Source organism: Gopherus evgoodei, chromosome 2 (assembly GCF_007399415.2).
Source record: "Gopherus evgoodei ecotype Sinaloan lineage chromosome 2, rGopEvg1_v1.p, whole genome shotgun sequence".
NCBI lineage: Eukaryota > Metazoa > Chordata > Testudines > Testudinidae > Gopherus > Gopherus evgoodei.
Genome location: NC_044323.1, coordinates 276,086,901 through 276,208,796, shown reverse-complemented (window position 1 = coordinate 276,208,796; position 121,896 = coordinate 276,086,901). Strand labels below are relative to the sequence as shown.

Here is a 121,896-nt window from a genome sequence, read left to right as displayed (position 1 = left end):
TAATTTACACTGGAGTTAGGAGTTGAGTCGACAAACAGCACAAGAATCATGGGAGGTTTAAAAAAAAGTGGCTTGAGGCTATTTTAAAGAAAAAAAATCCCACAATTCTCTGTAATTAGTTGCTAAAACAAAGGAGCTGTTGGAACTTGTTTATGGAAAACATCTCAAACTATCCTGATTTTTGGGTGGCTTTTTTAGATTACAAGTTTAATTGATAAAGGCAGTAGTGCTGATGTAATATATTTAAGACTTCTGTAAGACATTTGAGTTGGTACCACACGACACTGATTTAAGAAGTTGAAATAATGCAAAATCAACATGGTACAAATGGCTTAAAAACAGATCTTAAAATGTAACTATAAATGGGAAATCATCGAGCAGGTATGTTTCTATTGGGGTTGTGCAGGGACTGGTTCCTGGACCTATGATATTCAACATTTTTATCAATGGCCTGGAAAAGTCATCACTGATGAAGTATGTGGATGACACCTAGCTTAGGGTGGTGGTAAATAAGATGATGAAGTGATCTGAAATGTTTGATATGCTAGGCACAAGCAAACATGTTTTTAATACCAGCTAATGTAAATGTATAAGTCTAGGATCAAAGAATATAGGCCATTCTTATAGGATAGGGGGACTCTTGAAAGGACTTTGTGCTTCTGGTGGCTAATCAGGTGAACTTTAGTTCCCAGTGCAAACCTGGTGGCCAAAAGGGCTAATGCAATCCTTGGATGTGTAAACCGGCATCTCATGTAGCTTAAATAGGGAGATTACCTCTGTAGTTAGCACTAGCAGAACTGCTATTGCAGTACTGTACCCAGTTGTGCATCCACAATTCAAAAGGGATGTTGATAAACTGGAATTCAGAGAAAGCCATGAGAATGATCAAAGGATTGGAAAACATACCATATGGTGATAGCTTCCAGGAGTGCAATCTGTGTAGTTTACCAGATTAAGGAGTGACTTTATTATTATGTAAATACTAACATAGGGAACAGAAATTTGATAATAGAAGGCTTTTCAGTTTATCAGAAAAAGGTGTAACATGATCCAATGGGTAGAAATTGAAGCTAAACAGATTGTCTAGTAACCAAAGACATTTTTTAATAAATCACTGAAAACTTACCAAGGGTCATGGTGGAGTCTCCATCACTGGCCATTTTTAAATAAGGATTGGATATTTTTTCTAAAAGATCTGTTCTAATTTGAATAGGAATAAATTTGTGTGAGTCCTATGGCCTATGTTATGCAGGAGTCGGATTAGATAATCACAATGGTCCTTTCTGACCCTGGAATGTATGATTTTGGAATGGCTAACTTCCAAAATTTTGCTGCAATTATTAGAGCTGCTGTGCTACAACAAACCTAGCTCTGGCAGAGTGGTTTACAAATGCGAGTAAAGGAAGCTTAGATGGGACTCCTGTTATGAATAAATCATCTCTACAACAGCCCTGTCAGTGAGAGCCACCTCCTCCCTCAGCCCAAGACATAGCAGAGAACTGCACCAGAGGCTAAAGGGAAAGAGGAACATCCTGTATCTGTGCAGAACAGTTCTGTGCTAAAGATCAGGGGTCATATGTAAGAGAGTTGTGCTCACATTGGAGAGGAATGCTGGCACAGACCACCTACTGGAGGGAGAAGGCCCTGTTCTGTCGAAGATCAGTAATCTTCAGGAGGGTTTGCCACAGAAAAGCTAAAATGTATATGAATTTCAAAGGCAGATAAGTCAATCTTAGTTAAGCAGTGCTACTGTATTCAAGTCTAAGGGAGGCATCGTGGCCCAGTGGATAAACCTGGTGCTGTAGTCAGGAGCCCCAGCTTCAGGAGAAAGGCATAACCCAGTCAACAGCTGGAAGTTAGTCACATACATTCATATTATAAATGCCACTTTTTAATCAATGAGGGTGATTAACCATTGGCACAAACTATTAAAGCAAGTGGTGGATCTTCCATCTCTTGAAATCTTCAAGCCTGGAAGCCTTTCTGGAAAATATGCTTTAGTCAAACAAGTATAGGACTCAGTAGTGGGATAACTGGAGGCTATTCTGTGGCCTGTGATAGAGGAGATTGGACAAGATGGTCCTGTCTAGCCTTAAAAAATCTATGACTGTCAGACTCTGGAGATTAGAGAAAGAAAGTGGGGTAATATCTTGAGGCACACAATTATATTGCATGCAAAGACTGGAGATGACATGTCAGTTCATTGGTAAAGTACAACATGAAGAGTTAAATTACTTGGACTATTTCCCCACATGAGTTTGTTGCTCTTACACAAGCTTCATTTTTGTGAGCTTAAATAGAACTATGATATGGTGACTAGCCTCCAGTGTAAAAAGAGAATAAAGTAGCAATCAGCTTTATTCTCCTCTCTCCAATCTTGTGCACCCTGGGTAGAACTCACACCCCTCACTTCTCCCCTGCCAACACCAGCCTAGCTGAGAAGAGGGGCTATACTAGAAGCTACTGTTCTCTAAAGGTGGCACTGCTGGATACTGACTTACCTCCATCTTCCTAGACCAGTTTGGTTAGGCCTTCAGTACCTGATACAGAGCTGGACCAACCTTCTGTCCTTTACCACTGTTTGCTGCAATCATGGTAAAGGATGTAAGTAGTGATTCAACAATTTTGGTCTATGACCCACCCACATCCCACAATCTTTTACAGCCACAGAGCACTGGAATTATGTCTGAGGCTACAGACAATTTGAATGACTGTGATTTTACACTAACACAAGCACAAATTACCTACCTAGCATTTTTCCTTCTTTGAAGTGGCCAACTGGTGCTCTGAGAATCCCACCCAGGACATCACCTAATTGGCATCAAATTCCTATTAGAGGGAACTCTTTCCTTTTTCCCTTACAAAGTATTCCTGCAGAGAGATTAGAATTCTCACAAGGGACTGTTCCTTGCTGTAAGTCTTTTCCATTTATGTGTGAAAGAGTAGCTAAGATAGTATACTTTTCCATTTGTTATGCTCTTGCATTCATTAAGATAAATGTTCCTTAATGAAAATAAAATATTGCAAGTGCTAGATGTAACATTATTTATGCAAGGTATCACTTTAGATACCTGTTCTCTCAATTCCTTCACCTCTGTGTTAACAGCACCTGCTTGCCACTCTCCTGCCATACTGCCAGCCTGCTGGTGGTGGTGAACCTTGTATTCCCCTCACACATGATGTAGGCCAGTGTCATTTTACCACAGCTGTCCCTCACCCCGTATTACTCCTCCTTGGGGAATGCTGTACTATACTATCTAGGATAGTATAGTACAGCAGTAGTATACTATCCTTAGAAATGAGTAATCAATTGATATAGTTTGTTTTCTCCACTTCAGCAGTTTTCTAGAGTAGTAGGCAATCAGTTTTCTAAACATGTCCACCTGCTGGTACTACATGGTAATGCTAGAGGGGATTAAGAGGAAAAAGGCTTTGTGCTTGGCAGACAAGGAATTCCTCAGTTGTACTATATCAAAGAGCACCATGGGCCAGCTTCAGAGAAGGAAAAGTGATACCTTGCATAAATAATGTTGGCACCGCTGCATAAACAAACTTACATCTAGCACTTGCATTACCTTAGTTTCATTAAGGAACATTTATCTAAATGAATGCAAGAGCATCCAGATTTCGCTGCTAACGCATTTACACAGTTTAAGATAAACAAGATATTTATTCCCAGTGCTTGAAACTAGGACTTTTTCTTCCAGCAGAGGAGACTGCTGTATCAAGCCAAATACCATTAAAATGGTTCTTTACAGGTTGGTTGTTTTTAAAATCAAATCACTTTTAGTCCATTTAGCCAAATCAGTAGAAGGCTCACAAGCACTCTAATGTGAAACAAAATAATGCAACTAGTTTACTAGAAATGCACCTATAGTTTGTAGTACTACATAAAATTGCTGATGTCCAAAAATGCATTTGGATAAGTGCTTACATTTTAGTTTATTCTGTCTTGCCATGTTGTAGTTGCTAAGTGCAGTGTCTTAAAGCAAAACAGCAAAGAGAAGAAAGAAGGACTTCTGACCTTTTCTTCTGCTTCATTGTATAGAGGCAGCCTGCCCATCTTTTTCTGCTTGTCTTTCACCTTTGAAATTTATATCCTGTCTAGGAGGAAAGACTAATGGAATAACTAGTGTGAATGATAACACAAGGCATGAGTGAAAGTTCAGTTATTAAGAAGATTAGTTCTTCTTCGAGTGATTGCTCATATCCATTCCAGTTAGGTGTACGCGCCGCGCGTGCACATTCGTCGGAAAACTTTTACCCTAGCAACTCAGTGGGCCGGCAGGTCGCCCCCTAGAGTGGCGCCACCATGGCGCTCCATATATACTCCTGCCGGCCCACCCGCTCCTCAGTTCCTTCTTACCGCCCGTGTCGGTCGTTGGAACAGTGGAGCGCGGCTTAGCTGACCTCCACTTCCCTAGCTACTCGTTTTCTCGTATATAATTATGTAGTTATAACACTTTTATATATATATATATTTGTATAGTTATACGTGTTTCCTTTGCTAACATGGTTAGTTTAGTTAGCGGGGTTCAGGAAGTAGCCCCTTCCATGAGCCCAGTGCCGGAGCCATGCATGGCTCACCGTGTTTTAAGAGGGGCCCGGCTTGCCAGAAACCGCGGCCGAAGAGAGATCTACATGACTCCTGTTTGAAGTGCCTCAGGGAATCACACTTGACAGATAAGTGCCCCATTTGCAAGGCTTTTAAGCCGAGAACACAAAGGTGCGGGACTTTCACTTACCCCTCCACCTTGAGCGCGGAGCGATGTTCAAGCGGCGGGCAGAAGCGCCTCCTCGGCACCGGACCCCGCCGGTACCGCCAAGGCCTTTCGGCACCGACCGATCGCCGGCACCGATGTCGACTCGGCACCGCTCCCTTCTTCCGAGGTCGAGAGAGTCTACGATTCCTGCTGGTGCCTGGCGGCTCCCCGGCACGCGCCGCGGTTGAGCCCCCTGCTCCCGCTACTTCCGTGCCACCTGCAACGCAGCCAGAGAGCTCGCCTAAGTTGCGTATCCGGCACCGTCACCTGCAGAGGCACCGATGACTTTGGCTCCGTCGATTCCAGTCCCCCAGGACCATGGAATCCGGTGCCTGGCAGCTCCCCGGCTCGCGCCGTGGTAGAGCTTACTGCTCCTGCTGCTTCTGTGCCAGCTGCACCACAGCTAGACAGCTCGTCTAAGATGGCTCGCCCGGCACCGACGACATCGGCACCGTCGATCCCGGTCCCACGAGGGCCGTAGAATCCGGTGCCTGACGGCTCCCCGGGGCGCGCCGTGGTTGAGCTACTGCTCCTGCTGCTTCCGTGCCAGCGGCACCGCAGCCAGAGAGCTCGTCTAAGTCGGATCGCCCGGCGCCGACACCTGCTACGGCACCGATGACGTCGTCACCGTCGATCCCGGTCCCACAAGGGCCGTAGAATCCGGTGCCTGACGGCTCCCCGGCACGCGCCGTGGTTGAGCGTATTGCTCCTGCTGCTTCCGTGCCAGCAGCACCGCAGCCAGAGAGCTCGTCTAAGTCGGATCGCCCGGCGCCGACACCTGCTACGGCACCGATGACGTCGTCACCGTCGATCCCGGTCCCACAAGGGCCGTAGAATCCGGTGCCTGACGGCTCCCCGGCATGCGCCGTGGTTGAGCGTATTGCTCCTGCTGCTTCCGTGCCAGCGGCACCGCAGCCAGAGAGCTCGTCTAAGTCGGATCGCCCGGCGCCGACACCTGTTACGGCACCGATGACGTCATCACCGTCGATCCCGGTCCCACAAGGGCTGTAGAATCCGGTGCCTGACGGCTCCCCGGCACGCGCCGTGGTTGAGCGTATTGCTCCTGCTGCTTCCGTGCCAGCGGCACCGCAGCCAGAGGGCTCGTCTATGTCGGATCGCCCGGCACCGACACCTGCTGTGGCACCGATGACGTCGGCACCGTCGATCCCCGGTCCCGCAAGGGCCGTAGGATCCGGTGCCTGGCGGCTCCCCGGCACGCGCCGTGGTCGAGCTAAGGCTCCGGCTGCTTCCGTGCCAACGGCACCGCAGCCAGAGGGCTAGTCTAAATCGGAGCGCCCGGCACCGACACCTGCTGCGGCACCGATGACGTCGGCACCGTCGATCCCGGTCCCGTAAGGGCCGTAGAATCCGGTGCCTGACGGCTCCCCGGCACGCGCCGTGGTTGAGCTCCTGCTCCGGCTGCTTCCATGCCAACCGAAGCCTCTGAGGCACCGACAACATCGGCACCGTCGATTCCAGTCCCACAAGGGCTATCGAATCCGGTGCCCGACGGCTCCCCGGCACGCGCCGTGGTTGAGCGTATTACTCCCGCTGCTTCAGTGCTGACGGCACCGCAGCCAGACAGCTTATCTAACTCGGTTCGCCCGGCACCGACACCTACCGAAGCTCTGACGCCCTCGGTACCGTGGATCCCGGCCCCACGAGGGCCGTCGAATCCGGTGCCTGACAGCTCCCCAGTACGCACTGTGGTTGAGCCTGCTGTTCCCTGCACGCCGGAGATGTTACCAACGGCGAGGGCTCTCAGTGCCATGACAGAGTCAGTGCTGCCTGACCCGGGCACCGCCGGTACGGGTAATACAGTCTCTTCAAGGGACTGTCCCCTGTCAGTATAGCAAAGCGGCACCGTTCATGATCACGGTCCCGCAGACACTCCAAGTCCTGTCGGCACGCCGGACACCACTGGCAGTCCCGGTGCTGTTTTCCTCGGTACTGGTCACACTCGCTGCACCGGTCGGTATCCCGTTCGCCGACCCGCTATCGGCACCGTTCCGACATCTGGCACCGGGGCAGGTACCTTGACTCCTGTAGCTCTTCTCCGAGCCTCGAGATCTCGGTCGACCTCCCGACACCGTTCTGGTTGCGGGTCTGGATCTCGTTCCAGGTACCGATACGCCTCCCGATGCCGGTCCCCGGTGCCGATTGGGCAAGGTCCGAGTGAGTCAGAGACTCGGCCCGTGCCTTCTTTTAGTACCTCCATGGCCGTCCGGACGCGCATCCGTGTCATCCCATATGCGCAGATTTTATGCTCAGGACCACGATCCTGATATGATGGCCAGCGGGCGCCAGCCCCGGCGCAGAAAGAGCCTTGGCGAATGCAAGGTGTACTCTGCAGGGGCCCTGCAGCTCTGGGTAGCAAAGCAACAAGCCTTGCTTAGCTGTGATAATTATAGCACCTGGGTGAAGGAGTTTCTCCCTCAAACCTCCCACCTGGAGTTCGCTGCCGTCTTGGGGGATGGGGGAAAGAATTTACCCCTTGTTGGTAAAGGCATCTTCGCGGCAGAGACAGCCCCAGACTGCGAAGCCTGCTGGACAATAGGGTCCTAATGCGTCTTAGCATGTATACGCCAGCGACCAAACGTAGGCCTTTATGGCCCCAGCCGCCATACTCTGTGCCTAGCCAGAGACAGAACTCTGGAAAACGGCAAGGCCAAGGTGGTCGCAGACAAACGTCAGGCCCCCTAAAAAGCCAAAGTCAAGGTCCCTCGCAATTACCACTGGGACCAAAGACGGACCTTCCAAGGTTCGCCGGAGGGCGGCGTACCAGTCGCAGGACGGGATCCCGATCCCGCTTTCTCCTGGCATGGCCCCAGTTACTTTTAGATCGCTGGGCCCTGCGCACGATGGAGCATAGGTATCACCTTTAAATTGCTCCAGCCCTGTCCCCCTTCAGCGGACAAAAGGGGCTAGGGGTTTTACTCCCGTTATGCCCTAGTCCCCCACTCGAACACAGGTCTCAGACCTCCCTGGTTCTGCATGGACTCAACCGGTTTGGGATAAGGTTGAAGTTCTGCAGGGTATCCCTGGGAACCATTATTCCATCCTTGCCTCCTGGGGACTACTATGCCGCCCTGGATAGGAAGGACGCGTACTTTCGCAATGCCATCTTCCCTCCGCACGGGAGATGCCTCCGCTTTATAGCCAGCAGTGAATATTCCCGGTTTACGGCCATAGTCGCCGCCTACCGTCGCTGATGTCGGATATGCGTTTTTCCGTATTGGGACGATTCGCTTATCCGAGGAGACTCTGAGACACAAACCACTCAGCCCGTGGGCATCGTCACGGTCTTATTCACAGGTCAAGGCCTGATGATTACTATAGAGCAATCCACTTTGGTTCCCACGCAGAGGTTGGGCTTCCTAGGGGCTATCTTGGTCTCCTACCTAGCCGGAGCCTGCTTATCACAACTGCGGTTTTAGGCGATGGCAACAATCATCTGAGGTCTGAAGGCTTTCCCAACGACCTCAGCTCGTTCTTGTCTCAGTCTCCTGGGTCCATGGTTGCCCGCAAGTTTGTAACCAAACACGCCAAGCTCCGCCTCCGTCCTCTCCAAGTCCGGCCCACCTCGGCGTACCGCTTGGACAGGGAGCCAATGGTCATGGTAGTCACCGTTCCCTCGAACGCCTTAGGCTCCCTAGAGTGGTGACTAACTCCCTCCTTGGTGTGGACAGGGATGCGGTTTTATCCGCCCCAGCCCTCACTGCCCCTGACGGCGGACGCATCATCTCTCTGCTCGAGTGCTCATGGTCACCTCCGAGCTTAAGGCCTTCGGTCTTCTAGGGAGCTGGCATTCCTCATTAATGCCCCAAAAATGAGAGTAGTCCGCCTGGCATGCCAGGGGTTCCAGCGGCAGCTGCGAGGCCGTTGTATCTCGGTGTTCACAGCCAACACAATGGCCAGGTGCTTCATAAGCATTCAGGGGGGACATAGTCCTCCCCCCTTTTTTGTCAGGAGGCCATCCATTTCCGGGTCTTTTGCATGGCCCACTCGATGGAGCTGGCGACGTCCTTTCTCCCAGGCGTTCGGAACGTCTTAACTCTTTGACTCAGCAGGTCTTTCATGTCTTACGAGTCATCACTCTGCCCCATGTGAGGCGTCCCGCTTTCCGGAAGTGGAGATGGTTCCTCACACAGACCTATTCGCTCACCGCGAGAGCAGGAAATGCCAGGTGTTCTGCTCCTTCCAAGGTCTCTCCTCGGAATCGATCTTGGACGCATTCCTGATGCCGTGGAACGGCTAACTGCATTATGCCTTCCCACTGTTCCCACTGGTTCGTTAGGTCCTGCTTAAACTCCGCAGGGGCAGAGTGCGCATCATCATGATCACTCCAGAGTGGTCCAGGCAGCACTGGCATACCACGTTGCTCGGCCTGTCAGCCCAGACCCCATGACTCAGGGCAATGACAGGCTTCGTCACTCGGACCTGCAGCCCCTTCGCCTCACGGTGGCTCCTGCGTACCTGAGTCGGGGTGACAGGCAGCCTTCCACCTGGTCAACGTACCAGGCCAGGTGGAAGCGTTTCTTTTACAGCTGCAGTACGCTCGATCTTGCTCCTGCTGAGGTCTCGATCCCTCTATTTGGCCTGCCTCTGGCCTTCAGCTGCAGGATCTGGCGGTATCATCGCTGAGGATACTCTCAGCAGCCATCCCTACCTTCCAGCAGGCTAAAATGGACGTTCAGTGTCCCACGCTCTATGGGTTCGAGGTCCCTCAAGGGCTTGGAGCGCTTGCACCCTCGGGTGCGCCGCCCAGCCCCGCCCTGGGACCTCAACCTAGTCTTGGCCAGACGAGTCTCTGAGATCAGAGCTCTTACGAAGGTTCCGCAAAGACAAGGTGCAGTTATGACCGCACCCGGCTTTCCTCCCTAAGGTGTTTTGGCCTTTCATGTTACCCACAGCTCAACGCAATGGGCATAACCGTTGCACTCCTTGAACATCTGTGGAGTGCTCGCATTATATTGTGCTGACAGAATCATTTCCTAAGGTGCCCCAGCTCTGCCCCGGTAGCGGGCCAAAGAGAGGGCTTGCTTGTTTTCCTCTCAGAGGATCTCATCTGGGGTGATGGCGGACATCCCCACTTGTTATGATTTGGCTCATATTTCCCCAAGCCACATCACCGTGCATTCTACCAGGGCTCAGGCTTCATCTGCCGCCTTGCTGGCTCGTGTTTCTACCCACGAGATCTGTCGCGAAGCTCCATTGGTCCTCGGTCCATGCCTTTGCTTCGCAGTATGCCCTGGTTCAGCAGTCAAGAGAGGCTGTAGCCTCTGGCTCAGCAGTTTTATTCTGCCACTTTTCACTCCGACCCCACCGCCTTTGTAAGGCTTGGGATTCACCTAACTGGAATGGATATGAGCAATCACTCGAAGAAGAAAAGACGGTTACTCACCTTTGTAACTGTTGTTCTTCGAGATGTGTTGCTCATATCCATTCCGCACCCGCCCTCCTTCCCCACTGTCGGAGTAGCCGGCAAGAAGGAACTGAGGAGCGGGTGGGCCGGCAGGAGTATATATGGAGCGCCATGGTGGCGCCACTCTAGGGGGCGACCTGCCGGCCCACTGAGTTGCTAGGGTAAAAGTTTTCCGACGAATGTGCACGCGCGGCGCGTACACCTAACTGGAATGGATATGAGCAACACATCTCGAAGAACAACAGTTACAAAGGTGAGTAACCGTCTTTTCTTCTTCGAGTGATTGCTCATATCCATTCCAGTTAGGTGTACGCGCCGCGCGTGCACATTCGTCGGAAAACTTTTACCCTAGCAACTCAGTGGGCCGGCAGGTCGCCCCCTAGAGTGGCGCCACCATGGCGCTCCATATATACTCCTGCCGGCCCACCTGCTCCTCAGTTCCTTCTTACCGCCCGTGTCGGTCGTTGGAACAGTGGAGCGCGGCTTAGCTGACCTCCACTTCCCTAGCTACTCGTTTTCTCGTATATAGTTATGCAGTTATAACCCTTTTATATATATATATTTGTATGGTTATACGTGTTTTCTTTGCTAACATGGTTAGTTTAGTTAGCGGGGTTCAGGAAGTAGCCCCTTCCATGAGCCCAGTGCCGGAGCCATGCATGGCTCACCGGGTTTTAAAAGGGGCCCGGCCTGCCAGAAGCCGCGGCCGAAGAGAGATCTCCATGACTCCTGTTTGAAGTGCCTCAGGGAAGCACACTTGACAGATAAGTGCCCCATTTGCAAGGCTTTTAAGCCGAGAACAAAAAGGTGCGGGACTTTCACTTACCCCTTCACCTTGGGCGCCGAGTGATGTTCAAGCGGCGGGCAGAAGCGCCTCCTCGGCACCGGACCCCGCCGTTACTACCAAGGCCTTTCGGCACCGACCGTCGCCGGCACCCATGTCGACTCGGCACCGCTCCCTTCTTCCGAGGTCGAGAGAGCCTACGATTCCTGCTGGTGCCTGGAGGCTCCCCGGCACGCGCCGTGGTTGAGCCCCCTGCTCCCGCTGCTTCCGTGCCACCTGCATCGCAGCCAGAGAGCTCGCCTAAGTTGCGTTACCCGGCACCGACACCTGCAGAGGCACCGATGACTTCGGCTCCATCGATTCCAGTCCCCCAGGACCACGGAATCCGGTGCCTGGCAGCTCCCCGGCTCGCGCCGTGGTAGAGCTTACTGCTCCTGCTGCTTCTGTGCCAACTGCACCACAGCTAGAGAGCTCGTCTAAGATGGCTCGCCCGGCACCGACGACGTCGTCACCGTCGATCCCGGTCCCACGAGGGCCGTAGAATCCGGTGCCTGACGGCTCCCTGGCGCGCGCCGTGGTTGAGCTACTGCTCCTGCTGCTTCCGTGCCAGCGGCACCGCAGCCAGAGAGCTCGTCTAAGTCGGATCGCCCGGCGCCGACACCTGCTACGGCACCGATGACGTCGTCACCGTCGATCCCGGTCCCACAAGGGCCGTAGAATCCGGTGCCTGACGGCTCCCCGGCACGCGCCGTGGTTGAGCGTATTGCTCCTGCTGCTTCCGTGCCAGCGGCACCGCAGCCAGAGGGCTCGTCTAAGTCGGATCGCCCGGCACCGGCACCTGCTGCGGCACCGATGACGTCGGCACCGTCGATTCCGGTCCCACAAGGGCCGTAGAATCCGGTGCCTGACGGTTCCCCGGCACGCGCCGTGGTTGAGCTACTGCTCCTGCTGCTTCCGTGCCAACGGCACCGCAGCCAGAGAGCTCGTCTACGTCGGATCGCCCGGCACCGACACCTGCTGCGGCACCAATGACGTCGGCACTGTCGATCCCCGGTCCCGCAAGGGCCGTAGAATCCGGTGCCTGACGGCTCCCCGGCACGCGCCGTGGTCGAGCTAATGCTCCGGCTGCTTCCGTGCCAACGGCACCGCAGCCAGAGGGCTAGTCTAAGTTGGATCGCCCGGCACCGACACCTGCTGCGGCACCGATGACGTCGGCACCGTCGATCCCGGTCCCGCAAGGGCCGTAGAATCCGGTGCCTGACGGCTCCCCGGCACGCGCCGTGGTTGAGCTCCTGCTCCGGCTGCTTCCATGCCAACGGCACCGCAGCCAGAGGGCTAGTCTAAGTCGGATTGCCCGGCACCGACGCCTCTGAGGCACCGACAACATCAGCACCGTCGATTCCAGTCCCACAAGGGCTATCGAATCCGGTGCCCGACGGCTCCCCGGCACGCGCCGTGGTGGAGCGTATTACTCCCGCTGCTTCAGTGCTGACGGCACCGCAGCCAGACAGCTTATCTAACTCGGTTCGCCCGGCACCGACACCTACCGAAGCTCTGATGACCTCGGTACCGTGGATCCCGGTCCCACGAGGGCCGTCGAATCCGGTGCCTGACAGCTCCCCAGTACGCACTGTGGTTGAGCCTGCTGTTCCCTTCACGCTGGAGATGTTACCAACGGCGAGGGCTCTCAGTGCCATGACAGAGTCAGTGCTGCCTGTCCCGGGCACCGCCGGTACGGATAATACAGTCTCTTCAGGGGACTGTCCCCTGTCAGCACAGCAGAGCGGCACCGTTCATGATCACGGTCCCGCAGACACTCCAAGTCCTGTCGGCACGCCGGACACCACTGGCAGTCCCGGTGCTGTTTTCCTCGGTACTGGTCACACTCGCTGCACCGGTCGGTATCCCGTTCGCCGACCCGCTATCGGCACCGTTCCGACCTCTGGCACCGGGGCAGGTACCTTGACTCCTGTAGCCCTTCTCCGAGCCTCGAGATCTCGGTCGACCTCCCGACACCGTTCTGGTTGCGGGTCTGGATCTCGTTCCAGGTACCGATACGCCTCCCGATGCCGGTCCCCGGTGCCGAGTTGGGCAAGGTCCGAGTGAGTCAGAGACTCTGCCTGTGCCTTCTTTTAGTACCTCCATGGCCGTCTGGACACGCATCCGTGTCATCCCATATGCGCAGATTTTATGCTCAGGACCACGATCCTGATATGATGGCCAGCGGGCGCCAGCCCTGAAGCAGAAAGAGGCTTGGCGAATGAACAGGCTTGGCCGCCAGGTGTACTCGGCAGGGGCCCTGCAGCTCGGGGTAGCAAAGCAACAAGCCTTGCTTAGCTGCGATAATTATAGCACCTGAGTGAAGGAGTTTCTCCCTCAAAACTTCCACCTGGAGTTCGCTGCCGTCTTGGAGGACGGGGGGAAAGAAGATTCCCAGAGCGTCCCTCCAGGCCTCGTTGGACGCAGCAGACTCTGCGGCCGGCACTCTGGCCTTGAGTGTCGCCGTGAGGTGCATTTCATGGCTTCAGGTTTTAAACCTCCGGCCGGAGCTGCGGTATGCCATTCAGGATTTACCCTTTGTTGGTAAAGGCATCTTCGCGGCAGAGACAGCCCCAGACTGCGAAGTCTGGTGGGCAATAAGGTCCTAATGCGTCTCAGCATGTATACGCCAGCGACAAAACGCAGGCCTTTCTGGCCCCAGCCGCCATACTCTGTGCCTAGCCAGAGGCAGAACTCTGGCAAACGGCAGGGCCAAGGTGGTCGCAGACGAACGTCAGGACCCCTAAAGAGCCAAAGTCAAGGTCCCTCGCAATTACCACTGGGACCAAAGACGGACCTTCCAAGGTTCACCTGAGGGCGGTGTACCAGTCGCAGGACGGGATCCCGATCCCGCTTTCTCCTGGCATGGCCCCAGTTACTTTCAGATCGCTGGGTCCTGCGCACGATGGAGCATAGGTACCACCTTGAATTTGCTCCAGCCCTGTCCCACTTCAGCGGACGAAAGGGGTAAGGGGTTCTACCCCCGTTATGCCCTAGTCCCCCACTCGAACACAGGTCTCAGACCTTCTTGGTCCTACACGGACTCAACCGGGTTAGGATAAGGTTGGAGTTCTGCATGGTATCCCTGGGAATCATTATTCCATCCTTGCCTCCTGGGGGCTACTGTGCCGCCCTGGATATGAAGCACGCGTACTTTCGCAATGCCATCTTCCCTCCGCACGGGAGATGCCTCCGCTCTATAGCCGACTGTCAATACTCCCGGTTTACGGCCATAGTCGCCGCCTACCGTCGCTGATGTCGGATATGCGTTTTTCCGTATCTGGACGATTCGCTTATCCATGGAGACTCTGAGACACAAACCACTCAGCGCGTGGGCATCGCCACGGTCTTATTCACAGGTCAAGGCCTGCTGTTTACTATGGAGCAATCCACTCTGGTTCCCACGCAGAGGTTGGGCTCCCTAGGGGCTATCCTGGTCTCCTACCTAGCCGGAGCCTGCTTATTGCAACTGAGATTTTAGGCAATGGCAACAATCATCTGAGGTCTGAAGGCTTTCCCAACGACCTCAGCTCGTTCTTGTCTCAGTCTCCTGGGTCCATGGTTGCCCGCAAGTTTGTAACCAAACACGCCAAGCTCCGCCTCCGTCCTCTCCAAGTCCGGCTCACTGCCCCTGACGGCGGACGCCTCATCTCTCTGCTCGAGTGTTCATAGTCACCTCTGAGCTTAAGGCCTTTGGTCTTCTAGGGAGCTGGCATTCCTCCTCAATGCCCCAAAAATTGAGAGTAGTCCGCCTGGCATGCCAGGGGTTCCAGCGGCAGCTGCGAGGCCGTTGTATCTCGGTGTTTACAGCCAACACAACGACCAGGTGCTTCATAAGTATTCAGGGGGGACATAGTCCTCCCCCCCCCTTTTTTGTCAGGAGGCCATCCATTTCCGGGTCTTTGGCATGGCCCACTCGATGGAGCTGGCGACGTCCTTTCTCCCAGGCGTTTGGAACGTCCTAACTCTCTGCCTCAGCAGGTCTTTCCTGCCTTACGAGTGATCACTCGGCCCCATGTGAGGCGTCCCGCTTTCCGGAAGTGGAGATGTTTCCTCACACAGACCTGTTCGCTCACCGCGAGAGCAGGAAATGCCAGGTGTTCTGCTCCTTCCAAGATCTCTCCTCGGAATCGATCTTGGACGCATTCCTGATGCCGTGGAAAGGCCAACTGCATTATGCCTTCCCACTGTTCCCACTGGTTCATTAGGTCCTGCTCAAACTCCGCAGGGGCAGAGCGTGCATCATCATGATCACTCCAGAGTGGTCCAGGCAGCGCTGACATACCACGTTACTCGGCCTGTCAGCCCAGACCTCATCACTCAGGGCAACGACAGGCTTCGTCACTCGGACCTGCAGCCTCTTCGCCTCACGGTGGCTGCTGCGTACCTGAGTCGGGGTGACAGGCGGCCTTCCACCTGGTCAACGTACCGGGCCAGGTGGAAGCGTTTCTTTTACAGCTGCAGTACGCTCGATCTTGCTCCTGCTGAGGTCTCGATCCCCTCTGTTTGGCCTGCCTCTGGCCTTCAGCGGCAGGACCTGGCGGTATCAGCGCCGAGGATACACTCAGCAGCCATCTCTACCTTCCAGCACGCTGAGATGGACGTTCAGTGTTCTCACGCTCTATGGGTTCGAGGTCCCTCAAGGGCTTGGAGCGCTTGCACCCTCGGGTGCGCCGCCCAGCCCCGACCTGGGACCTCAACCTAGTCTTGGCCAGACGGGTCTCTGAGATCAGAGCTCTTACGGGGGTTCCGCCGTACACTAGGTTTCACAATGACAAGGTGCAGTTATGACCGCACCCGGCTTTCCTCCCTAAGGTGGTTTTGGCTTTTCATGTTACCCACAGTTCAACGCAATGGGCACAACCGTTGCACTCCTTGGACATCTGTGGAGTGCTCGCATTATATTGTGCTGACAGAACCATTTCCTAAGGTGCCCCAGCTCTATCCCGGTAGCGGGCCTAAGGGAGGGCTTGCTTGTTCTCCTCTCAGAGGATCTCATCTGGGGGGATGGCGGACATCCCCACTTGTTATGATTTGGCTCATATTTCCCCAAGCCACATCAACGTGCATTCTACCAGGGCTCAGGCTTCATCTGCCGCCTTGCTGGCTCGTGTTTCTACCCACGAGATCTGTCGCGAAGCTCCATTGGTCCTCGGTCCATACCTTTGCTTCGCAGTATGCCCTGGTTCAGCAGTCAAGAGAGGCTGTAGCCTCTGGCTCAGCAGTTTTATTCTGCCACATTTCACTCCGACCCCACCGCCTTTATAAGGCTTGGGATTCACCTAACTGGAATGGATATGAGCAATCACTCGAAGAAGAAAAGACGGTTACTCACCTTTGTAACTGTTGTTCTTCGAGATGTGTTGCTCATATCCATTCCACACCCGCCCTCCTTCCCCACTGTCGGAGTAGCCGGCAAGAAGGAACTGAGGAGCGGGTGGGCCGGCAGGAGTATATATGGAGCGCCATGGTGGCGCCACTCTAGGGGGCGACCTGCCGGCCCACTGAGTTGCTAGGGTAAAAGTTTTCCGAGAATGTGCACGCGCGGCGCGTACACCTAACTGGAATGGATATGAGCAACACATCTCGAAGAACAACAGTTACAAAGGTGAGTAACCGTCTTATATTTCTCATCACTGTTGAGAACTTGGTACCTATTTAACTTCAATGAAAGCCTCATTCGGCCATCCTTATACCTCAGTCATCCTCCACTCAAACTAGGGAAGGCCAGAAATTAACATTTCAGAAGCAGAATTAACATTTTACAGGAAGAGGGATGCACAGCATCCAACTAAAATGTTGTGTACTTGGCTGAAAAAAAGGCATCTGACCTACAGGCCCCAAATGATTTGTGAAGATACAGATACCTACACACTACAGTAGAACCTCACAGATACAAACACCAGACTTACAAACTGACTGTCAACCACACCTCATCTGGAACCAGAAGTACACAATCAGGCGAAACAGAGTGGGGGAAGCAAATACAATACAGTACTGTTAAGCTACTAAAAAATAAAGGAAAAGTAGCGTATTTCTTCTGCATAGTAAAGTTTCAAAGTTGTATTAAGTCAATGTTCATCTATAAACTTTTGAAAGAACCATAACATTTTGTTCAGAGTGATTAACATTTCAGAATTACGAACAACCTCCATTCCTGAGGTATTCATAACTCTGAGGTTTTACTGTACATGATGTAGGCCAGTGGTAGTTTTGATGCCAGAGTTAAGGTAGCACATCACCAAATCCCATCTAAAGTATATTCATGTTTATTTTAGTTTTATTGTGCATTAAGTACAGTAGTGCATGTTAACTGGAATTCCTACTGGTTGTAGAGAACAAACCACTCAAGTGTAATTTGCTTGTTCATGCATGGATTCTTTTACATTGGCTGTTCTCGGGGTCTGGTTACATAATGCCACCACAGAGGTGGCAGATGCCCTTCTTTGCGAGCTGGTGGCAAGGCTTCATTCTCAGGACCACCAGGTGGAGTTTCTTCCTCTAGCTGTTTAACCTAAAACATACAAGAAAACAACTTCACCTAGTATACTTAAGTCTTGAATCTTGATTTGTTTTTTTTAGTATTTTGCTTTGGTCTCAAATATAGGCCCAGAACAGTTCCTTACCTCACAACTATAACCAAATGAAGAACGACTTCATGAACAGGATAGAGCCAATACAAATAAAATTCCCTCATTTAGGTTGACTGCACCATCAAGTGCTCATTTCATTACAGATCTTCTGCCCTTACAATAGTTTGTTAAAACTTATGACAAAGCAATATTTTAAACAGAAGCTTGTGATTATTCTATTATTTGTTACAGTTAATGAGTATCCTCCCTCTGCTTTGGAAGACTATCAGATACTCTATTAAATATTAGCGACCCAAGCCAGCACCACTGGAGTCAATAATTATCTTTTCATTGATTGTAATGACTTCCTTTAATGCCCTTGCAGGATAAAACCTTTTTAAACAAGATATAACCTTTATATGGAGCCAAGAGCCTCAGCTCCCATTTGCTGTTATTTTGAGTTGATCGTTTTTAAAGTTAAGAATGTGACAACTAGCTTCACCACCACTATGTAATTGCAGAGTCACAAATCCCCTCCATTTACCTAAACATTAACGTTTGGAAAAGTTCAAGATTTCAACTAATTAGAACATTTTTTTCTGCTGAAGACTAAATGGAAAATGGCCCACGATTGTTCTGAATTCTTTAATGCATGTTAACAAAGTGAGCTTTTCAAGAGCACATATCTATTTCTTCAAAAGATATGTTACCATAATAATAATAGTTACTGTCCTATTTGTCCTAGTAACACTTATAACTTTTAGTGTACCTGGTGCAATACTTAACCACAACAGGATGAGACAAGGATATAATTGCAGTTTTAACTCTGAAATGATCTTTTAGGGTATGTCCAGACTACCTACCAGATTGGTGGGTAGCGATCGATCTATCGGGGATCAATATATCGCATCTCATCTAGATGCGATAAACTGATCCCTGAACGCGCTCCCGCCGACTCCAGAACTCCACCAGCGCGAGTGGCAGTAGCGGAGTCGAAGAGACAGCCGTGGCTGTTGATCCTGCGCTGTGAGGACAGGAGGTAAGTCGAAATAAGATATGTCGACTTCAGCTACGCTATTCCCGTATCTTACATCGACCCCCCACACCCTCAACCCCACCGTAGACCAGGCCATAGAGTCCTTATGAAGTTGTGTGTCATTAAGATATCTGCGTACAGAAAGCTGTCAGTATTACAGTGCTAACAACTTTACTGGAGTATTCTAATTAAAACTTCAGTAGGTAAATTTAAGTAACATGCCTAAATCAAGTAATCACTTTTAAAGTGTTTCTTGTCACCCAGCTGGAGTCTGAAATATGTTAAGTTTACTTCTTTGAAAGCACAGAGTCATACACGAAAGCGTCACTCTGCATTGAAGTAGTACTGACCTCTTTTTCCCAACTTTCTAACTGCAGTCTCTTCCATTGCTCTCTTTTGGAGAAATAGTCAGGATACATTGCCTTCTCAGAAGGATGCCAGAAATCCAAGCACCACTCAGGAGCCTGTCAAAAATCCAGGCACTAGATATGAAAAACTACAGAATATACAGCAACACATCTTAGACAATCACATTAATACAACATAGATAAGTGGCCCATAAAGCAAAGCATTACATAATACTACCTCTTTTATAGTACTTTTCAGTAGTAGATCTGAAAGTGTTTTACAAAGGACGTCAGTATTTTTAAACTCCATTTAACAGAACAGGAAATAGAGGCACAGCGAGGTAAAGTGGCTTGCCTAAGGTACTCTTAGGTGGCAGAAATGGAAACAGAACTTAGGCCTTCTGACTCCCAGTCCAGTGTTCTGTTCACTAGGCCAATTACTTTCATTTTTGCCCTTGAAAGAATGCCAATTGCTTATATTATGAGTTAAGTTACCAAAGAGGTGTAATTTAAAAACTCCTGTCCTCCTAATTTGGGGTTTAGTTTCCAGCATTTGTGGTGCAAACCAGATGAAGTCAAAATATAATTATAACAGCACAGTGGTCCAACTTTCACAGTTTACTTCTCCTCGTCTTCAAAGGTGTAGCTCAGCAATCACATATCCAGAAGATTATGGTACAATCTGAATTCAAGTGATGTATAGTCGAGATAAGGTGGTACATCTGAATTAAAAGGTGGGTGGGTCTTCTGGGCTCCAAGTAGGATGCACAGAATCTCCCCAGTAGAGAAGGTACTACACCTGTCCAAGACCGCGTGAAAATTTTTATATGGAACAAGTTCCTGTTGTAAATATTTCCCTTCTCTGTTGTAGGGTGAAAGATGCATATCATCAAGAGGGGAAAAGGGACTATACAGAGGAAACAATGAAACTGACTAGTGCTATCAAGTGCACAAAGTAAAAACAAAAAAGAGAAGAGAAACATTTCTCTAACCCCTTTTAGTTTGTTGTCTTAGGTGTTACTTCCCCAAATAAGCTCTCAGACACAAGTGTCACTTATAAATTGACGGTGTCCCCTTAAACAGCATTTTTGCTGCTATTTGTTTCAAATCAGTTACTATACAAAGTGCTTTAATCTCAACAATGGCAATTTAATCTTATCCCAGGAAATACACTTTAAGAAAATGGGATTTGAAACCAGACAGCTACATTTACACTGTTCAACCACGGAGTCATTACTGAATTTATTCTAGACTCAATAGTTTATTTTGTACATGCAAGCAAAAAAGTATAATTAATAATTGGAGATATGCTTATCTCCTGGAACTGGAAGGGACCTTGAAAGGTCATCAAGTCCAGCCCCTTGCCTTCACTAGCAGGACCAAGTACTGATTTTTGCCCTGGATCCTTAAGTGGCCCCCTCAAGGATTGAATTTACAACCCTGGGTTTAGCAGGCCAATACTCAAACCACTGAGCTATCCCTCCCTCCTTGAAGTGTTCAGCTTGAAGCCTTGCATGCTTCATCTTAAATCAAATCAGAATTTTGGGAAAAGTAGATAAGCTATTTAAAGTTGTGGTTCTTACAACTGAGAACACAGGAAGTGCACATTTTTGTTTAAGTCTCTAGGCACAAATAATTCAGTCACTTTGTACACATTTATCCTTAGTTAAAACTAGAATATAGACCTAGCTTTACTTTGTTGGGGCCTTCAATTATTTATAAATTCTGAATGAACAGGCACCACACGTGAACATTATTAAAAAGTTCTCATGTTAATATTCCTACTCTGGGACATATCTTCCTTACAACACTGGTGCATAAACTTACATGGGATTTTCAGCTCTTGCCAAATCCCTCAACTCACAATCTGGGGACAGATCCCTGTGGCAAAGTGATAGTACACCAAGGGAAGAACAATGAAAGAGATGACGTGAGCCTGTTACAATTTAAAAAACAAAAAAACCTGCACTTAATCAGAGGGTTATAAACTCCACAGCCAACTCCCACTCCCACCCAGTTCTGGCATTTTTATGAGAGAAAAAAACCAGTCCCTTCCCAGCCCAGGAACCCCCTGTGGCATCAATACTGATCTAGTAAACTCACTGCAGCAGTGCTTCACCCTGGAAACTCTGCCATCTCTTGAAGATGACATAGGCATGTCTCTCCTTTCCTGGACTCTTAGGGCAACTGCTTTTTGAAGCAGCTGTATCCTTTACGGACAGTCAGTGCTGTCCATCTAGCCTCATCCCCAGCATTTATGGTTCTACTTGGGATTTACCAAACAGGAAGAGGAAGGAGAAGAGATTTTTAAAAAACAATTATGTTGAGATGAATCTTGTCCATTTTTCTTTCACCATATACAATTCCCATTGCTTTGAATCTATAACTGTTGACAACACTATCATCTTCCCTATCACTCAAACCCATGACCTGGGCATCATTGATTCCTTCTCCCTCATATCCAGGGCATGTACAAAACCTGTTGCTTCTCCCTCCATATCATTACCCAAACTGACTGTCTTCTGTGCATACTGTTAAGACTCATTCATCCCTCACCTTGATTACTGTAATCTCCTCTCTAGCCTCCCACAACCCATGTCCCTCCCAAGTCTGTTCAAGCACAGCTAAGGTGATCTTCCTAGTCTTTTCCACTGATCATGTCAATCTAATCCCCTCTGAATCCTTCCATCACAGCAAATTCAAGCTTCTTCCTTGTTCTTGCTTTCAAGATCTTTCACAGCTCTCCCCTTTCTTACGTATTTGCTTGTTTATCAGGTTGCCATTCAATTCCCACTGCTATCAGTCTCACTTTCCATTTGTTTCTTTCTTGCTACCCTTTATGCATGGAACATCCTGCTGGATTTATCTGGAAGGTCATTAACCTCTGTCAAATCCTATTTACGGATGTAGGAAAAGCTGGATCTAATTGTACCTAGGGTGACGAGACAGCAAGTGTGAAAAAAGGGGTGGGGATTGGGAAGATATAATAGGCTTCTATATAAGGAAAAGCCTCAAATATAAAAATCGGGACATCTGGTCACCCTAGTTGTACCATACAGAACTACAGTCTTAGTGTAATGCATATAAGAAACAGGAAGAGATCAGACTTAGAGTTCACATAAGAACTTTAACTAGGAGTTTCTCTATTTTTAAATTTTTTTGTATTAACTTTACCATTCTAAGAACACTAAAGTAAGTCTCTTGGTTTTTCTTAGTGCCCATCATACTGTAGTATTCAAGTACCAAACATATAATTAAGATCCACAAAGCATCTTCTGAACATCTACAAGCCTAATTGGTAATATTAGTGGAGTAAGGCAATGGGGGACTGAAGTAGCAGAGGTCTTTCAATAGACCAAACTGAAACTAGAGTCCTGACAGACCAGCAAAAGATCAAAACACTATAAAAGGTGCTTGAAATTCCCATCTTCCACTCCCAACAGAACGAGACAACTTAAGACAAGAGAGAACAACATAGGCCAAACATTCCACTGATACTACCTACCTTGTAACATTCATATCTCTCATAAGATGTGCCTCCAGGAGAATCAGGGAAGATGTAAGGTTGAGGATGCTGGTTTGCCCAAAGTTCCTCCTCAGCAGCTCTCAGCAGTTTTTTTGCTTTCACCATATCCTTCTCATTTTTGTGTTCTTCAAACCGTTCTCTCAGGACACAAGCAAAGAATCGATACTTGTCCCTATAGAAACAAATAATGTGCAACATTTCTAGTGGTAAAAATATCAGGGCTGTGTTCTAGTATGGGAATATTAGACATTTCCTCACCACAGACTAAAAGACTTGCCCTTGACCTTTTGCAAATTCACATCATCATCACCATTCTTCATGGAAATCAGGGATAGAAGAGCCTCTTTGGGTCATCTAGTCACTGGATGTCTACAGTAGGTTCTCCTTGTATATTGTCTAGTCTGAAATGAGTCAAACTCTTTCTCTAATTATAAACAAGTTAAGCCCTGCACTGGTTCCTTCTTCATTCTTGTATCTACAGTACTTCTTGACTTTATCTTTAAGGCCTTCGCAATTTGCCCTGTTCTAGCACTTGAGACACTGCCCACAGGTAAGCTTCTCCCTTAAATTTTCTGCACTCTCCCATGCTGCCCCTTATGTAGGTAACAAAACTGTGGACATTTCAGTTATTTTTAGGTTATATCCCCCTCCCGAATCCTTTGTCTGCTCCTGTATTTTTTAAGACTCATGCCTTCCTGGGCAGAGACTACCCCTTTATCCATGTTTGTAATGCAGATGGCACAATCGAGCCAGGATTTTGATAGGAGCCTTTTGGCCTACAGGAATGCAAAAATTTGTTAGTAATAAGCAACCTACCAAAAAAAAGTAGTAAACCCTTTTGGGCAGAGAACATCTAAAATATTTTTACATCAATCAGCACAGCAGGGTCGCGATGATCCTGACTGAGGCCACTGGACACTACTAGAATACAAATAGATTAAGGCCAGAAGGGACCATTATATTAATCTAATCTGATCTTCTACATAAACAGACCATAGAGAGCAGTGGTGGCCAGCATGTTCCTGCAGCCCGCACTGTTTCCCACAGCACCCATTGTCCAGGAATGGCAAACCGCGGCCCCGGGAGCTGCGGGCAGCTGTGCCTGTGGAAGGTTAGCATATACAGTCTTGCAGCCCACCAGCAGATTGTCCACCAATGCCAGAGAGCCTCACCCAGTAATTGCTGCATCAAGCCTGTAACTTCTGCTTGAGCTATAGCGTATCTTTAAAGAGAATATTGGGTCCTAATTTGAAGTCCACAAGTGATGGATATTCCATGATGTAGAGGATAGAGCACTGGAGTGGAATTCAGGAGGCCTAGGTTTTATTCCTGGCTCTGTTGCTATTCTGTTGGGTGACCTGGGGTAAATCCTGTCAAGTCTCTGGGTCTCAGGCTTCCCCATCTGTTAAATGGAGATAATGATACTGATTGTCTTCACAAAGCTGTTTGAAGACTCTGGATGGAAAAGGCTAGTTTAGGGCTAGGTATTAATACAAACAGACTACTGTTTAACTGCAACAAAGAGTCCTGTGGCACCTTATAGACCAACAAATGTATCGGAGCATAAGCTTTCATGGCTGAATACCCACTTCGTCAGACCCATCATGTGTCTGATGAAGTGGGTATTCACCCATGAAAGCTTATGCTCCGATACATTTGTTGGTCTATCAGGTGCCTCAGGACTCTTTGTTGCTTTTTACAGATCCAGACTAACAGGGCTGCTCCTCTGATACTGTGTAACTGAAAACTTTAAAGTCAAGGAAAAGTTCAGATGAGACTGAAGAGAAGAGACTTTAGTACAGCACCAACGCCAGAGATCTTTCATGTAGTGGAGATGGGCTGAACCCTAAACTGACCAGTCTCCTTTCAATGCCCTTTTCTTTCCCTTCAGGTCCCAGCGTGATCCCACCTCGCACCGACCCGCCTTCCGCCCGTTGATCACTGACCGTTACTGGCATCAGAAAAGCACCGCTGGGCGCAGACAGCGACCTCCGCGCTCGGCAGCCCCGTCCCCCGAGCTCACCTCCTGCCAAGGGGCCTGCGCCGCCCGGAGCCCGCGCCGCGGAGGGATGAGAGCCCGGGGGGCGGGGGATGGGGGATGGGAAAGGCAGCAGCCTGAGGCGCCAGTTCAAGCCCTGCCCGGCGCCCAGCCCCCCATGGAGACGGCTGAGGGGGCGCCCCACCGAGGGGACCGTGCGCGGCGCTGGGGGAGTGGGGGTGGCTCGTAGCGGGACCGACATCCCTCCGCGAGCCGCTCTCACCGGTGGATGCACCAGGACTCGAGTTGGCGCATCGCCCGCTTGTAGAGCCGCAGCACCTTCTGCTGGTGCGTCAGGTAGGCCGCCATCTTGGGCTTCGCCGAGCGGGAGCGCGGGCCGACGGGAAGGGGGAGGAGCCCGCGACGCCCAGGCTGGACGTTTCCTTCCTTCCGCCGGCCCGGAACGAGGAGACGGCGGAGCTGCTGTAGCCATGAGCCGCTTTAAATTCATCGGTGAGGGGGGGCGGGCGCGCGCGGTGTCCGGGGGTCCGCACTCCCCACAGCCGGACCCCGGGCAGAGGGCTGCGGTGTGTGGGTCCTTCCCCTCTCCCCCGGGACTGGCCTTCGGTGTGAGCTCAGGAGCTTGTCTGGTTCCCGGTCAGAAGCTGGTCCGCTGAAAGACGTTTCCTCCCCCGCCGTGTCTTTCTGCCGGTGGGTTGGCATGGGGGGAGGCCGGCCGGTTTGGCCAAGCTGCCTGCCACTGACCCAGCAGGTGCGGGAGATGCCGCGTCTTTCCCTGCGTCGCGGCCCTGCCCGGGACTGGCACTCGGGAGCACGGCTGGAGATGTGCCAGTACCGAGGCGTTTGCTTTGCTGGAGGCGGAGTCGGGTTTTACACATTTGATAAGGTAGAACGAGTCTGATGCTTTATTCCAGAACAGGCCAGAACTTGGCCTTCTATCAAGTCTAAGAAGGATTAGTTAAACTTCAGGATTGCTGAAGAAAACACATACTGACGCTTTAAACTGTTCATCTATCTCTGCGGTATCTGGTGCCCCTCAGAGCCATCATGTGCACAAAGACGTATCTGTTTCTCCATGTCTTACGTTCAGCACCGACCCATTGATCTACATGTGAAAAAGAGAGACTATAACAACAGTTAATTCAGCCTGCATTGTTTTTCTCACTGCAGATATCGGTATTAACTTGACAGATCCTATGTTCAGAGGCATTTACAGAGGTACACGGAAACATCAAGGTAAATGTTTGTAACTTTTGACAGATTCAAGGAGTTTCTTTTATCATATTTCTTACCTGAACAGTAAATATGAAATATTCATCTTGTTTTCCTCAGCAGTTGCTTGTAGTATCTAAGCAACATTATCTATGTTATGAGATTCCAGGGTTGTCATTCTGAAGCTTACATTAAATCTCAGGAAAAACTTCCTAACTGTAAGAACAGTAAGACAATGAAACAGCTTGTCTCTGGAGGTTGTGGAAGCTCCTTCACTGGAGGTTTTCAAAAGGAGGCTGGATTGCCATCGGTCTTGGATGGCTTAGACACAATAAATCCTGCATCTTGGCATAAGAACAGCCTTACTGGATCAGACCAATGGTCCATCTTGCCCAGTATTGTGTATTCCGACAGTGGCCAATGCCAGGTGCCTCAGAGGGAAGCAACAGGGTTATTGGCATGGGATTAGACTACTAGACCCTTGCTGTCCCTTCTAACCCTATGATTCTAAGCTTAGAATCTCTGTTCTAAGGTAGTGTGAAATGATGGGAACAACTACAAGCATGGTTGAGAGCTCTTTTTGTTTAGTGTATCACCAGGTTCAATCATCACTGGAATTTGTGGTCTGTTACTGTCCAGTTTTAGAATTCTCAGACATTTTCCACTTTTTTACACTTACTAACTTACACCCATACAACAGCAATAGACTTTCATCTAGTTGTTTATTTCTATAGTGCCCAAGGTGACGGTGCTTTAAAATAAATGTTTATACCTTCTAAGTAGTGTGTGTATGTATGTATATGTATGTATGTGTGTGTGTGTGCACCAGCTGAGTCTCCTGTCCTATATGTTTAGACTGTAGTGTGTGTCTGGTTTAGGTTGTAAGTTTTATGTGTCAAGGTCCATGACTTCTGGTGTGTATGTACAGAGCTGTACCCACTGTCTCTCAGTAAATATTTATTAGTAATGACAGTCAAGATTTCTTTCTGTAAATCTTCAAGCTTCTTTTTCTCTTTATTTTCCATGTGACTTATTTTGTGATACACTGAATTACAGGACATTAATTTCATATTTGTCAGAGAATTCTCTCCTACACGTTCTTTTCTTTTCCACTCTCTTCTTAGGTGTGAGGTTTTATACAATGTACTGACACAAATTCCAGATTATTATTATTATTATTTCACTGCTAACACTGAGCAAATTTTCATCTATTTTTCTTTCCTCTGGGGTTTTCTTCCTATACATTTTTGTTCAAATTTTTATTGGTCCATCTTGCAGGGGAAGAGGAAGCCCCGTTCTCTCCTGCCTCCAGCCCAGCTGGGGCTAGCAGTTGATCCCAGCTTAGGGTAGGAGCCACTGGCTGGAGTGTCCCCAGCCCTGCAGTGATTTACCTCTCCACCAGCTACTCCAGGTGCCTTAAACGATGTACCTGCACAGCGAGGGAACAGTGTGTGACTGCTTTTGCAGCTTCCCTTTGTTTCCCTGTCAGAAGGTCATTTTTCTGCAGGGAATCAAAGAAATCTGTGGGGGACATAAATTCTGCACACACACAATGGTGCAGACTTTCCCCAGGCATAATTAAAGAAACCAGATAAAGTAAATTGTATTGTATGGTATAATTTTGATGTTTTTTCTTATATTCACACAAAATAAATCTTTCAGATGTCACTTCTTCTAAAAAGAAGACGCTTGCAGCGTAGCATATTATTATCCTGCATATTTTAACTCCAATGCTTTCCTACTATCTACTTTTTTTTCTTTTTTTTTTAGTTTGTGGGAACTTCAACCCTAATCCAGTCCATCTCTTCTGCTGAAGACAAGATAGCTGGCTTCACTTTGTTCTAGCTATCCAATTATTTATGTCCAAAGACTATTCATACCATATTAAGCATAATACATCAAAGTTAAACAGCAATGTATATGAAATACACACGGGTTTTTAGCGTGCATTTCTTTATGCTACAGAGTCACTGGAATCAACTTTGTCATAGCAGCAGGAGTTGCATTTATGGCAGTATTTTAAATCTTTCATTGGTCTATTTTGTAAACCTGATAATTGTTCTTATAGTACATGGGCAAATGATAGGAGCATATTCAAAATACAAATAAGTATTGGTTTGTTTAGATTCCTGAAGATACTTTCCCTCAGTCTGTTGCTGTTTTATGAGGTGGAAGGATAAAGTAGCTAAGAAATATGTCTGTAAGAAATATACAAAGGTATAAAATAACATTGTAGTAAAAGATACAGAGTAGAGCCAGATAATTTTTTTTTATAAATGGCTTTTTGACTAAATGGAAATGTTTTTGAGAACATTTCCATTTTTCATTTAAAAAATTGTAAATGAAAAAAAATCTCTATTTTTTCAGTTTTGTTTGGTGGCGAAAATTCTACTTTCTTTCACTTTTTTTATTCTCTCCTCTCCATTTTCTAGTGGAAAACAGTGGGAGAAAGTTTAAAGAAAAAGTGAGTGGGTTTTTTCCCCCCACTGAAACAAAACTATTTTTTTAATTGAAAAATAACATTTAGTTTCTTTTGAAAATGTTCATGAAAGATGCTGACCCTTTTTCCAACCAACTCGAAAGCAGAGTTATTTAGAGAAGCTAAAGGGAAATTAGACAATTTCTCCACTTACCAAAGAACTTGTAATTAATTTTCATTCTTCTCAATTCCTTAAATAAACAGCATTTGGTTTAACTGCAGCCTTTCATTTGGATTTGATTTCAATGTTGGAGAACAAGTATTGAGTGACCATGCAGGCAGCTCAGTTCTTGAGGGAGGAACAGAAAATCATTGTAGGTTACAGTCACACCTACACGTTAAGCAATACATTCTCTACCCATAGAGACAGCTCAGCAGATGGGGGTCCATTTGGGCAGAGTGAGCTGTCAGACTGTTGGTGTGCTGGGACACGGTGACCCACTATAAACTACTACTTTCAGCAAACACATTTTTCAGACATAGAGCTCAAGACAGCGTTTACGTAACTAGGTCCTGATCCAAAGCCCATTGAAGTGTATGGAAAACATCCTGTTAACTTAAATAGGTTTTAGATCAGGTTCTTAGTCATTTGCATCCTCCTCCTATTTGCCTTCCTAAAGATTGACTAATTTGTGTGTCCAAAGATTATTCATACCATGTTAAGCAAATATTAACTATACATAAATGGCTTTATTGCAAAGGAATGTGCAAGTTAAATTATGTTTTAAGAACTGGACTTTAATTTACCAGATTTTTACTTTTGCAGATGACTTTTTGGATGTAATAGAGAGAGCAGTCAAAACTGGTGTTAAAAAGGTAACTTCTCTTGTAGATCATGTATATCTGGTTTTGTTATGATTATGTTAATTTTTAAAAATGGATTTTAACAGCCAGGGTTTTTAGGAATACTTAAGCTGTAACAAAAATAATTTTTTACTGAAATTAGCAACAATAAAAATGCCAGAAAGTTTCTTTAGCATTGCAGAAGATCAAAATTCTTTGTACCTGGTATTACGTCTTCCTGTGCACAATGATTAGCTGGTCACAAAAATACGTATAAGGGCATCCTTTTTTCAAAAATCTTGTGTATAGGACTCGTCATGGCTTGTTTCACAATGTCAGGCTATGCAAGCAGGGAGGGAGGGGGAAGTTTTCTGGGTGTGTTGTATTGCAGGAGGCTAGTATTGACTTCTGTTGTCTATGTAACTCTCTCACTTTGTGATTACCTCTATCAACCAACACCAAATATTCATATGACCTTGATTCTGTAAACACTTCAGTTCAGGGGTCGGCAACCTTTCAGCAGCGGTGTGCCAAGTCTTCATGTATACACTCTAATTTAAGGCTTTGAGTGCCGGTAATACATTTGAACGTTTTTTAGAAGGTCTCTCTAAGTCTGTAACCAAACTACTGTTATATGTAAAGTAAACAAGGTTTTCAAAATGTTTCAGAAGCTTTATTTAAAATTAAATTAAAATTCAGATCTTATTAGTTTAGTGTGATCCTTGCCCTTGCTTTTCCTTGCTGAGTTTTCCAATGTCTGATGGCATCTATTTAAATACTTTTAGCTGCACACAGGCTTCTGAGTTATAAGTTGATAACCAGCTGGCAGAAGGTCAGTGGCTGGAACCCCTGATCCGCAGCTGAGGTGAGTGGAGCTGGTGGCTGGTAGAGCTGAGCAGGGCCGGAAGCCTGGACCCTGTCTGGCAGGGGGCCTGCACTGGAACTCCAACTGGAAGCAAGGTGAATGGGGCTCAGCGGACCCTGGCTGGCAAAGGGCCAGCAGCCAGAACCCCAGAGCAGTGGGGGGCTGACCCGGAGCTCTGGGGTTTCCACCACCAACTCCTTACCAGCTGGGGTCTCAGCCTGCTGCCAGCCTGAGGTTCCAACTCCCAAGCCAGCAGCTGGGCTGAGTGGGACCGGCGGCAGGAGCCAGCAGTGGAAACCCCAGAGCAGGGGCAGGCTGAGCAGCTCAGCCCACCGCCGCTCTGGGATTTCGACTGCTGGCTCCTTGCCATCTGCAGTCTCAGCCCGCCGCCAGCCTATGGTTCCTTTCTCTAGGCCAACAGTGGGTGCTGAGTGGGACCCCGACTGGCAAGGGGCCAGCAGCGGGAACCCCAGAGCGGCGGCGGGCTGAGCAGCTCAGCCTGCCCCGCATGCCATGAAAAATCAGCTCACGTGCCACCTTTGGCACGCGTGCCACCGGTTGCCAACCCCTGCTTTCAACGGTTCTCAAACGGGGGTCTGTGAGTCGTGTCTGGGGCCACAGGCCCCACTGATCAACTCCTCCCCCCTCAGTGCCTCCTGCATGCCTCAGAATAACTGTTCAGCAGCATGCAGGGGGTGCTGAGCGGGCGAGGGGGAGGAGCAGGGACAGAACGTTCATGGTAGGGGTCAGAAAGAGGCAGGAAAGAGGAGGGAAAGTGATGGGGCCTTGAGGATGGGGAGGAGTGGGGATAGGGTCGGGGTTGAGTGCCCCCAAGGAAAATTAGAAGCCAGCTTTAGTTCAATCATCTTTTATATGCTTTTCACCTGTGTAAAGTTAAGGATGTCCATAGATGTTTGCAGTTCAGGCCATTAGCTGACTCTCTGTTAGTAGATGTATTAACAGTAGATGTACTGTTAGTACTTTAAATTTACATCATTATGTGCAAACTTGGAACTCTTTGACTAAAATAATTGTTTTCATAAATTGTCCAAAGGCTCCTTCCCAACTCCAGTGACCAGTGAATATTCAAGAAACAAATATCTAGTCCCACTCCTTTTTACTGGACCTCTGTAAAATTAAAGAAATTGCTATTACAAACAAAAATATGAATCAGCAGTTTCATGATATTATAAAGGTATTTTACTCTGTTAATAAAGCATACATCTTCGTTTGTTTTAAAAAGAAAACCCCCTATCTCTTTCACAGGAACAAGTATTTTAATTTGAAAGGAGTTAAAATTTGGAGAGCAAGGGAAAAGTTCTCAAAGTAACTAATGTAGAATCAGTAATACTTAGCAGTTATGTAAGTGCTGTACAAACATTATTCAAGCCTCACAACATTCCTGTGATGTAAACAATTAGTAATATTCCTATTTTGCACACAGAGAAACTGATAAGTGTAGATCAAGTAATTTGCCCAAGAGCACATAGCAGAGCCCAGATTAGAATTCAGGAATTTCTTACTCTCAGCCATGTGCTCAGTTGTTTCCAGCTTGCATAGATGCAGAGGTCTCGTCTGTCTCTGTGTCCAGTTGCCTCAGAGTCCAAGGCTTAGACACTTCAATTGTTCTTTTGAAAATAGTTCTATTTGTGTGAGTAGTTGTGCCTTATTGTGTGCTTAAGATACATGCTGTGAACATTTATCCCTGCATGGCTGCAATGAGCTGATTTCGGTTTAATTCACTCTTCTGATACCCATATAAGACTGACTATTGATTAGTTTTTTAAACTATGATAGTAATGACCCCACATAAACTCCCAAAGGACAGATAAGTATGTTACTTCTAGATATTTCCCCAAAACTGTTTCCTGTTTCCCCAAAACTGTTTCCTCATTTATAGGACTGAGATCTGTAGGTACATCTTAAATTGACATGCAGTGTCACAATCATTATGTTGCCGTTTTGTTGCTCTCCTGATTAGTCCTAGAGAAGCTTACATCTTTCACAGTAAGGGACTATTTCTCCTCAACAGAGCACAGTGACCAGTAACATTCATGGGAATTATGGACATATATCAAGTAGACAATAAACCCCAGTTATGTCCAGAATATGTGAGAATTTGTTTAATTGTTTAGCTATCATGAGCATTGTTGGCCCTGATTCTGAAAAAAGTTAGGCACATACAATACATGTGTTGTTATATACTCCTGGGGGAATTCTGTGCAAGTGCACAATTAATGTCCCCCACTGATTTTATCCCCCCCCTCCCCCCCTCCCGAAAAACTGATTCACACGTCCCTCCTGGGCAGCAATCAGGGTTGGAGAGGCACATCTGGTTTAGGTGTCAGGAGAAGATGAGGAAGACATAAATCACCTTAGGGGGCAGGGCTGGGCGCTCTCTGTGCCTCTCGCTCCCTATTGTGGTGCACTAGTAGCTGGGAAGGGACAGGGCAGGGGATGCCGCAGCCGGTGGATCCTACCATGCACCATACTCCAGCTGCCAGTCTCGCCAGAGCTGGGGGTGGGACTTCCTCTTCCCCTCCAGTGGCCTCTCCTGAGGCCAGTGTTGGGTCAGACCCACCCCTAGGAGCCTACCCTGGCTGCAGGAAGCTCCACCTTCCCCCCCACCCCCCCACTTCCTGCCCTCATTGTTCCCTGGCTGCAGGGGAAGTGGTCACTGTATGAGGTACTACCCCCGAGTCTGATCAACCCCCACCCAGCCCAACCCCTCTGTATCTGGACCTCCATCCCTGCACCCAGAATCCCCCAACAAGCCCTTCTGCATCCAGATCCCCCCTGCACCCGCCACCAAGCCACCTGCACCCAGATTTCCCCATGCAGAACACTGACCTGGATCCCCCCACACTAAGCCCCTCCATACTTGGATTCTGAGCCTGCTTGCCCCACACTTGGGTCAGGGGGACAGGGCTGGGAGTGCAGGAGTGCAAGACTCTGTCCTCTGTGCTCACTGTGGAGCCATATAGATGTACTAATATGCCTAGTATATAATCTATTTGTCAAAAAACATTTCCTGAATCTTTTTTGTAGTCTATATTGTTACAGACATACTTGCTGACCGGTATTTTGAAGTAAAATACCAAAATAATTGAAAATTGTGTGATTATGTTGTGTTATTTTGACAAATAAAATTTGCAGAATTTTAAAATATTGTGTGCAGATTTTTTTAATTTTTTGGTGCACAATTCCCTCAGGACTAATAATTGCACACCTTAACTTGTATGTGCAATTGATGTGATTGCATATCCCGATGAAGTAATTATGCAGTCAAATGGCCAAATCTTGGCATTTGCACATATGTTAACCTATTTGCACATGCTGTCACAGCTATCAACTGTTCATTTTGCAAGTAATTTAAAATCCAGTCCTGTGTTTCCAAAAACATACAATAGAAATGTTCTATAGCAAAAAGCATTACCTGATTTGAAGAAAAACTAATAGAGTGGAACAATCTTACATTTAAATTACATTTAAATTCCTTGGGAGAATGAGACGTGGCTTTATTGCAGAGACAATAAAACACTGGATGTACATCCAACATATGAAAGGTTAAGAAGATACTTAAAACTACAGTGTTAATGTAACAAGCTCTGATGCTATGGTTAGAGCATGACACTGAGGGACAGAAACTCCTGAATTTATAATCCTGGGACTCTAATGCCGATTCCCTGGATGGCTTTTTAAAAATCACATAATACTTCTACTTTGATTTCCCCAACTGTAAAATAGGGATTATACTTTACTTGGTACTGCGAGGATTAATTCATTTGTAAAATGCCTTGAAGATAAAAATCAAAAAGGTCAATATTGTTAGTAATAGTGGTATTGCAGTAATTGAATAGACTATGACCGGCATTAAGGTTGGAGACTAATTTATGTACTACTGAACAAAAGCCACGATTTGGCCTATAGTACATTCACTAATATGTCTCCTGAGAGTCTTAATGAATGCGTGGATTATCAGAATACTAATATATTCATAATACAAATAGCTGCTTGGCTTTTCTCTGTCTAGGTTCTTCTATGATTTCTGTCACTGGTATCTGAGTGCCTTTTGAAGCATTTCCTGGTTGGTTGCTGTTAATTCAGAGTTGAACACACGTTTACTAACAATATTTTTCTTTGTTTTAGTTTATGATTACAAGCGGAAATCTACAGGACAGTAAAGATGCATTGCAGCTGGCACAGACAAACGGTATCCTTACTTTAAAATACATGATATATATTTAATCTTTGGAGCTGTAGATTTCCCTCTTCCCCATGGTAATTAACATTTAAAATTACTTATTCCTGGAGCTATTGGCAGACTCCACATGATTCAGAATAAAGAAAAGGAAAAAATATATCCAGGTCAGATGGATATATTCTACATGATTTATTTCTTATTAGTACAGAGGGCTTGAGGTACTGGTGGATATCAGTCCTTCCTATCTTCTGTTTCTGTATTTCTAGATAAAACAAATGAAGAGTGTTTTTCGGAGGAGGAGTACTTCTCTATCATAGAAGAATGTACAGAATAGCCAGCTCCCATTATTATCTATTTCAGGGATTTTCAAAAGGCATTTGACAGTCTGCAGAGGCATACATTGTAGAGTATTCTTCAGTCTTATGGAATTCCAGCTAAAGTTATCATCATCATCAATGCTGTATACAGCAATGCAAAGTGTACTGTAGGAGCGAACTACCAGACAACAGCATGGTTCAGCATGGACAGTGGTATGAAACAGGGCTGCACTGTGTATCTGATAATGAAGCAGCATATTACCAACATAAACACTGGCATAGCATGGGTAGTTGCAAAATGCCTAGAAGACCTAGACTTCTGGTGATATCGTGCTATTGAACAACATCCCCAAAAGCTACAAACGAAGACAGACACCTTGGCAAAAACAGGAAGCCAAGCAGGGCTCGAAATCAGTTATGCTAACACAAACACCCTTGAAACCCGAATGTTGAGCTGTGGTGTCCTACTGGAAGGTAAAACCATCAAGAAAGTAGAATAGAAGTTCATTTACCTGGGTAGCACCAGACTAGCCAATGGAGACCTCAGGAAAGAAATGACAACAGGGATAGGAAAGGCATCCACAGCGTTCACCAAACTCAACAACGTATGGAAATCAAAGATATAGAGTGCCCAAACAAAACTGAAAATTGTCAACTCAAATGTAATCTCACTGCTAATAGAGCTGGAGATCTACCAGACAATTAAGCAGAAAACCAGGTGCCCTTGAAAGATCCTGGGCCTTGGATGGAAAGATTTCATCACCAGTGAAGAGAGCCAAGAAATTACAAATAAGGAACTTGTCTCTACCAGAATCAGAAGGAAGTGCTTGATGTATTTGGGGCATATACTCTGGATGCCAACCCCCAGACTTTTACATGAACCTGTCAAGTGGAAACCAGCTGGTGTGAGGAAACAAGGGTGCCCAAGAAAAATCTTAAGAAGCCTTCGTACGGAGGGCAGAACAGTTGGTCTGAACACCATAGAGCAGATGGAAGCAGCAGCTAATGACAGAAGGGGATGGAAGAGACTCACAACTCTGGTGCGAGAAGGATGTAATAATAATACTTCTCTGGCCCCTGCCCTTCTGGAGCCAGCTGAAATGCTAGTATAGTATTGTATTTACTGCTCAGGCTTGCAGTGCCACACAGTGTGGAGTTTGTGCTGTTTTGTGCTGATTGTAATAATATGACTACCATGTGGAATGGGGATATCTTTCTCTTTATTGCAGTGTTTGCAGGTTCCCCTTTCTCTTTCTGTCTGAAAGCAACCTCCATCCACCGTTCACCTAGATCCGTATTTAGCAGATCATTTAAGCATGTGAAGGATCCCATCCCTGTTCAGCAAAGCAGTTAAGCCTGTGCTTAAAATTCAGTATATGCTTAAATGCTCTGTTGAATAAGCCTTGGATTATTCATGTGCTTAAGTGTTTTGTTGGGTTGTGGCATTAACTTCCTTCACAAACATACTCACAGATTCTGTTAATGTAACTGTGGTATCATAGTATCAAAACTTCTCGACAAGTTACCCCCTTACCTAGCTGGACTGAATCTCTCTCACCCCAACAAGGATTGCATAGGAGATCGGAGCCGGTGGGAGTAAGAAAGTCACATGTTAAATCATGAGCCTCAGAGCTGAAGGTCACCTGCTTTGCTTGGACCAGCCTAGTTTCTGCCCAGGGTTTGCCCCAACGAAAAAAAAAATTCAGTATGAGTTGCTGTGAATTTGATATAAACTTACTGTATTCCTGGAAATATAATTCTAATACTGTTATGCACTAGACATGTTTTACAGTACGGTTGGCTGTCATCCCACCCGCTGTGGAGAATTTGAGCAGAGTGACCCTGACCAATATTTAGCTGAAATGCAAAATCTAGCTGAAAAAAATAAGGGGAAGATCAGAGCAATTGGGGAATGTGGCCTGGGTAAGTATTGTAGGATAGCTCAAGATTATTCTCTTTTGTTGTATTCTTTAAAAAAACAAGGAATTGATTGTTCCTTTTTTTTTTCTTTTGTAGATTTTGATAGATTAGAATTTTGCCCTAAAGACACCCAACTCAAGTAAGAAAGATTTGATAACTATAGAAATTGATGTATCTGTCTGTAAAATACACTTATTCTAACTTGAAGTCTGATAAGCTATTATTTTTTGGCCAGCAATAATGTTTTATAGGAAAGAGACCTACATTCAAGAAAAATCAGGTACTTATGGTGCAATTCATAAAGCAATTTAAGTGGTTAAATTCCAGAGTTAGACACCTAAATCCCAGTGTACAATCTCACTGCAATCCATGAAACTCCTTGGCTGCCGCCTAACCCTCTAGATGCCTAAACTCACTTAGCACCTAACTTTTTGCTGTAAAAGTTCCATAGTTGCTTAAATTGTAGACCCTGGGACGTGTGCACTGATGCCGCCCTCTAGGCTTCCAGACACCTGTCTCTCATCAAAGCCCCCAGAGCAATCTGAACTGGGGGACAATAGGCATTTGGCCGCCTAAGTTGCATGCAGGGCCTAATGTGGTAAGCAACCTCTGAGCACACCGAACAGATTGGGTTTAATTCAGAATCTGGCTGGAGGAGGTTGTGGTGCCCCCTTAGGACTTTTATCCCTATGTTTAGAGCACTCACCTGAGATGTGGGAGACCTAGATTCAATTTCTCCCTCTCTGCCAGAGTTGAAGAAAGGATTTGAACAGGGGTCTCTCCCACCTCTCAGGAGGGTGGTCTAACCATGGGATATTCTGGTGCTCTAATCCATAGGATATTCTGATGTGGAGCTCCCTCAGTCTCTTGAAACTGTTCCACTGTGGATAAATAATGAAAGAGTGATTGGAGCAAGGGGATTGGCTCCCACCTAATGTGCTGCCTTTTGCAGATTGCAGTGTTGTTCCTGTGATTTTTCTAGGCACCTAAAAGGCACTGTAATGCTCAGCATTGCAATGCTAAGTTCCTTTATGGAGTGTTGTGTCCAGTTCAGGGTGCCACATTTCAGGAAAGAAGTGGAAGAGTTGGAGAAAGTCCAGAGAAGAGCAACAGAAATTATGAAAAGTCTAGAAATCACGACCTATGAGGGAAGATTGAAAAAATTGGTTTTGTTTAGTCTGGAGAAGAGAAGACATAAGTTTTCAAATACATAAAAGGTTGTTACAAGGAGAAGGGAGGTAAATTGTTCTCTTTTAACCTCTGAGGATAGGACAAGAAGCAATGGGCTTAAGTTGCAGCAAGGGTGGGTTACGTTGGACATTAGGAAAAACTTCCTGTCAGGATAGTTAAGCACTGGAGAAAATTGCCTAGAGAGTTTGTGGGACTCTGTCATTGGAGATTTTTAAGGGCAGGTTAGACAAATATCTGTCAGGGATGGTCTAGATCAGAGGTGGGCAAAATATGGCCTGCGGGCCAGCCACATACTACCTGTGGGACCCTCCTGCCCAGCCCCTGAGCTCCTGTTCTGGGAGGCTAGCCCCCAGCCCCTTCCCCGCCGTTCGCCCTCCCTCACGGCCTCAGCTCACTGCACCACCGGCACAATGCTCTGGGCGGCGGGGTGGCAGACATTTGCTGGGCAGCGCAGCTGCAAAGCCACGGCCTGACCCAATACTCTGTAATGCTCAATGACGTGGCTGATTCCAGCTGGGCAGCGCAGCTGTAGCACTGCCAGCCACTGGCAGTGTGGTAAGGGGACAGAGAGCAGGTGGTGGGGTGGATAGAGGGCAGGGGAGTTCGGGTGTGGTGGTCGGGGGTGTGGATAGGGGTTGGGGTGGTCAGGGGGTAGGGAGCAGGGGGTTTGAATGGGGGTAGGGGTCTCAGGGGGGACAGTCAGGAAGGAGGGGATGGGTTGGATGAGGCAGTGAGAGGCAGTCAGGGAACAGGGAGAAGGGGTGGTTGGATGGGGCAGGGGTCCCAGGATGGCAGTCAAGAATGAGAGGAGGGGTTGGATAGGGTGGTGGGGGGAAGTTGGGGGCAGGGGTTCCAGGAGCAGTCAGGGGACGGAACGAGGGGGGGGGGCATGGATGGGGCAGGGGTTCTGGGTGGGCCATCAGGGGGTGAGAAGCAGGAGAGTTGAGAGGGGGTGGGGGACGGGCCACTCCTGGCTGTTTCCATCAGAACAATTCAGACCCTTCCCTGCTCCTTAATGCACAGTCTCCCCTAACCGGCCATCCATACAATTTTGGAAACCTGACGCCGCCCTCAGGCCAAAAAGTTTGCCCACCCCTGGTCTAGATAATACTTAGTCCTGCCATGAGTGCAGAAGACTGGACTAGATGACCTCCTGATGTCCCTTCCAGTCCTATGATTCTGTTCCACTCTGAATATTGTAAAACCACTCTTACACCTGACATTAATCGATACTTCCCTTGCTGTAAAATCAGTGAGAATTTGTGAGTTTCTGGGTAGGAGAAGCATTCACTGACTTTGCTATTCAAGAACTGTCAGGAGCTCCAGTCCAGAGGGAAGTCTACTGTAGGCTAAAACAACAACGAGTCCAGTAGCACCTTAAAGACTAACAGATTTATTTGGGCACAAGCTTTCCTGGGTAAAAAACCTCACTTCTTTAGATGCATGCATGGTTTTACTCCATGCATCTGAAGAAGTGAGGTTTTTTACCCAGGAAAGCTTATGTCCCAATAAATGTTAGTCTTTAAGGTGTCACCGGACTCGTTTTTGTGGATACAGACTAACACAACTACCGCCTGATACTTGACACCATACAATGAGCAGTGACAGAGAAGCTGAGCTGTGGAGAAGGAAGGCCTGGAGAAGGGAGTGGAACTGTCAGAGAGGATAAAGCCTGCAGCAGATAAGGGGGCAAGATATTGGCAAGATTAGAAGCAGGGCAATCTAGGAAAGCTGGTGAGGAGCGGGCTGATTTGTCAAAGGACAAAGCATGCATTAAGGAGCAGAGAAAGGTTTGCACCTGCAGTATGAAGATGTATCTTTTGCTTCAGAAGGTATAGTGGCTTGTAAATAGGCTAATAGCTACATTATTACCATGCTACTGCTCTCGCCTCTTGTAGTAAGAGGATCAGCCAAGTGGCCAGCATATTTTTTTTTCTTATTATTAGTTTCCAGTAGCAACCAAATGTGCTGAATTCAACGAAGAATAGCCTGGTGAAGACTTGCTGTGAAATGAAACACTGGTGTAGTGAGCAGGAGTAGATGATGTCACTTTGAAGATTCTTCTGTTTCCCTAAACAGAGCTACTGAAATAAATCTTTAGAGTCTAATTGTTCCTTTCCACTATACAGGCTAACAGACTGCTCTCTCTCAGTGATGCAAGTGCTTGACTTATAGTTTTAGTAAGCTAGAGGAAAACCTCTAATCAACCATACTTAAATCGGAGTGGGAGAGTAGAAGAGGGAAAATAGAACAAGGAGATCATCTGTGAGTTGTAGAGGCAGAAAGTCTCTACCATCGGATTGTGTGAAATAAATTGGTTTTGTCAGATCAGTTCCTGTTGCCTCCACTTAGCATCCTTACTGGAAATCACCAGAGAAAAGATAGATGGGGGGGAGGGAAGGGGAATGAGACCAGGCAACAAAGAAATGTAAAATGGGGAAAGACACATGCCACTTTTAGATTTGTAAATTTAATTTTATTATTTTCCTAGATATTTTTGCATTTTGCTGCCAGCTGTCCTACATATGTCTGGGAAAATTACTGTTAAGAAAGTTTTAAAATTGCATGCCATAGTGTTAGGGAAAGTTTTTTACAATTAATTTTAAAAACATCATAAGGACACAGAAAGAAAAAAACAAAAGGGTGGAATGAGTGTAGCCAATTTTCCAGTTGTCATCTTAGAGGGAGTCAAACTGTTATACTAGTTATTAAGATTGCTAGCAGTCAGCCAGATGTTATCCTGTAAGAAGAAAAGTGACACCGTTTCCCAGTTGTACCTGAGTATGACTTCTAAGTTCCATTTCATGCTTAAACGTTATTTTCTGTTGTAGTGTAACTTTGTTTCCTTGGAGACAATTTTCTATGAAGATTAGAGGATATCTGTCACCTGTCTTGCACAGCCATTCATGATGAAAGTCCTTTGGTAAAGCTGTCCCAAGAGCAGTTTCTATCAAGTTTTCCTTCTTCCTCTTTCTCACCTGTTGCGATGTAGAAATCATAAAAATTGGCCAGGAGATTCAGGGATATGTATTAAAGTTATTCATGTTACATTCAAGTTGATGGAATTCCTTTAGTGTGTTGTCTGGATACTGTGGTTATATTAATTTGGATTCTTTGATTAAATAATATTTGGTTGCTAGCTATTGTAGCTTTTGTGGTTAAATAATTGAGATAGTTTGACAGCTAGCTTTTTTTTTTTTTTTAATAACTATTGTTTTTTTTTCCTCCCCTCTCCCTTGGGAAGACTAGGCTTTGTGTGACTGTCCCTTGATTGATGCTAGTTCTCTGGTGCTACCACTCACTCTTTTTTTTTTTTTTTGCATTTGTCATGTTTTTCTTTCCCCTTGTTCTGTATGTATGGTTATCATATTATGTATTTATGAATATATGTCCAGTCCACACTCATGCTGTGCATCATACATACCTGCAAGTGGACTGGATCTTCCCTTTAAAGGGTTTTTTAGGCATAAGGCTAGAAATACTCTGTGCTTATTAGTTTAAGCAACAAAATATAAAGAAATTTGACAAATGCAGTAAGTATCATTTTGTTGGGCAGGCAGCAATGTCCTCTTGCCTTGTCCAATTAATGTTATCCTCCAAAGTGTTTACTCACAGTGAGTCTGCTGTTCATTCTTGACCATATGACATACATAAGTGCCCCCTCACGTTTCCTGATCAGTTGTAATTTGCCAGTCTGGTGACAGCTTGGCAGCGAGCCAACCAAAAATGATCAATGTAGCAATCTAGAGACAGAACTAGCTACAAATGGAAATTGACATGGTCGTGGAAATACTAATTGGTTTGCTTTGGAAAGTGTGTTGGGAAAACTGGCAACCTAGTTGATTTCCCTCCGCTCACCCTTCCATATGTCTTTATAGAGCTCCTACGTGACTACTACTGACCTTTCATCCATCAAAGAAGAGAATAGCAGGGGGTAGAAAAGACAGGGAGAGGGAGAAAGATAAGAGAGAATAGGCAAACCAAATGCAGAAAAAAGGAAGGAGGAGAGGAGATAGATAACAGAAGACCTGAAGAGGGTTAAGATAGGAGAAACAGAGCAGAAATAATAGTAGTGATCCTAATGCTGGTACCTCAATCTTCCATTGAGAAATGACAAACCAAAATTTAAAGTCTTTCTTGGTAGCCTACTATACAAGTAAAATAACTGGCAGCCTGCTACCTAATTATAGCAGTTTGAGGATATAAAGACCAGGGGAATGCTCCCCTGTTTTCTCCAACCCACAAATACACAATTTGATTGGTCTTTGTGCTGTTGATATCCAGATGACATTAAGCCTCTCTTGTTTCTTAAATGTTTTGGGAGAAGTGCTGCAATTGTGTGAAATTTAAACCTGAAGTTCCTCAATTTTTAAAGCTTCCTGGAGATAATTTAAAAAAAAAAAAAGAGGGGGAAGAGGAAGGTCACACTTCTGATTCAGTGTCTGCCCAGCACAAACCCCTTTGCATTCCCCCAGTTTTGCCATTCCTGACCTCTTATTAACTGATTTCCAAAATGTATCACTTAATATAGTAATGTGCCCAGAGGAAGACATCCCTTTAAAGAGCTATCCTTTAGTCATTTCACAGGCAAAAACTCCCATTCAGTGGAACCATTAGTGTGGTGATACTCAGACTTCAGTGGTTCAGGGGCCAAATTAGCCATCAGCATGATCTCAAAAAGCCACGATAGTGCGAATTCATTGTTCCATTTACTATCCATACCAGTGGCTCTCAAACTTTTTTTTTTCCCCACAGACCACTTGAAAATTGCTGAGGGTCTCAGCAGACCACTTAATGGTCTTTCAAATGTGTTTGTACCATAAGCTAACTATTGAAAAGCGCTTTGGATAAAAAAGTTATATTAAAAAAAACCCTTAATAATAAACATTTTTTTGTTCTACAAGTAAAGCGCACAACTCATATTTTAATATCTGTAGTCTTCACTTTCGAATGTGATGGATGTGCCCTTTCTCCCCTGCCGTGGCAGCCTCTGAGCTGAGGCTAGGAAGAAGGGGGTTCTGTCCCCTCTCACAGCAGCCACAGAGCTGCCATCTCTCCCCGGCAGCTGGAGCTGGGGGAAGTCACCTCTTTCTCTGGCCGCCGCTGGCCAGCACGTCCCAAATTCCCCCCACCCCCTCTTCTCACCCATCCCTTATTGCCTCCCTCCCCCGGCCATCACTTCACCTTACATGTGCATCTTCTCCAGGGTCCAGGCTCATAATTAGTGGAGCCATGCCTGAATGACTCCACTAATTAGGTGGGTGGCCCTTCATTCTCTCATGTGCAACCACTGAGGTGTGCACCTTAGAGGAAACTATCCACAGACCGTCCAAATGGAGCTCGCGGACCACAGCTTGAGAACCTCTGATCTATACTATTTATGTATATTTGTGTGTGTGTGTGTGTGTGTGTGTGTGTGTGTGTGTGTGTGTATACAGTGTCACATCAAATGACTGACCAAGTATTCTACAATTGGCTTGTTTTCATATCACGTGCTGCAAAGAGCCACAGGAGGCCCATTAAAGAGCGTCTTGTGGCTCCTGAGCCTCAGTCTGAATATCGCTGCTTTAGTGTCTTAATTCTTGTGGACAAAAATGCACATGGTTTTTTGTTGTTGTTGTTTTTAAAAAAAAAAAAAAAGCCCATTTTGCCTCATTTTGCCTTTACACTATTTTTATTCAATCTTGCACTGAATTTCTATCTAAAAACATTTTTTTTTCTTTACAGATACTTTGAAAAGCCAATTTGACCTGTCAGAGCAAACAAAATTGCCAATGTGTTCTCCATTGTAGAAATGCACACACTGAATTTTTAGGTGGGTTTTACTCAAGACTGAATGTGACAAAGTTTGTAATAGTTTGCTTTTGCCCTTTAGCGAACAGTTAGTTTTGCTTATATTGTTCTTTTCTTTTAATTGGCAGAGATAATGAGAAGGAATAGAGATAGATGTATGGGAGGAGTGGTTATGTATGACCACCTTATAATAAATTGTATTCATCTAGCGCTCATTTCATTGTTTTGAGTACTATCCTTTGTTTGTAATATAATCTCAGTAGATTTCCTATTAAACCATGTAAACCACTCCAAATCATAATAGCTTTACAATCCCTTTCACTACTTTTATCCTTCCCATTGTTGCTTTTCCAACAGTTTCTTGCAAGGTATGAGGATTGGTCAAGGAGAGAGAGACTTTGCAGCTAACATCAGCAGTTTTTATTGGCTTGCCAGAAGTGCAGTTTTAAGCACTTTTTACTTAAACTGCCCCCTTCCTAATTGTGAAGCATCTACAATTACAGTTAGTTGTAAGGAGTACTAATCCTGTCTAGAAATTGAAAACCCAATATCAAATGGTGCGTTTTGTACATGGAAATGGTAAGGTTCAGTTTAGATATTGATTGGTAGGATACTGTATCACCAAGAGTAAAAAATAGGTCATACTTTTAACATAAGGGTCATGCTTACATGACTCCAAACGAGTCTGTTTTAGTGATGAAGTCCTCACCATCGTTGGTCCTAGTACCACTAATGTCTACGATGCCTTTTCTGTGATTGACAAACTGCGCTTTTTCTGGTGCAACTAACTTTGTACCACTGCATTTTTAATTTCTTGTCTGTTGCATGCTCCAGCATGAACTGTAACCACAAACATTTGCTTTTTTATATCAAAAGACTTTGTCAAAACCATGTCCAGATGTAACTTTCAACCAGTATATATCTGCAGAAATTAAGGTTTTATATTTTAATGTTAAAATATAACTGCAAACAAAGGACAATTTTAAAAAAAACTCTGCAGGTTACTTTAAGATATAATCATCAATCCCTGGCTAAGAGAGAAGGGCAGGCCCTCCTTCCAAAATGCTTTCAAAGCCAACACTACTTGTCAAGGGCTGCATTCTTTTGTCAATATTCAGTTGCGGAATTCAGCCTGTTACCCTCTTGCCCAAAAGCAAAAGTGCTATCAGCTGAGCCTTACTGACTCTATAATTAACTGAATTCTATATAAATATATCTTGCATATTACCTCTGGTTTTACTTTACAATTAAGAACTATAAATATTTACACAAATATTAATTTTCGGCTATACGTTACATACTTTATCATGTAATAAATCTTTCTAGGTACATTCATTTGATGGCACAAAGGAAGAAGCAGCTGCTATAATTGATTTGGATCTCTATATAGGAATAAATGGTTGGTAAGTTCTTTTCAACAAATGATATTTTAAAATAGTTTCATAACTTGAAATGTAATTACTTTTTAAATGAGGTTGTCTTCAAAGCTCATTAGACTAACTGATAATTTGTAGACAGATTTAGATTTGCATTTATTAATCTGTTAACTGCAAAAAGTTCTTAATGCACAGGTCACATACTTCCCCTCACTGAGATAATCTAGTCTTGGACCCTTTCTGAGACTCTTCATGCCAATTCTTGTTTATAAATAAATGAGGTGGTGGACTGTAGAGGCAGCTATATTTTTGGACAGACCTAAAGAAAAAGTAAACTACATTGTCTAGTCCAAAAGTAACCAAGAATTAATGTGACCAGCCAATGGACTGGGCTGAAATCACACTATTAATTATCCTGAGATGTAACTGTTTGATTTACATGAACTCAGACCTGCTACACCCTTTGGCAGGAGCCTTTAAATATCCAGGTGAACATAGAAAACCCCAGCAGAAACTTCCACAGGTTTTTGCCAGGTCAGTGTGGCTGGTAGAAGCTGATTTGTGGAATGAACTAGGACTAACATAAGAATGGCCATACTGGGTCAGACCAAAGATCCATCTAGCCCAGTATCCTGTCAACTGACAGTGGCCAATACCAGGTGCCTCAGAAGGAGTGAAACCTAACAGGTAATGATCAAGTGATCTCTCTCATGCCATCCATCTCCACCGCTGACAAAGATGAGGCTAGAGACACCATTCCTTACCCATCCTGGCTAATAGCCATTAGTGGACCCTTAACCTCCATGAATTTTATCTAGATCTCTTTTACACCTTGTTATAGTCCTAGCCTTCACCACCTCCTCAGGCAAGGAGTTCCACAGGTTGACTGTGCGCTGTTGTGAAGAACTTCCTTTTATTTGTTTAAAACCTGCTGCCCATTAATTTCATTTGGTGGCCCCGAGTTCTTGTGTTAGGAGAAGGAGTAAATAACACTCCTTATTTTACTTTATCCACACCACTCATGATTTTATTACCTCCATCATATACCCCCAGTCCTTCCTTTTCCAAGCTGAAAAGTCCTAGCCTTTTTAATTTCTCCTCATGTGGGACCTGTTCCAAACCCCTAATCATTTTAGTTCCCCTTTTCTGAGCTTTTTTCTAATGCCAGTATATCTTTTTTGAGATGAGGAGACCATATCTGTACACAGTATTCAAGATGCGAGTGTACCATGGATTTATATAAGGGGCAATAAGATATTCTCCGTCTTATTCTCTATTCCCTTTTTTAATGATTCCTAACATCTTGTTTGCTTTTTTGACTGCCCACCGCACACTGCGTGGACGTCTTCAGAGAACTATCCATGATGACTCCAAGATCTCTTTCCTGGGCCACCTCCCAAGGTTGTCATTTTAGCTGTGGCTTGGAATCACAGCTGGGAACTTTTTAATATAAGTTGAAGCAAATACTTAAGTATTATTTAGAAATTAACTCTTTAAGAAACCACTTTTGCTAAGAAACCATTTTGTAAGCAAGGTCATTAAATAGCAGCCAGTTATGAGCTTTCATAAGGCTCTGAGTAGATGATTCCAGTCACACATGACTTAAATATGGTTGAACACAAAGCCACAGACCTTTAACAAAACATCAGCTTAAGTCCAAATTCACTCCCTATTTTTTATGATTTCTAGCTCACTGAAAACAGAAGCCAATTTAGAAACACTGAAGTCAATTCCTAGTGAAAGATTAATGATAGAAACTGGTAAGTGTTGTTCTGATGGGACCATTCTGCATTTTTTTAATGTTTTTGGAAACTTTATCAGAAGTGGGAGTTATGCGTATATGACAATGAATATAAAGGGCAATCTACAGACACAAACTCACCATCACATTACAGGGTCAGGAATAGGGAAAGGATTACCATTGTTCTCTATGGGTATGTCTACACTGCAGTGTAAGCCTAGGGTTGGAATTCAGGCTCAACCTAGCTCTGCCTTCCTTCTAACACACAGATCTCTCTAACCCAGTACCCTAAAGGGGTGGAGGGTCTGAGCCTGAGTCAAGCCCAGGACCCACAGTTCAAGCCCTGTTGCTCTGCAGCATAGACATGCCCCACTGGACATGTGGTCTGGAGATTGTCAAAAGTATTCCACAATTCCACAGGCCAACTTTTTGTCCTCTAGACAGTCACATTTGAGGACAGTCAAGTTTTTCCACACTGCACCATAATCAAAGGGTGAAAGCAGCCACATTTTGGGAGGGTGTTAAGAAATCTGGGATATGGGTGGTTGGATTCAGCCCCACATAATGTAGTGTAGATGCTGGAGCCCCAGGTTGGGATCCAGGGTTCAACAGTTCCTAACATGGGATTACAAATGAGTGTAGATGCTCAAGCCTAGGTTATAATAAACCCAGTGTCTGCTAAATTGAGTTCTGTTAACCCTGGGCTTACACTGAAGTGTAGACATACCCTAAAAAACCCTCTCCCAGACTCAATAAGCAGAGTTCACAGGCTCCAGCAGTAATATATTCAGCCCTCTTCTGCTAGAAAAGAACACAGATGACCTTGACAGAGACTGAGGGCATGAATGAATAAAAGGGGAAACACTAAGCAGAGTGTAGATATGCCAAACACTATGGTAAAGAACATGATAAAGGCCATCCCATTATCAGCAGTAATGGGACTTGGGTGCATACCAGGAAATTCCAATTCATGAAGCAAAACAATATGAAAGAGGGCCTGAAAATACCTCCTGGAATAATTAGTTATGACTGAACCTGATCCATTAGTGGATATTGGTTCTACTCACATTTATTTTAGACATCAGTAGTAGGACAGTTAAAAATGGATTAGGAATTTAGTCAACAGTTATGTAATTTGGAATATCTGAAAAAGGCTGTTTTTAAAACTCTGGTTAAATCCCTGCATTTCATTTGTGTCTTAAACAGAGGCACATCAGGGTGTATATCAGTGATACTCAGACTTCAGTAAAAACAAGGAGTCCGGTGGCACCTTAAAGACTAACAAACAGATTTATTTGGGCATAAGTGTCATGGGTAAAAAACCTCACTCTTCAGATGCTTCAGATTCTTTAAGGTGCCACCGGACTCTTGTTATTTTGTGAATACAGACTAACACAGCTACCCTGATATCAGACGTCATTGGTTCAGGAGCCAAACTGGCAATCAATATTACCCAAAAGAGCCATAGTAGTGTGAATTCATTATTTTATTTACTGTAGTACTATATATTCATATTTAAACAGTATCACCAGGAAATATAGTTCAAATATATTATTCTCACAGCAAAATTACTGACCAAGTATTATTGTTTTATCAACTACAATTAGTTAATATAGTAAAATCATCCTGATTCGTTAATAACTTAGATGGTTAAAATTAAATCAGTGTTTTAATATGTGCTGAAAAGAGCGCGGAAGATGCATTAAAAAGCTACTTGCGACTCACAAGCCTCAGTCTTGAGTATCATTGGTGTATATAAACTTTCTGTGGGTTACACAGTGGTTCACTGGCTAGCAGCCCTTGTCATGGTAGCATTTCTCTCCTTGCTTCTTTTATTGTACTGCATTATTGCTGAATAAAGTGGCTAATTTTATAATATGTAAAAATATTACAGAATTTAATATAATGGAATAGTAATTTGAAGTTATTTATTCATCATTATGGATGTTAAATTAAATAATCTCATAATCATTCCTTTATCATTTGGGAAAGAAACTGTGCTGAAGAGGAATGATTCTAAAATGAGTTTTGGTCTGTGGAAGGGTTGGGAGGACATAAATTGACAGAAGAGCAAACAATTATATGAAATTACTGAACGAATGTATACATTTAACTCGTTTGAATCATGCTAGATGCTCCCTGGTGTGGTGTGAAAAATACTCATGCTGGGTCAAAGTGTATAAAAACAACATTTCCCACAAAAAAAGAAATGGGAAGTAGAGCACTGCTTGAAGGACAGAAATGAACCTTGCCATATAATGTAAGTATGTAATTTTTGTATTTTAAACAAAGGTTTGGAAACATACACAAGTACATACAAAATTTAGTAGGCTTAAACCGATGACAGAGTTATTGAATCAGGAGCAAGGTGTTGTATTCTTAAGATATGTTTTACAAAATACATATATGTTTTGTGGCTACTTCTTCAGGTGGTTTTTGCATCTCTCTATTGATTTCAGCAGGAATTTTGGAAGCTCAGCAATCTTAAAATCAAGTCCTTAGTGATGTCTTTTCATTTGATATCGAATGTATTCCTTCCCTCTATTTTGTAGTTCCCTTGTGTAACGAGGTTAATTCTCCCCTTAGCACTACCAGACTAGAGTCCAAATACCTAGATTCTATTAATGTCACTGTGTTGCTCCTTCCAGATGTAGCTGTTAGAGTACATGCAACACCAGAAGAGCCAACTGTGTGATCTTTTAAGGGAAGGGGGGCAGGGGGACATGGGGACATAGAGACAAATTACCACTCGTTTAAGAGTACTTCCAGCAGATGAGGAGTAGCTGTAACTTGAGGATCAGTAGCAAAATGAAACTGATTAAGATCACATCAGTTTTGTTCTGCTCTACAGCCAGTAAAAACACCAGTTTGAGGTTTGGAGATAAACAAGGATGCCCCAAAAGGGAGTTTGGAGACACACTCTTCGGGTGCCTATGGACCCCATTGCTCTAGAATCTAAATGTCTAGAAAAAAACAGAAGATGGTAAAAGTACTGCTTTTGATTTAAATTTTATTAACTAGAATCACTAAATGAGATTGGTGGCTGAAATACTCAAATCTTATCAAATGCTGACCCTTTATTGTTTCAGCCTGGTTTTGGGGTTAGAGCTGCTTTCTCCCGTTTCTACCCACCACCACAAAACACTAAGTGAAATGCCCTCATTATGTTATAAGTAGGCTTAAAAGAGTTTGATTTTTTATAATGTCAGAAAATTTTTTTTTTCTCGTTTTTATCAATTTTACATTTCACAGTTGTGGGAAATTATGGGGGAGGTGAGGCAATTATTTAAAGACATGGATGTTGAGTCAAAAAGTTAAAGCTGTATAATTGTGAAAACAGAAATGGTCAATATCACATGTCTAAATATCCTTTAATCAAACTCTTAATAAGTTGTTAAGCAGCATTTTTCTCTATCTGTAAATTTTAATTATCAATGGGAAAAAAATTCATCAGTTTGTATAAGGTGAAATTGACATTTATCTAAAAATCGAATTCTCCTAAGCCTAGTTGTGACTTTAATTCACTTTTGGCCCAGTAACAGTTTGCAAGAGTGTCTGTCAGCAGGAATGTAAATACATTTGTAGTAATCAAAATCTGAAACTAATTTACTTATCAAAGAAATGTTCAGTCATTTTGAGCACAAGAAAAAGTTATATAAGTTAGTTTTTAAAAGTTAGTGTTTAAAAAAGGTCTTTGGATACAGCTACTTAAGAGTCCAAATAAATTTGGCAAGTAATCCACAAGATAGTTTGATCTTACTTTGATATGTCATCATCTGTATAAAAGTGTTCAGAAGCTCTTTGTGCGTAACAATTTGTAGGAGCCTTTGAATAATATGTGACTTTCCATACTTTTCAATACATTATCAGACCTTATAGAGACATAGTTTGATTTAACAATATTTTGACAAACTTGTATATGTCCCCAACTTGTAAAGTTGATCTGCTCACTGCTGCTGCTTTTAGATAGGTTATCTGGATGAACCTCAAATTATGTTAAGAGTCTACTCCTCCCCTTCTCTACACACATGCTTATCAGCTGCTTCTGTTTCAATTTAGCTGGTCACAGTCAACACCTTGTTACAGATAGTGGGAGGAGAACATGCAGGGGAGCTCCCCCCCCCCAGCAGTACATGAGATATGAAGTGCAACTAACTATGCATAAAATTTTATTTAGTAATTATTTTAATGGGGGTGGGGGAAGGATTTTCTAATTACAGTGACAGTCAGCGACCTGTAACATTAGGTATAAATGTTTAGGTCAAAATGTGACTAAAGTCAGTCCACCCTTTAAAATGATCACAAATAGCATGCAGCCAACTTCAACCCTGAATATCAACTGTCAAATGTAAATTAGACAAACCAAAAATCTCTAGTTGATTACTTCAAAAATGACTTTAGTCTCAGCTAAAATGAAGTGTGATAAGTGACATTGGAGGTCGTCTTAAGCTAGAGCCACAGAAATTTTGGTACTTAATTGCCACTTTATATGCCTACATTCAACTCTTGCCTCTGCTGCTGCCTAAATTCCTGCTGGTGGGCACATGCAAAGCTGACCATGTTCTGATGCTCAGCACCTATTCATGCCTAAGCCCCAGTGAGCTCCATAAACTAGACTTTCATCTGTCTTGCCTGCAGGTTCCAATTTGGTAGGCATTCTCAGGGGTCACTTAAGAGAGCATGTCTACTGGAATGGACCCTAGAAAACACCGCCTGAAAGGGAGGTGGAACACTTTGTCACTGGAGCAGAGACCTGAGTCTCCCAGGATAGTGTGCTAAGCCCTAGGCTATAGTGTTGTTCTCTCTAGGTTGATGAGTAAGTATGTGACAAAGTAAAACAGCTTCAGCAGGAGAGATTGAGAGATGGCTCATCCCAGAATACCCTGTTAGCCTAACGGTTCAGGTACTGACCTGAGAGTAGAAGACCTGTGTTCAAGTCCCTGTTCTTAATCAGGCAAAGTGGACATCTGAACCTCTCTCCCACCCACATTCTGGCAGAGTATGCTGACTACTTGGCTACTGAGGTTAAGGGCAGTACCCTCCTCCACAGTTTTACTTGAAAAAGGGCTGAGCTGATTTAGGGGTCTAATTAGGAAATGATTCACAATGGTGGAAACAGGCACCTAATTCTCTTTGAGGGGGTGAGGCTTAGGCAAAACCTCTCTTTGGCATTATCTACTGGTTAGTTTAGGCAGCTTCCTGCTCAGCCTATGGTGGCTTTTGTTAATCTGTTTTTAGGCACCTAACCATCATGCATGGTGCAGAGCATAGGAGCCTGACTTGGGGCTAAGGTGTCCTTTGGGTGTCAGAGCACCTAAATGTAGACATTACAAGGCTGCCCCTACATCCTTTATGGATCAAGCCCTTCATCTTTAAGAATAAAAAGATGTGGCTATTAGAGGAGGAGGATAAGGTGGAAAGTACTATCAAAATAAACTACATCAGGCCTTTGTCATAGGTCATCTGGTAATAATCTGTTCTCCATGAGGGGAAAATTCCCTCATCATTGTCAGAACTACAGAGATTCTCACCTAGTGTTAGTTGGGGTAGCTACATAAGCTTCTGTAGAGCTATGCCAATTTACACTAGCTAAATGTCTGACTTTATGGACTTTAGGTTCCTGAATAAAAAATCTCAACCTGAATAGGTGGCTGGTTTTTCAGAAGTGCTGCACAGCTTCTACTGAAGTTAAGAGGAGCTGCTGGGTGCACAGAACTTTAGGAAAAACAGGCCACTTATTTATTGGCATAAATATGGACTTCAGTTTAAGATTTCCTAGTGAGACCTCCGGAGGCCAATCCTCAGCTGGGGTAAATTGGTGTAGCTCTACTGAAGCAAATGTATCTACAACCAGCTGAGAATCTGTCCCTTAATTCTCACTTTCCACTTACTGTTATGTCTTGTGCCTACAACAAACAACCTATGCAGAAAATTTTCTTGTGAACTGAAGCTTAGTGGAAATAAAGCTCTTGAAAGAACTTAGCTGAGTTTTGAGATGTTAAGCAGAAGTGTATCCACTAATTCAGCTGCCTCTAAAGAAGTGCAATATTGCATTAATAGTCAAGAAGGTAGTCCTACGGGCCACCAGTAGTGGAGGAATATTATTCCATTCTTGTCTCTCACTACTAATTGAAGACCTGTATTTTCTAAATACAAATAAGTGGCAGTGCATTGCTCCACCTGTCAAGGTTTTCAGGGTAATAGTTTTTTAAAAGTGCAACTATTAAAATGTCTTATCCTATGGCTTCTTCCCCATCCCTTTTAACAACCAGATTTGTTAGAATACCATATTCTTGAAGTGTTTGTTTAACAAGCTATTGTTAATACCTAAGAATTTGTTCATTAGAAATAAAAAATGTGAATAGGAAGCAAGAGTATAGGGTACTAATTGACTACATGCTTAATGAATGTCACCCTTTGAACTTCTGATGGCCTAGGTGAGAGATTTATTCTGCACTTTATCCAAAATAGCAGAAATTTCACCCCTACAGCAGAATCACTTTCATTGAAATTTAAGGTTGTTTAACTACCTGTGTAGGCCAAGCAAAGGTTGTCAAAGGATCAAAGATTAGGAGACTACCAGTAAGTGGTTGATGTTTTAAATGGCAGAAGCTAGTTACTGTGTGCAAATGAAACTAAAGTATGCTTGCAGCAGTAAGTCCCAACCACCTTGGTCCCCTCACAGTTAGTAGTGTACAAATGAACTAAACTGACATTAGTATATTTACCATTACACATAACTGAGTAAAATTAACTTTTTTTCTTTTTAGTCAGGTACTGGAGATAATGACAACAGTAAGAGAGGAAGATCCACTTGAACTGGCCAACACTCTTTACAACAATACTATTAAAGTCTTCTTTTCAGATATGTAATGCTATGTTTCTTACCTTTATTTTGTATGCAAAGCCTGTTAACCTTACTATAAAACTTAAAATATAATAGTACTTTTGTTGTTGTTGCAGAAGTGGGGTTTTTGGTTTGTTTGTGGTATATCAAGATTAAACCTGTCTTTGTAAACCTCAAATACTGAACATCTAAAGCAAGGATTCTTGCAACAAATTTTGGTGGCCTCAGAGTGTGGCTACCTGATAATTTTTCTAAAATATTTACTTTAGGAAAAACAAAGACATATACATATCCAAATCCCTGTAATTTATTTATGTAGCGTTTTTTTGCAAACTCAATAAAAAAATACAATTGTGTCTATTCTTTACTGGACCTAAACAGAATAGAAACAAAGTACCTTGCATGGTTTGGTGGCTGGTTGGGGTTTTTTGGTTTTTTTTTGGGAGGGAGTGCAGTGTTTTGGGATTTTTTTTTTTTTTTTTTAAAGATTTGCTAGCTTGTCTGTTTCTGTGAAAAGTGATATTTGAAGGTTTTTCACTTTTCACAGCAGCAGGCTTGTTAGCTAGCTGGGAGACACTGAAAAGTGATACACCTCTACCCCAATATACCACTGTCCTTGGGAGGCCGAAAATCTTACTGTGTTATAGGTGAAACCATGTTACATTGAACTTGCTTTGATCCACTGGAGAGCGCAGCTACTTCTCCCTGCCTGCGGAGCACTGCTTTACCACATTATATCCACATTTGTGTTATATCAGGATAGAGGTGTATTAATATACAAATATCACTTTTCACAACAGACTTACTCAGTTCTGGCAAGCTGGAGGACAAATTAAGCCCAGGATAGAGAGATGGGTAGGAAAGCAGCAGTCAGGGTAAGCTTAAGGAGCAGAGCCCTGCAGCTATGTGACAGGGGTAAGAGGCCATAATGGGGGCCAGGAGTGATGTGGGGGGAACCTAGGCCTGGAGCCCAAAGCCCCATTTGCCAGGGGATGGAACCCACTGCTGCAAGGCTGGAGCTGCTGCCTGCCACTTAAAGCCTACTTCTCCAGTTTTTGTGGTACCCAAGGGGGTAGGGTCCACTGCTTTGCCCCCCATCACTGTGCAGGAGGCTGCGGTTGCACAAAAAGCCCCTGTGGCCGCATGGAGCCCGATGGCCGCTGACCTAATGCCTCAACAACAGGGTCTGCTTTTTGTACAGTCAGTTTTGCAGCTCTACCCTCACAACATTCTAGGATCAATTTTAAGGGTAGTCTGTAGCAGCTCATTTATTGATTCATCTTTTCAAGTACTCTGACTTTGTATCAGATTAAAATAAAAAGCAAAATTCTTATTTTGCATGGTCCTGTCTCATTAATGACGTTCAGCTGTCCACCATACAACTTGGTTCTGAGAGTTTTCCAGAAAACATAGCAATTTCATTCTATATTCCACACAAGTATTAAGTTTTCTACAAACCTGAACTTTATTTTGAGATAGCTCAAAAGTTTTATAGCTATAATGTCTGCTGATTTTTAAATTTATTGGTAGACCAGTTCCTGTTCAAACTTTTTCTCTCTAATTGTCTTCTAGGCATACTGAAGGTCTCAATTCTCCAACAGGTTAACTCTCACTCAAAATCCTTGTTCTAGAATTATTAGTATGCAGTCTTTGGCACAGCAGATGGATGACATGTGTCACTATGTCAATTAAGTGTTTATCCAACTTTGTCTTAAAAACATGTGAAAACATTTTATTCCATGTACAATAATGTACACAAGTTTAAGGTAGTCATGAAAGAGACCAGAAATAATTAGTGGTATATTTACAGTAGCACACCAGAGTAAATGACAACCATTCACAGACAACACTTAGATACCATTGTTGTGCTTAAGTATACAGTGATGAAGTGAAACTTTTATTCTGTTGCTGAACTCTATTTTAAACAAATACCTCTCAGCAATTTTAGTCACCCAGGGAGTCAGAATCAATATTAAGAGTCTCATTGTGGTGTTCTGCCACACAGTCATCATCATCATCATCACTACTGTCGGTACTGTCATTATCTTCATTTATTTCACGTGCAGCTTCTTCTGCAACTTCTACAGGATTTTCATTAGGTGCAACAAACCCATTGTTAGAGATATTGGCATTTTCCTTTTCTTCGATATATACTTTTTGATGGCACATTGGACAAGTGTCTTGAATATAGAGCCATTTCCGAAGGCAAAGTGCATGAAAGTAATGATTGCATGGAGTAATACGAGCAGATGCAGTAAACTCATGGTAGCAGATTGCACATACATCATCTATTTCATGTAACCGACTTCCTTTTACTTCAGGAAGTGAGTTTATTTTCTTAACAGCTGTCCTGCGATTTATAAACGTTTTCCAGCCATTCTTTGCTTGCAAGTAGATGTTGAAATAAGCATGTAGACACATCATGCAAGCCCGAATCTTACTTCCTGATTCAAATACCATAGTATAAGCTCCATTTCCAAACATGATTACACCAAATATAAACTCAATAATATTGCCTGTTGAACGAACATAGTAGACATAATCATCAAGCTTTTCCCATAGGACATTATAGTAGCCATCAATCATGAATAGTACATAAACAGTGATAGAAACAATTACTTTTAGGCAAAGTTCCACACAGAATGCTGTAACTGCAAAAAGCCATGTATTTAATGCATAGTGGTGCCAAAGGATATAACTGAGCAGAACTGGAAGAATAAAAAGGCAAGCTGAAACAAGTAGTACAGGGAAGTGTCTGCGAAATGACGATACATGGGAGGCACTGAGAGACATTAGTACAGGGTCTGTCATTCCATGGATAAAATGCAGGACTGCAGTTAACAAAAGGCACATGTTTCGACTTAGGCGAACTAGTCTCTCTTCTGGCTTTAGACCACTTAAGCCAGTCTGCAGAGCCAAAATAAAAATAAAACAGGTGCTACAAAACCAAGCCTCTTGTCATCTTCATCAGTTGATCCAATAAAAGCCAAAATACCCAGTCCCAAATAATGGGCAATTGAAGAAATTACAGCACTCATGCCTAAGACAGTTAAAGTAGAATCACACCCACTTATTATAAGACTGCAAACCAGTTCCCAACAATTTTCCCAGGAAATCAAGTAGAACTTCTCTTCTGTGTTAGTTTCTGCCATCTTGACAACATAAGTTAACACAACTGCTTGTGCTGTAAGTCTTGTTAGCCAGAACACACGCAGTACAGCTGGAAAACGAATCCTTTTCCACGTATCTTCCATCAATAGCTGTAATCCATAAATGCGATACATATGCCTTAAAAGGAGATAAACGTATCGTGTGGAATAATAGAACCATTTAATTTTCATAACTAAATTGATTGTGGTATATAATGTCAGAATTAGGCCTGAAATAAAAACTAAAATCTGTCTGACATTTAAAGGTAATTCAATGATCAAGCCTATTATAGGAATCAGTATATCCAGTATGATTAGTTGGGAGTATATGGACTGCACGTTTAACAATGTAACATATCCAATCCCAAAGGTAAGTTGAAGGACGAAAGTGCCATCCATAGCGAGGGTCCTTTATGAGGGAGGAACTGCATTCCAAAAGCTGCTGTGTAGTAGGCACTGTAGAAGTTTATGTGCAAAGAAGCATAATAATCACCAACACTGAGGTTGCAGCTAGCAGAAATGCCGAGCTGATCATATAAAACTGAAAAGTGCTCGCTGTTGCAAGACCAGAACAACACTGGATACAAAGACCCCTAAAAAACAGACAAAATCATTTAGTTTTCAGCAGAAATTAGACACACACATTTTACCTATTAACTCTCATGATACACAGTTCAGAGTTTTTAGCTTCAATGGTTTATTTACCTTTAAACTTTTCTATAAAAAAGATTTGTAAATAGCGCTTACTGTTTAAACTCAGTTTTTCTTTGCAGGAGGCACCGGTACATGACTACTTAACTTGCCTTTAATACACACAAAAGTGAGCATACCAGACCACTTAAGCAAAAACAGTAAGACACCACCACAACTGTCCACTTTTTTTGCAATTTCCATATGAAGACTTAACTACTTTCTCCATCTCGGTAGAGTGGGATCCTTCCAGATAAGTGCTGAGGCACAATGCAGGGAGATTCATAGATTTGAAGACCTGAAGGGACATTAGTTCATGTAGTCTGACTCTCTATAATCACACACCACTAAATTTCCACTCCACTACACCCGTATTGAGCCAAATAACTTATTTTGACTAAAGCACTGAATTGCCAATGCCTGAACTCTTCAAGTACTGTGAATCCATAGAGGACTTTAGTCTCTAGGACAATTAATCCAGAGCTTTCACTAACTTTTTTTTTTTTTAATTATTTTTAAAACTTAGAGAATATAAGTAAAATGTTGCTATCAGGATATATTTTGAAACCTTCAGACATTCTAAAATTGCTGCTGTTTTGAGGTGTTCACTTCAATCATCGTTCTAAATGTCAAGCTATTACAACATCCTAAAATAATCTAGTGTCCAATTCATTTAACTTTTTAGTTTGACAATAGAAAATGAATTATTTTTGCAATATAAGAAGTGTGATATTGAGAGAAAACCAAGAATACAACGGTGCACATTCATTTTCATACAGGATATCATATTCCTATCCAGATCTGTAGCAAGTTGCTGAAAACCTAGGGTAAAACCTACGATTTTTTTACATATTTCTAATGGCTATGTTTGACTCAAATGACAAAACAATTTGTTCCAATTTGCTTGAGGTAGCATGTTTCAACCTTTTGAGGTTGATGACCACTTATTTAAAATCAAATTTTGCAATCTAACGTTTTTACTCTTATAGTAAATGTATTAACAATGATAAACATTTTTATGTGTGTTGAAAAATTGGTAGGGAATACTTGATTTGAAGGGTAACGGTCTGCAGGGAATAGGGGAGCACGATTTTCTTTGTTTTAGACTGTTACCCCCCACCTCCCCAACCTATTTCCTTTCATGACCCTGCTGGGGGTTACAACCCACTGGCTGAGCAAACACTGGTCTAGAGAAACCAAAAACGTACTGACTGCCCTTACAAGCTGGGAGATAATCTCAGAAATTAGACCTAACTGGGAAATAGAATGGATACTAATCACTGTAGGCCATTCCCCATAGCACATTTTAAAGTTTGTTTTCTCAGTTTAGATAGATTTAGTTTTCCTGCATTATGGAGGGAATTTTACGATTCAGTTCCACAGCTTAGTAGAGTGTTAGGAAGTTTTCAGATAAAATGTTTATTAATTTCATCTTGTAACTCCTACATATACATCCTTGTACTATCCTAAATAATTTGACATAATTTGATGTTTATACTATTCAGATATTTTTGAATTGTTATGCCTCATCCTATGTCATTTAATCTTTTTTATAAGTGTACAGATTTACTTTTACTGATTTTCTTTGAACTCCCTCTGATTTATCTCTTTCTCGTAATAAGGTGTCCAGAACTGAACAAAGTCATACAGAGAGGAACTACCACCTCGTTTTGTAACATGATGCCTTTGTACATGCATCACAAAATTGTATTGGTCTTTGCCTGCCATATCACAGTGCAAACTCATACCGAACTGGTTGTCCGTCAATTTCAGGTCTCAGTATATCTGTTTGCCACCTTTTCCCCTCATCTAGAATTTGTGATTTCTTTTGCCCCAGATTTAAAAGCTTGCATTTTTTTCCATGTTTAATCTAGTGTTTTTCTTGGGCCATGTTTCTAATGTCTATAACATATTTGTATTATCTCTGTCCTTCCAATGCCTCCTTCTTTAGTATCATCTATGAATTTCATTAGTGTGTCATTTATCACCTCAACAACCACCTCCAAGTCATTAATGAAAATGTTATATACAAGGGATATCTCACTAGTCTCTGTGATACCTCACTAGTCCATGGCCCTTCTGTCCATGCGACAGCTTCACATCCTCACCAATTTGGATAAATTTTGACTAATATTGTGAGTTGCTACCAACTTCATTTGGCAAAAAAATATTCATACCTGGTTCATGGTTTTATATAAGGACAGAACCAGTTGCTTTCTGAAAATAATATTTTAAATTGATTATTGCACAGTGCTCTAAATCCTCTGAGACAAAGACTTACAAATAGTAAAAACAAACAATTATCTCAACATTAGGATGACATTACTAATAGTGTCATTTGTATCTTCCCTTATACTGTAATCAGTACCTCTAATTCCCTTGTTTCTATGCTCAACTGCACTCCCTGCAATTTGTCAATATCTTTCTGGTAATGTGGTACCCAGAATTCAACAGAGTATTCAAACTTCAGTAATATAAGAGTATTAGAAGGAACTATTCTCCACATACAATTTATTTTCTAACTCTTTAATCAGCCACTGAACAGTCTTTCCACCCCCAACTCTGTCCATCTTAAGCTCAATCTGCACTTAGAAAGCAACATCTCCAGTGAACCTGTCAATCAGCACACCCCAAAGGAGATATTGCTTTCTGAGTGACAATTTAATGCATTAGACACACATGACCCCAGAAGTGATTTTAATGCTTAATGAAAACTGGGAGCCAAAGGAGATGGTGAAAGGAGAGTGTGTAACTAGGGCCATAAAGTGAGAGGTTAAGCAGAAAGGTTAGAAGAAGATTGCAATTAGTTTTAGGATTCCATTCTGCCCTGACTTCCTGTTCACCTAATCCCAGTTGAAGCCAATGTGGTTACTTACATAGGAAGTAAATCAGGGCAGAACTGAATACAAAAATTTAAATGAAGCAACAGGATTCCATAATGTACCACAATTGTACAGCAGGGGTCGGCAACCTTTCAGAAGTGGTATGCCAAGCCTTCATTTATTCACTCTAATTTAAGGTTTCGCGTGCCAGTAATACCTTCTAAGAACATTAAAATGTCTCTTTCTACAAGTCTATAATATATAACTAAACTATTGTTGTATGTAAAGTAAATACAGTTTTTAAAATGTTTAAGAAGCTTCAGTTAAAATTAAATTAAAATACAGAGCCCCCGGACCAGTGGCCAGGACCCAGGCAGTGTGCCACTGAAAATCAGCTCACGTGCCGCCTTCGGCACCCGTGCCATAGGTTGCCTACCCCTATTGTTCCATTCATTCTTCTCAAAACAAGGTATACTATCTGAAATAGTGTTTCAAAACTATTCAACAGCACCCTCCAAAAGTATCAATGAAATTTCATTGGGACACACCACCTTTCCTCCGATCTATAGGATAAATACCCTAACTTAGCTTTTTTTAAAAAGTCAACTAGTTAAAAGTAGAATCAGTCCAGACAATCACTGCCTACATGTTGGAGTTTTACCAACAAAAGTCTTCCATTATTTCAATATGGCATAATCTATGGTATTTCAGAGAAAATATATTCTGTTTATGCCGATCTCAGTAACACATCTGTCAGCTGCAAAATGAACAGACTTCAAGTATTCAGAATATAGCTAGTTGACAAAATACTGTCTCAAGTATGTCTTAATAAAGCAGTTTCTGATTGCGAATGACTTAACAGGTATCTTTTCTTACCTGAGGGGTAGGGAAGAGAAAAAAATATATAGAGAAACAGTCACTTCATTACTGATCAATATGAAAGATATCAATATCTTAAGGAGGTTCTCCAATTAAAAGTGGTCAACATCACTTTTGGGTAGGAAATGTGTTTAATATCAGTGCAGGATTGTTCCTACAGTATATCAAGTGCTGCAGCCAGTTTAATTTTTAAGTGCCTCAAGCAATGAAACTTTCAAAACTTTCCATGGAGAGAAAAAAGAACAAAAAAAACAAAAACAAAAACAAATTATTACCCTCTCCTTCTCCAAAAATCTATCATACAGACACCATTCTGAAGACTGCATTAATCATATCATTACACACTTAACAGAGATCATCCAATAACAAACACACCAAGTCTCATTTATGTGGGATTAATTTCAAAGCACTTTCTAAAACATCTGCCTCATATGATACAGGACTTTGAAAGGTGTTTCAATGAGACATTTAGAAATATCACTTTAAAAAAAAAATTAATTTATCAGTTTGAGGTAGTATCCACACCAGCTCAGGGAACAGAGGGAGTAAGTCAGGGCCTTCCAGTCCCGCAAGACAAGAGAGATCTTTCTAAAGAACAGGGACAATTTATCCCCCTTCCCTTTCTCCCCACATACAGAAAAGCAGGAACAAGAAGGGCTCCTTCTCCAAAACACCACCAGCTGCAACTGGTGGGCAAGTGGTGGTGCACAGTGGGCAAGTGACGGCTTTCTAGCCTGCATACTACAATCCAAAGAACCCACCTAGGCACTGAGCCACGTAGCCTACCCAATTCTTCACATGAGCAGCAGCAGCCAGGAGAGGCCTTTGCAGCCTCTGGACAGCATCATTTACTCAACTCTGAAAAGATTTGTATTTGTAAAAAATTTCTATTTTATCACTAAAATTTACACTCTCCCCTTTTATCTGCTGTATTGCTATTGGTTGCCTTTTATCTCTCTTCCACCCCTTTAACACCACATTCCTCAGCTACTCAACCTTATTCTCCTTCTCATTGTATTTTGTGTTCCTTTTCCCCACTTTCTGCCTCTCTCCTGTCTTTTGGGATCGCAAACTCTATACAGGTGGGAACTGCATTTGTACCATGCTTAGGACAATAGTAGCCCAGTCCTGTTTACGAGACACAGGGACACTACTGTAATATAAATATATTATAGCGCCTAACCATCACACTGAGGAAAACAATGAAAAATTACCCAATATCAACCATGACTCCTGTCAAGTTTCACTCTTAGGAGGGTTACCCTCCCATCTGGGGATTCTTTTTCATGCGCTTTATAAGCTATAAGATTGAAAAACTATTTAGTCTAAAGAAGAGAAGACAGGGGAAACATGATAACAGTTTTCAAGTACATAAAGATTATAAGGATGACGGTGAAAAATTGTTCTAGTTAACCTTTGAAGATAGGAAAAGTAATAATGGGCTTAAATTGCAGCAAAGGAAGTTAGGTTTGACATTGGGAAAAATTTCCTGTCAGGGTGGTTAAGCTCTGAAACAAATTTCCTAGGGAAGCTGTGGAATCAATGTCAGTGAAGGTTTTTAAGAGCGGTTAGGAATACCTGTCAGTTATAGTCTAGTTATGTAGTCCTGCCTTGGAGTGCAGGGGAATGCACTAGATGACCTCTTGAGGTCTCTTCCAGTCCCACACTTCTATGATTCTATTACCCTCAAAGATTTTGCAGTATGTTTCAACAAGCTATTACATTTCTGGACTGGTTGTTTTTTTTTAGGTGTATAGGTATAAGGACCACCATGCAAAGGACTGCGGAAAATCTCCAGACTAACACAGAACATTACACAATGTCAATGTGGAGAAAAAGAAAAACTCGAAAGAGAAATAGACAGTAATGCAAATGGTCACATGGCAGAAGACCCATTACCACTGTGTAATCTATTTTAGAGACACTGAAGGTATTAGCTTCAGCATCACTAGCAGGCCTTGTTAGCCAGATAAAGTTACAATCATAATTCCTAACACTTATATGGAATTCTAAAATTTTCTAAGGTTATCAAATTATTACTGAGGTGCAAAATATCTCATTTGAAGGCAGGTTAGGAGCCACTGCACAGAAAGCCAGAGAATGAGGAAAGAGGAGAAGAGAGCCCTTCAGTTTAATTCAGTTAGGAAATATGTAGCAGAAGGGACCAGCTCTCAACCTGCTGCTGTTAGGAGGGAGAGATGCTGAACCAGAAGGAAGAAAAGGGTGAGTGGAGAATAAAAAAAGATAGTGAAGCACTATGAGCTAAATGAAGTGAGACCAGCCGCAGGAGATGAGGGAAGTGCAGATATCTCTGCTCAGTGCAGGTAAAAAGGAGCGCGTAGGGGGAAACAGAACAGAAACTAGAGACTGGAGAACTCAAGATCAGCTGTGGTGAGACACAAGGAGAAGAAATGAGGAGGGCAGGAGGCACTCAGAGGAAGGGGCCCTATATATAGAGCGGTTAGGGGGAGACAGGAGGCAGCAAGGAAGAGGCGTGAGACACCGAGAAGAGTTATGGGGAGAGCAGCAGCCACAGGGAGACAGGGGCAGGAGGGTAACTCAGCTGACCTGGGAGTGGGGAGGAAGGCAGACTCCAGCAAGGAGGGTGGCGGATAACTGTGAAGGGAATGAAAAGTGCAGGTATCTCGGGACCCAGGGGATACCCAGCCCACCGCAGCAATGCCTCCAGGAGCCGGGGTGGGACAGGAAAGAGAATGTAGAGAGAAAGAGGTCTCTCCCCAGCAGCACCCCCAGGAGCCCGGCGCACAGGGAGGGGAGGGTCTCTCCCCAGCAGCACCCCCAGGAGTCCGGCGCACAGGGAGGGGAGGGTCTCTCCCCAGCAGCACCCCCAGGAGTCCGGCGCACGGGGGGGGAGGATCTCTCCCCAGCAGCACCCCCAGGAGCCCGGCGCACGGGGAGGGGGGGGGGATCTCTCCCCAGCAGCACCCCCAGGAGCCCGGCGCACGGGGAGGGGGGGGGGATCTCTCCCCAGCAGCACCCCCAGGAGCCCGGCGCAACAGGGAGGGGGGGGATCTCTCCCCAGCAGCACCCCCAGGAGCCCAGGCACGGGAGGGGGGATCTCTTCCCCAGCAGCACCCCCAGGAGCCCGGCCGCACGGGGGAGGATCACTCCCCAGCAGCACCCCCAGGAGCCCGGCGCACGGTGAGGGGAGGATCTTCTCCCCAGCAGCACCCCCAGGAGCCCGGCGCACGGGGGGAGGATCTCTCCCCAGCAGCACCCCCAGGAGCCCGGCGCACGGGGAGGGGGAGGATCTCTCCCCAGCAGCACCCCCAGGAGCCCGGCGCACGGGGAAGTGGGGGGGATCTCTCCCAGCAGCACCCCCGGAGCCCGCGCGCGGGGAGGGGGGGGATCTCTCCCCCAGCAGCACCCCCCAGGAGCCCGCGCACGTTGAGGGGAGGTCACTCCCCAGCAGCACCCCCAGGAGCCCGGCCCACGGGGAGGGGAGGGTCACTCCCCAGCAGCACCCCCAGGAGCCCGGGCGAACGGGGAGGGGAGGGGAGGGTCTCTCCCCAGCAGCACCCCCAGGAGCCCGGCGCACGGGAGGGGAGGGAGGGGAGGGGAGGGTCTCTCCCCAGCAGCACCCCCAGGAGCCCGGCGCGCGGGGGAGGGGGGGGATCTCTCCCCAGCAGCACCCCCAGGAGCCCGGCGCACGGGGAGGGGGGGGATCTCTCCCCAGCAGCACCCCCAGGAGCCCGGCGCACGGGGAGGGAGTGGGGGGTCTCTCCCCAGCAGCACCCCCGGGAGCCCGGCGCACGGGGAGGGGAGGGTCACTCCCAAGCAGCACCCCCAGGAGCCCGGCGCACGGGGAGGGAGGGTCACTCCCCAGCAGCACCCCCAGAGCCCGGCGCACGGGGAGGGGAGGGTCACTCCCCAGCAGCACCCCCAGGAGCCCGGCGCACGGGGAGGGGAGGGTCCACTCCCCAGCAGCACCCCCAGGAGCCCGGGCGCACGGGGAGGGGAGGGTCACTCCCCAGCAGCACCCCCAGGAGCCCGGCGCACGGGGAGGGGGGGTCTCTCCCCAGCAGCACCCCAGGAGCCCGGCCCACGGGAGGAGAGGGTCTCTCCCCAGCAGCGCCCCCAGGAGCCCGGCGCACGGGGAGGGAGGGGTCCTCTCCCCAGCAGCACCCCCAGGAGCCCGGGCGCACGGGGAGGGGGGGTCTCTCCCCAGCAGCGCCCCCAGGAGCCCGGCGAGGGAGGGGTCTCTCCCCAGCAGCACCCCCAGGAGCCCGGCGCACGGGGAGAGGGGGGTCTCTCCCCAGCAGCACCCCCAGGAGCCCAGCGCACGGGGAGGGGGGGGTCTCTCCCCAGCAGCACCCCCAGGAGCCCGGCGCACGGGGAGGGGGGGGTCTCTCCCCAGCAGCACCCCAGGAGCCCGGCGCACGGGGAGGGGGGGTCTCTCCCCAGCAGCACCCCCAGGAGCCCGGCGCACGGGGAGGGGGGTGGGTCTCTCCCCAGCAGCACCCCCAGGAGCCCGGCGCACGGGGAGGGGGGGGTCTCTCCCCAGCAGCACCCCCAGGAGCCCGGCGCACGGGGAGGGGGGGGTCTCTCCCCAGCAGCACCCCCAGGAGCCCGGCGCCCGGGGAGGGGGGGGTCTCTCCCCAGCAGCACCCCAGGAGCCCGGCGCACGGGGAGGGGGGGGTCTCTCCCCAGCAGCACCCCCAGGAGCCCGGCGCACGGGGAGGGGGGGGTCTCTCCCCAGCAGCACCCCCAGGAGCCCGGCGCACGGGGAGGGGGGGGTCTCTCCCCAGCAGCACCCCCAGGAGCCCGGCGCACGGGGAGTGGGGGGGTCTCTCCCCAGCAGCACCCCCAGGAGCCCGGCGCACGGGGAGGGGGGGGTCTCTCCCCAGCAGCACCCCCAGGAGCCCGGCGCACGGGGAGGGGGGTGTCTCTCCCCAGCAGCACCCCCCGGAGCCCGGCGCTCGGGGAGGGGGGGGTCTCTCCCCAGCAGCACCCCCAGGAGCCCGGCGCACGGGGAGGGGGGGGTCTCTCCCCAGCAGCACCCCCAGGAGCCCGGCGCAATGGGAGGGGGGGGGTCTCTCCCCAGCAGCACCCCCAGGAGCCGGCGCACGGGGAGGGGGGGGGTCTCTCCCCAGCAGCACCCCCAGGAGCCCGGCGCATGGGAGGGGGGGGTCTCTCCCCAGCAGCACCCCCAGGAGCCCGGCGCACGGGGAGGGGGGGTCTCTCACCCAGCAATACCCCCAGGAGCCCAGCGCACGGGGAGGGGGGTCTCTCACCCCGCAGCCGCAGCAGGATGCCCGGAGGCCCGGCGCACGGGGAGGGGAGGGTCTCTCCCCAGCAGCACCCCCAGGAGCCCGGCGCACGGGGAGGGGAGGGGAGGGAGGGAGGGTTCTCCCCAGCAGCACCCCCAGGAGCCCGGGACAGGGGGAGGGAGTCTCTCCCGAGCACCAGGAGCCCAGGCGCCGGGAGGGAGGTCTCCACCCAGCCACAGCAGCCGGCCCACGGGGAGGGGGGGTCTCTCCCCAGCAGCACCCCCAGGAGCCCGGCGCACGGGGAGGGAGGGGTCTTCCCCAGCAGCACCCCCAGGAGCCCGGCGCACGGGAGGGGGGGTCTCCCCCAGCAGCACCCCCAGGAGCCCGTCCCACGGGGAGGGGGGGGTCTCTCCCGTCAGCAGACACCCCCAGGAGCCCGGCGCACGGGGAGGGGGGGAGATCTCTCCCCAGCAGCAACCCCCAGAGCCCTGCGCACGGGGAGGGGAGGGGGGGGTCTCTCCCCCAGCAGCACCCCCGGGAGCCCGGCGCACGGGGAGGGAGGGTCACTCCACAGCAGCCACCCCCAGGAGCCCGGCGCACGGGGAGGGGAGGGTCACTCCCCAGCACACCCCCAGGGAGCCCGCGCACGGGGAGGGGAGGGTCACTCCCCAGCAGCACCCCCAGGAGCCCGGCGCACGGGGGAGGGGATGGTCACTCCCCAGCAGCACCCCAGGAGCCCGGCGCACGGGGAGGGGAGGGTCACTCCCCAGCAGCACCCCCGGAGCCCGGCGCACGGGAGGGGGGGTCTCTCACCCAGCAGCACCCCCAGGAGCCCGGCCCACGGGGAGGAGAGGGTCTCTCCCCAGCAGCGCCCCCAGGAGCCCGGCGCACGGGGAGGGAGGGGTCTCTCCCCAGCAGCACCCCCAGGAGCCCGGCGCACGGGGGGGGGGGGTCTCTCCCCAGCAGCGCCCCCAGGAGCCCGGCGAGGGAGGGGTCTCTCCCCAGCAGCACCCCCAGGAGCCCGGCGCACGGGGAGAGGGGGGTCTCTCCCCAGCAGCACCCCCAGGAGCCCGGCGCACGGGGAGGGGGGGGTCTCTCCCCAGCAGCACCCCCAGGAGCCCGGCGCACGGGGAGGGGGGGGTCTCATCCCCAGCAGCACCCCCAGGAGCCCGGCGCACGGGGAGGGGGGGGTCTCTCCCCAGCAGCACCCCCAGGTAGCCCGGCGCACGGGTATGGGGGGGGGTCCTCTCCCCAGCAGCACCCCCAGGAGCCCGGCGCACGGGGAGGGGGGGGTCTCTCCCCAGCAGCACCCCCAGGAGCCCGGCGCAGCGGGGAGGGGGGGTCCTCTCCCCAGCACACCCCCAGGAGCCCGGCGCACGGGGAGGGGGGGGTCTCTCCCCAGCAGCAAACCCCCAGGACCCGGCGCACGGGGAGGGGGGGGTCTCTCCCCAGCAGCACCCCCAGAGCCCGGCGCACGGGAGGGGGGGGTCTCTCCCCAGCAGCACCCCAGCGCCCGGCGCCCGGGGTGGGGGGGGGGTCTCTCCCCAGCAGCACACCCCAGGAGCCCGGCGCACGGGGAGGGGGGGGGTCTCTCCCCAGCAGCACCCCCAGGAGCCCGGCGCACGGGGAGGGGGGGGTCTCTCCCAGCAGCACCCCCAGGAGCCCGGCGCACGGGGGAGGGGGGGGTCTCTCCCCAGCAGCACCCCCAGGAGCCCGCGCACGGGGAGGGGGGGGTCTCTCCCCAGCAGCACCCCCAGGAGCCCGGCGCAATGGGAGGGGGGGGGTCTCTCCCCAGCAGCACCCCCAGGAGCCCGGCGCACGGGGAGGGGGGGGTCTCTCCCCAGCAGCACCCCCAGGAGCCCGGCGCACGGGGAGGGAGGGGTCTCTCCCCAGCAGCACCCCCAGGAGCCCGGCGCATGGGGAGGGGGGGGTCTCTCCCCAGCAGCACCCCCAGGAGCCCGGCGCACGGGAGGGGGGGGGGTCTCTCACCCAGCAATACCCCCAGGAGCCCAGCGCACGGGGAGGGGGGGTCTCTCACCCCAGCAGCCGCAGCAGGATGCCCAGGAGCCCGGCGCACGGGGAGGGGAGGGTCTCTCCCCAGCAGCACCCCCAGGAGCCCGCGCACGGGGAGGGGAGGGGAGGGGAGGGGAGGGTCTCTCCCCAGCAGCACCCCCAGGAGCCCGGCGCACAGGGAGGGGAGGGGAGGTCTCTCCCCAAGCAGCACCCCCAGGAGCCCGGCGCACGGGGAGGGAGGGTCTCTCACCCAGCAGCACCCCGCAGAGCCCGGCCCACGGGAGGGGGGGGTCTCTCCCCAGCAGCACCCCCAGGAGCCCGGCGCACGGGGAGGGAGGGGTCTCTCCCCAAGCAGCACCCCCAGGAGCCCGGCGCACGGGGAGGGGGGGTCTCTCCCCACAGCAACCCCAGGAGCCCGGCCCACGTGGAGTGGGGGGGTCTCTCCCCAGCAGCACCCCCAGGAGCCCGGCCCACGGGGAGGGGGGGGTCTCTCCCCAGCAGCACCCCCAGGAGCCCGGCCCACGGGGAGGGGGGGGTCTCTCCCCAGCAGCACCCCCAGGAGCCCGGCCCACGGGGAGGGGGGGTCTCTCCCCAGCAGCACCCCCAGGAGCCCGGCCCACGGGGAGGGGGGGTCTCTCCCCAGCAGCACCCCCAGGAGCCCGGCCCACGGGGAGGGGGGGTCTCTCCCCCGCAGCACCCCCAGGAGCCCGGCCCACGGGGAGGGGGGGGGTCTCTCCCCAGCAGCACCCCCAGGAGCCCGGCCCACGGGGAGGGGGGGGTCTCTCCCCAGCAGCACCCCAGGAGCCCGGCCCACGGGGAGGGGGGGGTCTCTCCCCAGCAGCACCCCCAGGAGCCCGGCCCACGGGGAGGGGGGGAGTCTCTCCCCAGCAGCACCGCCAGGAGCCCGGCCCACGGGGAGGGGGGGTCTCTCCCCAGCAGCACCGCCAGGAGCCCGGCCCACGGGGAGCGGGGGGGTCTCTCACCCAGCAGCACCCCAGGAGCCCGGCGCACGGGGAAGGGGGGTGGTCTCTCCCCAGCAGCACCGCAGGAGCCCGGCCCACGGGGAGGGGGGTCTCTCCCCAGCAGCACCCTCAGGAGCCCGGCGCACGGGGAAGGGGGGGGTCTCTCCCCAGCAGCACCACCCCAGGAGCCCGGCGCACGGGGGGGGGGTCTCTCCCCAGCAGCACCCCCAGGAGCCCGGCGCACGGGGAGGGGGGGCTCTCTCCCCAGCAGCACCCCCAGGAGCCCGGCGCACGGGGAGGGGAGGGTCTCTCACCCAGCAATACCCCAGGAGCCCGGCGCACAGGGAGGGGGGATCTCTCACCCAGCAGCCGCAGCAGGGACGCCCAGGAGCCCGGCTCACAGGGAGGGGAGGGTCTCTCCCCAGCAGCACCCCCAGGAGCCCGGCGCACGGGGGGGGGGGGGGGGGTCTCTCCCCAGCAGCACCCGCAGGAGCCCGGCGCACGGGGGGGGGTCTCTCCCCAGCAGCCGCAGCAGGACGCCCAGGAGCCCGGCCCACGGGGAGGGGGGGTCTCTCCCCAGCAGCACCCCCAGGAGCCCGGCGCACGGGGAGGGGGGGTCTCTCCCCAGCAGCACCCGCAGGAGCCCGGCGCACGGGGGGGGGGTCTCTCCCCAGCAGCACCCCCAGGAGCCCGGCGCCGGGGGGGGGGGGTCTCTCCCCAGCAGCACCCCCAGGAGCCCGGCGCACGGGGAGGGGGGGGTCTCTCCCCAGCAGCACCCCCAGGAGCCCGGCGCACGGGGAGGGGGGGGTCTCTCCCCAGCAGCACCCCCAGGAGCCCGGCGCACGGGGAGGGGGGGGGTCTCTCCCCAGCAGCACCCCCAGGAGCCCGGCCCACGGGGAGGGGGGGGTCTCTCCCCAGCAGCACCCCCAGGAGCCCGGCGCACGGGGAGGGGGGGGTCTCTCCCCAGCAGCACCCCCAGGAGCCCGGCGCACGGGGAGGGGGGGTCTCTCCCCAGCAGCACCCCAGGAGCCCGGCGCACGGGGAGGGGGGGGGTCTCTCCCCAGCAGCACCCCCAGGAGCCCCGGCGCACGGGGGGGGGGAGGATCTCTCCCCAGCAGCACCCCCAGGAGCCCGGCGCACGGGGGGGGAGGGGAGGGGAGGGGAGGGTCTCTCCCCAGCAGCACCCCCAGGAGCCCGGCGCGCGGGGAGGGGGGGGATCTCTCCCCAGCAGCACCCCCAGGAGCCCGGCGCACGGGGAGGGGGGGGGATCTCTCCCCAGCAGCACCCCCAGGAGCCCGGCGCACGGGGAGGGGAGGGGGGGGTCTCTCCCCAGCAGCACCCCCGGGAGCCCGGCGCACGGGGAGGGGAGGGTCACTCCCAAGCAGCACCCCCAGGAGCCCGGCGCACGGGGAGGGGAGGGTCACTCCCCAGCAGCACCCCCAGGAGCCCGGCGCACGGGGAGGGGAGGGTCACTCCCCAGCAGCACCCCCAGGAGCCCGGCGCACGGGGAGGGGAGGGTCACTCCCCAGCAGCACCCCCAGGAGCCCGGCGCACGGGGAGGGGGGGGTCTCTCCCCAGCAGCACCCCCAGGAGCCCGGCGCACAGGGGAGGGGGGGTCTCTCCCCAGCAGCACCCCCAGAGCCCGGCCCACGGGGAGGAGAGGGTCTCTCCCCAGCAGCCCCCCCAGGAGCCCGGCGCACGGGGAGGGTGGGGTCTCTCCCCAGCAGCACCCCCAGGAGCCCGGCGCACGGGGAGGGGGGGGTCTCTCCCCAGCAGCGCCCCCAGGAGCCCGGCGAGGGAGGGGTCTCTCCCCAGCAGCACCCCCAGGAGCCCGGCGCACGGGGAGAGGGGGGTCTCTCCCCAGCAGCACCCCCAGGAGGCCCGGCGCACGGGGAGGGGGGGGTCTCTCCCCAGCAGCACCCCCAGGAGCCCGGCGCACGGGAGGGGGGGGGTCTCTCCCCAGCAGCACCCCCAGGAGCCCGGCGCACGGGGAGGGGGGGGTCTCTCCCCAGCAGGCACCCCCAGGAGCCCGGCGCACGGGGAGGGGGGGGGTCTCTCCCCAGCAGCACCCCCAGGAGCCCGGCGCACGGGGAGGGGGGGGTCCTCTCCCCAGCAAGCACCCCAGGAGCCCGGCGGCACGGGGAGGGGGGGGTCTCTCCCCAGCAGCACCCCCAGGAGCCCGGCGCACGGGGAGGGGGGGGTCTCTCCCCAGCAGCACCCCCCAGGAGCCCGGCGCACGGGGAGGGGGGGTCTTCCCCAGCAGCACCCCCAGGAGCCCGGCGCACGGGGAGGGGGGGTCTCTCCCCAGCAGCACCCCCAGGAGCCCGGCGCACGGGGAGGGGGGGGTCTCTCCCCAGCAGCACCCCCAGGAGCCCGGCGCACGGGGAGGGGGGGGTCTCTCCCCAGCAGCACCCCAGGAGCCCGGCGCACGGGAGGGGGGGGTCTCTCCCCAGCAGCACCCCCAGGAGCCCGGCGCACGGGGAGGGGGGGGTCTCTCCCCAGCAGCACCCCAGGAGCCCGGCGCACGGGGAGGGGGGGTCTCTCCCCAGCAGCACCCCCAGGAGCCCGGCGCAATGGGAGGGGGGGGGTCTCTCCCCAGCAGCACCCCCAGGAGCCCGGCGCACGGGGAGGGGGGGGGTCTCTCCCCAGCAGCACCCCCAGGAGCCCGGCGCATGGGGAGGGGGGGGTCTCTCCCCAGCAGCACCCCCAGGAGCCCGGCGCACGGGGAGGGGGGGGTCTCTCACCCAGCAATACCCCAGGAGCCCAGCGCACGGGGAGGGGGGGTCTCTCACCCAGCAGCCGCAGCAGGATGCCCAGGAGCCCGGCGCACGGGGAGGGGAGGGTCTCTCCCCAGCAGCACCCCCAGGAGCCCGGCGCACGGGGAGGGGAGGGGAGGGGAGGGGAGGGTCTCTCCCCAGCAGCACCCCCAGGAGCCCGGCGCACAGGGAGGGGAGGGGAGGTCTCTCCCCAGCAGCACCCCCAGGAGCCCGGCGCACGGGGAGGGGAGGGTCTCTCACCCAGCAGCACCCCGCAGAGCCCGGCCCACGGGGAGAGGGGGGTCTCTCCCCAGCAGCACCCCCAGGAGCCCGGCGCACGGGGAGGGAGGGGTCTCTCCCCAGCAGCACCCCCAGGAGCCCGGCGCACGGGGAGGGGGGGTCTCTCCCCAGCAGCACCCCCAAAAGCCCGGCCCACGGGGAGGGGGGGGTCTCTCCCCAGCAGCACCCCCAGGAGCCCGGCCCACGGGGAGGGGGGGTCTCTCCCCAGCAGCACCCCCAGGAGCCCGGCCCACGGGGTGGGGGGGTCTCTCCCCAGCAGCACCCCCAGGAGCCCGGCCCACGGGGAGGGGGGGTCTCTCCCCAGCAGCACCCCCAGGAGCCCGGCCCACGGGGAGGGGGGGTCTCTCCCCAGCAGCACCCCCAGGAGCCCGGCCCACGGGGAGGGGGGGTCTCTCCCCAGCAGCACCCCCAGGAGCCCGGCCCACGGGGAGGGGGGGTCTCTCCCCCGCAGCACCCCCAGGAGCCCGGCCCACGGGGAGGGGGGGGGTCTCTCCCCCAGCAGCACCCCCAGGAGCCCGGCCCACGGGAGGGGGGGGTCTCTCCCCAGCAGCACCCCCAGGAGCCCGGCCCACGGGGAGGGGGGGGTCTCTCCCCAGCAGCACCCCCAGGAGCCCGGCCCACGGGGAGGGGGGAGTCTCTCCCCAGCAGCACCGCCAGGAGCCCGGCCCACGGGGAGGGGGGGTCTCTCCCCAGCAGCACCCCCAGGAGCCCGGCGCACGGGGAGCGGGGGGGTCTCTCACCCAGCAGCACCCCCAGGAGCCCGGCGCACGGGGAAGGGGGGGGTCTCTCCCCAGCAGCACCGCCAGGAGCCCGGCCCACGGGGAGGGGGGGTCTCTCCCCAGCAGCACCCTCAGGAGCCCGGCGCACGGGGAAGGGGGGGGTCTCTCCCCAGCAGCACCCCCAGGAGCCCGGCGCACGGGGGGGGGGTCTCTCCCCAGCAGCACCCCCAGGAGCCCGGCGCACGGGGAGGGGGGGGTCTCTCCCCAGCAGCACCCCCAGGAGCCCGGCGCACGGGGAGGGGAGGGTCTCTCACCCAGCAATACCCCCAGGAGCCCGGCGCACAGGGAGGGGGGATCTCTCACCCAGCAGCCGCAGCAGGACGCCCAGGAGCCCGGCGCACAGGGAGGGGAGGGTCTCTCCCCAGCAGCACCCCCAGGAGCCCGGCGCACGGGGGGGGGGGGTCTCTCCCCAGCAGCACCCGCAGGAGCCCGGCGCACGGGGGGGGGGTCTCTCCCCAGCAGCCGCAGCAGGACGCCCAGGAGCCCGGCCCACGGGGAGGGGGGGTCTCTCCCCAGCAGCACCCCCAGGAGCCCGGCGCACGGGGAGGGGGGGTCTCTCCCCAGCAGCACCCGCAGGAGCCCGGCGCACGGGGGGGGGGTCTCTCCCCAGCAGCACCCCCAGGAGCCCGGCGCACGGGGAGGGGGGGTCTCTCCCCAGCAGCACCCCCAGGAGCCCGGCGCACGGGGAGGGGGGGGTCTCTCCCCAGCAGCACCCCCAGGAGCCCGGCGCACGGGGAGGGGGGGGTCTCTCCCCAGCAGCACCCCCAGGAGCCCGGCCCACGGGGAGGGGGGGGTCTCTCCCCAGCAGCACCCCCAGGAGCCCGGCCCACGGGGAGGGGGGGGTCTCTCCCCAGCAGCACCCCCAGGAGCCCGGCGCACGGGGAGGGGGGGGTCTCTCCCCAGCAGCACCCCCAGGAGCCCGGCGCACGGGGAGGGGGGGTCTCTCCCCAGCAGCACCCCCAGGAGCCCGGCGCACGGGAGGGGGGGGGTCTCTCCCCAGCAGCACCCCCAGGAGCCCGGCGCACGGGGGGGGGGAGGATCTCTCCCCAGCAGCACCCCCAGGAGCCCGGCGCACGGGGGGGGGGGAGGGTCTCTCCCCAGCAGCACCCCCAGGAGCCCGGCGCACGGGGGGGGGGAGGGTCTCTCCCCAGCAGCACCCCCAGGAGCCCGGCGCACGGGGGGGGGGAGGGTCTCTCCCCAGCAGCACCCCCAGGAGCCCGGCGCACGGGGGGGGGGGGGGTCTCTCCCCAGCAGCACCCCCAGGAGCCCGGCGCACGGGGAGGGGGGGGTCTCTCCCCAGCAGCACCCCCAGGATCCCGGCGCACGGGGAGGGGGGGGTCTCTCCCCAGCAGCACCCCCAGGATCCCGGCGCACGGGGAGGAGGGGGGGTCTCTCCCCAGCAGCACCCCCAGGAGCCCGGCGCACGGGGAGGAGGGGGGGTCTCTCCCCAGCAGCACCCCCAGGAGCCCGGCGCACGGGGAGGGGGGGGTCTCTCCCCAGCAGCACCCCCAGGAGCCCGGCGCACGGGGGGGAGGGTCTCTCCCCAGCAGCACCCCCAGGAGCCCGGCGCACGGGGAGGGGGGGGTCTCTCCCCAGCAGCACCCCCAGGAGCCCGGCGCACGGGGAGGGGGGGGTCTCTCCCCAGCAGCACCCCCAGGAGCCCGGCGCACGGGGAGGGGGGGGTCTCTCCCCAGCAGCACCCCCAGGAGCCCGGCGCACGGGGAGGGGGGGGTCTCTCCCCAGCAGCACCCCCAGGAGCCCGGCGCACGGGGAGGGGGGGTCTCTCCCCAGCAGCACCCCCAGGAGCCCGGCGCACGGGGAGGGGGGGTCTCTCCCCAGCAGCACCCCCAGGAGCCCGGCGCACGGGGAGGGGGGGTCTCTCCCCAGCAGCACCCCCAGGAGCCCGGCGCACGGGGATGGGGGGGGTCTCTCCCCAGCAGCACCCCCAGGAGCCCGGCGCACGGGGAGGGGGGGTCTCTCACCCAGCAGCCGCAGCAGCACGCCCAGGAGCCCGGCGCACAGCGAGCCCCCCGGCAGGGGGTACGAGTTGAAGATGGCGTCGATGAGGAAGAGGCTGGGCACCCGCAGCGCAACCTCCAGCCCGGTTCGGAGCCGCGGGCCCAGCCGCAGCCCCGGCAGCTGCGGGGGGCCAGGGGCCGCCATCCCCCGGGACCCGCCGCCTCGTACCGGTCTCTGGCCCAGGGACCTCGCTATAGTCCTGCTCCCGCCTCCCGGACGGGCCAGGCCCCCCACAGTGCGGCCGCCTCCATCTTCCTTTCGCGCTCGGGCCTCGGCCTGCGGCCGCCCGCACCGCCCTCCAGGAGGCGGGGACACGGCGCGTCACAATGCGCGGCCCCGCCCCCGGCTTCCACACGGGGCGGGCGGTGCTGCCGGTGTGTTCGGGCGTGTTCGCGCCTGGTGCCCCCGGGTCCCGGCCCTCGCACGCCCGCCCCTCTTCCTGCCGTGACGGGAGCCCGGCCCGGACACTGCTCTGCTGCCCTGTAGCCCCCCCGACACCCCACTGCCGCCCCCACCTCCTTCACACTGCACTGTGCCCCACAGCCCCCCCACACCCCACTGCCGCCCCCACCCCTTCACTCTGCACTGTGCCCCATAGCCCCCCCACCCCACTGCCGCCCCTACCCCCTTCACACTGCGCTGTGCCCCATAGCCCCCTGACACCTCACTGCTGCCCCCACATTCTTCACTCTGCGCTGTACCCCATAGCCCCCCGACACCTCACTGCTGCCCCCACACCCCCTTCACTCTGCGCTGTGCCCCATAGCCCCCTCACACCCCACTGCCGCCCCCACCCCCTTCACTCTGCACTGTGCCCCATAGCCCCCCTCACACCTCACTGCCGCCCTGTCATAAACAGATAGCTAAGGGTTAATGTCTCTTTCACCTGAAGCACCTGACCAGAGGACCAATCAGGAAACCGGATTTTTTCAACTTTGGGTGGAGGGAATTTTGTGTCTGAGTCTTTGGTTTCTGTCTGCCTGCTGTCTCTGAGCTTTGGAGAAGTAGTTTCTACTTTCTAATCTTCTGTTTCTAAGTGTAAGGACAAAGAGATCAGATAGTAAGTTATATGGTTTCTTTTCTTTGGTATTTGCATGAATATAAGTGCTGGAGTGCTTTGATTTGTATTCTTTTTGAATAAGGCTGTTTATTCAATATTCTTTTAAGCAATTGCCCTGTATTGTGTCACCTTAATACAGAGAGAACATTTGTATGTATTTTTTCTTTCTTTTGTTTTTATATCAAGCTTTCTTTTAAGACCTGTTGGAGTTTTTCTTTACTTCAGGGAAATTGAATCTGTACTCACCAGGGAATTGGTGGGAGGAAGAGATCGGGGAGATCTCGGTGTGTGTTGAATTGGCTAGCCTGATTTTGCATTCCCTCTGGGGGAATAGGAAAGTTCTTTTTGTTTCCAGGATTGGGAACAGAGAGGGGGAGTCACTCTGTTTGGATTCACAGAGCTTGTGTCTGTGTATCTCTCCAGGAGCACCTGGAGGGGGGGAAGGGAAGAAGGATTATTTCCCTTTGTTGTGAGACCCAAGGGATTTGGGTCTTGGGGTCCCCAGGGAAGGTTTTTCAGGGGGACCAAAGTGCCCCAAAACACTCTAATTTTTTGGGTGGTGGCAGCAAGTACCAGGTCCAAGCTGGTAACTAAGCTTGGAGGTATTCATGCTAACCCCCATATTTTGGACGCTAAGGTCCAAATCTGGGACTAAAGTTACGACACGCCCCACCCCCTTCACTCTGCGCTGTGCCCCATAGCTCCCTCACACCCCACTACCGCCCCCACCCCCTTCACACTGCACTGTGCCCCACAGCCCCCCCACACCCCACTGCCGCCCCCACCCCCTTCACTCTGCACTGTGCCCCACAGCCCCCCCACACCCCACTGCCGCCCCACCCCCTTCACTCTGCACTGTGCCCCATAGCCCCCTCACACTCCACTGCCGCCCCCACCCCCTTCACTCTGCACTGTGCCCCACAGCCCCCTCACACCCCACTGCCGCCCCCACTCCCTTCACTCTGCGCTGTGCCCCATAGCCTCCTCACACCCCACTGCCACCCCTACCCCCTTCACTCTGCGCTGTGCCCCACAGCCCCCTGACACCTCACTGCTGCCCCCACATTCTTCACTCTGCACTGTGCCCCACAGCCCCCTCACACCCCACTGCCGCCTCCACCCCTTCACTCTGCGCTGTACCCCATAGCCCCCTCACAGCCCACTGCCGCCCATCGTCCCCTTCACTCTGCACTGTGCCCCATAGCCCCCTCACACCTCACTGCCGCCCCCACCCCCTTCACTCTGCAATGTGCCCCATAGCCCCCTCACACCCCACTGCCGCCCCTACCCCCTTCACACTGCACTGTGCCCCACAGCCCCCCACACCTCACTTCCGCCCCATCTCCTTCACTCTGCGCTGTGCCCCATTGCCCCCTCACACCCCACTGCCGCCCCCATACCTTCACTCTGCGCTGTGCCCCATAGCCCCCTCACACCGCACTGCCGCCCCCACCCCTTCACACTGCACTGTGCCCCATAGCCCCCCTCACACCTCACTGCCGCCCCTACCCCCTTCACTCTGCACTGTGCCCCATAGCCCCCTCACACCCCACTGCCGCCCCTACCCCCTTCACACTGCACTGTGCCCCATAGCCCCCTCACACCCCACTGCCGCCCCACCCCCTTCACTCTGCACTGTACCCCTTAGCCCCCTCACACCCCACTGCCGCCCCACCCCCTTCACTCTGCACTGTGCCCCATAGCCCCTTCACACCCCACTGCCGCCCCACCCCCTTCACTCTGCACTGTGCCCCATAGCCCCCTCACATCCCACTGCCGCTCTCACCCCCTTCACACTGCACTGTGCCCCATAGCCCCCCTCACACCTCACTGCCGCCCCTACCCCCTTCACTCTGCACTGTGCCCCATAGCCCGCTCACACCCCACTGCCGCCCCCACCCCCTTCACACTGCACTGTGCCCCATAGCCCCCTCACACCCCACTGCCGCCCCTACCCCCTTCACTCTGCACTGTGCCCCATAGCCCCCTCACACCCCACTGCCGCCCCCACCCCCTTCACACTGCACTGTGCCCCATAGCCCCCTCACACCCCACTGCCGCCCCACCCCCTTCACTCTGCACTGTGCCCCATAGCTCCTTCACACCCCACTGCCGCCCCACCCCCTTCACTCTGCACTGTGCCCCATAGCCCCCTCACACCCCACTGCCGCCCCCACCCCCTTCACACTGCACTGTGCCCCATAGCCCCCTCACACCCCACTGCCGCCCCACCCCCTTCACTCTGCACTGTGCCCCATAGCTCCTTCACACCCCACTGCCGCCCCACCCCCTTCACACTGCACTGTGCCCCATAGCCCCCCTCAGACCTCACTGCCACCCCCACCCCCTTCACACTGCACTTTGCCCCATAGCCCCCTCACACCCCACTGCCGCCCCCACCCCCTTCACTCTGCACTGTGCCCCATACCCCCTCACACCTCACTGCCGCGCCCACCCCCTTCACACTGCACTGTGCCCCATAGCCCCCTCACACCTCACTGCCGCGCCCACCCCCTTCACACTGCACTGTGCCCCATAGCCCCCCTCACACCTCACTGCCGCGCCCACCCACTTCACTCTGCGCTGTGTCCCATAGCCCCCTCACACCCCACTGCCGTCCCCACCCCCTTCACTCTGCACTGTGCTCCATAGCCCCCTCACACCCCACTGCCGCCCCCACCCCCTTCACACTGCACTGTGTCCCATAGCCCCCTCACAGCCCACTGCCGCCCCTACCCCCTTCATACTGGACTGTGCCCCACAGCCCCCTCACACCTCACTGCCACGCCCACCCCCTTCACTCTGCTCCATAGCCCCCTCACACCCCACTGCCGCCCCCACCCCCTTCACTATGCACTCTGCCCCATTGCCCCCTCACACCTCACTGCCGCGCCCACCTCCTTCACTCTGCGCTGTGCCCCAAAGCCCTCCTCACACCCCACTACCGCGCCCAGCCCCTTCACTCTGCACTTCTGCCCTATAGCCCCCCTCACACCTCACTGTCGCCCCACCCCCTTCATACTGCACTGTGCTCCATAGCCCCCCTCACACCTCACTCTACCCCCACCCCTTCACACTGCACTTCTGCCCCCATAGCCCCTCCTAACACCCTATTACTACCCCCACCCCTCACACATTGCACTGTGCTCCATAGCCCCCCTCACACCCCACTGCTGCCCCCACCCCCTTCACTCTGCACTGTGCTCCATAGCCCCCCTCACACCCTACTGCCGCCCCCACCCCTTCACTCTGCACTGCTGCCCTATAGCCCTCCTCACACCCCACTGCTGCCCCCACCCCTTCACTCTGCACTGTGCTCCATAGCCCCCTCCCACCCCTCTGCTGCCCCACCCCTTCACACTGCACTGCTGCCCTATAGCTCTTCTCACACCCCACTGCTGCCCCCACCCCTTCACACTGTACTGCTGCCCATAGCCTGTCACTGTAATCCCCCTCACACCCTACTGCCACCCATAGACTGTCACTGCAACCCCTCTCACACTGCACTGTCGCCCCATAGTCCCCTGCAAACCCCATTGCCACCCCATGGCCCCCTATAAGCCCCACTGCTGTCCTATAGCCACCCACGTATCCTACTGCTACTCTACCTACTGCTCCTCCTCACACACTTTAAACTCCACTGCTGCCTAATTGCCCCAAACCCTGCTGCAGCCCTCATAACACCCACAAACCCCACTGCTGCCCCCTCACACCTCCTAATGCCCCTCAGACCTCTCAGATGCCACTGCTGCTCCATATCCCCCCTGCAAACCTCACTGCAACCCTGTCACACCTACCTACTGCACCCATCACATACCTCAAATCCCCCCTGCAGCCTCTTCCATAATCCCCACAAACCTCATTGCAACCTCCCTCTCACACATCTCCAAATCCCAGTGCAGCCCCTCTAAAATCTCCACAAACCCAATTACAGTCTCCCTCACACACACACTTTAAGCCCCTTTTGCAACTCCCTCATATGCCCCCCAAACAGGGCCGTCCTTAGGCATAGGCAGAATAGGCAGCCGCGTAGGGCCTCACTCTGCCTGGGGGCACCACTCTGCAGGCAGCCCAGACAGTGTAGAAGCAGGGCTGCTGGGTCCTAGAGAGAGCCGAATGCAGCACAGTCTGAGGGACGGGATTGGCTGCAGGGGTCTCTGGGAAGGGGAGGGGGTGGGGTTGGGAAAGGAGCTCACCTGTGAGTGTGACTCTTTCCCCCCGGCTGAGGTCAGGTGAGGCAGGCTCTGTGGCTCTGGAACCAGTATCCTTTGTTGTCTCCCATAACATCCATTCTTCTCCCCCCTGCCCCACGGAGCACCCCCTCCTTTCTCACTCCTCCCCAGGAGCACCCCTCTCTCTCTCCTCCCTCCCCTCCATCAAGGCTGGGTTGGGTGAGGTGCTGTGGGTAGGTGGGGGGAGGGGAGGCTGGCTGCTTGCTGAGGAATGAAAGTGAAAGTAACTCACTTCCTCGGCAGGCAGCCAGAATTGGAATGTCACACAGGGCTTGGCTGGGGTTAGCCAGATGTGTGAAAAATCAGGATAAGAAATTGGAGTAGGGTGAGCAGATATCCCTATTTTATAGGGACAGTCCCAATTTTGGGGTCTTTTTCTTATATAGGCTCCTTTTACCCCCCACCCCCACCCATCCCTGTCCTGATTTTACACACTTTCTGTCTGGTCACTCTAGGTGGGGGTAATTGGTGCCTATATAAGACAAAGCCCCAAATAACAATCCTGAATCCAATTTCAATTTTGTTTAAATCAATATCTTAGCCAAAAACAGAAAATTAAGTTGTTGACAATTATTAGTGACAGGTTTGGTTTGAGGCAGGGAGTGGGTCAATTTTCATCAGAGAAACAAAAAATGTTGACTGACTTTCCTATAGCCTGTTACTCCTGATAAGAGCCCTCCAACAACTGTAATATGCTCATCTCCTTACTAGTGTATAAAGCAGGGTTCGGCAACCTACGGCACACCTGTCAAAGGTGGCAGGTGAGCTGATTTTTGATGGTATGCAGCAGCAGGCTGAGCGGCTCAGCTCATCACTGCTCGGGGGTTCCGGCTGCTGCCCTATTGCCAGCTGGGATACCAGCCATCGGCCCCACTCAGCACCTGCTGCTGGCCTGGGGACCCCCAAGGAATCCCAGGCTGGCAGTGGGCTGAGCAGGCCAGTTGAACCACTCAACCTGCTGTCAGCCTGGGGTTCCATTCACTCAGCCGGTAGCGGGCTGAGCAGGCTGGTGGCGGGCTGAGCAGGGCCGGTGGGGGGTTGAGTGGCTCAGTCTGCTGCCAGTCTGGGGTGCCAGCAGCACTCAGCCTACTGCTACTCTGGGGTTCCGGCTGCCGGCCCCTTGCCAGTCAGGAGCTCAGCCGCCAGCCCCACTCTGCCTCCTGCCAGCCTGGGTGAGCAGAATCCCAGGCTGGTAGCGGGCTGAGGGGGGGTTGGCGGCCGGGATCCTGGCTGGCAGGAGTTGGTGGTCAGAACCCCAGACCAGCAGCGGGCTGAGCAGGGCCTGGGATCCTTGTCTAGGGTTCCAGCCACCAGCCCGCTGCTGGTTTGGGATTTCATTTACTCAGCTGGCAGTGGCCTGAGCAGGACTGGTGGCCAAGACCTCAGATAATAACAATAGTTTATTTATATAATATAGACATAGAGAGAAACCTTCTACAAACATTAAAATGTATCACTGACATGAGAAACCTTAAATTACAGTGAACTTGGCACACCACTTCTGAAAGGTTGCCGACCCCTGGTATAGAGTGACCATATGTTGTACTAAGATTCTCCTGCTTTTTTTTTTCCCTGTGAGTCAGTATAACTTTTGCCAGCCCAGAAGTTGGGCAGCCAATGTTTTACGTTTTCACAATGTTTTCTCCAACTTTCATAAAGTAAATACATAGTTAATATGAGTTAAAAAGGCCAGGGACACTTCTTTGTGAAGAATCTGTACAGCAGATCATGTCCATAGACGATCCAGAAAAGAAATTTGAGGTTGAATTTTTTAATGTTGTGATGGATAAAGCAGTATCTGCTGTTGATGAAAGGTTTAATACCTTGCAAGTACACCATGAACAGTTTGGATTTTTGTATGACATAACTAAATTCAACAAAATAGGAAAACAAGAGCAACTAATGACAAAGTGCAAGAATCTAGAGAGCCTCCTGAAGCACGGTGATAGTTTTGATTTAAATGGACTTGAACTGTACGAAGAATTGAGTACACTGTCATCAATGTTGCCACATGCAAAATCGGTGATGGACATTGTACAGTTTATTCATACCCGCAAACTTGTTGACATATATCCTAACGTGTACATTGCCACTCGTATTCTACTGACAATTCCTGTAACAGAAGCATCAGGAGAACGGAGTTTCTCAAAAATAAAGCTTATTAAAAACTACCTCTGCTCTACAATGAGTCAGGAACGCTTGACTGGTCTTGCTATTCTTGCGATCGAACAAGACACGACTTTGTCTTTGTCATACGATGACATTATTACTGATTTTGCAGCCAAAAAAGCCAGAAAGATTGCTTTTAATTAAAAACAAATTTGTTTCAATACCTCTTCATATAAATTTCCAATAAAATTTTGATAAATTAAAAAAATATATATTATTTGCATCATTCTGTCATATCAGAATTTTTTCTATAGTGCTGCTTCTTTAGTGCTAGTCCATCAGCATTACAGTGTGCTTAATTAAGTTAAACTGGTTTTAATAATGTGAATGCGGCAAGTTTTCCAATACTATAAGCTTATGTTTGTGTTGCTAAGAGCAGGTCAGGCACAGGGGCACCAGTTTAATAATCTCGCCTAGGGCACCATAAATCCTAAGGCCGGCCCTGCCCCCAAACCTCACCTATACACAAACACACATGTTGAAACCCCACTGCAGTCAAACTTGTGCATCTAGGCCTTGCCTACACTGTAGAGTTTTGTTGACAAAAGTTATGTTGACACTCAAAAAGCACTATAATAAAAATTGGTATTGCAAGTTCACACTTGCTCCCTCTATTGGCAGAGTGCATCCACAGTTGGGGCACTATCATCGACAGTGTGAGCAATGCACTGTGAGTACCTATCCCACTTTGCAGCTTGACACCTGCCGCTAGGTCTAGTGGGAAGGTGGAATGGATCAGAGCGCATCTTGGGATCGGGTTCAATGTCCCATGATGCATCGTTTTCTGTGCCAGTGTTCCATGGGCTTCCGGCTTTCTTTCACAGCATTTTTCAATGACCCTTGTTTGCTGTGCACCCTGGCATCTTTGTGTGAAGGGATGGATCCCGCACGGCTCTCCTATGCTCTGATAATTGTCATTAACACGTCACTGATGGCAGTGCAGTTAATCATGAAGTTCCTAACTGAACAAGACTCGCAGTTGCCTGAACTGATGTGTGATATGGATAGGAGCAACTTTAGATTTCTTTTGGCATTCTCAGAACAGTTGCATATAGCGGACCATCGCTTTTGCGCTTAGGAAACAAGCACTGAAAGGTGGAATCATACTGCCATGCAGGGTCTGGCATGACAAGCAGTGGCTACAGAACTTTCGGATGTGGAAAGCCACCTTCCTGGAACTGTGTGTGGAGCTTGCCCCAGCACTGTGACACAAAGACACCAACATGAGAGCTGCCCTATCTGTAGAGAAGTGTGTGGCAATTGCAGTGTGGAAGCTTACGACTCCACACTGCTACTGGTTGGTTGCAAATCAGTTTGGAGTCGGGAAGTCGACCATTGGGGCTGCATTAATGCAAGTGTTCAGGACACTTAATCGCATCCTGACACAAAGTACCGTGACTCTGGGAAATATGCGTGAAATAGTGGACAGCTTTTGGCACCAGACGACCTTGAAACAGAGTACATCAATAGGATGAGGTATTTCTCCATGGTGTTGCAGGCGCTTCTGGATCACCATGGGCAATTCACTGACATCAATGTGGGGTGGTCCAGGAAGGTGCATGAAGGCCTGTATAGAAAGCTGCAAGCGAGGACTTTCTTTCCAGCCCAGAAGATTACAGTTGGGAATGTTGAAATGCCCACAGTGATCCTGGGAGACATAGTGTACCTCTTACAACCATGGCTCATGAAACCTTACACAGGAAAATTGTATAGCAGTAAGAAGCAGTTCAACAACAGGCTGAGTAGGTGCCGGTTGACCATGGAATGTGCCTTTGGGAGATTAAAGGTGCGCTGACAATGTCTTCATGGCAGGTTAGACTTCAATGAGGGTAATATACCCATGGTCATAGTAACGTGTTATATGTTGCATAATATTTGTGAAGCTAAGGGTGAAAGGTTTGCTCAGGGGTGGAGTGCTGAGGCAGACTGCCTGGCTGCTGATTTTGAGCAGCCAGATACCAGGGCTATCAGAGGGGCCCAGAACAGGGTAATTCAAGGAAGAAATTGTGAAATGTTGGGCCTTACGTTCAAGTAAGCAACTGATTAAACTGCCTGTGTAAGTCTTGGTAGTGCCTGCTATCTCAATTTGTAAGACACAAATAAAGATTAGTTATTGTTCAAAAATGTTGCTATTGTTTCAGAAAAAACAACACACACACAGAGTTGGTGGGAAATGCGGTACCAGGGAAGAGCAGATTTTCAGAGCTGTGTGTATGTCCGGCTATCGTTTTGAAAGTTGTCCAAGGGGGTGGAGTGAATGGGAAACTGAGAACTTCCAGAAAGCAGAAAGGAATGTGCAGGTAGAGTTGGGGTGGGGGGCATGGAAAAAAGTTCTGAATGAGCTGCAAGGGAGGGCGTGCACACATCTGCTCAGTCTGCAGCGTTATTAAAGACTTCAGCATCTGTGTTTGCTCCTCTATGATTTTAATCATCCACACAGTAACGTTCTTAACAAACTCCTGATATTCTTTTCTGTCCTGCCTTTTGGCTTCCCTCCACTCCCTGTATTCCTGTTTCTCTGCACTAGAGAACTGCATTACATCCCAGAGAGGGCTGGATTAAGGCAAGAGCTTTAGGGGTTGCAGCTCAGGACTCAGCAAAAATAAATCACAGGCAATGATCTCCGGGCCGCTAAAAGGGGCTCTCAGGCAGGCTGCCTGCCTGACATAGCTCCACGCCGCTCCCGGAAGCGGGTCGCTGCTGGCACATCTCTGCAGCCCATGATGGGGTGTGGGGGAGGTGGCGCCGCACACTGCTCCCACCCCCAGCATTGTCCCTGCAGCTTCCATTGGCTGGGAGCAGCGCTTGCGGGCGTGGGCAGTGTAGGGAGACCTGCTGCCCCCCTCCTCCCAAGGTGCTAGCAACCCAGTCGCTTCCAGGAGTGGCGTGGGGCTATGGCAGACAGGAAGGTAGCCTGAGCCCTGCTGCGCCGCCAGCCAGGAGCTGCTTGTGGTAAGCACCTCCCAGCCGGAGCCTGCACCTCGCACCCCCTCCTCCACACCCACCCCCTGTCACAGATCAGAATGCCCTCCTGCACCCAAACTCCCTTCAAGACCCTGCACCCCTTCCTGCACCCCAATCCCCCGCCCCATCCCCTTCCTGCACCAAACTCCCTCCCAGGAAAAATAATTGTATACAAGGGCCCCACAAAATCTAATAGCCCTAGGCCTACAGGAGAATTAATCCGGCCCTGCTCCCAGAACATGTCTTCTTTGCTCCGTCTTGGGCGCTTTCTTATCTGGTAGAGACACGCTGCTGATGTGTGTGGGATGTCCCTCAAGACCACATCTGCAGACGCACAAGAAACAATGCACAGAAGCATGATTGTTAAGTTCATGCACAGTATTGAAACATTTCAGTAAAATACACCTCTGGTAACACTACAATTACTCTCTCACTGGACTCACCACCAAGAATCGCATCCAGCTCCTTGTAGAACTGGCAGGTCTCGGGTGCAGCACCAGAGTGCGTTTGCCTCCCTTGCACTGCAGGTTGTCCTGATCATAGCCCTTTTTGCACAAGCATCAAAATTCCTACGGCTGAAGTACAGCTGGGATTGCACAGACTCTTCTCCCCAAATACTGAGCAGATACAGCAGCTCAGCAGTGGTCCAAGCAGGAGAGCGTTTGCTGCATGAAACCACCATGGTCACCTGGGAAGATGCGATGAGACCTCTCCATGACGAGTAAACAGGAAATGGAATTTCAAAAATTCCCAGGGCTTTAAAGGGCGAGAGGCAGATGGTTGTTTACCTGGTTGCAGGGCAGCAGAGTTTAAATCGCTGACCAGAGCGGTCAGGATGGGCATTGTGGGATACTCCTGGAGGCAAATTAAAGCAATAAAATCAAGCGTGGTGTCTTCACTGGCACTTTGTCAACATAACTTTTGTGCACAAAGCCTTATGTCTCTCATCGGGGTGCTTTTATTTTGTTGCCAAAACAGGGTATTTTTGCCACCAAAAGTCTCATTGTAGTGTGTACACATCTACTGTTTTGCCAACAAAAGCTGCCTTTTGCCAACAGAACTCTATAGTTTGACAAGGCCATAGAATGCTCTCATGCCCACACCCTCGCCCCAAACTCCCACTGGGCCCCTGACACAACCCAAACCCCACCACAATCCCACTCACACCTATCCCTAACAATGATCACAGTGCCCCTCACACACACACCAACCCCATTCCATCTTTGCATACTCCCTCACATACACAGCAAATACCCCCTCAGAAAATCCACCACATCCCGTAGCCACCCTCTCTCACATACACCCAGCACTAACCACTAGTACTGAAGTTAAACAGAATATCTCCTCATTCCACAATTCATCCATATATACTAAAGTTACACAAATCCCCATTCATTACTAAAATTAATATGGCAGTATTATTCAAAATTCAAAATGATCTGGACAAATTGGAGAAATGGTCTGAGGTAAACAGGATGAAGTTCAATAAAGATAAATGCAAAGTGCTCCACCTAGGAAGGAACAATCAGTTTCACACATACAGAATGGGAAGAGACTGTCTAGGAAGGAGTATGGCAGAAAGAGATCTAGGGGTCATAGTGGACCACAAGCTTAATATGAGTGAACAGTGTGATACTGCTGCAAAAAAAGCAAACATGATTCTGGGATGCATTAACAGGTGTGTTGTAAACAAGACACGAGAAGTCATTCTTCCGCTTTACTCTGCGCTGGTTAGGCCTCAACTGGAGTATTGTGTCCAGTTCTGGGCACCGCATTTCAAGAAAGATGTGGAGAAATTGGAGAGGGTCCAGAGAAGAGCAACAAGAATGATTAAAGGTCTTGAGAACATGACCTATGAAGGAAGGCTGAAGGAATTGGGTTTGTTTAGTTTGGAAAAGAGAAGACTGAGAGGGGACATGATAGCAGTTTTCAGGTATCTAAAAGGGTGTCATCAGGAGGAGGGAGAAAACTTGTTCACCTTGGCCTCCAATGACAGAACAAGAAGCAATGGGCTTAAACTGCAGCAAGGGAGATTTAGGTTGGACATTAGGAAAAAGTTCCTAACTGTCAGGGTAGTTAAACACTGGAATAGATTGCCTAGGGAAGTTGTGGAATCTCCATCGCTGGAGATATTTAAGAGTAGGTTAGATAAATGTCTGTCAGGGATGGTCTAGACAGTATTTGGTCCTGCCATGAGGGCAGGGGACTGGACTCGATGACCTCTCGAGGTCCCTTCCAGTCCTAGAGTCTATGAGTCTATGAGTCTGACCCATTTCACATAATACACTCCACACAGATCACACATATCAAGAATTTGACATACTATATATGTATATGAAACTCATATGCCATTATACAGAAGTTACATATAAAAAAAATTCCCCAACCCACAAAACGGCTTTTTAAAAATAAGGAATCCATTTTTAAAAAAAAGAAATGTGTGTGTTTGATTTTAATAGCAATGGATCTTGAACAAACCTGAAACTGAATCTAAGGCAGGAATGGTTTCAGTTTGTTTCAACGCACAATTATAAAGACTGCAATCTCTCCCAGCACACCAATGTTGATGTTTTTCTGTTTTTACTAGCTCAGCTATCTTATTTGCTCACAAGAAATTGTATGTAGTTCACACTTCAGGCTGTCTCTGCACTGTCCTTTTTAATACAATTTCTCATAGGTGCCAGCATTTAAACCACTATATTGTCTAACCTCGTTTAGATACAGGCAAATTTAGCGTTGTCATTTCCTGACTTATGAGTGAGTCACTCACCTTCAAGTGTCAATGTTCTTTTAATGTTGGGGGTGGGGGAGGTATTGCATGGAATTTCCTCTTTTTGTGTGTAATCAATAATGCAGCAGCTCTTGTCTTATGCTCTGCACACCTTTCTATATCAGATGGGAGAAGGCAGTACTCCTTTGGAACCATGTCTCCTTTTCCCATATATCTTTTCTAAGGGTATGTCTACACTATGAAATTAGGTCGAATTTATAGAAGTGTGTCCCCACTTAAGACCATTAAGACCATTAATTCAGCGGAGTGCGTCCACAGTACTGAGGCTAGCGTCGACTTCCGGAGCATTGCACTGTGGGTAGCTATCCCACAGTTCCCACAGTCTCTGCCGCCCATTGGAATTCTGGGTTGAGATCCCAATGCCTGATGGGTCAAAAACATTGTCACAGGTAGTTCTGGGTACATGCCATCAAGCCGCCCCTCCCTACCTCTGGGAAAGCAATGGCAGACAATCGTTTCTCGTCTTTTTTCCTGGGTTACCCATGCAGATGCCATATCACAGCAAGCATCGAGCCCGCTCAGCTCACCATCACTGTATGTCTCCTGGATGCTGGTAGATGTGCTACTGCATTGCTACAGAGCAGCAGCTTATTGCCTTTTAGCAGCAGATGGTGCATTAGACATGGTAATCGTTGTTGTCATTGTCGTCTCCTGGGAGCTCTTTTAGTCGACCTCGATGAGGTCGGTCAGGGGCGCCTGGGCAGACATGGGTGCTCCTGGAAGACCTCAGTGAGATCTGTCGGGGGCACCTGGACATAAATGGGAGTGACTCCAGGTCATTCTCTTCTTTAGTGTCATCTCATGGAAATTCAGTCCTGCCTGCAGTTGTACTGCACTGTCTTCTGGCAAGCAGCCAAGAGACGATGATGGCTAGCAATCGTACTACACCATCTTCTGGCAAGCAGCCAGGAGATGATGATGGCTAGCAGTCATACTGCACCATCTGCTGCCAGCCTAAGATGTATAAGAGAGATGGATCAAAACAAGAAAGAGACCAGATTTGTTTTGTATTCATTTGCTCCCCCCTCCCTCTCTCCCTTTGTGAATGGTGGGGGAGGGATAGCTCAATGGTTTGAGTATTGGCCTGCTAAACCCAGGGTTATGAGTTAAATCCTTGAGGGGGTCATTCTGTGTGACAGTTGCGTGTGCTTCCCCTTGATGCAAACCCACCCCCTTTGTTGATATTAATTCCCTGTAAGCCATGTTGTCAGTCGTCCCTCCCTCCATCAGAGCAATGACAGACATAATTTCGCACCTTTTTTCAGCACAGATGCCATAGCACAGCAAGCATGGAGCCTGCTCAGATCACTGTGACAATTATGAGCACTGTAAAAACCACGTGCAATATCTTGCAGTATATGCAGAACCAGAACCTGCAAAGGCAAAACCAGGCGAGGAGGCGATGGCAGTGTGGTGATGAGAGTGATGAGGACATGAACACAGACTTCTCTCAAAGTACAGGGCCCGGCAATGTGGACATCATGGTGTTAATGGGGCAGGTTCATGCCGTGGAACGCTGATTCTGGGCCCGGGAAACAAGCACAGAATGGTGAGCCCACATAGCATTGCATGTCTGGGACAACTCCCAGTGGCTGTGAAACTTTCGCATGCGTAAGGGCACTTTCATGGAACTTTGTGACTTGCTTTCCCCTGCCCTGAAGCGCAAGAATATCAAGATGAGCGCAGCTTTCACAGTTCACAAGTGAGCGGTGATAGCCCTCTGGAAGCTTGCAACGCCAGACAGCTACCAGTCAGTGGGGCATCAATTTGGAGTGGGCAAATCTACTGTGGGGGCTGCTGTGATCCAAGTAGCCAAAGCAATCAAAGAGCTGCTGCTATCAAGGGTAGTGACTCTGGGAAATGTGCAGGTCATGGCTTTGCTGCAATGGGGTTCCCTAACTGTGGTGGGGCAATAGACGGAACCCATATCCCTATCTTGGCACCAGACCACCAAGGTAGCGAGTACCTAAATCAAAAGGGGTACTTTTCAATGGTGTTGCAAACACTGGTGCATCACAAAGGACGTTTTGCCAACATCAGCGTGGGATGGCCGGGAAAAGTACATGATGCTTGCATCTTCAGGAACTCTGGTCTGTTTCAAAAGCTGCAGCAAGGGACTTTCTTCACAGACCAGAAAATAACTGTTGAGGATGTTGAAATGCCTATAGTTATCCTTGGGGACCCAGTCTACCCCTTAATGCCATGACTCATGAAGCCAAACAGAGGCAGCCTGGACAGTAGTCAGGAGCTGTTCAACAATAGGCTGAGAAAGCACAGAATGGTGGTAGAATGTGCATTTGGACGTTTAAAAGTGCACTGGTGCAGTTTACAAACTCGGATAGACCTCAGCGAAACCAATATTCCCATTGTTATTACTGCTTGCTGTGCGCCCCACAATATCTGTGAGAGTAAGGGGGAGACGTTTATGGCAGGGTGAGAGATTGAGATTACACACAGCCAGACACCAGGGCAATTAGAAGAGCACACCAGGAAGCACTGCGCATCAGAGAAGTTTTGAAAACCAGTTTAATGACTGGCCAGGCTACGGTGTGAAAGTTCTCTTTGTTTCTCCTTGATGAAAACCCCGCCCTTGGTTCACTCTACTTCCCTGTAAGCTAACCACCCCCCAACCCGCTTCGATCACCACTTGCAGAGGCAATAAAGTCATTGCTGCTTCACATTCATGCATTCTTCATTAATTCAGCACACAAATAGGGGGATAACTGCCAAGGTAGCCCAGGAGGGGTGAGGGAGGAGGGAAGCACCGGGTGGGATGGGGGAAGAGGGAAGGACAAAGCCTCACTGCACTTTAAAACTTATTGAATGCCAGCTTTCTGTTGCTTGGGCAGTCCTCTGGGGTGGAGTGGTTGGGTGCCCAGAGGCCCCCCCCCACCGTGTTCTTGGGCATCTAGGTGAGGAGGCTATGGAACCTAGGGAGGAGGGCTGTTGGTTACACAGGGGCTGTAGTGGCGGTCTGTGCTCATGCTGCCTTTTCTGACCCTCAACCTTACACCGGAGCATATCAGTTTGTTCCTCCAGTAGCCTCACCATTGCCTCTTGCCTTGTGTGAGCAAGCTGATGCCACCTATCATCTTCAGCCTGCCACTTATTATCTTCAGACCTGCCACCTGTCCTCACGTTTATATTGTGCTTTCCTGAACTCTGACATTGTCTGCCTCCATGCATTCTGCTGTGCTCTTTTAACGTGGGAAGACTGCATGAGCTCAGAGAACATTTCATCGTGAGTGCTTTTTTTTCACCTTCTAATCTTCGCTAGCATCTGGGAAGGAGAAGATAGTGGGAGTGTTGAAACATTTGCAGCTGGTGGAGGGAAAAAAAAGAGAGAGCGGTGGTTAAAAAGTCACATTTTAGAGAACAATGGGTAGACTCTTTCACAGTGAACCTTGCTTTTAACATTACATAGCACATATGCTTTCAGTACAAGGTCGCATTTTGCCTCTTACTGAGGATCTGCCGGTTTGGTGTGAGACATCTTTCACACAGGGCCGGGCAACAAAATTTGGCTTCCAGGCTGCCATGATAAGACACAGTCTTTTGGCTTCTTTAACCTCCATAACATGCGGGAATAGTTTCAAACAGCAGCACCCTCATTTCCCATACCAAGCAGTCATTGGGCTGGGCATTTAAAATGGGTTGGCAGTTTAAAAGGAGGGGCTGTGGTTTTCAGGTTAACACGCAGCACAAATCCAACTAACCCCCTCCCCCAGTTCTCTGGGATGATCGCTTCACCCCTCCCCCCACTGCGTGGCTAACAGTGGGGATGATTTCTGTTCAGCCATAGGCAAATAGCCCAGCAGGAAAGGGGACCTCTGAATGGCCCCTTAATAAAATGACCCTATTTCAACCAGGTGACCATGAATGATATCACTCTCCTGAGGATAACACAGAGAGATTAAGAATGGATGTTGTTTGAATGCCAGCAAACACCTGGACCATATGCTGTGTTGTGCAATGATTCCAGACTACGTGCTACTGGCCTGGCGTGGTAAAGTGTCCTACCATGGAGGACAAAATAAGGCTGCCCTCCTCAGAAACCTTTTGCAAAGGCTTTGGGAGTACATCTAGGAGAGCTTTATGGAGATGTCCCTGGAGGATTTCTGCTCCATCCCCAGACATGTTAACAGACTTTTCCAGTAGCTGTACTGGCCGCAAATGCCAGGGCAAATTAATCATTAAACACGCTTGGTTTTAAACCATGTATAATATTTACACAAGTACACTCACCAGAGGTCCCTTCTCCACCTGGTGGGTCCAGGAGGCAGCCTTGGGTGGGTTCAGGGTGAGCAACAGTTCCTGGCTATTGGGGAAAACGGTTTCTCTGCTTGCTTGCTGTGTGCTATCTTCAACCTCCTCCTCCTCATCTTCCTCGTCCCTAAAACCTGCATCCCTGTTGCGTGCTACTCCATTGACAGAGTCAAAGCACAGGGTTGGGGTAGTGGTGGCTGCACCTCCTTGAATGGCATGCAGCTTATCATAGAAGCAGCATGTCTGGGGCTCTGACCCGGAGCAGTCATTTGCCTCTCTGGTTTTTTGGTAGGCTTGCCTCAGCTCCTTAAGTTTCACACGGCACTGCTGCGGGTCCCTGTTATAGCTTCTACCCTTCATGCCCTTGGAGATTTTTTTCAAATATTTGGGCATTTCGTCTTTTGGAACAGAGTTCTGATATCACGGATTCATCTCCCCATACAGAGATTAGATCCAGTACCTGCCATTTTGGTCCATGCTGGAGCTCTTTTGAGATTCTAGGACTCCATCATGGTCACCTCTGCTGATGAGATCGGCACTCACCTGCAGATTGCCACGCTGGCCAAACAGGAAATGAGATTCAAAAGTTCGCAGGACTTTTCCTGTCTACCTGGCCAGTGCTTCTGAGGTGAGAGCGCTGTCCAGAGCGGTCACAATGGAGCACTCTGGGATAGCTCCCGGAGGCAATACCGTTATATTGCGACCACAATACCCCAAACCTGGCAAGGTCGATTTCAGTGCTAATCCCCTTATCGTGGGAGGAGTACAGAAATCGATTTTAAGAGCCTTTTAAGTCGAAACAACCAGCTTTGTCATGTGGATGGGTGCAGGGTTAAATCGATGTAACACTGCTAAATTCGACCTAAACTCGTAGTGCAGACCAGGGCTAGGAGACAGGTCAGGCTCTACAGCATTGCATACAAACTTGCCTATGCCTAAGCTATGTCCACATTAACAGAACCAATAGAACATTGGCAGATTGCTGAAGGATTACATTACACATCCAATAAACATTCAGAAAGAACAATTAATAAAATGGACAAAACTTATCCTTGACAATTCACAGCTAATTTCTACTAGATACTGACAGGCATATCTGCAACCCTGGAACTATTTCCATGCCAAATGAAGTTGTAGGTTTTGAGTTTTTGTTTTATAATGAGAAATGTGTACTTTTTAATTTCCTCATTCTTGAAAATGGCTGATGCCTATAATAATATTGATAATATTGTTCAATTTGAAATAAAAATAGAGAGCAATACAGGCTTGAGATGAAGCATTTGAAATAAATCAATAATCATTTTTGAGGAGGAAAGGAGAGCAACATGTATAAACCTGATCATTCTGACTAAGATATATTGAAAATGTTTATCCGTATGGGCTATAATTTAAATTAACTCTCAGCTGCAAAGTCTTCCACGCAGAAGGAGCCTTTGGCCTGCATGGGGCCCCATTAACTACAGTTGGGTTCCTCACTGATATAAGGTACACCTTTGCAGAACAGCTTGCTTGATAGGAGTTTATATTGCTATTTCATGTTGCTTTAAAGGAGTTAAGCCAATGGTCCCCAAACTGTGGCACATACCCCCTTAGGGAGGTGCATGTGGAGGAATGCTTGGGGGTGGAGCGGCCTGGACCAGCCCCCAAGGGGATGGGTAGGGAAGGAGCACCACCTAGCCCCTCTCTGCCCCCAGCTCCACTTCAGCTCAGGCCCTGCCCCCAGCCGAGGCCTCGACTTTGGTTCCGCTGCTGACTGCAGCTCCTGCTCTCAGCTGCGGCTCACTGGCCTTGGCTCTGCTCCCGGCCCCAGCCGCAGCTCCATCCTCAGTCCCCAGGGGGCTGGGAGCAGACAGATTACATTACGGATAAGCGGGGGGGGAGCCACGACATAAAAAGTTTGGGGACCACTGAGTTAAGCGTTAAACACAGTGGACTAGATTTGCAGAGATTCATAGGTTCAAGGCCAGAAGGGACCACTGTGAACATCTAGTCTGACATGCTGAGAAACAGAGACCAGAGAACTTACTCCAAATAATTCTTATTTGAAATACTTATGCATGTTTACAGACATTTACACAAAATAATTTAGGCACACAAGTACCATCAGGTGCATGTGCATATATGTGTGTTGGGTCTTGTGTGTAAAACAACTCCAACTTGTGTGTACCCATCAGGTGTAAGGTCTAAAGTGGGTCAGAGCAAATGAGTATACAGATTTTTGTACATATGCTTCTGAAAATCTGGCCCAGTGTTTAACATTGCTGCTGTTATTTTTAAAAACTTTCTAAGCTTGATTATTAGCCAGCATATAGTATGAGTAAAGATAACATCTATTGTATATTTACACTTTGTGCTCCCAAATGTGGTGATGATCGTTTGGAATAATGAACCAAATTCTGCTCAGTTACTCTGGTTTGGAACCTCACTGAAGTCAATGGGGTTGTATACATGAAGTGACTGTTCCACTGTGGATAAATATTTACTAATCATTGGGTGAAAAGGAGAGTGAGCACCGCTTTCTGTATTTTTCACTCCATGCATCTGATGAAGTCGGTTTTAGCCCACGAAAGCTTATGCCCAAATAAATTTGTTAGTCTCTAAGGTGCCACAAGGACTCTTCATTGTTTTTGCTGATACAGATGAACACAGCTACCACTCTGAAACATGAGAATGACTGTAGTTCAGTGATAAAGGCAGCTACCCGGCAGTAGGAGACCCTGGAACCACTCTCTCTGTTCCAATCACTCTTTCATTATTTATTCAACAGCTTGAAGAGGAGAGGTTGAGGGAACGCCCATTGCTCAGTACACCCACCTAGTAGGGGAGAGATCCCTTTTCAAATCCTTTCTTCCTCTCTGGCAGGGGAGAAGGAGAATTGAACTTAGGTCTCCCACATCTCAGGTGAATGTTCTAGCTATTGGGCTAAAGTTATACGCTGGTTTCTATTTCTGGCTAGATTCTGAACTGGACCCGATCCACTAGCTGAGCATACCTATTGGATCAGACCCTGCAGAATACTTTGGGAGTTGAATACCTATCTTCCCATGATTCATGACTAGCTCTGGCACTTACATGGAAGATAGACCTTGAGGGAGGCAGCCATGCACATGCTCAGAGGCAGAAACACAGGCACTTAGGGAACTTTTCCCTGAAATCTTAGGTGCTAAACTGAGTTTAGGTGCCTACTGTGTTCAGAAGGAGTGGGGCTAATCCTGGGATTTAGGGCCAAAGACTGGGCCTTAAGCACCTCGATTCCCTTGTGAATCTGAGCCTTAGTTTCTTGCTATATAAATTGGATATAATAATTACCTGCCAAATTGCATTCTGAAAATTAATTAGTGTTTGAAAAGTACTTTGAGATTAAAGCCAGCTGAGGATTTTTAAAATGTTGACACAATGAATTGTGAAAAATATTGTAAATTTCTTTACAAATTATTTTTACTGTTTTATAGCCAGCTCATCGATTGGTCAAAATTCATGAAAATTTTCAAAAATTGTTCACTACATTTTTTCTACATTTTTCAACCAGCAGTGTTTGAGCTTGTCGGTGAGAGGTATTGTATAAATGAAAAGCATCAAGTATGGACTGCAACAGTTTGCTTGAGCTGCAGCTGGCTTAACAAAATGAACGCAAATAGACTGGACATAAACAAAAAACATTTGCTGGAGCTCAAAACACTCAAATTTGCATATTAAGGAATGCCCTGGTACAACCACACACTTCTCAAATCAGGCCCTCTACACCTTGTCACCTACTGAAGTCAAATTTGTGGGCCTTATGAAACTGCCACATCTACATCAGCTGTTGGGGGAAAACAGCTGACTCATGATGACTACTTCTATTGCTCAGGTGCTATAATGGGCCCTATACCCAAAGAGCAACAGAATTGCCGAAAGGTCAGCACTCAGATTACACATTATAAAATGACAGGATTCTGCAAAATCCACATTCTTAAAGGTAAAGAAAAAGGAAAATGGGGGAAAACTTTGTGGTTGTATTCCTGTTTCTAGCTATAAATTCCTGAGAAGCATGTAAATGTATTCAGGGACCCTTTTCCCTGTGTGGCCAGATCCAAAAAACAAAAGTTATGTAAGAATTATAAACACCTGCTATTTGTTAAGAGACTCAATCAAAATATGGGTACTGAAAAATCAAAGTTTGTACACAGCTTGAAAATAATGAAATAATTAGATGTCTTACCGTATTTCAAAAAGAGCTTTTTTTCCCCTTCTAAAGGCGTAAATCTTCTGGAACCAATGATTTGGAAATGATTTAACACTTCTCATTGAAAAACTCTGTGCAATAGCTCATTATTTTATCACCGTGTTTTTCACATTAGTAAGAGTGAAGTTTTTTGTTCACTGGACTGGAATGAATGAGAACTGTGAAAGGAAATTGGAGTTGAGAGCAAAGGATTTTTTTTATTCCCCTCACTGAATGATTTTCTAGCATTAGATAGCAATTAAAAAGAAATGTACAAACATTAATCTAACTATTACTGTTTATTAGTATGGGCTTTCATATACTGAGTACGCAGATAACATCCAGCGTCTTATAGAGGGACAAATTCTGTCCTCAGTTATGCTTGTGTAAAATGTTAATAGGTTTGTAACGTGTGCTGACTACAAGGTCAATAAAATACATTTAGTGGGTACTGCACGTAAAGACTTCAAATATCCTAAATCTGCACCTGTTGTTTTGCAATTTGATATAGATGGACTTTTGCACTATACTAGAAGCATGAATAATACTTAAAGACCAGAGCAGTTGCTGCTTGGGGCTTAATGTAAGAAAATTACAATTACAGTGTCTATTTTTCACATTATAATTAAAGACACAGGTGAAGTCTTTGCCAAGAACAAACAGTTTCTATCTGCATCCGCTACTTAGGAGCAAAATAACGAAAACGCAGCAAACTAGAAGCTCCTTTGAAAAAGAAGAGCAACTGACTATAACAGTAGTGGTAAATGTTTGCTGATGCCTTAGGGACATTTTTTTGATATTTTAATAATCGTCTCTCTTCCCTTTTCCCCTGTCCAGAAAAAAGCAGGTGTCCAAGATTCAGCTAGCAAACACAAACCTCAGAAAACTATGTTTACTCTTTGATCTTCTTCTTCTCTGCACTACAAGCCAAGAGTTTAGTTTTCACTTTTTAAACCAAGTAAAAAGTGTGTGCAAAGTGATTTATTCCTATTAAATACTGACAAGTCATATGGTGATAATTTATTTCTGTGTAAAAAACTATTTTTATTTCACATTTCAAAGACACATCACCAGAGTATCTAGGTACCCATTATATAACAATTCTCTCAAAAAGGAGATGAAGATCTCTTACCCATTGTCTGGTAAAACATGCTCACTTAAAAAGGGAACAGATTCAGGAGAATTTACCTGGTACAGAGGAAACACTATACAATGCAAAAAAGACACTGCAAAGTGCTTTAAGGATCCAGTAATACTGATCTCCAGGGGCAAACATACAAAATCGTAAAGTATATGTAAAGTAAAATATAGCAAAGTAGTATAGCAGTAGCTATAAAAATGTTAGTTTATCCTGGGCTGACACAGTCAGTATTTCTGGATTTGTTATGGTTCTTGTTGCTCTTTAGAAGTTTGTAGTAAATAAAATACTAAACCTGCTAGTGCATTGTAACATCATTTAAAAAAAATCCTAAATAGTAACTTTCCTGATGATTCTATTTTATATATTATTTTCCATAGCTAAGGAAAATGAAAATATTTTACACTCTTGATGCATGTACTGTAGGTAGAGAACTTAAGGACCTGATCCTGCTCCCCAGTGACTTTGGTGAGGCAGATTCATACCCCGTTTACTTAGCTTCTGATAAATCTGGAACCTATTTTGCTTTGAGAGAAAACAAGGGGAAAGACGTCAAAGTCCTCTTTGTCTTTCATTGGCACTTGGACAGAGACACCACAGTAGAAGCGGTCATCAGGAGTTCTGGTTCTTGTGATGTTTTGGCCCATAATGAGTGAGTGCTACCAAATGATTCATATTGATCATCTTTTTAACCAATAAAATGTTGGAATGCAAATATTAATCTATTGGCAGCTTCCAACAACTGTATCTGAAAACCCTGAGCCCCGCTCTCAAGTAAAATTGTTTCCTACAAGTGTATTTGTAATACATTTTACATAGAAGAAGCAGGAAAATACCAAATGGAGTTGATCTTACAAAAGTTTTGTACATGCAGCTCAGTAAGAATGATTTATTTATTTGTCTCTTGGTTATGATAAAGTGCATCAAGAAAGAATGATATGTCGGTGCACAGAGATCTAGAACTGACAGGCGAGGGGCCCTTAGCTTGAATTTACCAAGCCACTTGGAGTGACAGGTTGAAACAACACCTTTAAGTGTGCTTAGAAACAAACTGGAATCTGAGGCTGACTATGAGCAGATCTTTAATTTGCTCCCTGTGGGAAACACTGCTAAATAAGTGAGCGGCAACATTCTACACCAGTTGAAGTTTCTAAGTGGTCTTCAAGTATCTCTCCTTGTAGGGTTTGTTTTATAACCTAATCTGGATGGTGGAGGGGGAAGCACAGGTAACTGTGGTGAGATCTTCATCTGAAAGACAAGATCATAACATTCTAGCTAAGCACACACACAAAGCCGGTGCAAGGATGTTTCGCGCCCTAGGCGAAACTTCCACCTTGCACCCCCGCCCTGAGGCACCCCCTTGCGGCAGCTCTCCACCCTAAGGCACCCCTCCCACCCCAGCTCACCCCTGCTCTGCCTCCTCCTCGAGCACACTGTGGCTGCTTCACGTCTCCCGCCTCCCAGGCTTACGGCACCAATCCGCTTAGGCGCCGCAAGCCTGGGAGGTGGGAGACGTGAAGCAGCCACCGTGTGCTCAGGGAGGAGGCCGGGCAGGGGTGAGCTGGGGCGAGGAGTTCCCCTGCGTGCCATCCCCTTTCCCTTACCTGCTGCAGGCAGCCTTCCCTGCACTCCCCAAACCCAGCTCCCTCCGCCTAAATGCTGGCGGCGACTGGGGTGGCCGAAGATCTGGCCGCCGTGGTCGCTGCTGAAGAAAATGGCGCCCACCAAATCCCAGTGCCCGGTCGCCTAAATGGTTGCACTGGTGCTGCATACACACAATAAAGCCATCTTGGCAACTGCTGCTGTCAGATATTGAGCAGCCATTTGGGATATAATTACAAGATCATCTCCCCCCTTGACTGTCTCTCTAACAAAAAGCAGGCAGATATTCCCAAATGAGGGAGCTCTCTACTGGTTTCCCTCAGTCTAATATCATCTCTGTCTTTCCTTGGCTGAATGTGACCCAGCTGTTTTCCTGTGGGTCCCAATCTGACTACACTGAGAAAGCCAATCAACATTGCTGACACAGAGCTGGTTGTCTCTTGCCTACTGAATGCACCAAAGCCCACGCTATCTCCCCAGGTAGTCTCTTAGGCCTGGTCCACACTACAGCGTTAAATCGATTTAAACAGCTGTACCCGTCCACACTACAAGGCACTTTAAATCGATTTTAAGGGCTCTTAAAATCGATTTCTGTACTCCTCCCCAACGAGAGGAGTAACCCTAAAATCGATATTATTATATCAATTTAGGGTTAGTGTGGACGGAAATCGAAGTTATTGGTCTCATTCTTTTACTGAGCTACCCAGAGTGCACCGCTCCGGAAATCGATGGTAGCCTAGGACCATGGACGCACACCACCGAATTAATGTGCCCTAGTGTGGACGCGTAAAATCGATTTTATAAAACTGGTTTTATAAAACCAATTTTAATAATTTCGATTTTATGCTGTAGTGTAGACGTGGCCCCACACATACTGAATGGAAGGAATGACAAAGCCCTATCTGAGCCTGCATGCATATGCAGCACAATGCCAAATTGAATTCATTATTGACAAATCCAAGGTAATGCACTTGGGAAGGAAACATTTGAACTATCCATGTACATAGCTGGGTTTTCATTTAACTATAACCACTCGGGTTAAAACGGCCAAGTGCCATTTGTGGGCAGCTCAGGTGAAACCTCTGTTCATTGTGTAGTAGCAGTAAAAAAAGAAAAAAACCAACAGGATAGAAATAAATATGAGAACAATTGTGATATTCTTATAGGTACCGTACCAAATTCACAGCCATGAAAAACGCATCACAGACCGTGCAATCCGGTCTGTGCAATCTGATCTTTTGTGTACTTTTACCATATATTACATAGGTTTCACGAGGAAGAAGACCAGAGTTTCTCAGACTGGGGATCCCAACCCAAAAAGGGCTGTAAGGGGGATTACAAGGTTATTGTAGAGGGTCAGAGTATTGCAACCCTTACTTCTGCACTGCCTTTAGAACTGGGAAGCCTGAGAGCAGTGGCTGCGGGCCAAAGGCCCTCCTCTGAAGGTAGCAGCGCAGAAGTAAGGATGACAGTACCATACCATGCCATCCTTACTTCTGCATTGCTGCTGGCGGTGGCACTGCCTTCAGAGATGAATTCCCAGCCAATAGCTGCCACTCTCTGGCCGCCCAGCTCTGAAGACAACACGGCTGCCAGCATCAGCACAGAAGTAAGGGTGGCAATATCATGGACATCCCCTCCCCCCCCACAAAAATCTTTTGGGTCAGGACCCCCACAGTTACAACACCATGAAATTTCAGATTTAAATATTTGAAATCATGACGTTTATTATTTTTAAAATCTTATGACTGTGAAATTGACCAAAAGGGACTGAATTTGGTAGGGCCCTACTTATAGGTCAGTGATTCATTCTCACCTTAAAAGTTGCATTGATAGACACGTCAAGCTGAGGCTGATGATTAGAAGCATGAAGAGATTTTTGTCTGAGGAGAGATTGGAAATACCAGAAATATTGTGTTCAGGCCACTATTCTGCAAGCTGCTTCATGTGGATGGAGCCCTACACCCATGTGGGATCTCATTGACTTCTGTCAGGCTCTGGTTTATGGCTGCATGGAGCATCTACAGGGTGCAGGGAGGATCTAGAGAGGAGAGGAGAAGAAATGGTAAACCAAGAATTCCTGTTTACCCTTTTTCATAATAAAAGAACAAGCAAATATTTAAGGAAATTGAAAAGTATAAATTTAAAGTGGATAAAAGAAAATAGTGGTTTGAACTTTGGCCTGCTAAACCCAGGGTTGTGAGTTCAATCCTTGAGGGGGCCATTTAGGGATCTGGGGCAAAAAAAATAGTTGGGGGTAGGTCCTGCTTTGAGCAGGGGGGTTGGACTAGATGACCTCCTGAGGGCCCTTCCAAGCCTGATATTCTATGATTCTAAATACCGTTTACAAAATGCATAATTAGCCTTTGGAACTCATTGCCAGAGGATGCTATTGAAGCCAAGAGGTGAGATGGATTTAGAAAGGAAGTAGGCATATGGATAATCAGAATATCCATAGCTATATTAAGTAGGATACGTTTTTTAAAAGAAGGGATTAAAACACTCATGCTTAAACCTGCCACTAACTGATGGGGGGTTGGAGGAGACCTCTCTTACAGGCAAACTATTCCAAAATTGTCTGCTCCAGGATTTCTTGCAGCTTCCTTTGAGAGGTAGCGGTCATTGTCAGAGACAGGACAGTGGACTAGATAAACCACTGGTCTGATCTGTTATTGTGTTGCCCATGTCCCTATGTTTTATATTTTTAATGACTGATTTTAATGATAATTTATTTATAAAGAAGGCCTGATTACATTCAGGAAGACAGAGTCTATGCTTTTCTCCATAACTCAAGGGCCACTGAAATCTCATAAGCCCAGGAATGTATGCTCCAAGGCAACTTAAAATGAACTCAAAACCCTTACTAAAGACTCAAAATCTTGTCTCTCTCACCAACAGAAGTAGGTCCAATCAGGGCCGGCTCCAGGCACCAGTGAAGGAAGCAGGTGCTTGGGGCGGCCAATGGAAAGGGGCTGCACGTCTGGGTCTTCGGCGGCAATTTGGCGGCAAGTACCTCGGTCCCTCTCTTCCTCTTTGAGTTGCTGCCAAAGTGCCCCCAAAGAGGAAGAGAGAGAGTGAAGGACCCACCGCCGAATTGCCACAGAAGAATGAAGTGGCGCGATTGAGCTGCTGCCAAAGTGCTGCCAATCGGCTTTCCCCCGCCCTACCCCACTTCGCCGCTTGGGGCAGCAAAAAAACTGGAGCCGGCCCTGGGTCCAATAAAAGATATTACCACCCCCACCTTTTCTCTCTGCATTCACATAGCATTTACAAATTGGCACAAAGTCTTCAAATATTATAGAGCTTCCCAGGGTGTATCTTCCTTGTGGATTTTGATAAATAACCCCCACATGTCAAAGACTTTCAACTGTAATCTTTCTCAGCTGTAGGAAGAGCCTGATACAGAACCTGTGTGAGGATCAGATTTATGAGATCTGAGAAGGTCAGAGCTACTTATATTCTGAACACGCATATATCATCAGCTTTTAGATTTTTTTGTCAGGGAGCTAACCAGCTCCAGATGACACCAGAAATTAATCAGCTCATTAATACTAGCTTCTATTAATAGAACCAGTTGAAACTGGCAACTGCTCTGTAACATAACAGTTTGATTAATAAACGGGACATTTTTCAATTAAAAATTTATCTGCTTCCTGGGAAGATTCCTGTCTCTGGTCTAGCTAGCCTTAAAGGTATCTGTTTTCAGCCCTTTCCTGAGTGTCAAGAAAGGAGCTTGGCATCGGAGTTATTTGTCTGTGAAATTTTGCACCGAGATGGCAAGACAAGAGTTTGGCTGGGGAGGTGGATGGGATGAGTGTAAATAGTTGTAGGTTGGTGGTAGCATCACAGATCCTGTTATGACAATTATTCTGCACTGATCATTAATACCAGCTGTCTTCAATGGGAATTCCACAAATAAAATTATCTCAGGACTGCAGTATCACACCAGTTTCAACAGAGGTTTGTGGAAAACATATTATGATGCTACATGATTAAGGATGTAGCTCACTCTTGTGCAGAGGGCAGCACAAGGCTTAAACTAGAATGAAGGCTTAGGAGGGATTTAAGTGATACACAGATTTGATGGCCCTCTGTACAGGGATGAATTTCACCTAAAATAATAGGCCAAATTTTGATTGGCAACATGTATATTCAGATCACAAAATTATGGGTGGCAAGGGAAGAGCTCCACGGAAGTTGTTCTCCTTGATTCCATAACCTCCAGAAAATTACGTAGGGCTAAGTTCACAAAGGAACCTAGGTGTGGCAATGCTGAGTGTCACCATGCATAACATTTAGGCACTTAGAAAATCCCGGTGATTCACAAAGCCTGAATTAGGTGCCTAGACTCCCTCTACAATAGATAGAGGGAGAGAGACACCTCAAAGTGCTGTGTAAAGAAAAACCCAGGGCTGGCCTGTGCCAGCTGACTCAGGCTCATGGGCTCGGGTTGTGGGGTTGTTTCATTGCTTTGTAGACTTCTGGGCTCCGATTGGAACTCAAGCTCTGGGGCCCTCCCACCTTGCAGCAGATTGGGTCAGAATCCATGACAGAATTAAGAGGTTGCTGTGTTAATGCACACGTGGCTTATCATGCTATTGCTTCATGCAAACATGCAGAACTCTACAGGTTTCCTCCTGCCTGCACCTGGCACAATTTGGGGCAAAAACTGGCACCCCACTTGTACTTGGGAGAAATGATTTGGTGACCCACAGACACCATGGATTACCTCTAGATGAAATGGACTAGATTTGGAAATAGAACACCGTTTCCCAAACATACACACTGAGTTTACTGTTTCCAGGCAGCTTTGTGAACCGAGGAGGGGCGATTACAGAGCAGCAACTTTCAAGCCCTTCCTACTGAAAGGAAAACATGAATGACCCTAGCAAACATCTGTGACTTTACAGCAAAAATATCCTTTTGAGCCGTTTGAAATTCCCAGTCACCATTTTGAACTTCACATTGCGTGGGATAAGGGGGAAAAGGGGACACCAAGGTTCTCTGAGAAAAACCGCCTTTGGCGGGCACAAGCTGCTAGCCGGGGCTTCTCATAACTTTTGCATTGCTGCTTAGAGCAGAAATCCTTCCCATTCCTGTAATAACAAACTATTAATTGGAATCATACATTTTCTGAGCTCTGGAGCAGCTTCTGTCTCCACTGAGTTTGCTACAGGCTCAGCAGTGGGCTGTTCCTGGTGGTGGTGGGCAAATCAAACAACTCTTCCGAGTAGGGTTACTCCACCCCAGTTCACCAGGTCGTCAGGAAGCACAGTTGGCTCAGTGCTGAGTGCAGTGTCCCGCATCCGGTCAAACTGCTCATAAAACTAGCATGTCATCGGTGAGTTGTCTGTTGTGTGGTTCTTGTCCCTCATCTTCTGGTACTCAGTCTTCAGCCTCTTACTATGCTCCCTGCACTGACAGAGCTGGCTCTAGGCTTTTTGCCACCGCAAGTAAAATAAATAAATTAAAAAAAAAACACCTCTGAGAGCACAACTGCCGAAGGAAAAAAAAAAACCACCCAGAGTGCTCCCCCTGGAACTGTGCGGCCCCAAGCACGTGCTTGGTTTGCTGGTGCCTAGAGCCAGTCCTGTGCACTGGTCACCTGTCTGGAAAATCTGCAGAGCTGCCAGCTTTTTAGCTATCTGGTGGTACACGTCATCATTCGTGGTGCGTTTGCTAAAGTCCACAGTTTTACTGACCTCATACCAGAGAGGCACCAAAATTTGACTGTGCTCCCATGACCGTGAAGCAGCGTGTTTTGTAAAAGGAATGCTCTGCTCGGTCTCCATTGCAAACCCAGGAGGCTCAGCAATAGTGTCCTTGCAACTCTGTGATTAGAAGAGAACAGGTTAGCGCTGACCTGAGCTGCTGCCCTATGCCAAGATGAGGGTGGGAGTGGCTTCCATTTTCAATAGAGTCAATTGGAGATTGTTTGGATAGAAGGGACTAAGGGAGTTTGCCCCTGCAATTGTGGGATACTTCTGGTGGTCTCCCAGGACACGAGTCAAGAGGCGCTGCGTCTCCACTGCAAAGCAATAGGACTCGGACCCTGGGTCCCAGCCGGACTTGTGCTCAGACTCTGCAGCCCTGCAGGGTCCTGGGGCCCTAGATCTGAGTCCTAGGTTAGCACAATTGCAGTGTAGATGCAATGGGGCAGGGGCTAGATGTGAGCCTGAGCTTAAGTATGGATTTACGTTGCAGTGTACACATACCTTCAGAGACCAGGTCAATTGACTCAGGCTCATGAGGCTTGGGCTGCGGGGCTAAAAATAGCAGTGTAGATGTTTGGGATTGGGCTGGGGCCCGGCTTTTGAGACTCTCCTCTCTTGATGGGTTTCAGAGCCAGGGCTTCACCCAACCCTGATTGTCTATACTGCGATTGTTAGCACTGCACCCTGAGCTCCTTGAGCCTTAGTCAGGCTAGGCATCGCGTGTGGTTGGAGCAGTCACCTGGGAGTAGGAGACCCAGCATCCAGCCCTCCTGCTCCAATTACTTTTTTTTGTTATTTATCCACAGTGGAACAACTTCAACAGTAGAGCTTGAGGGAGCTCTGAGTCCACTTACTAGACTGGTCCCTGCAGGCCAGTTAGGTGATTCCCCCAGTTCATGTATTCACTGGGGAGTGTGCACACCAAGAGTGGAGCAGCAGCATGCATGCGCAGAGATAGACACATAGGTGCCTAGGGAGCTTTTACTGCAAAAACGTAGATACTGAGTGAGCTTAGGTGCCTACATGGTTCAGCAACCCCCTCCCCCAAATATTTATTGTGGATCGATTGAAACATTTTGTTTTGACAAAACTGAAATGTTTCGTTTCTATTTGAACATTTTTTCCCTTAAATAAAGACATCAAAACAGCAAGTCATTTCAACATGAGAAATCAAAATGTTTCCTTTAGAAAATAGCAAACCAGGAGGTTTCAACATTTCTGGAACTCCCTCGCCCCCTCCCCCCACCGGAGCCTCCACAGGCATGCCACCGTAGGCTGCCTGCCTGCCTGCCGCCCTCCCAGCAACCGGCAGAGCGCCCCCCGTGGCATGCCGCCCCAGGCATGCGCTTGGCATGCTGGGGCCTGGAGCCGCCCCTGCTCTCAGAATAGAAACTTTCAGGTGAGATTATTTCCAGTAATCCAGCCATTTCCATTAATCTGGCCATTGAACCAGTGTATACCTTGGTTTGACCACAAGATGGCAGGCATGTTTTGTATGAAGAAGTAGAATAGCCTCTACAAAGTTGTTCAGTTTATAGTTTTGGAAAGGTTTCCAAGCAGGCTTGTGTTTTAGTTTTAAGAATAAAGTTATGCATAAGTAAGACTTTTTGACTGTAAATTACACTACTGAACTCAGAAGAATAAAGATGTCCATAATTAATCTGCTGATATTAAAGTTACTATATTCTCCCTTCTAAATCTGAGCTCCTCTTAGCTTCTTGAATCTGTATCCACTTTCACAATTGGAAGGAGATTATAATTTTCTGGATTAGAAAAAACACAGGAATTATCACCCAGTGCAAATTCTTTGGTTCATGTTATTTCTATTTTCTTTACCTTTTTATAATTTACCCAGGGATGGAAGGGAGGAGAGAGAATCAGTGAACTTTCCCTCTCGCACAGGGTACTGGGACAATTTTTATAGTGGGGTTGCTGAGAGCCATTGAACCAAAACTGTAAATCCTATATATAATGGAAACTACTCCAAGCCAGTGGGTGCGGCAGCACCCGCAGCACACCCCTAGTTCCAGCGCCTATGCCCTTGCAACAAGCACCAGGACACCCCCTTTCCTACTTTAGAAACACTGCCTGATTATCCTCCCAGTTGGTAGTGACTGGATGTGACTTCTAAAGTTTATAAACATTGTTTTTGAGTTGGCCAAATGTATGACTATAGAGTAAAACTGTAGGAATTATTAATAATATTTGAAATTATTAATATGGCAAATTACCAAACACCAATTTAACCAGAAATTCCATTATTAAATCCAGCGGCCAAATAGTACTTTATGTAGTTGCTCTAAACATGTCAAAACAGCCTAAATAATAAGGCTGGGTACAACTACAGAGGATTGTGAAAATTTAGATGTACACAGATGTGTGGTAAGTCATAGTACAGCCTTTGAAAAGGACTCTGAGGAGGACAGAGCTATATGTGAACGTTAAAGTCCTGAAAGTACTTCCAAAAGAAGCGATTGCAATCCAAATGACTAAATTAGCCTTGAATCAAGAAGAAAACCCCTTTATTAGAAAACGTCCCAAGAAGTGAACTTCCACCTTATCTAGGCTGATTGGTCAATGGCACATCATCACAATCAAAGCTAGTGGTTCATATTTCAATTCTCTCAGCACTCCCTCCACTTGCTCCCCCATGCCCACTATACTAAATTTAAACTTGTCATTCTCTTCTCAAGGCCCTTAATAACTATGCTCTGGCCTGTACTTCAGCTCTAATTTCTTATTGTCTCTTCCCTCCCCTGACTTTACCACTGAAGTCAGTCTTGATGAGATGTAGTCTAGCCAAGGAGTCCGTCCCATGAGACAGAATGGGGGACATAAAGAACCCAAACTACAACTCCCATGAGGCACTGCAGCAACCTTCACAGATGACGTTTAATGTTGACCTGACTTGAAACAAAATGCAATTCAACAAACTGAAATGTTTTGACTTGGGTGAAACATCATGAAAATAAAATATTTCATTAGATTTTCCTGACAGAAAATAAACAAATCTCAGCAAAAAAATTTTTTTGGCTGAAACTGTGTTTTCTGTTAAAATCATTTGATGGTTAGCAATTATCCAGGTCTAAAAATGAACAAATTTTTCATAAGTAGTGACAAAGCAAAAAATGCTGAAAATTTTATTTCTATAAATAAAAATAGTGGACCAGATTCTCAGCTGGCATAAATCAGTATAGCTCCCTTTATTTCTGTGGATCCAAGTCAGTTTACATCAGGTGAGGATCTGGCCCAATACTTTAAATCTAAACATGCAGAAATTGCTGCTAGATACTTTAACCCCAAAATAAATAAAAACAAACAGCCCCAAATAATCAGGTGACTAACTCTTGGTTATTGTTCATCTTCTTGCACACAATGCTATATGTAACTACTGTCCTATTCATCTTTGTTGGCTCCAGTTAACATCAAGGCCTTTTTGTGCTGGGCACTGGACAAATATGCAGTGCCAATTTGCATGTATCAATTTGCTTACAGTTCAACATCCTGATTCTGCAATTAACTTCTCAATGACAGAGGCCTGGGCCTGCTCAGATCTCAATGCAAGATCAGGGTTTAAATTAGGGTTGCCAGTTTTGATTGGGCATATTTCTGGAAGTTTTATCACATGACATAATCTTTAATCTTTAATTCCTGGAAGCTTCAGGACAATCCTGGAGGGCTGCAACCCTAGCTTAAATAGGTCATGTACAAGATGCAAGAAGGAGTGAAGAACACAACATGGGGTGAAATGGCAAGACAGTGATTATGGAAACAGAAACACAAAGTTGCATAAGGCTTCAGAATTGCTGTATAGTTAACGTGCTTTATCTCATTCGAAGTGTTCAGTTTAGGAAGCTTGGCATATTGCTGTTTCTGGGAAGAGTGGATGATGATCAATTAGTGTGCAGATGCTACAGCCACTTATCCCAGTATCCTGTTTCAGTGTATTAACTATATTTCATTATTAATACTATATCCAAACTAATGGTGTGTATCCTGCTTTACCATTCAGGTTGCCCCATTATGGTGCATTATGTTATAACACACTCTGCAATATAGGCAGATCTGAGGAAATGTTGTACACATCAGCAGGTCTGACAACCTGTAACTGAATCTTACTTCTGTAATTGTTTCACAATCTTAGGTGGAGAAACCACATGCCCAGACACTCTCATTCCACTCTTCACACACAATATGTTTCAGTGCTCTGTACTCCTATTTACAAGCTTTCCCTCATGAAGAGAAGTGATTAGTCTTTAGCCTTCATGAATCCGGGCATAAGGTGATCAGCTGGAGGCTGACAGATTTCCCTTTGGGTACAGAACTGAATGGTTAGGTATATTACAGAGATTTTATGCCATCCTCAAGTATCCTGCATTTGCCATTATGAGAGGAAGGGATCTGAGGGTGTTGTTTATGGAAAAATGTTGCTGTCCCTGTGCTCTCAGAAGAGTTTCAATTAATTATTCCTGTTCAGTGAAAAAAGATTGCCCATTCTCTTTTTAAGGGCCAGATACTTAACCCCTGGCCAGACCCCTAACAGATAGGATTCCTTCCCATGCTGCCAGCTGTGGAGCACTGTGCAGACCCTCTCTATCGTTGTCATGGAAGCCTCAGGACTGCACCAGCATCTCTGCCCCAGAATTCCCCCCACCATAGTGATTTTGGCCAGAGGATCTACATAGTTGTTGACCCTCTCCAATCACCCATCCCTGAACCCCTCCGCATTGGCCCTGAGGAAAGTCACCAGGGTGCACTGCTTTGCTGTGGTGGTTGGTGGAGTCTCCCGATGTGCTGCCCACAACTTGGGCGGCAGAACCATGGTAGTTTTGGTGCATTAGGGCCCTTCCCTCTACAGAAGGGAGTGGGGCATAATATCTCCTCACAGATTATCTAGTTTGATGTTGTAGTAAGTGAAGAAAATATAATTTACATTATGCTGGTACATAACATGAATTCATCACTAAGGACCTGATCCGAAATCCATTGATGCCAATGGAGAGACACCCATTGACTTCAGTGGCAGTTCGATCAGGCCCTAAACCATACACGCATGCCTACCCTTATTCTCTGAAAACTTGATGGTACTGTTTCTTTTAATTAAATGTGGCCTGTCAGACACCTGTACTATTACAAAATCTACGCCAACCTATAACTGATTCTGCAATAGCTTCGGCAAGCCTCATGACAGGGTTTTTTTCCTAGTAGCACTCATAATATGCGACAGAGGTGGTTGAAAACCAAGTAAAAAAATTCTTGACTTTAAAGAAAAGATTAGATTTTCAATATTTGATTTCAATTTTTTTTATCAACCCAGCAATCAAACTGGTGTAAAATGATAACCTCTCTATGAAGATCTTCATTGGGAAAAAGATTTTTTTGAGAGTGGCGGTGGTTGAAATTAGAATTTGCAACTAAAAATTCATCACAAGTTATGCACTTTACAAAGGCAGAAGTAGACATGGCCCATGTCACAGTTCAGGGCAACAGCACCTTTAGTTCCTCTCAGTGGTTTAACAAGGGTTCCCACATCAGTCTTCCAGCTCCCCTGCTGTTGGCTTTCTTGGGTAGAGACATGCATCTGTCTCTGCTCTGACTGACTGGGATATTTCCAGGCTGCACCAATCCCTCCCTTTAATGTGTTATCTCCCACAAAGACAGTCAGCCTAAACAGACCTGCTTGCTTTCTCTTCAGATACTGATCACAGACTGGTTTCAGAGTAGCAGCCGTGTTAGTCTGTATCCGCAAAAAGAACAGGAGTACTTGTGGTACCTTAGAGACTAACAAATTTATTTCAGCATAAGCTTTTGTGGGCTACAGCTGATTGCTACAGCTATAAGTACCACACAGCGCTTTCTGAGCAAGCCTCCTTTATTATTAAGGTAAAAAGCATTACAGAAAAAACAGAAAAAAAAAAAAGAGAAAAGAACCTACACTCATGCTAATAAGTTCACCAGAGTCCATCCCAACTCTAACATGAGTTCTGGCAGGAGATGTCCTTTAACACATACCCCTCTCCACCACAAAGGGATTCCTTGTGGTTACAAGTTCATCACAGCTTCAGTTCAAAACAAGCACCGAGTCTTATGAGGCCTCAGTAGGCCAAATCTTGCCAATCTTCCCCTAAGTACTGGGGCCCTCTATGGACCAGGGGTCCTGTCCATTTGTTGGATCAGGAAGAAGGCCCTGAGTCAGCTTAAAAACAGACTTTTTATTCAAAAATCCTTTATTTGTCTTTTGGTCTCTGGAGAATCCAGTTTGATCTAGTATATGCATATATTCCCAGTGAGTGACTTCACAGGGTTAATAAAGGAGGAAATGAATTAGCATCACCCCCTCTACTAGTGAAGGGACATACAATGCCACATAAACAATTGCATTTTTCGTACAATGTACCCTAAAGCCATTCAATTAGGTTTAATTTCAATAATAACCTCTAATTCAATAAGGTTTAAGTTAAACCTTATAAAATTATCTTAATTCCATAAGGTTTGTTCAGGATATTGTCAATCCATCACAGTCCCTGCCCCAAAGAGCTCATAATTTAAAAAATCCTGAAAGGGAAGCTGGTAGTGATTGTGGGAATAAGATAGGTAGTAGAAAACAGGGCTATAGTTTGGATACCCTGTAGTATGGATGTTCTTTGGGGTACCTGACCTTAGAAAAATTTGTATGGTTACTATGGATTAATTGGTTCATCCCATATTTGTTCTATCCATCTCAGAAAAGCAGCTGTAGAGCATTTCATCATTGTAGCGCTTTGGTTTTTCAAAACGTAGTTTAAAAATAGAAAGCATCTCAAATGGAATAATTTCCTTCTTGCCTCAGTACGTAACATCTGTAGGAATTATGAATGCACTAATCAAGAAATGACTCATAGATTTGTGTGTGTGTGTGTGCATGCACGCATGTCAAAAATATTGCAACTCTAAATGACAGATTAGTTTCCTGGAACACACAAAATAAAAACAGCCAATTCCTAAAGTCTTTCCTACAGGAGGACCATCTCCATTTCAGATAGATTATTTCATCTTTGCGCTATATTTCAGGAATAATTAAAAAGTGTGGCCATCCCTCTGTCTGACAAGCTAGAATGCCTAAATTTAATTAACTCTTTAATTCTGGGAGTCACGTTTTTTGTTTTTGTTTTTAAATACTGCAATTAGCACAATGCACCAAATCTTAGCTCTTCCTACATCAGGTATTGTGCATTGGATTAATGTATTGTAGCTACCTTGGGCCAGATCCTCAGCTAGTATAAAATGCTGTCATACCTTTGATTTCAGCAGAACTACACACTAGCTGAGGATCTGACTTTATTTATTTTGTATTAATACTTTCTGTTTAGTCATCACACATGGATGGCTTTCTACTTTTGGCAAATGTTGATACAAAATTTAAATATTTTTGTTTTAATGTGACAAAATGAAGTCACAACATTCTCAAAATTGCCAGAATCTTTTCCTAGCTTAAAATTTTCAGCCACCAAGGGAAGATTCAGAAAACAGCCCTTACTTAATAGGCTTCCTTTTGCTGCAGAAGTGTGCATTTCAGCTGGCAAAGAGCACTAAGAACTCACAGTAACTTGTCCTATCATTAAAGAGTTGAAATTCCATTTTGCTAATAATTTGGAGCACGCTGTCTGACCTATAATGTGGAGCACGCTGTCTGACCTGAATTATTTGAGTATTCAAATAATTTCAGATACAAGCTATTGCTAGATATTTTCACCTTGGGTGAAACCCAGGCTTCATTCATGGAAGTTTTGCCATTGATTTCGTTGGGACTAACATGTAATGCAGGCCTTTTATTTCTATGGAGTTTAGATAAGACAGTGACCAGCATTCTAGAAATATTTAAGCTACACACACACGTATATATTTGTTTTATGTATTCTGATTTCGTCAGCTGTGGTTATTCTGAGCCTTCATGGCTTTATGTGGTTGCTAGAAATGTAATTGTTTGAAGAAGACTCTCCAGTTTTCTGACCAATCTATCTGTTCAAGCTCTCATCAAACATCACTTATTTCAGTTACCCTTCCATCACTGACCTTGGCCCTTACTCCAGACACTGTACCAAACCCTAACATCTTTTATAAATAAGGGAACCAACAAACGTATCTGTAGCAATAATCATGTTGTTGGCATTATCCTCATAATTCTATCCTCTTTCCCAAACCCTTTGGTTATTGCCATTCCTTATTGTGTTGTTTTTAATTTAGACGGCAAACTCTTTGGGGAATGGACCGGTCATTTTATTTGACCATAAAGTTGTATGCATGCAAATGGTGATCAGTCTAACTGTTCTAACAGTTGGTGGAATAGCAATAGGTCATTTTATACCTGGAGTGAATAAAGTACCAAAGAATAATTTGTAAAGAATGTTCCTGCACTGGACTCCAGGGGTTAAACTAGATTGGCCTAATAATTATTAGTTTTCTCCATTCCTCATTTTTACCCTAACTTCATTCAAGTAATGGCAAAATTCCCAGTGACTTCAACAGAGCAAGGATTTTATCTTTTGTTTCTACAAGATTCTTAGGTGCTGTATTTAGCATATGGCAAGTGTGTATTCTTTCCCTCTCTTTTTTAAGTTTAATACTTTTATTTTAACTTGGAGCAAATTAATTTCATATAAAACATTCGATACTCTTAGCATCTCAACATATATACAAAGTTCAGTTTAGTATATTGAATGCTATTTTCCAGTACTAAATAATTGTTCCATAGTTACTCAGATTTATACCCATAGTGATATATATGAAATATATATGTAAGTTTCAGTCTATGTGTCCGATGAAGTGGGCTTTAGCCCATGAAAGCTTATGCTCAGATAAATTTGTTAGTCTCTAAGGTGCACAAATACTCGTGTTCTTTTTGCGGATACGAACTAACATGGCTGCTACTCTGAAACATGAAATAAATACTTAAGAGACTGAGATTTCTATGTCCAGTTCATAAATATTGTTACATGATAGGATCAACTTCTTAATGACAAAAAGTACCCTAAATTTGGCTGTGCATTTTTACTCTCCATCCACATTTCATCCTAGAGCTGGTTGCATTTCAGTGGTAGGTGAATCACCATTTAATATTCTAGACAGAGAATAATTTGAAAAATGCCTGCCTTTTATGCTTTGGAAAGGAAATATATAAATTCAAAATAGATACAATGCCTCAGAGAGCCCTATTCATTGGAATGATGCAGAGATAGTGACAGTAAACTCTTCAGGGGAAGACTTAAATGCATTAACTTAACTTTATGTTTAACAGGTTTGGGTCCCATTCAGGTTGGTGCTGATCTTCCTGAACTCCCACTGAGTTCAGTAGGAACTGAAGATGGTTGAATTTCACAACTCAGAACCTTCAGTCCTTTATTTTCCCCATTGCAGATTTCTGCAGAGCTTGCTCCTTGTAATGGCAAATACAGGCAGTTTTTCACATTAAGACAGAAGCAAGGGGAGCACTTCACTCTTTACATTCCTGCTATGCTATTCATTTTTAATTTCTTCTCCAAACCCTCCTGTTTTTCCACAACATTTAATCAGTACCCCAAGCACAACCACCTCCTCACCTCTCTGTTCCTTTACTGTATTGTTGTTCCACTGAATAAGGCTGTTAAGCTCCTCGTGGAATGTGTTTTCCTCTACATTGTTGTATTACCAGAGAGGTGTTTGTATACCTAGATCCCATTGAAAATCATAAAGTAAGAAAGCAAGGTGAACAGTTAGCAAACAGAGAGAAAAGTCTCCCCTGAGCCATTAGTTGCTTTTCACAATCCTATTTTATCTTCACCCAATATATTTGAGGATATTAGACTCAATCTACCGCCAGACATTTCAGGAAGTGGTGGGAGCCAGCAGCTTGATTCAGTTTTTAAGGCTTATTCATTTTATTAGAGGACAACTTTGAAGGGACACTGCTGTGTTACTGGAAGTAAATACTCCCCCTTTTCACCCACCCTTGACACACTTTATGAGGAAGCATGGTCTAGAGGTTTAATCAGAAAACAAGGGATGAAATCCTGGCTCTGTGAAGTCAATGGGAGTTTTGCTATTGGCTTCAGTGGGGACAGAATTTCACCATGAGCATTAAAAGATGGGTCTCCTTCTACTAATTTGCTGTGCCATTCTGAGGAAGTCACTTAACTACGCTGATGGGTAAACATGGGTGTGACGCACTATACCTCGGGGAAGCACCCTGTAACCTCCATATTAATCATTTATATATAATTGTGATATTTTCATATAAAGCATTCCATATTTCATATAAAGCTTAAACTGCAGCAAGGGAGATTTAGGTTGGACATTAGGAAAAAGTTCCTAACTATCAGGGTAGTTAAACACTGGAATAGATTGCCTAGGGAAGTTGTGGAATCTCCATCTCTGGAGATATTTAAGAGTAGGTTAGATAAATGTCTATTAGGGATGGTCTAGACAGTATTTGGTCCTGCCATGAGGGCAGGGGACTGGACTTGATGACCTCTCGAGGTCCCTTCCAGTCCTAGAGTCTATGAGTCTATGAGTCTATGTAAGCCATAGGAGCCATCTTTATGAGTTGCTGGGGGGTGCTTGACCCCCACTCCGCCCCAGGCTTCTCTCCCACTCCACCCCTTCCCCCACACCCTTATTCTCCCTCTGCCTCTTCCTGCCCCTGCTCCACCACCACCAAATTCTGCCCCCTCACCCGAGCACGCCCCTGCCCTGGCTCCTCTCCCTCCCTCCCAGCACCTCCTGCATGCGTTGAACAGCTGATCTGTGGTGGGTGGCAGCCACTGGGAGGGGGAGGAGCTGATCGGGGGGCTTCTGGTGGGTGCTGAGCACTCACTATATTTTTCTGTGGGTGCTTCAGAGCACCCAGAGCACTCATGGAGTTGGCACCTATGATGTAAGGAAAGGTTATGATCTGCTGAAAGCCATTGTTCTATCTAACTATGTATATAATTAGTGCATATGAAGTTATGAGATTGTGTTGTATGGTTGTCACTAAAATATGTTGTGAGTTTGGGGATCTAATATCTGGGTGATACCCTGAGACCACAAAAAAGGAGGTAACCAGCATCTGAGAGGATGTCCAGCAAGGGAGTTACAATTCAATGACTCGCTCGTACAAGGCCATACCAGGGGAATTGCTCAGCCTTGCCCGGTGACTCAGCAATGCCCACCAGACATGCCTGGACTTGTTTTCTCCAAGCACATGAAATGAGGATATAAAATAGAGGACAGAGGCTGCATGGTTTGTCCTTTGTCCTCTTCCACCTACGTTGAAGGCAATGAGAATGCTGGAGCTGAGGAGACTGGTCCTCAAGCTAACAGGGAGAGCCTATGTATGAAAGACTGTAACCAACCTGCAGCATCTAGTAGGGTGAGAAAAACTGCTTAATCCAGCTATTCCAAGTCTAATAAAATTGAGACTTTAGACTGCATGCTTATCTTTTATTTTCTTTTGGTAACTACTCTAGCATTTTGCCTATCATTTATAATAATTTAAAATCGAACTTTTGTAATCAGTAAACTTATTCTAATGTTTATCCTTACCAGTGAGTTTGACTGAAGTGCTTAATAAATCATCTCAGGTTACAAAGGCTGGTGTATGTCCACTATCCATTGAGGAAGTGGTGAACCAATTAATAAACTTGCATTTGCTCAAGAAAGGGTCTTGAGAAGTGCAAGACGGTATTTCCCTGAGGTATAAGGCTAGGAGCTGGTGGTGGGAGTTGGGAATTTGGCTGGTGCCTTTCACTGTGTGATTCATGAGTGGCTCTGGGAGCATTCATGAAATCTAGCTCGGTGTAGGGCTTCATATGTAGTTGTACTGAGTGGTAAGAGCATCTGCAGGGGTTTGCTGCTTGTCACCAGTAAGGCATTGTGAGAGACAACCTAGATTAGTCAGTTAAGGGGGCACAACAATCTCACAGTCCCAGATTGCACCCTGGGGATCCTGTCGCAATGGGAATCCATATTTGAAACTTGGGAGCTTAAATCCTTCCTTCGGGTGCTCTAACCACCATTTACAAGGGTTGCCTAAAAGGGCATTTAGTTTCTCAAATGCTTTGTAAGTGCTCAGCTGCAGGATTTAGGCACACAACTATGAAAATTGAGTCCCTGTCTGAACAGGAAATAGGTAGCAAAAATGAACTGCTTGAGTAGAATATGAAGAGAAGATGGGAAAGAGAAAGCTTTTGTTTTCTGAATGACGTGATTATATTCATGACAGTTATTTTCAGTGATGTAATACAGTTAAGGCTTCCTGTTTGGGAAAATGATTTGTGTGTATATTGGTTGAATATCTCAAAATACTTGAGCTGCCAGCATGGGTGGCTCCAGGCCCCAGCACGCCAAGCATGTGCTTGAGACAGCAAGCGGCGGGGGGTGCTCTGTCGGTGCTGCGAGGGCATTTTAATGGCACACTCCTGATTTCTGATAAGGGTCCAAAAAGCACTTGGCAACAAAGGTCCAACATTAAAATCAATTCAAGGACCAGGCACTTGGCAACAAAGGTCCAACATTAAAATCAATTCAAGGACCAGGAAATTTACAGAAAAGCAAGCTTGCATCTACCACATAGTGCAAAAATTGGGCTTCTGAATCTCAGTTACTGTCTCAATATGCATAAAAGAAGTAGTCACTTTCAAAGTATTGAGAAAATTACTCTTCTGTGCTCAAAGACACCAGTGTTTAAAGATCTGTATCGGTAAGGATGCATGTCACAAACTTTCACAGGAAAAACACTGCCAGTAGGTTTCACTCCTCCTCCCTATCTTCCCTCCTCCATAATCAGCTAAAATAACATGAAATGTCAAGCGGAACACCAAGACTAATTCAAGGGTAAATTGTTCCCAAAATGTTTATAGATGCATAAAAAGTTACATTTGTTTTATTGTGTGAATTTTCATATCATGCAATGACAGCTATTGTGGCAGATTCCATCCAGTTATTGTGAGTGATCTTAGTGTGATCCAAACATACACAAACACCTAGTCTGGGACCCAAAGTACTTATATTCTCAGAGGGACAGTCAATACAATATTGCCACAAAATCCACAAGTTGGCTAAAAGCAGCCCCCAAAATGAGGAAGGTGAAGATTCCTTCTGTAAGATGTACTTATGAGTAGGGTTCTGTGTGTGGCATGAGGTTGTGGAAGTCACAGTTTTTGTGACTTCCCATGACCTCTGTGGCTCTGTGGCCAGTTGCTTAGGTGCTCCGCAGGACAGCCACACCAGTCACTGCTCTGGTAGCCCCAGGCAGTAGTCCCTGGCTTGCCAGCTGAAGCAGCCTTGGTCTGTTGTCCTGGCAGTGGTTCCCGGCTGGCCAAAACAGTCCTGTTCCATTGGCCCTGGCATCAGTTCCTGGCTGGCTGGCTGGGGCAGCAATGGTTCACTGGCCCTGGCAGTGGTCCCTGGCCGGAGCAGCTGCGGTCCGCTGGTCCTGGCAGCAGTCCCTGGCCAACTGGCTGGAGCAGCCTCTCCCCCCCACCTCCAGACACCCTCCCATCCCATAAGATTTAATCACAGGTATTTTTAGTGAAAGTCATGGACAGGTTACAGGCCGTGATTATTTTTTAATGCCCATGTCCATGACTTTTACTGAAAAATACCTGTGACTAAATCAGAGCCTTAAATAGGAGATATGAATTGTGGAAGTATAAAGAGACAAAGGAAGTGGTTAGGTGGGCCAGTGGGTGGAAAGGTTGCAAAAATGTAACCTGAAGTGGAGTTGTACAGGGTCCTGAAGCTGAGGACAAGAAATCTGAACTTAATGCAATGGACAGTGAAGAGATGTAAATAGGGGAGTGACATAATCACACTGGTGAGAAGATAGTTTTCACAACTGCATTCTGGATGGGCTGGAAGGTGGCAAGATGAACGATACAGAAGTCAGAGAGGAGAGGATTGCATTAGTCAACACCACAAATGACTAAGGCAAGGGCTACCATGTTAGCTGTAGGCATGAAAAGGAAAGGATGAATTCTGGAGACGCCTTGGAGATAAATACAACAGTATTTGGCAAAGGTCTGGATTTGTGTGTGTGTGTATGGCAGGCAGAATGGGGAAAGAAAAGAATAAACAAATGACATCCATTTTGGAAAGCCAAGGTGGTGGCATCATTGACAGTGATAGGGAAAGGAGGCAGATGGGAAGGCTTAAGAGGAAAGATAAGGAGTTCATCTTCTATTATATTGAGTTTCAGTTTGTGGCTAGTCATCCAGAGTGAAGTATCAGAAAGTCAGCCAGTGAAAGAGTTGTATAGTCTGTCAGTGGGAGAACCTTGTCTTTATTCATGAGATGCAGAGTCCTTCAATAGAAAATTTTCCATGCCTCTTATATGTGGGTTGATGGATCTATAAATCTGGAGCAGATAAAATAAACATGAGAAACAAAAGTGCATGTCAGTTAATATTATATAAAATGTATTGCTGCAACATGTCACTGAATCCAAGAACTTAGCAGGCTACAGAGAAGAATTAAACGTTTATATTGATAATGTTACATTAAATAGAATAAAAATTGAGGGATATAAATCCTCATTCTTCAGGGCGCAAGCCAACCATTGGAGACCTAGAGTTAAGAAGAAATTTCTCCTGTGGACAATTTGTTCCATAATCATCTCTTTCTTGGTAGCAATCTGGTATTGGTCATTGTTGGCGACAGAACTAGATGGACCACTATTCTGATTTGGTATGGAAATTCCTATGTGGCTTGGGAAATGAATTTATTGACAGTTTTTCATGTTTACAATTCCATCTTGGAAGTTATGCAAATATTAAATTCAAAAATATATAATAATTCCATAATCAGCTTAATACCAATGTTCCCTGTCTTGAATGATTGCTGTGTGTGAAACACACAAAACATAAAAATTCTGCATTTAGAACGAACAGATTTAGTGGTTGGATGTAACATAGGTATATTCTAAATAAATGTTTCTTAATCTTTGTATTTATCCATCTAGTCATGAACAAAATCCCACAGAGCCCACTGTATCCAACTTCTAGTTCTTTAGCTGCAGTGGAATGAGGATATCTGTGAGCAGAAAGCACTTACTCTCTGTGAAACAATGTAGACTAAAGATCATTTCTTCCATAGATGTTAGGACTGTTGTGGATTACAAATCATGATCATGACCGTACAAAATAATTAACTGGAAATTCTTGATTGACAGCAACACATGTTCTTTCTCTCCAGAATACTGATGAATAAAAACCACCCTCATCTTTACTGTAGACAAAACAAATAACAGGCAAAAATAGATTCATGTATGTTGGAGGTTTGAAGAAGGGGACTTATTTATTTTCATTCATTTTCTGCCTGTATTTTCCAAATATTTTGCCAGTCAAAGACATGACGGCCGGAGGCATTGTGTAGTGTGTTGCACCCACTTATTTGTGTCTTTTATAAGACACAACTTTTTTGGTAGAGGATGGCCTATTGGGAGGATAGACATTTTGTAAACACTCTGATATTCCTTATGTGTTAAAGAACAACCTTCCAGAAGCAGTGGCTGTATGGCTTATCTTGCCCATGCCTCCCATATGTCTATGAAAGGGTTTGATTTTGTGTATCGTGTAATAAAATGGAAACTAGAATTTCACTCAGAGGATGGAATACACTTCTGTGTGTAAGGCTCTCCAAAGCACTTGAGTCTTTGGGCTGCACTCGGAGGTTTTGGTGGCTGTGTAGGAGTTAATATGCACACCCTGTTGCTCAGGAAGTGTTCCCACATTGGCCATATACAGGCTAGTAAGGAAGGTCATGCTAGGGTTGGACAAGAGGCAGAATGGAGAGGGGCCGCAGATCTGCATTTTCATGGCTCCAATGGCCACAGGGCTTGTTTAAACCAGTATTCCAGCCTATAAATAGATTTTGCCACCATCGTTTCCCCATGCTCCACCTGCACAGAGAAATACTATCCAGAGTGAATTTCTTTTTCAGTCAGAATGGTGCCATGCACATTAACCTGTTTTCCTATTATTTAAGATTTAAAGTTATTAAAATATATATTGAATGAGGTGTGTACAACATCAGTATTCAATCTATAAAATTATATTAATAGAAACAATTCCTACTATTAAATACAATATATATGCTAGTATTAAAAATAAAGTGAATGGAAGCCTTTTGAAATCTACTCTCTATCAGAAACATAATGCTGTATACTTGACTTACTCCACTTCCTTATAGTGCAAAGGTGGCAGCATTTAGTGCACTAAACACAGGTCAGACACGAGCCTCAGTAGCAAAATCCTTGTCCCACTGAAGCAAAGAGCAAAACTTCCATTGACTACAGTGGGGACATGATTTCACCCCTAATTTCTAATAACAGGTCTTACAGGTCTGGTGTACAATGAAGAAATTTCCTCCCAAATTCTAACTGGTTTTAAAACTAGGTCAGCTAAACAGATTTTAAAACTGGTGGGAGCTGAAGTGTAGACCAGGCTCCACTGTTTTCACTGATGTTCAAAACCACCCTAAGCAAGTTTTGAATTCGGTTCAGGCTGCCTGGACCCTGACCTAGTCTATAGCTCCAAACAGTTTCAAAATCCATTTAGCTGAACTGGTCTTGAAACTGGATAGAGAAAGTGTGTGTGTGCATGCGTGTGTGGCAGGTGTGTGTGCTGCTAAACTTCCGGTCTCAATATTTTATCTTAGGCATGTCCTCTGGCAAGCTGGCTCTGGCTTCCTGCCGCCGATCTGGCCGGGGGCAGGGAGAGGAGATGGTGGGAGGAGGTGTGGAGCTCTCCCCTGGACTGCTGTGCTCTTGTGCTGTAGTTTGAGGAGGAGCAATGCCCTCCATGTCCCCAACTCTTCCCAGGGGCTCAGGGCTTCTGTCTCATAGGGAGCACCAGGACTCGGGGCTCTGGGCTTCAGCCCTGCAGGGGGCATTGGGGATCAGGACTTCAGCCCCAAGCCTCCTGGCGGGAACCGGAGATCAAGGC

General features: G+C 47.9%; 3 protein-coding genes across 3 annotated transcripts; 1 reads left to right on the top strand and 2 right to left on the bottom strand.

The window, feature by feature from the left end:
* Positions 1-17,264: 17,264 nt before the first annotated feature.
* On the bottom strand, positions 17,265-24,898 carry NDUFB9 (NADH:ubiquinone oxidoreductase subunit B9). The gene is made up of 4 exons (XM_030553795.1): positions 24,754-24,898; positions 22,472-22,664; positions 18,970-19,083; positions 17,265-17,525 (listed from the first exon to the last, which is right to left on the bottom strand). The coding sequence occupies exons 1-4, from the start codon at positions 24,837-24,839 to the stop codon at positions 17,394-17,396; spliced, it is 525 nt and encodes a 174-aa protein (XP_030409655.1). The 5' UTR covers positions 24,840-24,898; the 3' UTR covers positions 17,265-17,393.
* Positions 24,897-53,579, top strand: TATDN1 (TatD DNase domain containing 1). Its single transcript, XM_030553796.1, is given in 15 exon segments — positions 24,897-24,983; positions 25,662-25,727; positions 28,949-28,998; positions 33,980-34,043; positions 36,131-36,274; positions 36,368-36,410; positions 43,190-43,202; positions 43,204-43,239; positions 43,241-43,277; positions 43,384-43,424; positions 44,582-44,658; positions 46,321-46,391; positions 48,505-48,572; positions 48,574-48,632; positions 53,143-53,579. Coding segments are annotated over 15 exon segments (894 nt in total). The 5' UTR covers positions 24,897-24,961; the 3' UTR covers positions 53,246-53,579.
* A 1,345-nt stretch (positions 53,580-54,924) lies between these two features.
* On the bottom strand, positions 54,925-75,053 carry RNF139 (ring finger protein 139). Its single transcript, XM_030553794.1, is given in 6 exon segments — positions 54,925-56,146; positions 56,149-56,754; positions 56,757-56,858; positions 56,861-56,911; positions 56,914-56,961; positions 74,783-75,053. Coding segments are annotated over 6 exon segments (1,971 nt in total). The 5' UTR covers positions 74,964-75,053; the 3' UTR covers positions 54,925-55,163.
* Positions 75,054-121,896: the final 46,843 nt, after the last annotated feature.

Excerpts from the sequence above, each read along its gene's own strand:
- NDUFB9 (XM_030553795.1), bottom strand. The coding sequence starts at position 24,839 with ATGGCGGCCTACCTGACGCACCAGCAGAAGGTGCTGCGGCTCTACAAG. Across the intron at positions 22,665-24,753 it reads GAGTCCTGGTGCATCCACCG|GGACAAGTATCGATTCTTTG; the intron begins GTGAGAGCGGCT and ends TTGTTTCTATAG. Across the intron at positions 19,084-22,471 it reads AGAGATATGAATGTTACAAG|GCTCCTGAGTGGTGCTTGGA; the intron begins GTAGGTAGTATC and ends GATTTTTGACAG.